This window comes from Melanotaenia boesemani, chromosome 2 (genome assembly GCF_017639745.1).
Source record: "Melanotaenia boesemani isolate fMelBoe1 chromosome 2, fMelBoe1.pri, whole genome shotgun sequence".
In the NCBI taxonomy this organism is placed as follows: domain Eukaryota; kingdom Metazoa; phylum Chordata; class Actinopteri; order Atheriniformes; family Melanotaeniidae; genus Melanotaenia; species Melanotaenia boesemani.
The window spans coordinates 17,088,172-17,210,067 of NC_055683.1; the positions used below are offsets into that span (position 1 = coordinate 17,088,172).

At 38.2% G+C, this 121,896-nt stretch overlaps 3 protein-coding genes and 3 long non-coding RNA genes across 12 annotated transcripts; 2 read left to right on the top strand and 4 right to left on the bottom strand.

Moving 5' to 3' along the window:
* Positions 1-5,385: 5,385 nt before the first annotated feature.
* LOC121647259 (NF-kappa-B-activating protein-like) lies at positions 5,386-6,091 on the bottom strand. Its single transcript, XM_041996530.1, has 2 exons — positions 5,829-6,091; positions 5,386-5,672 (listed from the first exon to the last, which is right to left on the bottom strand). The coding sequence occupies exons 1-2, from the start codon at positions 5,941-5,943 to the stop codon at positions 5,392-5,394; spliced, it is 396 nt and encodes a 131-aa protein (XP_041852464.1). The 5' UTR covers positions 5,944-6,091; the 3' UTR covers positions 5,386-5,391.
* Positions 6,092-12,627: 6,536 nt separating this feature from the next.
* Positions 12,628-13,042, bottom strand: LOC121647265. The gene is made up of 2 exons (XR_006011817.1): positions 12,908-13,042; positions 12,628-12,662 (listed from the first exon to the last, which is right to left on the bottom strand). It is a non-coding gene; the product is annotated as an uncharacterized LOC121647265 (long non-coding RNA).
* Positions 13,043-18,099: 5,057 nt separating this feature from the next.
* On the bottom strand, positions 18,100-55,270 carry LOC121649303. Of its 5 annotated transcripts, none has more exons than XM_042000023.1 (12): positions 55,059-55,234; positions 44,298-44,377; positions 34,129-34,202; positions 30,406-30,471; positions 28,102-28,158; positions 27,901-28,002; positions 27,689-27,797; positions 26,206-26,220; positions 26,046-26,090; positions 22,160-22,327; positions 21,444-21,598; positions 18,100-19,709 (listed from the first exon to the last, which is right to left on the bottom strand). In XM_042000023.1, the coding sequence occupies exons 1-12, from the start codon at positions 55,085-55,087 to the stop codon at positions 19,587-19,589; spliced, it is 1,023 nt and encodes a 340-aa protein (XP_041855957.1). In that variant the 5' UTR covers positions 55,088-55,234; the 3' UTR covers positions 18,100-19,586. The 5 variants fall into 5 exon arrangements, with proteins under 5 accessions (XP_041855957.1, XP_041855967.1, XP_041855993.1 ...); XM_042000033.1 differs by having other exon boundaries at positions 22,229-22,327; positions 55,059-55,226; XM_042000059.1 differs by lacking the exon at positions 44,298-44,377 and having other exon boundaries at positions 55,221-55,270.
* Positions 55,271-60,102: 4,832 nt separating this feature from the next.
* Positions 60,103-61,762, top strand: LOC121649350. Its single transcript, XR_006012100.1, has 3 exons — positions 60,103-60,159; positions 61,036-61,038; positions 61,654-61,762. It is a non-coding gene; the product is annotated as an uncharacterized LOC121649350 (long non-coding RNA).
* Positions 61,763-64,650: 2,888 nt separating this feature from the next.
* Positions 64,651-97,118, bottom strand: LOC121649322. Of its 3 annotated transcripts, XM_042000073.1 has the most exons (12): positions 96,971-97,111; positions 91,300-91,379; positions 81,796-81,869; positions 79,706-79,771; positions 72,156-72,212; positions 71,954-72,055; positions 71,742-71,850; positions 70,589-70,603; positions 70,429-70,473; positions 69,215-69,253; positions 68,494-68,636; positions 64,651-66,219 (listed from the first exon to the last, which is right to left on the bottom strand). In XM_042000073.1, the coding sequence occupies exons 1-12, from the start codon at positions 96,997-96,999 to the stop codon at positions 66,097-66,099; spliced, it is 882 nt and encodes a 293-aa protein (XP_041856007.1). In that variant the 5' UTR covers positions 97,000-97,111; the 3' UTR covers positions 64,651-66,096. The 3 variants fall into 3 exon arrangements, with proteins under 3 accessions (XP_041856007.1, XP_041856022.1, XP_041856014.1); XM_042000088.1 differs by lacking the exon at positions 68,494-68,636 and having other exon boundaries at positions 66,083-66,219; positions 96,971-97,118; XM_042000080.1 differs by lacking the exons at positions 64,651-66,219; positions 68,494-68,636; positions 69,215-69,253 and adding an exon at positions 69,280-69,452 and having other exon boundaries at positions 96,971-97,118.
* A 3,337-nt stretch (positions 97,119-100,455) lies between these two features.
* Positions 100,456-102,140, top strand: LOC121649344. Its single transcript, XR_006012099.1, has 3 exons — positions 100,456-100,512; positions 101,380-101,382; positions 101,998-102,140. It is a non-coding gene; the product is annotated as an uncharacterized LOC121649344 (long non-coding RNA).
* The last annotated feature ends 19,756 nt before the right edge of the window (positions 102,141-121,896 follow it).

The window sequence follows — 121,896 nt, forward strand, 5'->3', positions numbered from 1 at the left end:
AACATGATTATGTATCATTCTGTACCTCATCACCTGATGGGATGCTCAAACTTCTGCGAAATGTTGACATTTTCACATTTATGACTCCGCGGCTTCCGTAGTTGGAATAATGCGTTTAAACGGTGAGTAGAGCACTACTCGGTTGCTTGCATTACATTAGCGCACTACTAGATGGGAGTAATTCTTACACACTGGGGCTTTAAATGCCTGGTTTAATTTGCCTATCAGGAGAACATTGGGGTAGATGATGCAGTCCTCTATATGCTCCACATTTCTCTTTCCTTCTTAGATGGAGCAGGGGGTTATGTGAGGCTAATGTCCTTCAACTTTACAAGCACCTTTGATACCATTCAGCCTCAGTTACTCAGGCGAAAGCTTGTGAGGATCCTCTTTTTGTCACCTGGATACATAATTATCTAACTCAGAGGTCACATTATGTTAGGCTGAGAAAGTGTGTTTCACAAACCTTGACGAGTAACACTGGGGCGCCGCAGGGGACTGTTCTATCACCATTTCTCTACACACTCTACACTGCTGACTTTACATACAGATCTGCACCGTTCCACGTTCAGAAGTACTCTGACAACACCGCTACTGTAGCGTGTGTGAAGAGTGGGGATGAGGGCGAGTATAAGGAACTCATTGCTGGATTCACCACCTGGAGCAGGGACAATGGTATTATTCTTAATGCATCAAAAACCAAGAAAATGGTTACTGATTTCAGCAAGAAACCCTCTCATCAACCTGTCACCATCAATGGGGAGGACATTGAGGTGGTCAGCACCTATATGTATCTGGGTGTACACCTTGATCACAAACTGGATTGTTCAGCACAGGCATGTGGCGCATATAAGCAGGCTGTTTTTCCTGAGGAGGCTCAGGGCATTTGACGTGAGCAGTGAAATGTTACACATTTTCTATCAATCTGTTGTGGCGAGTGCTGTTTTCTTTGGGGTTGTCTGTGGGGGCGGCAGTATGACCACAAGGGACGGTAATTGGCTGGACAGGCTGATTGATAAATGTGTGTCTGTGATGGGGAGGAAAGTGGACTCTGTGGGAGCTGTGTTGGAGAGGAGGATGATGGCTCTAATGCAGGGCATCCTGAGCAATCCCAAACATCCACTGCATGTCACAATGAGACCAGCGGAGTAACCGTAGCAACAGGCTCCTCCTGCTGCGCTGCAGAACAGAACGGTTTAAAAAGCTGTTCATCCCTTCAGTTTTTAGGCTGTTTAACAGATGTGTCTGAACTGAACTACATTTTATCTGTGTATTTTACTTTTTTATACTTATTCATGTGTGTGCTTGGTTTTGTGATTGTGTTTGCTGTTGGACACCTGAATCTCTCCTTTGAGAATTAATAAAGTTTCAATCAATCAATCAATCAGTCAGTCAGTCAGTCAGTCAGTCTGTCTGTCTGTCTGTCTGTCTAATTTGCTTCACCTGTGCCTTCTTAGTTCACCTCACTGTATTTACTGCTTAGTTTCAGTTCTCCTTACTCAGATCATCTGTCATGTTTTTCCATAATGTTTCTTTTTTCTCCTGTACGTTTTTGCATGATTCTAGATTAAAACATTAATTCCTGTACCTGTTAGATTAATTGTTAGGTTAATTGATCACTCTAAATTTTCCCTAGGAGTGAGTGTGAGAATGAATGGTTGTTTGTCTCTCTCTGTGTTGGCCCTGCTATGCTCCAGCTTACCCGCGATCCGTTATGAATTAGGCTGTACAGATATTAAATGAATTCCTGCACCCGCCTACATCCTGCCGCTGAGTTCTGCATTTTGATCCATTTCCTCACCACCACAACATTGTGACACTAGCAGCCTTTCCAAAAGTAACATAACAGTAAAATATGACCAGTGTTGCACAAGCATCGTTCCACAGTGGGATGATTCAGCAATAATACATCAAAGCAAATGGTACAAAAAAGCTCCAACATTGTAGTTTTTTGAGTTTGTCAGGGTCACACAAACAAAGAGATAGATCTGATTCCAGCGCTTATCAGGCGAGAGGCAGGATGCATCTGCCATTTGCTGGTCCATATGCTAAAACTAACAACCATGAAAGCCAGAGAGAGTTCAGACACTGATTAACATAACACACATGTTATTTTTTGGGGTTGTGGGAAGAGGCAAACCAGCAAACGTCTCACAGAAAATACTCAGGAAGAAGGTTTGTACCAGGAAACCCTTCTTCCTGGTAGCCATGGGGCTAACCTTCACACCACTAAGCAGCCAGCTGGAGCTTTTAAATTATGAGGTCCTGTACTGCAGTGGTTCTCAACTGGTCTGGCTTCGAGACCCACCCTCACCTCTTAATGACAAGCCGAGATCCAGCCTGACGAAAATGTTCAACTTCTCAAATCTGTTTAATGTTTAAACCTCAGACTGCACAGATTTACTCTAGACAATGAAAATTTTCTCTACTAAAGGGTTAAGTCTAAGCCTGTATTGCTAGCTGCATACTATTTTTAAGATAGTAGATATTGATAGCAGATATAAAAAGATATTTTGTTGTAATTTGAATGGTGTTAACTGTCCTAACAAAAGAGCAGCCTGCTAAGATTTATTGGCAAGAAATGAAATCGATTTAGCTATGTTTCAGGAGATACATTTATGCAGAGAAGATGTTAGAAGATTGGAAAATAACCTATATAAAGAGTGTGCTTCTGTCTCCGCCTTAAATAAAACAAAAGGGGTAATAATAATAATAATAATAATAATAAAATAACTACAAATAAATGTTACGGATGGGAGAGGTGATGACGGTGGTAGAATTGCATTTATAAAGTGTATATATAATGAAAGGGAAAGGGGCATTCATTAATATATACTGCTCAAAAAATAAAGGGAACACTAAAATAACACATCCTAGATCTAAATGAATGAAATATTCTTATTAAACACTTTTTTCTTTATGTAGTTGAATGTGCTGACAACAAAATCACACAAAAAATTATCAATGGAAATCAAATTTATCATCTTGATAAATTGGTGTTCACTGGCAAATGCCAAACGTCCTGCATGGTGTTGGGCTGTAAGCACAACCCCTACCTGTGGACGTCGGGCCCTCATACCACCCTCATGGAGTCTGTTTGAGCAGACACATGCATATTTATGTTACAGGGCTCTGGCAGTGCTCCTCCTGTTCCTCCTTGCACAAAGGTGGAGGTAGCGGTCCCGCTGCTGGGCTCCTCCGCGTCTCCTGATGTACTGGCCTGTCTCCTGGTAGCGCCTCCATGCTCTGGACACTACACTGACAGACACAGCAAACCTTCTTGCCACAGCTTGCATTGATGTGCCATCCTGGATGAGCTGCACTATCTGAGCCACTTGTGTGGGTTGCAGACTTCGTCTCATGCTACCACTAGAGTGAAAGCACCATCAGCATTCAAAAGTGACCAAAACATCAGCCAGAAAGCAGGAACTGAGAAGTCGTCTGTGGTCACCACCTGCAGAACCACTCTTTTATTGTGTGGAATTGATTGTCAATGAGTGTTGCTTCCCAAGTGGACAGTTTGATTTCACAGAAGTGTGATTGACTTGGAGTTACATTGTGTTCCCTTTATTGTTTTGAACAGTGTATATGTACCAAACACGTATTAAAAGGACTTTTTATATTCGTTTGTATAACATATTGGAGGAACTATCTGAGTTTGAACTAGTGATTGGATCTGATATGAATGCCATACTGGATCAAAAGTTGGCTAAATCAAGTAATGCCAATTTTAATTCTAATTCTAACAAAAGCAACTAAAGCTTTAAAGCATTCATTCTCTTAATTTTTTCTGTTGGGTGTTTGGCGGCTACATAATCCTACTACAAGAGATTATACATTATTTTTCCAACAGGCATAAAACATTTACAAGGATAGATTTCTTCTTTATGTCCGCCACCGTTGTGTGTGATTTGTTGTTTTAATCTAAGATTTTCTAACTTCTACAGTTGTACACCTCAGATAATCTCTCTTCAGCTTTAGATGAGGACAGTTAACTTGATAAATTAATTTTGACTGCGTTAACAATAGAGGAAGCCTCAGTATTAGGGGCTCTTCTGTCTTTGGAAGAAATTAAACAGTCTTTAGCGAAGATGAATAAAGGTAGGTAACCTGGAAGTGATGGCATACACCCTAAAATCTATTTAAAAAAGAGTGGTAAATAAGCATTACTGAGCCATTAATAGTTAACATGTAGTTGAAGAAATCACATACAAAGCATTTAAAACATTTTATTTAGAACTCATCAAAACAGTCACATGGATCAACTCACAACTGAAACAACTGAACTGAAACAAATTTTAACATTCAACCTCTTAAAGAACACGAAACACTCTCTGTTAGTCTATTCCCCCCCCGCCCTCTCTTTTTATCTTTCCACTGTATGTTCATCTAACCTTTCTTTGTTATGGGTAGGAGCTTTCTGGCATCTTTCATTTTTGTTATTTTAGCAAAAATGACTTGGTTGGCCTTAATAACCTCCTCACATCTTTGAGCAATTTCTGTCACCGTCCGACCCTTCTCAACTTGATCATATTCTTCTGGAGCAGCTATTGCAAGCTCTGCAATTGCTGCAGTTTTCACAATAGTAAGTCTGTCTACCCCATACTTCTCAAAAGATTTGGCCATATTCTTTCCCGTCTGGTAAATGGCAAGGACTTTCTTGTACCGCTTCACCACATCACATCACATCCAACTAATATAGACACACAAAAACAACAAGGAATGTTTCATCAGAATCATGAAATTTGCAAGGAGAAAAACAATAGACAATCATCATATTGTAAAGCTGTTTGTGTCCCTTGCAAAAAAAAATCTAGGAAAAAAAGAGGTGGAGTGGTGGGGTTTACTTATCAGTAATCATGAATATTACAATACACAGTATTAGCATATTCATGCCAGGAAACCTGCAGTGCAATTTCACACACCCCTAAATTGGACTATGCTATTTCATCTAGGTGACCTTCTTGTCTGTCTGTGCTGGCTCACATCCCGCCCTCCCCCCACAAAAAAAAAAAAAAAAAAAAAAAAAAAAAAATGACTGTGCCACTGTAAATCAATGTAAGTAGTTAGTTTACTTTCTCACTTATCAAAATGCATTGTCTCAGGTGTTGGGAGTTTGGGATCATTGGTTTAGTCTTATATACCACATATATAGTCTATAATGAAAGTACAATATTTCCCTCTGAAATGTAATAGAGTTGGAGTATAAAGTTACATAAAATAACAATACTCAAAGCACAAGTACCTAAAAGTGTTCTTACCAAAAGTACAATACTTTTCTAAATGTATTCAGTTAGTTTCCACCAAGGAATATTGAGTATATTAATATTGATTGTATGTAGAAACATACAAACAAAACACATACAGCCCGAGCCAGCCAAGAAATACACTTTACTTACCCCGCTGGCGAAAGTAACGTTTGTTTTTCTTCGTCTTTTTCTCCTTTCTTGTCGCCCCACTCTTCTTTCTTTTCCATTTCCCCTTCTTCTTCTTTCTCTTTCTGTCCGGCGATGAATCGAAACTCTCTGAGGAATCAGAGCTGGAGTCACAGTCTTCCTCACTGTCATCTTCACTGTCATCTTCACTGTTGTCGCTCATCTGAGATCCCCTCATCTCTTCATTATCTCTGTCTTCTCTTTGTGACTGTTTAGCCCCCTTGAGACTCGCCAAAGCTATGGATGCAAGGATTAATAGCTAATCAACTTGATTGCTTATGGTTTATAGACACTTACAAAAACCAACACAGGAATGTCAAAAATCTTAAACACACATTGTACACATCCATCAATCTTTAAATATCCTAAAAGTAACCTAGAATCATCACTTACCATCAGAAAGATGAGTCCTGCAAATGTCACGTTCTGTAGTGACATCCAAAAGTTTTTCCTCCAGGAACTCAGTACGTGCGTTCCACTTGTCCCTTTCCTCTCTCAGTTTGTCCATGGCAACCTTGACAGTTGGAGCCACTATCTTATTGTCTGAACAGAACAGAGGAATTCCAAAATTATCTAACTTTTTTCAATGGTTAACTTACGGTGCTTCATTCCCTAATGTTATTGTTAGTCACCACTTTTATTAGAAGGGTGATACGACTGACATGATATTATTTTTTTTTTTTTTTTTTTTTTTTTTTTTCTTTTTTTTTTTTTTTTTTTTTTTTTTTTAACCTGTCTTGTCCAGCATCGTTGCAAACAGAATGATTGTCTGGCTGCTGTCTGGTGCTGGGCAATTTTACTCTATCAAGCAGGGATTTATACTACATGTATAAAGTCCCTCTTGATGACATGAAAAACTTTATTAAATCAGACTCTTAATGCTGGACTCGACCGGAGGGGACAGAGAGAGAGAGAGATAGAAAAGAAAGTAGAGAGAAGAGGGAGGGGAGAGAGAGGGACAGAAAGGGTGTGGGGAGTGCGGGTGGGGACTTAAAACATTATACAGAAAACCATGTAATCCATACTACTTGCAACATATACTGTATAGCTAAGATCATCCTGGCCAGTAGGTCATTACACAACTAGTTGATAATAGTAACAATAATAATAATCACAATAATAGTAATAATAATAATAGTAGTAGTAATAATAATAAGAGTAGGAGTAATAATAATAATAATAAGAACAGAAATAATAAAAAAAAAGAAAAAAAATATGATAATAGATATAAGTGAAACTGCTGTATTCCAGAACACGCGCAGAGAAACCTGTGTGGATATGCTGGAGAACTCGGCCACACGGCGACGCAAAGACTGTGTGGAGACGTTCAGGAAGGAGTGACCATGCAGAGTGATCATGCAGATGCCACCTCACTTGAACAGAGGCCAGAGTCAGGCCAGCGGTCCCGAGACCCAGGCCACCAGCCCCCCCGTAGGCTACAGATCCCGACCGGTCCACAGAGACGACCACTCGCCCGCCCAGGAAGGCAGCAGCAGGAGACCCCAGCAGGAGCCGCCCCGCGGACACAGGGCACCGGCCTGACATGATATTATAATAGATATTGAATAGTCCACTGTGCCGCTTCTTGTGAAAAACTTTTAACAGTAAAAAACAACATTAACGTATTAATAATTGATTTAATATTTATTTCGTAAGTGACCATGGTATGAGCAGGATAATGCCCTTCGAGGGGTCCATTAATGGATTAATGTGTTGCCATGTTCTTTGGGTGCATTTCCTTGTTTTCCTTTCCTCTTCTGCGTGTGTAGCCTGGTCTTGTGAGGAGGCGAGATGGTAAGGTCATCCATTTTTGCACTGAGTGAGCCACGTGTCCCGCTGCTGTAGCTTGTGCTGGTCTTTCACACTCAGATGCTGTGGTCAGTGCGCGCAAAAATTTCCCAAGCAACCTTATGCTGCGTTCTTGGCAACTCAGAACTTTTGCTTTCGCCTACTTAAAAAAAAAGTGCATTGGTTCGTGCATTAGTTCGTGTTCGTGCTTTCACTCGGGAAACTTTGAGAAAAAAATCTACTACGATCCCTTGGAGAATAAGTAGTCTGTCATCATGTAACAATATGTAATGTCAATGTCTGGAACACTTTGAACACAGAAATGGGAGTTTTCAGAGGAATTCCCGAGGTCCGAGTTGTCGTGAACGCAGCACAAGTGCGCACGGGAACTTGTTATCGTTATCGCGATGAATAGTTAAGCTAACTGTTCTTTTCTGGCAGGACGATGGGCAGGAATTTAGAGAACAAACCCATAGATCACAACATGCGTGGTTTTAAGTTAGCAGCAAAATTAAGAGACCTGACAGAAGGAAAAAGAAGTACAAAGAAACACCTCAAATTAATTAAATGGCTGCAAAAGAAGGAAATACTGACGGGTAAGGTCAAGTGCAACCAGTGTCACCATAAAATGAAGCTGAAGAAAAAGATTGCCTCTGTAGACCGATTTGAATGGTAAGTAACGTTAGTTAACGTTTTTGGATAACCTTTCCTGGTTACTGACTAGCTAGACCTGCTTTACAACACTGCAAGATATAATAAATGGCTATAATTTCTTTGTAGGCTAACTTCTGCATTTTCTGAATGCCAACATTGAATTTATGTTCTCCATGCCATTAAAGCCTCTGGAATTTAATAGAAATTTTGACATAACTTATTTCTACTTTTGATACAGTAAATTAATGATAATGTTACATACATACATGCATTAAGTTTCCTTAAATTCCTACACAGATGTAGAAAGGACATTGACATGGTTATGTAAGACTGACTTGGTTGCACTTCTCCAAATAATGTTCAGAGTTTAGTGTTCGACGCCTATACAATCTCCATATACTTTCAGATTAAAAATAAAAACTGCTTACCTCATAGTCATGATGTTACCTTCAGATTGAATATGCCCTTTGATTCAGGCAGTTGCAGCACAAATCCATTAGAGAGCTACAGAACACCATCTGACCATTACGTAGACCAGTGGTTCCCAAACTTTTTTTTGCAGGGCCCCCTTTTCATAGTCAATGATAATGTCAAGCCCCCCTCCTGATCCCAGTACCACATGCACCCCAAAGCTTAAAAAGAAACGTACAAAGAAATGTGCCACAAAATAGTATTTGGTTTATTGGCTGCTTCTTCATTAACTACAGTGAAAACCATGTCAGTGGCAAAAGGAATAATCAACTCATCTGCTATGTGAGATTTTTTAAACCAGGAAACTCTGCAAACTTCTTCAGGGTAGTTGATCTTTCAATAAGACAGATGCTGCTTTAGTAAAACATCTCTGCTATATATGATAGCTGAGTAGTTTATTTCTAAAGCAATCAACAGTCTCTTCTTTGTGTTCAGGATGACGAGTCTCCAAGTAGCGTTATTACTTGTTTGGCTTCATACTGTCAGATGCTGATATTTTAAAACATACAACACGCTGTGGTCTGTGTTCATTACCCACCATTGACCATCACCATTACTTGACCATTACCTGGTCATGCCTAGAAATGCAAGATGTGCCTCATCATATTTTCTAATTTTTTTTTTTTTTTTTTTTTTTTTGGTAGTTGAAATCTCTGTTCTTGATTCATCAAGAGCCAAAGTAGCAAATTTGCCCATTGTTGCTTTCACAAATTTGTCCATGTTTTGCTAGCAGTGTAAAACTATGAGTTTTATTTAGCCTTGCCCGCCCCCCAGTTTGGGAACCACTGACCTAAACTAAGGTCATAGTTGACGATCATTAAATAATTCAGAGCCTAATGTCAGTAGGTTTGGTAGTTATTTACATATGTCTAGGTGGGATCTCTATAATTGGTCAAGTAGGCACATTTGACCCCATGCTAATTATACTAATTATGCTAATTTATACCTCTGTCATTATTTTGTATTCCAGGAGGTGTCAGCAAAGCAACTGCAAGCACAGACGAGTGAAAAAGTCTGTTCGGTACAAGTCAATTTTCACAAGATCGAAGGTTTCTCTATTTAATTGGATGAGATTTTGTGTACAGGTGTCACGAATCAGCAAACTGGACCACAAATAAATTTGAGCTGAGGAATAGGTGAGAATAGTTTTATTGAGGTGATGTGAACTTCAGCAGGGAAATCAGGTCTGGTTTGTGCAGTCAGCTTAGCCTGCAGGTGGAAGAACTCAGGTGAGGATCCCGCCAGTATAAACAGGAATGTACGAAAAATATTGTTCACGTACCAGCGGCGGGGATGGAAACCAACAGGATGGTTTTCAGGAACCGTGAGGCTGTGATAGTAGCTTCTGCCGGGGCTGTGGGAACTGCAGAACCAGAAAGATAGTTAGTTGCTCTGATAATGACAAAGGGGGTGATCCAGGCTGAATAAGATCCTCGGGAATCCTCCAGAGGTCTCCAATGGCCAGGGGCAAATCCGTAATCCAAATTCCAAATCCTGGGGACAGTCCAAGGGTCAGAGTACCGGGCAGAATGAATCACAGGCAGAATCAACAGACAGGGAGCAGGCAGAATCGGGTTTTCCAGGTCGAAATACTGGTCAATGATCAGAGGCAGAGTTGCAGGGTTTTACCAGACAGGGAGCAGGCTGAGTCGGGAAATCCAGGTCCAAAAAACGGGTCACAGGTCAGATATCAGATAAGCAGGCAGGAGAGAAGGGCTGGAAGCGTACAAGGAAAAAACCAAGACGATCTGGCAGAGAAGAGTTGTCACAGACAGGTATATATGGAGCCCAGACCAGGTGGAGCGCATCAGTAATCAGCAGAGTTGGAGAGAGAATACATTCAGGGGTGGCTGGGAAAACTCAGCGCTGATCATGCACTGTGACATACAGGTTTGACTAATAATACATATATTTTGTTTGGTGTATGAATGTGTTACTCACTAAGCTTGTGCTATTACAATACTGAGATTATAATTTAATAAGTCAGACGGAGAACGGACAGTGTGTGTAGAAGAACATCTTTACTACCAAACTCCTCAAAGAATACGCGTTGCAGCCAACCAGTGACACAGAACAACCACATGATGGCAGTAAAGTAACATAGCTTCATCTAACATATCAAAATATACTAAAGTGATTTCTAGCTTTGATACTGTGACAAATATAGTTACTGTTCAAAACCATGCAGTGGCGTAGCTACTTCTTGGGAACCCTGTTGTTCATGAGCAAATAGAGATGACTACCTAGCTCACGTATTTAAGATGAATATGACATAGGAGACACCACAGTGTCTCCTATGTCAATGCTGAGACAGGGGCCCACACCCAGAACATTGAAAGGTCATGGAGGTCATATAAAGAGACAGTATGGAGATTGAGGGGAAACCGCACTGAGCAGCTGCTCATAGACCACCTTTATGTCATCGAATGGCATGCATGGCTTGGAGAAAAGCATCAACATGGTCCTCTAGGCAGGCTACTCCATGACATGAAACTGAAACACCAGTAGACTAACAGACAGTGGGGAGACTGACAGCGATAGACTAACAAAGAGTGGGGATTAACAGACATTGGGGAGAGTGACAGGTGGAGACAGACAGACAGGTGGGAGACTGTTGAAACAGACAGGGGTAGACTGACTGACATACAGAGTTGAAAGATTTCGGTATAGATAGATGGATAGACTGACTGAGAAATTGAACTAGAAATATCTAGGTATGGTTGCGTGTTCTTTAAGAGGTTGAATGTTAATATTTGTTTCAGTTCAGTTGTGAGTTGATCCATGTGACTGTTTTGAAGAGTTCTAAATAAAATGTTTTAAATGCTTTGTATGTGATTTCTTCAACTACATGTTAACTATTAATGGCTAGGTAATGCTTATTTACCACTCTTATGCATTTCAGAGGGGATAAGTGTTTACACTTTACAATAAGGGTCCAAAAAAGCATTCAGTAATGATTAACTATGTTATGGATCTTGGGTGGAGAATGGGAATCCAAGCGCGGACACTGAAGAGTATGGAACGAAGGATTTATTCATCAGGAAACCAATAGATGGAGGAGATGTTCCGGCAGGCTCACAGGCAGGCAGGCAGGCTGGAGGACAGGTGGACAGGCAGGCTGGCAGACAGGCAGGCGGATGGCAGGATCTCTAAACAGAGCAGAGAAGATTAGCTTAGGCGACTGGCAAAATGAGGAGATATAACTTACAAAGGGCCGAGACCTGTACCACTGGTTAGGTAACAATCTGGCGATGAGTTGATGGCTGAGCAGTCCTTAAATACAAGCTGCTTGATTGCAGAATGCGATGCAGGTGAAGATCTGGTAGGCAAGGAAACAGGCACGCCCACCACTGCCTCACACCAGAGCCGGAATCACAACAAACTATGGTTAAGTAATGCTTATGAAGCCTTTATTAAGGCTTAGGTCAGGCTGCTACTGTTAAGTAATAGCTTAGTTAAGATCAGATAAGGGCTACCTGACGACATACACAGCTCAGCGTTAGTAAATGATTACTTAAGACATTAATAATGGTTTATTAGTGCCAAACCAGGCAATGTGCCACATGTAGGAAAATTAGTAGATGTATTAGTTAGCTATTACTTAATATTTATTCACTAAAATCTACACCATTAGTAAACAATTGAGAAATGTTTAAGGACTTACTAACATGTTAACTGACATCATAAATAATGCTGAGTAATGCATACATAATGGCAAATAATTAAATAATTCAACTTTTGTTAACACATAATAATGCATTAAGTAAGGGTGAGTAGTAACATTAAATATTTGCTTATTAATACATTAGTTAATATGAAAACTAACACTAAGTAATGCATAAATTTGATTAATCATGTATTATTCAGCAGTTAATTAATGCTTAATAATGCACTAAATAACGTTAATTAAGGGACCCTTATTGTAAAGTGTTACCAATTATTTCATTTTCTTCCACAAGCTAATAAAGACACTGAACCATACTGGACTCCATTGTTGTTTTGAAACAGAAAATGCCAATCAAACTGAAGTGAACTGTGGTGTTTGAAAGAACACAGACGTAAAATGTTTCTTCAGGATATAAGTACTGAGTTGTAAGTGCTGTACTGTTGTTTATCAAAAGGGGGCACTGTAAGACTGGAAGTCGGTATACACCCGACGAGAAGAAGATGTTTTTGTTGACAGAGCCGGAAGCTGACGCCTGTGTGTGATGATGCGCGCCTGTCTTGGCCTTTGTTCCAATCAGTTTAAACACTCTCAGAAACACCAGGACTCAGTAGATTAACTTCCATAGAGTTTACTGAGACTTTGTGAAACTGCAACACAGTACATAAAATATTGTATTACTAAACAAATAAACACAGCGTGGGAGCAACAATGTACGTTAGCTAGGCGAGCTACGTAGCTATTATCATAATAATGCAAGCTAATAAATTAGCGAGTAGCAACAGAAGTACAAAGCTAATCTGGTGCGGTAGCACGATAAATATCTTGGCCGTCTGAACATTCACACAAGTTAAAATTCTCGATAGCTCGGTAATACAAAATAAACACTACTTACAGACGTTGCCTGAGCAAAAGGAGAAAGAATTGTCCAAACTGAGGAGCTGACAGCTATGTGTGCTTACATAACAGGAGCTGGAAACTGACTGCAAACTCCTCCTCCTGGTTTCCCAGCATGCACTGCTCACAGATTGCTTTAACTAAACCTATGGTGCTGAACTGAATAACAACATTTGCCTGAAGCATAACACTCCCCTCTTGGGGTCTGAAGAGAGCCCACATTTACGAACAGATGAACAGTGATGCAGTCGAATGTGGCGTCCATCTCTGCGACTATAGTCTCGGCGATCTCGACAGCCAGTACAGCCCCACAAAGCTCCAATCTTGGAATGGTTAGGCTGGGCTGAGGAGCCAATTTTGCCTTGCCGAACACAAAGCCAACTTCAGCCTGCCTTTGGTGGGTTGTGACCTTAATGTATGCCACAGCTGCTATTGCTTTGACTGATGCATCAGCAAAGACACAAAGTTCTCTTCCCAGGGCGTCTGTAGTAGAGAAAGACGTATAGGGGCGCGGTATTTGGAGCTCCCGTAGTTCTTGAAGTGACTGTTTCCATCTGGTCCACTCGACCTCCATGTTCTTAGGAAGAGGTCGGTCCCAGTCCTTCACTTGCATAGTAAGCTCCCTGAGTATGAGTCTGCTGTGAACCGTAATGGGTGCCAGAAATCCGAGGGGGTCGTAGAGACTATTCACGGTTGAAAGTACCCCTCTACGGGTAAACGGCTTCTGATCGTCTGCTATCTGAAAAATGAAGGCATCTGTACGCATGTTCCAGCACAGTCCAAGACTGCGTTGGATAGGCAGGTCATCGATGAAGAGATCAAGGCTGTTGACTTTCTTGGAGCGATCTTCGACAGGGAATGCCTCAATTACAGCAGGTCGATTTGAAGCAATTTTGTGTAGTCTGAGGTTAGAAGCTAATAGCATCTTCTGTGCTCGTGTGACGACATCGATAACTTCCTCTTCGGTGCTGAAAGACTTTAAAGCGTCGTCAACGTAGAACTCGCGGTCGACGAATCTTCTTGCGTCACTTCTGCTTCCTTAGCTGCCCGTCGTAGGCCATACACAGCGACAGCTGGTGAGGGACTGTTCCCGAAGAGGTGAACCCGCATTCTGTAGTCCACAATATCGGATGTAGGATCGTTATTCCTGTACCACAGGAAGCGTAGGAAATCCCGGTGATCCTCCCTCACAATAAAGCAGTGAAACATGTGTTCAATGTCAGCTGTGATTGCCACCTGTTCCTTCCTGAACCTCATAAGGACGCCTAGCAAGTTGTTGTTGAGGTCAGGCCCGGTGAGCAAAACGTCATTGAGTGACACTCCCTCGAAGACTACGCGGATCTTACCCGGTTTTCTGGGATGGTACACGCCGAACAGGGGCAGATACCAGCACTCTTGTCCTATGGTGCTGAACTGAATAACAACATTTGCCTGAAGCATAACAGAGCCTGTTAATAAAAGTTCGTTCTATGCAGCAACTTCTCTCAACCATTGTTTATTTCCCAAGGAAAAATCTACTTATGTCTGTGAGACACAACATGAACAATCCAAAGAACTCCAACCTGTTGAGTTTGCCGGCTGATACCACCCCTGCTGCCACCTTCAGGTTAGGAGGAGAAACTGCAACACATCACCGAAACGACGCATATCCCCTACACTTGAATGTGAAAGTAAACTCACCAGTATCAGCTATGCCGTGGCCAACCGCATGCAGATGCCGCGCGAGCATAAATCCACCTTAAGAGCAAAGAGGAGTGTGCAGATATTAATATTCCAGTAGTTTTTCATTTCAAATGTTTAGGGATAAACGTTTTGCATCTTAAGAAAAAACTATTTCTAAGAATTATAACAGTACTTTTGATTTGTTAAATATGACTTGGACAGATGACATAAGATTCCTATCTATTTGTCTGGCAGAATTTCAATAATTAGGATGAGTGTGCTTCCTAGAGTTCACTTCTGCAGTTATATGTTACTGCTTGCACCTCCTCCAAGATATTTAGAAAAAATACATAGCATTATTACTAGATTCTTATGGAGAGGCAGACGACCAAAAATAAAACTAGCCAATTTACAAAGAAGGAAGGAATTAACCATTTAAACTTTATTTTCATGCTCTTACACTTCGTCCTTTATTAAAATGGTTTAGCGAAAATGTTTCGATAGCTTAATATTGAAAAGAATTTGGTGGCCCCGGCCCCATTAAACAGCTAGTAAATGCAAACTGGAATATAGTTCAGTAATGGCTTATACAATTCAAAAATTTCTGAAAAATAGAAAAGTTTTAATTAAATTGGACACATAAATCGCATGTTAATACCCCAATATTCTACAATAGTTCACTAAAGTCTGGAGGGCAATATTTTGTCTCACCGCAGTGATACAAGCTATGTATTCATTGCTTTGGATAAGGTATAAATGAAGTTGGTTTACAAAGTTTTGAGGCCTTAAGGCAAATATATAAATTGCCATCAAATTCTTTTTTGTAATATATTTACAATTATGTTCTGCTTTACAGGCAGCAGGAATTTTGAATTATAGACAATTAGTTAATAATACAGTGAAGGAATTATTTTAAAAAGTATCAAGCTTAACTAAAGGGCATGTTTCAACGTTTTATAACACATATCTTATAACTTATACAGACCCCGCTAGCATTAACTAAAGTGTGGATTAAAGACTGCTCTGAAACATTTGTAGATCGGAGGAATGTTTCTCTTACTCCACAAAACTTTAATAATAAATTAACTAATTTGAATTTTATTTACCGTTCTTATTTAACACCAAAGCAAAGTTTTATGTTTAAATTATCTCCCTCACCAAACTGTAACTTGTGTAATTTGAATCAAATTGGAATTTTTTCCACATTATGTGGGAATGTCCACCAGTTAAATATTTGTGGGAACAAATAACAAATCGACTCTCTGAAGCATTTAGACGAGAACTTAATTGTTCTCCAAAGATTACGCTGTTGAATGATGATTCAGGGCAGAACTTTAACCTTATGCAAAGACTTTTATGGTTTACATCATGTATTGTGACTAAGAAAATGTTGACCGTTAGATGGCAACCACCTCATACACTCTCAATACAACAATGGTTATGTTCATTATTAGAGGTGTTATCTCTGGAACTCTCTGTGGCCGGAATGAATGGTGCAGGCCCAGTTGTCCTTAAGCCCAGGAAGGAGGCACTCAGTGTAGCTAGAACTATGATTTAATTACTGTTTACGTTTGGCGGGTGGAGTAGTAAATCTCTGGTGAATGGCTCCATTTGAGTCAAGGCTTGTTATTGTCCCATTCATATTTAAGCTTGTAGTTTCAGAAAGCTGCATAAACAGAGAAGAGAGGGAGGAAGGTCAGTGTCTTTCTACAAGAAGGAATTTCCAGCAAAGCTTGCAGCTCTATGCCTGTGTGCACAAACTGTGTCATGCTGCACTGGGTTTTGGTCAGTTTTTCAGTAAAATGGTCCATTTACTTTTAATTTGGTCTTTCCTTCTAAATTAGAAAAAGAAATAAAACTGAAAAAACACTTCTTTTTTCTTATTTTTGTTTCCTAGACAACTTGAGTCTGCTTTTAAATCCAGTTAAAAATTTAGATAAATCTGTACCTAAATCTGTACCTGCATTATATTATACTGTATAATCTTTCATTTCAATCTATCACACACCCACAAGCGTGGAGGAATGTAAGCAACATCAGTGATAAAGTGAGCCATGAACCTTCTTATTTCCATGGCTACTGATGCTAAACTCATTACCCAAATTTGGAAATCTGTTTAATGTTTCAACCTCAGATTGTACAGATTTACGACTAAGCCTGTATTGCTAGCCGCATACTATTTTTATTAATGTCCAAACGTAACCATATTTTTTATAAAACACTGTGAAACAAAAGGGGAAACTTCATAAGATACAAGGAATGATAATAAAGAATGTCTGCTAGGTCTTATACTGTGTTTGTACGTGGTTTTATTCATATGACAACATAAATGCAACAAACAAGTAACACGCAATCAGCATGGCAGTGTAAATTTCTGTTTTACAAAGACACTGAAAGATAGCTTACAATAATGTGATGCTCAGTTATTCAACAAATACATTCAAGAAAATGTGGACATCACACACAAAAGTTCAAACAGAAACACATCCAAAAATGTGATTCTTAGTCTCTACACTGACCAAAGTTGATGCTTTATTAGAAAATCTCAACAAATATATCTACTAAATATAGTAGATATTTGATGCCAGAAACAAACTCACATTAATAGATAATAGGTGTATTTACATGTTCTGGAAGTTTTTACAACCAGGAACCTGTCAACAGGTACAGGTGAGGGTGCCACAATATGATAAAAAAGAAGCATCCACCAAAGGCTAAGTCTTTCCAAGCAATGATAGGCTGCAACTCACTGCTTTGTGTAAAACTCAAAGAACCATAAGCTATAAGCTATTTTTTCAATGCATAATTGGAAAAACTTGGTTTTTCTACATTTGTAGTAGGAAGATTTAGGGGAAATCTATATGGAAAGGCTATGTACAGAAACCACTGCTGGATAGGATTGGACTTAATGCACTGCACGTCAAACCATGCCACTGTGATCATTACATCCACAATGACTCAGGAGGACACCAGAAATCATTTGTCCTCAATAAAATCTTTCACTGCATTCAGAAATTTTGCCTTAAACACCTTTACGCAAAGAAGAGGCATATGTCAAATTTCAGCTGCTCTTTATGGGAAAAATTACTGATGCTTATTTCTAAGAAAAAAAAAGGATAAAAAAATCAGTGTGCATCAGAGTGTATCACATAGATTACTTCATATGTGTGGAAATACTGTTGATGCAGAAGTAGAACTAGGAGGTTGTTTAAGAAATGAGAAGTTACTCATTCCATGGACTTAATATCTTGTTGCCATCTGAAAGAAAGATTGAAAGATTGGAAAGGCTGCAGACCCCAGCACTAAGCACAGAAAAAAATTTAGCTGCAGTTTTCTCTTTGAACAACAACAGTTAAAATATTTAATATATTTAAAATAAAAAAATATTTAAAATCAAATAATATGAGAAAGAAGGATAAAATGTTTAGGATTTACTAACTAAAAGGTAAAAAGTCAGCAGGATGAATTTAAAGCTGTGAAGCTGCTTCCTTCTAAACACAGAAGGAACAATATGTGATGAATATCAGCATCAGGTGAACAGACAAAAAGCAGGATTAGAATCTCACAGCTTCTAGATGGTGAGGAGAGAGAAATATTCACAATATGCACAATAACTTCCATCCATGCACCTTTAGTGCTTCATTATCCAGATTTATGGCCTATGAATTCTCGAACTTTGCTTTCTTAGCTTGACTGTTTAGCTTCACCTCTGCACCTGCAGCCTCCGCTACCGGGAGTTAAGGGGTTAACATCTCATTTCCAGGTGTAACGTCAGGTCTGTAAATGTATCTATAAACGTGTGTGGTATCCACAGAAAGTCCAGAATCTCAGCTAACAGCTCAGTAAAACCAGTTCTACAACCACCAAACATGTTGGCATTAAGACAACAAATCATTAAAAGACCAGGTACAGAAAGTCCTAAAAATATGTAAACACACACATTATGGCTCGCCATGTCCACCCGACGGCATGAACACAGACACCTGAACGACATGTATTTGGATTTAATTGTCATGTAAAAGAAGGTCCATTTATATAAGATTTCTTTTTTTCTCATGCTTTTCATTCTTGTTTTTGGATTATCGATTATCTTTTCTTGTTGGATTGTATCAAGGATGAATTTAAAAAACTAAATAGTCATATAATAAGAGAAACGTTCAGCAACACAGATCACATTTTTAAGAACACATTATGTTGTTTTAGTTATTGTGATATTTAGTGGACACGCACATAACTTGCAAATATGTCCAGAGATAAATCGTCTCAGAAACTGATTCTATTTATGATCTTTTAGTACTTCTGTAAAATTAACTGTTTAATAATTAAACATGAAATGATATTAACTAAATACAAAGGCTAGTTCTTGGATGGGCGGGCCTTGCCCACTCAGGCCACTCTCTCCATCTGAATTCTTCTTATGATAACGTTGTGACACAATTCAATACATCTGAATTCAATCCCAGACATTACAGTTAAAGGTTCTTCATTGGCAAACCATGCAACTCATTTTCACATCAAGTGACTCTGGATCAGATCCAACTAGCCTGGGAGGAAATGTTTTCTCACCAGTGTCTCTGAATTCTGTCAAATGGAGTGATGCTGTCTTTGATATGTTCTTCCAAAAAAACAAACATATTAATAGACAATGCCATCTTTCTTAGGGAACTGATTTTCTGTCTCTTTTAGTCCTTCTCCCTTTTTGTCTGTTGCAGGAAAAAACACTGCAGAGCTTCTCTTCATATCCACATCCCCAAATGCTGCCAGTTCATAGCAAACCCAGGAGCTTAACGCCTTCTCCCCATGCACCTGTGGGCCCTTTTAAAGTACTCCAGTTACCTCACACAGTTCAAATACATTCATGTTTGGTTAAATGGTGATTATGAATTGACCTTAGGAGTGAGTATGTGCATGAGAGTCATTTGGGTTGGCCTTGTGATGACCTGGCGACCTGCTATGGGTGAACCTTGCATCTCGCCTGATGGCAACTGGAATTGGCTCCAGCGTCACTCCGATGATTAAATTGGATTATGTGGGGGGTAAAAATTGCTGGGTGGAGTAGTAAATCTCTGGTGCATGGCTCCATTTGAGTCGAGGTTTGCCATTGTCCTATTCATATTTAAGCTTGTAGTTTCAGAAATCTGCATAAAGAGAGAAGAGAGGGAGGAAGGTCAGTGTCTTTCTACAAGAAGGAATTTCCATCAGCTTGCAGCTCTATGCCTGTGTGCACAAACAGTATCATGCTGCATTTGGTTTCGGTCAGCTCTTCATTAAAATGGTCCATTTGCTTTTAATTTGGTTTTTCCTTCTAAATTAAAAAAAGAAAAAACTGAAAAAAACACTTTTTCTTGTTTTTGTTTCCTAGACAACTTGAATCTACTTTTAAATCCAGTTAAAACTTTAGATAAATTTGTACCATTTACTGGTATTGCATTATATCATACTGTATAATCTTTCATTTCAATCTATCACACGCCCACAAGCGTGGAGGAACGTAAGCAACATCAGAGATAAAGTGAGCCACGAATCTTCTTGTCTCCATGGCTACTGATGCTAAACTCATTGCACAAATTTGCAAATGAATACAAGCTTGTCTACTTAGTCTTACTGCAATTAAAATAAAAATTCAGCTTGTCTCAATAAGCCCAAAGGCTGAATTTAAATGAAAACTTATAAGTTTTCAGATCTGAAAGAGAAAGGTTGTATATTTGCAGGCCAAGTTGGCCAACTATAAGCTATCAATCCTACTGATCATTTTCTATTGATGCAATCGGAAACAGAAACAGAAACACTCTGTATACACTATTCTGTATTTATCATGATTATCAAATGAGTGTAACAGTTTTGGCCGTGTAGTAAAGAGTGTACACAGATCAGAGATGATTTCTGGGCCTTTCATGGAAGGAAATACTTCTTCAAATTAAAGCGATAAGAATCAATTTCTCTATTTTTGTTTTGAGCAAAAATCGGAAAAACTAATGTATTATCTAATTATTCTTTTTGGTTAGGAAACATTAATAGGAAAAACAAGTTATATTTCTGTTTGTTTCTTTTTGTTTGTTTTCCTGTTTTTTCTTACACAGTCCATAAACTTTAACTCAGGATAATTAATAGTTAGCTTCATAGCATAACTGCCTAACTTAATTTTGTCCAAATTGTGATATCTGCCTAATTTTGCTCTTCTAAAACTGCTGAGTCACTGTGCATCATTGCCCATAAAAGCTTAAAATATGACTCAGGCAATTATGCCATTAGGCTAACGTTATGCTTTCTTTCTTATGTAAATAAGTACATCTATTTCAAACATTGTGACTTTTACGTTAGCATAGTTGTTAGCGAATACATCCACCAGTGGGCAGTGCAGAGTTTAGAGTTTACCTCCAAGTTCCAACATCAGTTTCAAGCAACAACAAACATGGCGACAGTGAGGAGATCACAATAATGTTCATTCTCAGAAAGAGATATAAAAACGAGGGAGAGCAGTACACGGATTTGGTTTAGGAAGCCGTTCAATACAATTATCTTCTTCTTCTTTGCTCTTTCTGCTGGTCTGACATGAGCTATAGTGTGCGACAGTGCCCCATGTGGTTAGTGGTGGTACACACACTTTCTGCTTCATGCCTTCTTCTTAAGTTAATTATTTCAAACATCTCAGTTTAAAAGACTGAATGGGAAGTAAGAGCTGGCCTTTTTATGATGAGGATGATAAGGAAATCACAGGAAGTGTGCCAACAGTGCATGTTTACATCAGCTGAAAGAACTTATTTCAAAGTGCTTAAAATTGTTTGAGCTCTTTCTTGAAAGGCATCTTCAGTTTTACCCGACTCTGTAGTCTGTAGACAGCAGAGCTGCAACGTGCAGCTTTGAAGACGTACCGTCAGATTATCTGTCATTTCATGTATGCCATTCTGTGTGCTCTGCAGACTCCGGCCCCGTTTCTTTCGGTGGTAGGAATACATGTTGATCAGCAGGATGATGTTGAGGATCACGGACACGATCAGAAAAATTATGAAGGCCAAATTTTCTGTTACTGGAAAAATGAGTTAAAAACAAAAAAAAAACTTTCATTAAATGTTACTGATACCAGAGCTTCAGTTGGAACACTAATAGAGCCTAAAGAAGGAACAGATTACTTCAAAGCTTGTTGACTTAAGATCTGGAACAAAAGCACATTTTGTTTTAACCCTCTGACGCATGACGTATTAAAAAACAGTGCCGTGATTTTCATAATACAATATTCTACAAACATGTACAGTGAAGTTTTTTTCTTAATTTTTTATTCAATATATACAAAAAATTTTATGACATGATTATTTATTCTTTAGTGAGTGGCAGTGTAATGGATGATTCACTAATGTCCACTGAAGTGGTTAATTTGCCAAATATACCATCCTCACTCATGAATGTGCTGGAAAACAGCCAACTATGCAGGTCATCTAAAGACAAACTCCACCAGCTTTACATTATTGCAGACAAATGTGGAGTCAGACATGATTTTCAGGGTTACTTAGGTGATGTAAGTAGAAGATAATCTGGATATGTGCAAATGGACTTTGTGAGAAGGACATTTAATAAAAAAAGTATCATTTACATATCTTAACTTTGAGTTGTTCACACTTTCTTTTGTCGTCAAGCTTGTCTGTGTTTGAATCAACATTACCACACGGTTTGCATGTTGTCGGGATGCTTGTTGTATTTGATTGCGCTTTTCTTGGTGTCTCCTCAGTTGTGGTTGATTTCATTGTTGTTGTTGTTCCATCTAGAATTGAAGACAGCTCAATAAATGACAGAAAGGCACTGACCAATGGAGGAACTAATGGGACAAATTAAAACATTAAACATGGAATTTATCATTGAAGTAAACTTGATAAGTTTACTATATTTACAGTTGATATTTACACACTGGCTTTTATTAAGTCTGATGAGTCTTGTGAGGGAGGTCCGGACACTCCCTCACTAAGCAGGTGGTTTATGGTAATACGTACACCTTGATACTATTTATTTGTTGTTTTTGTTGATGTCTCAGTTCACTAAAGATGGATCCTATTTGGTGTATTGATGCATTGATTTGGGCTTATTTTCAGTATGTTTTGATTTATTTCTAACCTCTCTCTATCTCTCTGAGGTGATTTTGGAGTTCAGCACAGTCATGGAGGCGCGCCCATGAGTGTAGCTGACAAGAACCTGGTGTGCTTGATTGGCACACTCCAAGTGGCCTGAGGAGAGGAGGGGGGGAGTTGGGGAAGGAGTAGTTAGTTTTTCTTTACTTTACTAGTTTTAGTTATTAGGTTAATTTAAGTAATGGTTATGGTGTAATGTAATTTAGCCTTTTTTGGATGGTGTTTAGCATTAGTTTTGTATTGAATGTTTTAATGGGCCACCCATGTAAATACACCTCTGCTTGTTGAGTCTTGGTGGTGGCCATAGACTTTATATACCTTGTGAGAAATGTGAGTCGAGGAGAGGATGAATGTATGCACTATGTAAATGCACCGAAGAAAAGATTAAAAAGAAACAGAGCTCTGTCAACTCTGGAGTCCCATGTGGTCTATTTTTGGATGTGCAACTCAGTGGACGTCGCCATTCTGCATTTTTAAAGGTTTTGACTGGAGCTAAACCTTACATTTGGTGTCAGAAGTGAAATGTAAGGTTTAGCTCCAGCCAAAACCTTTAAAAACTCAACAAAGACTCAACAAGCAGAGGTGTATTTACATGGGTGGCCCATTAAAACATTCAATACAAAACTAATGCTAAACACCATCCAAAAAAGGCTAAATTACATTACACCATAACCATTACTTAAATTAACCTAATAACTAAAACTAGTAAAGTAAAGAAAAACTAACTACTCCTTCCCCAACTCCCCCCCTCCTCTCCTCAGGCCACTTGGAGTGTGCCAATCAAGCACACCAGGTTCTTGTCAGCTACACTCATGGGCGCGCCTCCATGACTGTGCTGAACTCCAAAATCACCTCAGAGAGATAGAGAGAGGTTAGAAATAAATCAAAACATACTGAAAATAAGCCCAAATCAATGCATCAATACACCAAATAGGATCCATCTTTAGTGAACTGAGACATCAACAAAAACAACAAATAAATAGTATCAAGGTGTACGTATTACCATAAAGCACCTGCTTAGTGAGGGAGTGTCCGGACCTCCCTCACAAGTCTCCATTTCAGCTCCACATTTATAAAGAATTTGGTGGAAACATCATGAAAACATGGATCCATCCTGACTTGGACTGATATGCTTCAGGCTGCTTAGTCGATGGCTTTCTATCACTTTGTATCTGTTTGTGAAATGAGCAACAAGTCTACTTTTTGAAATACTGATGATTGTTCATATGTCTAAATTCGGGTTATGGGTTGCCACTGTATGCATTTCCTGTTTGTGTTTTGTTTTTTGTGTTCATTTAATTTTGTGTTGTGATCAGCAGATGTTAAGAAAGGTCCATCAGCAGGATCATAGTGGTCATGCTTATTGTTAAACATCATTAAACTGTATATTGAGAAAACTGTTTTCTGGGCTGCACAGTGGTTGTGGTGTCCACTGTCCAGAGACATGCATGTTAGCTTAACACAGTGGTCCCCAAACTGGGGGGCAGGCCCCCAGGGGGACCCAGAGTTAGGACAGGGGTGGGGGTGGCCTAGAGAAAATTGTTAGTTTTTGCACTGCTAGCAAAACATGGACAAACAGTGTGTTGTATGTCTCAAAATATTAGCATTTGACAGCATGAAGCCAAACAAGTTACAACACACTTGGGAACTTCTCATCAATGCCTCACACTGTAGCAGAGGAGCTGATTCCTTCTGCCACCGACATGGTTTTAACTATTCCGTGGCCCATTTCTTCGTATGTTTCTTTGTAAACATCGGGGTGCATGTGGTACTGGGATCAGTGGGGGTTTGACATTATTGTTGTTGATAAAAAGGGGGCCCTGCAAAAAAGTTTGGGAACCAAACTATGATAAAACATAGACGTCGTTCTTGGTTAGAGTTCAGGAAAGTTATTGTCAGGAAGCAAACAAACATCCACATGCATGTCTGAGCTCACTGCTACAGATTCTGACCACGAGAGACAATTACCAACTAGATTAGGTGCAGACCATCATAACAGCTGTAGTAAAACCAGTTTTTCATGGAGAATGAGAAAATGAGATGTTGAGGAAACAGACGTCAGGCAATACTTTGAAGTAGTTCATCTTTGTCTCTAAAACTAAAGACCAAGGGTTGAAAAATAAAACTTTAAGGTGTCTCTGAACCTTTATTCTGAACCATTAACCTTGTCCGTGCACAAGATGCAGAGTGCATGATAAACATACACAATTCTAAAGCCCATTTCCTGCAGCGTTAATATTGTAATGTTCGTTATAGTGTTCATTCATTTTCTATACCGCTTAGTCCAATTCAGGGTCATAGGGACGCTAGAGCCTATACCCGGAATAGGAAGGCAAGAAGCGGGGTACACCCTGGAAGGGTCACCAGTCCATCTAAAGGCCAACTTTACTGTTATATTACTATAAATACTGAGGATACTAATGTGCACCAAATTGCTCCTAAGTCCAACGGAAACAGGCCAGTGTAAAACAATTCTAAAAAAAATGTTGGATTGCTGTTTAAAATGTAAATAAAAGCACAATGGATTGTTTTACAAATCTCATCAACTGATGTTTTATCCCAACAGATCTAATTAGATGATGATGTTATTCAGCGACTTCTAGCGACTTGTAGGACGGCCAATAGCTACTTCTCTTATTGAGGTGTTGGAAACAGTGCTTCTGTGTTAAAGTAAATTTACCTGAAACACAGTAGAAAATGTAAGTGGTTATCTCTGGCTAAAGTAAAACCACATTACTGTCAGTGAAAACCAGAGCATGGCAGCTTCATCTAGGCAGATGTTGATAATATGCATCTCTAAATTGTCAGAGTCTGGAGAATTGATGGATAGTCCCCAAACGCACGTTACAAATGCCATGAGGATCCAGAAAGAAGTGAACCAGCCACGTAATTAACTAATTAGGTTAACTGACAACAGTTCAGTAACATGGCTGGGTAATAAAAGAAGCATTTCAGGTGGGCAGAGGTTCGCCAATATGCAAAAATAATTTAAAGAATCAGGAAGAATCTCTGTGTGCAGGGGGCCAAGCTGAAGGCTTTTAAAAAAAGAGGGGATGCTGTAGTAAACACAATGTTCCAACTTTTTGTGTTGCTGATTCAAAATGAGATCATATTTTCTACGTAAAATGTCTCAGTTTCTTCATCTGATATGTTGTTTATGTTCTATTGGGAATAAAATATGGGATGATAAGATTTGCAGATTTTTTCCTTCTGTTTTTATTTACATTCTAATTTCTTTTTCAACTGAAATTTTAGATGTTCCTTAACAGAATTAAAATGGTAGATTTTCAAAAACTGCAAAAGATACTAGAGTGACCTTCTTGCTGTGAGGCAAGAAAATAAAGAAGAGAAACTTACCTTCGGGTTTCGGGAAGATCTTTGGGTACAGGTTGAATAGTTGGTCTAAAAACACACAATAGAAACAGAGTTAATAACTGATCAAAGTCATGTCTTAGAAATATATTTAAAAAAATGTATTCAAATAGAAATGCTTGCAGCATCCCACTAATATACTCACCATAGTCTCCACATTCTGTAATGCAAGAGAGACAGAAAACTGAATGACTACAAATGATACTGTTAGGATAAAATAACTACAGTAAAATTAGATCTTCTACCAGAACTTATAAGATTTCATCCCAAACGGAGCTCAGTCACTGCAACAAACTTTGTATTTTAAAACACTAAATTTTCAGCCTGGTGACTTTGCTGCATAAACAGTGCTGTGCAAACATGTTGAGACACCCCTCAGACTTTAAATCTAAGTCACATTTCTTTACCTGCAGATACGAAAAACACCAAAGATAACACAGTTTGACATGAATAACTTTTTGGTAACAAGGTGATTCCTAAAAAGTAGTTAGATTAAAAACTGTCATATCTCAGCACCGGGTGCAGTTTTTTAGTAAATATTTAAGGAAACTTTAGAAAGTGGAAGACAAAAGAAGTGTCAAGTTTAAAGACAACAGATGAACAGGATCTGAAAGTGATGTCCTGAAGGAATAGGAACAGATTCAGTAAAGACCTGATACAGGATCTAAAAATGTATCTGGACCTTCAGCTGATCCGACTACCGTTGGCCGAAACCTCATCAAAATGTCTCCGTGGAAAAGTGACTGTAAAGAAACCATTTTTATGGAGGGGAAATAGGGAGGTATGTCACATGACACAAGAACTGGAAAGATCAGTGGCAACAGGTCTGATGGAGGATAAATCCTCAACATTACTGAAGCAGTGTGGGATCATCTGGACAGAGAACAGAACAGAGGGCAGCCAATATCCAAAGAAGAACGTAGGAAAGTCCTTAATGACGCCTGGAGAATCATTCCTGAAAACTAAAGCTTTTCTAACAGGATTCACACTCTGTTCACAATAAAGCTGCTCAGACCAAATACTAACTTTCAAGTTTCTTAAAATGGTACAAACTCTGAGAGAAACCAGAGGGATTGCACGTGCTCTCTGTTGTCTGAATATCAGCAGATAATATTTTGGTTCCAAAGACAATAACTTCAGATTTATTTAGATTTAGCTGAAGAAAATTCTGAAACATCCCTCAATTTATTTGACTGATGCGAACACTTAAGCTGTGTTTGGGACCCTGGTGAGACAGTAATATAGACCTAAATCTTATCAGCTTTTATCATGATGCGCTGATGGCGGTGTTTAAGTGTTTAACATATCCTTCCTTCCTTGTATGTTTGTGTTATGTGCTGATAGGCTGAGAAGTCAAACTATTGATCTTAATCTTTTATGTTTTTGTACTAAAGAATTTGGTGCACTAATTTCACATAATTCTGTTACATATGTGAAGAAATGACTCAAGACATTTAACAGTACTCAGTAATATTTATACACAATCATTTTTTAATACAATATATGTTAACCAAATGTGCTGCTTCTCACCATTTTGGATGAGATATGATTGCTTGGGTGTGAGCAGAACCCCAGTTAGAGAAACAACCACCATGGTTTGTTACAGCTGCAATCTGTATAAGTCATACCTTGAGAAACTTTGTTGGTCTTATTTCGTTCTTTGGCTACGATGCATCTGATGTGAAACATAGTAACATTCCCAAGAGACTCGTTCAAACAATTGTCTTCAAAATTAGTCTGTAAAGAAACAGATATATATGATTGTTTTTTTCTCTTATTTTTTCAAGCAAAGTAAAAGCAAAGCATTGTAAACAAAGGAATAAAAGTCGGTAATATTCACCTCATTTTTATAACCACAATGTTCGTAAATCCAGCACAATAGATTTCCTTCAGTGCATCCTGAGCTGTTCCAAAAATTCCGTAAAGAACACCTCACTATGTCCTGCAGGGATCAACACATCCATCATTTAAGTCCATCCAAAATGCATTTAGATAGATTTGCATACATCTAATTTTTTTCATCCCTGTTTCACCAACTTACCTCTGACTTGTTGGCATTTATAAGAGCAATACTCTTATTGAAATTCTCTAGAAAATGCTTTGAGAAAACAGAAAACATTAATTATTAAACATTTTATTAATATGAGTCATGGTTTAAAAGATCAATGTTTCCCAAAGAGTTTAGTCAGTTATAACATGACCAATACTGTACTTGTACTTGATTCCTTTATAGGATCCTGTTTCTCTAGAAACTGTAACACTTCTATAATTTATAATATATACACATTATATGTATATGTATATATATATATATATATATATATATATATATATATATATATATATGTGTGTGTGTATGTATGTAAATAATGTTAGGGGTGGGGCTTTAATTGGGAATGGGACAATTAATAACTTACAAAAAAATGTACACGTTTAAAAAAAAAAAACGCATTTAATCATGGTTTGAATTCCAAACAACGCGGAACATTTGTCAGTGCAACAATTCCTGGTACACCGAAAACACTAGTGCACATGTCAGCGCTCGGCTAACAACTTAACAACTTTGGCGCTATATTTAGTTAGTTTTCCGACCTCTCTAGCGACTCGATTTCAAATAAGCGATTAACAACAAATCTAGTGACTTTTTCTGGTTTTATTGGCGCCTTTTGGAGACTAATGTAAAAGCATGTAATGTTTACTCAGGTGCTGCAGCAAGCTCCTCCCTTACAGCTGCAGTCAAAGCAGGGGATGAGCATCTCTGCTCCATGACCAGATGAAAAGGAAACTAGCAAAGGTGACTCTGGCTCATCCCTCTATGGCTTAGAATGAATGTGCACGAAAATATTTAAAAAGTTAAAAGTACTGTAACATGTTGTAGATTCTTATCTAAAATAGCACTTTAGCTTTAGCACTGTTCAGTTTTTGAGAGGAATATTTTCCTTTTTTTTCTACATTTTTTAAAAGAAATGCAGTTTAATTTCCAGACATTGCTAGAGCTTGAGTTTATAACATTAATTTCTATCTATTATTTGAGTCAGTCGTAAATTTAAATTAAAAAAAATTATGCGTTTGGTGCAAATATTGTTATGCGATTAAAATGCAATTAATCAAGAATAATTAATTACAAAGTCTCAAATTAATTTGATTAATGGATGGATTTTGATGATCACCACCTGGATCCAGTCATTTTTTAAGGGACTCTTCACAGGTTCAGGGCAAGCGCAAACATCTGGAACATCGGTGAATTTGGTCGTTCCTCTGATTTTTGTAGAGTTTCCTCTAAATTTGCCAGTAATTTGTGTTTGTCATTAGTTGCCATAAACATAGTTGCTCCACAGACAGACGTGATCAGAAAAGGAGGAGAAAACGTGAGGAGTGAGTTTTTGTTTAGAAATATTTTGATATATTAACATGAGTTTTCTTCAGAATAGAATGGCTGATTATGAGCCTAAAGAAAAACATCCTGACTTTGATGGCAGCAATATTTGTGACGTCAGAGAGAAAAGGGTAAGCAGAAACCTTTTTAATAAAATTCTGCATGACTGACTACATTAAATTTGTTGTTCTCTTTGAAAAACAGATGTCTATTCCAGATCAAAAACAAACTAAATTTAAAGTAAAATCGGAGGGTTAGAGGCTCTTCTGGGAAAATGAAGAATACATATAAGAATAATTAAAAAAAAAAAGAATAAGAAGCAAACAGGGGTTGAACTGCCGTTGTAACACAGAGGTTAAAGGCCCGCCGTTTTTAATGGGTTAGACGCCCAAATTAAGAGGAAAAAATATTATTTATGTGGTCTGTGTCACTCTTCATTAACTTGATGCTCAACGAAATCCTTCTCATTTCTGATTCAACGAACAGCGCTGAACAAGCAGCAGCTATGTCGATGTTTACCCTGTTCTAAATGCACTTTGTGGAGGTCTGTGCTCTCCGAGTGCTTCGAGGTTACAAAATGTACAGAATGCTGCAGCTCTTCTTCTGAGAAGTTCTAACAAATATTTTAAAAACAAAAACAAAAAGTGAACGTATAGCTGAGAGAGAGAAATGTATTAAATGTCTTTATTGCAGCTGACGCTTCTTATTGTTACAGTCTCACAAAACGCCATAAAATTAACTTTCTAATGTGAAAAACTAAGAAATATTTTATCTCTGGTCACAGACCTATAGATTACATACACCCATTTAAGATGCTCTGGCAGTAACAAAGATCAGTGGAACGTAGCATTTTTAAAAGGTTAGAGAGACCCTGATACAAACAAGTCTCTCAGAGAGACTGGACAGAAATTCTTCCTTTCTTTAAGCAGGAAGGCAGTTGACTAAAAAGGCTGTACAATGAATACATACCCACTCGCTCAGAGCAAAATAGTCCTCACAGCCGCCCTTCAACAGGTTTATGGTGCTCAGGAAAACCTAGGAGACACAGTGACAGTAAGGAATAATTGTTAGAAGACTAATTATTCAAATACATAACAACAGCTTATAAAGCTGTCTAAGCTGGTCTTCAAGGACAGCTGCCTGAAGGCTGGCAGACACGTGAACTTTCAATGTTGCATAAGCAGGCGGGTGGAGGTCAGGGAGGGTGGGGGACCTTCCCAAAGGTTAAGAAAATCACATCTGAAAGACACCATACGGAGCGCTCGCATTCATAGTGGTTCACAAAGAAAGAAACATATCGCACAACACTAAGATTTAAAAGAATTAGGAAGGGAGGAAGGAAGGAAGGAAGGATGGAAGGATAGATGGATAGACGGACAAACGAACAGACGGACAGATGAAAGACAGAAAGTATAATCAGCCAACCAACAGAAATTCAGCTGCAAATCACGATAATATAGTTATATAATGATAAAGCAAGTAGAAAGGTGTTTACTCTTGTTCCTCTTGTTCTAGTGTTAATTATCTTTACAAGCTACCTCTAAAATTCCTACTGACTATAATCAGTGTGAAAATAAGTGCAGCAGTAAAAAGATGCAGTGACATGACATGTTGGGTGGGTACTTGTGTGCCTGCAGGGTGGAGATGTGTTTCAAGTTTTTGTGCAAACTTGAAATACATTTCCACAGAGGGAAGAGACACAAAGTTCATTGCCTGAAGATTATTGCAGAGTATGGGTTGGGGGTGTTGACCAGCTTTTAACAATCCCCTTGACTGTTCTCATGACCTCATCACCCAGATGTTCTCATCACCTTGTCACCCAGAACAAGTCCTCTCCTGCATCATGCAGCTGTAGCACTGCCAAAATAAATCGATTTGAAGAGTACAGCCCTTTTCCTGAGAAAGGAGTCTTTGTTGGACTTTCTTCATGAGGTGAGATTATTTTCTGTTCTAACAGAAAATCCTGACGTGACAGCATCACACAGTTGCTATACATCCATGATGAGAATCTTCCGTTCCACCTCATCCCAAAGCTGCTCTACTGGACAGAGATCTGGTGGCTGTGGAGGCCGTTGGAGTCCAGTGAACTTATTGTTATGGTCTAGAATGATCTGGGGTCTCATTTATAACCGTTGCGTACGCACAAAATGGGGCCTGAAACTGGCGTACGCCTCTTTTCACGCAAAGGTTGTGATTTATAAAAAACAAACTTGACGTGAAAATGTGCGGTCTTTCACGGCAGCTCTGACCCATGCGTACGCTGGTTTTGGAGGCTGGGGGAATTGGCGACACAGATGGAGAGGTGGGGAATTAACAACACACTGCATCCAGAGTCCTCTTGTGGCAGCGTGGGGTCCTGTCACCATGTCTCCAATTAATTTTGCGCTCTGGCTGTATGACCGCAGATGTGATTTCGGCTCACTGGTCAGCGTGCATGACTTCAACCCGGCAAGAGTTCATAACCCGTCTCCGCTGTCTATGCGTCCTGCTACACTCTTCCACATCCAATTTCTCTATATTGCAGGAGAACAGGCCGACATTAAAAGGCAATTTGCAGCAATGTCCGGTTTTCCTAATGTAATCGGCGCAATTGACTGCACTCATATTGCTATAAGGGCCCCATATGTCGATGAATTCATGTATGTCAATAGGAAGCATGTGCATACTATCAATGTTCAAGTCATATGTCAATCCAACATGATGTTGACAAATGTAGTTGCACGATGGCCTGGCTCTACACATGACTCTTACATCCTAGCGCAAAGCAGTGTAGAGAAGAGACTGCAGGCAGGCGCTGTACGTGATGGCTGGCTTCTTGGTAAGACAATAACTTTATATTGACAACCAGCTTAGCCAGATGCAGACCACTGTTGCACTGTTTCATTGAAATGCAGGAGACAGTGGCTACCCCCTCCGGCGCTGGCTCCTGACCCCCTTCCCAAACCCCCAGAGCGCAGAGGAGACCCTGTTCAATACCGCTCACTCCCGTGCGCGCTCAACTGTAGAGCGCGCCATCGGCCTTTTAAAATGCCGGTGGCGGTGTCTGGATGCGTCAGGGGGTAGATTATTGTACCATCCCCAAAAGGTGCGCAGGATCGTGAGGGCGTGTGGCGTGCTGCACAACCTGGCACTGAGGCACGGCATCCAACTACCTCCTGGCCTCCCCCCTCCTCGGAATGCCGACCCTCACCCACAGCCCCCTCCCAGACACAGGGAGTTCCAACACGGGGCACGGCTCCGTGAGGAGGTCATGCAGCGATTAAGCAGACAATAAGGTTCACTTTTTCACAAGCTCTTTTAATGTGTTTGAAATGTCGAACATAATGTCACACAAATTATGCAGTGTTGTTCTGATTTCCTTCAGTTCATTGATGGTTTCTTTTTGATCTCGCCATGGTCCGCTCTGTCCCGCTCACAGAGTTAACTGAGGTAACTATGTGTTGCCACTCACGACACTTACTCTTATTTGTCACGCCACTACTGTGGCTACCAAACAAAATAATTTTTCGACTCTCCACCTCACTCACTAATGCATCGATTTCTGCCTCTGTGAAGTTGCGTTTTTTGGTTCGCTTCCCTGCGGTTGCCATTGTTCATGGATCACAACATGGATCAGCTGGCTCATTTTAATACACGCTGAGGTACTTTGCATTGACCATTTATGGTGGAAAGTGGGCGTGTAGTGGGCGGAACATGAGCCAAATTCACCTGCGCAAACTTCAAGGACGAGTGTGATTTATAAAGGGGAAATTGCTTGCACCTGTGCGTACGCACGGTTTTATAAATCAGAATATTTTATGGTGTACGCCAACTTCCGGTTTTGGGCGTAAGTACACTTTTAGTAAGAATCCTACGCACAGTTTTATAAATGAGACCCCTGAGCTTTGTGACATGGTGCATTATCCTGCTGGAAGTAGCATCAGAAGATGCTCCACTGTGGTCATAAAAGGATGGACATGGTCAGCAACAATACTCTGCTGTGGTGGTTAAACCAGGCTGTGTTGGTACTAAGAGGCCCTAAAGGGAAAATATCCCCCACATCGTTACACCAGCAGCAGCCTGAACTGTTGATTCAAGGCAGGATGGCATCATGTTTTTATGATGTTTACACCAAATTCTGAATGTGGAGTTGAAATGGAGACTCATCAGACCAGCAACGTTTCTCCTTCTTCTTTTGTTCAGTGTTGGTGAGTCTGTGTGAATTGTAGCCTCAGTTTCCTGTTCTTAGCTGATAGGAGGCACCCGGTGTGGTCTTCTGCTGCTGTAGCCCATCTGCTTCAAGGTTGGACATGTTGTGTGTTCAGACATGCTGGTCTGCATAACTTGGTTGGAACCAGTGCTCATTTGACTTTCTGTTACCTTTCTTTCATCTCCAACCAGTCTGCCCATTCACCTCTGACCTCTGTGTCCCAGTAGATCAGCAGTTTCTGAAATACCAGCAACCATGCCACATTCAAAGTCATTTTAATCTCCTTTTCCCCTTGCTCTGATGCTCAAGTTTGAACTTCAGCAAGTCATCTTTACCATGTCTACATGACTAGACGTGTTGAGTTGCTGCTGTGTGATTGGCTGATTATATCTAATCTACTCAGTGATAAGGTGGCCATGAGTGTAATTGTTTTTTAAATATTATTTTGATTTTGATTATCTTATCAAACAAGAATGTATGTGAGCTGCAAAGGTGACACTTACCCCGAGAAAAAGGTAGACCTTTTGAGATGATGTCATGCTGCCCTGCTGGCCTTCCAGTTTACTGTATGATGAGTCTGAAAGCAGGGGAAAGCCATAATCAGAACAATATCTTAGACCTCATGGCAAGATTAGAAAACAGTCAGAAATATATGTAGTATAGAGATACTGGGAGAAAATGCATTATATAAAATGGATCAGTTCTTGATTGACACACAGTTCTGCCCCCATCATCCTCTCGAAAAACCTAATTCCAAAAGCTGAGACGCTGCGTAAAATGTGAATCAAAACTGATTGCAGTGATTAGCAAATCTTTCCTAAACATCCTATAAACAACATATCAGATGTTGAAACAGAAACATTTTGCCATTTCATGAAAAAATTTTTCTCATTTACAATTTGATGATGTCAACACATTTCAAAAAAGTTGGAACCAGGCCACCAGAAGTCTGGACGAGTAATTGATGCTAATGAAAACTGGTTCTGAAAGGGTCCCAAGTAAGGAAAGACCAACACATGGCCGGCCGGCCGATATATCGGACTCATATATCGCGGGTGCGTATCGGCTGCGATCAGCTGATAAACCAGTTTCCTTCCACTGATCTATAAAGTCAAATAAAAGAGTTTCAGCAGAGCAAAAACTCCAAAGAGTTCTATACCTGCTTGTTTTATGAAGCCTAGAAGTGGCTGCAGCACAAAGCTGGAGAGGGAAATAAAAGAAAAGACACCGTCGTGAGGCAAAGCCATGCAGCAGCAGAAGAGACCAGGAGCCTCATTTATAAATCTGTGCGTAGCAAAGCAAACTACAGGCGGCGTCTGCGACGCAAAAAGGAGATGCGGCACACTACATCTTCCAGATTTATAAAAGCCTGCGCACAAGTCCTACACCTGTTTCCGTTTATAAATCTGAATCAACTCTAAAGCTGCCGCACATGAGGGAACGCCTTCCCACGCCCACATGGTGGCTATAAATGGTCAGGTGGACACCTATGATACATATTCATCACATCGTTTCCATGATGGCTCGGGAGGGAAAAAAGGAGAAGAAGCTGAATTTTCCCATGTGTGAGACTGAGATCCTGATGGACCACGTTGAAAAACGTAAAAATGTTTCATTGGTGGGCACGGCGTGGGCATTACTGGTTTCAGAAAGGCAGAATAATAGCAGCAGGTGGCTGATGCCGTCATCACAGTGTCAGAAGTGGAAGACACGCCAGAGGCATTGGACGTTGCAGCTGGATATCTCAGTCGGTAGAGCATCCATGTGCCATGCGGGAGATCAAAGTTCAAATCCTACAGGAGTGAACAGTAACACCTTCCAGTTGGGGCCTTTGGCAAGACACTACAGCCCACAGTATATTGTTTTGAAGAAAAGCATCTACTAAAAGACAGTAATGATGTCGGTAATGTAGTCTTTTGTTTAAATTTATAAAATAAATATGTACATCTGAGATTGGAAGCAGTTTATTTAGTGTTAAATATTATTTCTTTATAGCTCCTGGGTGTTCAGACTGGGTCGGCAGTGCTACAGCTGTGATTGGAGAGGGTGAGGCTAGAGATCTATGCAGCACCGCAGCAGCCGTGTCCTCAGAGGAAGTCCTGCAGGTGCAGAAGAACACGAGCAACGCTATTAACAATGTGTCCAAGAAGTTGCAGGAAATAGAGACTGTCTTGATGGCAATTGGGACAACAATTAAAAGAGGATTGTGCAAGAATAAATAAATAATAAATAAGTAAATAAAGGAAATCCACATCTTGTGTGTTTCATCACTTCTAGACGCTTCGGTCTGTCCCACTCTGCTGGATCTCAGAATAAATGACTGAAATTTACTTCTCGCATTTTCTTTTACAGACTGGTAAATGTTGGCAGCAGACTCTCCTTTCCTTGATTTAATTCTTTACCATTGATGTCAGAGTTTCCTGTTTTCCCAGATTTTGTGAGTCCGCATGGTCAGAGTTTGTGTGGAGGTAGGAACATTTTCCCACCAAGTTTGGTTTTCATAAATCCCAAAAGTTGACTATATTTGGTGTATGGCGGTATTTGCTCCTATGCCAATAATGATGAGGCCCCTGATCTGCACTGATTGGGACTTCTAAATAGTTGTTTTAGCCTCGTAGTATATAGTCTAGATTCTCATGACAGGATAAATATTCTTGCTTTCTTTCCACATGCATGTGGTTGATACGACTGCGATGCAGAGAGAAGGTAAAAATATTTCTGGCTCATAATCTCCGCTGTACGTCCTTCTGCCAGCTAACTAAACTCCTCTGAGCTGCTGGGTTTCAGTGCACTTTGATTGACCTTGATTATATAGACGTTTATTCCTGCACAGTCCAGTATGATGCTGAACACAGCATTGATTAATATTTGCTTCCCACCCTTTACAGCAGTGATTTCCAACCCTGGTCCTCAAGGCCCACTATCCTGCAGGTCTTAGATGTCTCTCAGCTGCAACACTTGATTCAAATTAAACGGCTCTCTGACAAGCTCTGCGCAAGTCTGCTAATGAGCCATTAATTTGAGTCAGGTGTGTTGAACCAGGGAAACATTGAATGTCTGCAGGACAGTGAACCTTGAGGACTGGAGTTGGGGATCTCTGCTTTACAGAATACTTCCACATGATCTGATCCCGAATGTCAGTAGTCTAAAAATAAAACAGTGCAAAATTCTTTGCATTGAAATAACCACCTGTTGCCAGAATATGATTATATTTATTTGTTCTTTACATACTAAATATTAAAACTTGTTTTAATGAAAACTCACACAGTTTTAGAAGAAGTCAGGGACCAGCAAGGCATTATGATTTAATTGATACACATTTCAAAACGGTTTAATTCACCGTCTTGGTCGTTCTTTTGTTAAATGCATCTAATGTATAAAAACAAAACAAAGATTTAGCACAGATATCTTCATCACTACAGTTTTAAACTGAAGGTAAAGTCAAAAGAGGCCATTTCTGTGAGGTTCAGATGAGAGAACAGCAGCTGTTCACTCATCGTGGCTCTGTAAGGGCTGGAATATTCCATGTATGTTCCACTACATTTGCATATATTGTTACTGCAAACGATGGAGGCAGGACACAGAAAAAACTATCAATACTGGAGGTCACCACTAGGGGGAGTACACAGCACTGGACTTTGAAATAGTGAAAAGGTCTGTCTACTTGTCACATTGTATTTCCAGGGCATCAACCCCCAAAACGCTTCTAATTTGTTGCCAACTGTTTAAGCACGAGTGTTTATCATGGGGAGGAAAAATCAGATGCCGGTAGTTGTGGACAAGATGCAAGAGACGGTCTTCAAAACAATCAGCCACTGTATTTCCCTACGACCTGTCGTGTTCATGGTCTAGTTCGCATGAGTGCCTGTAGCGTTCAAGTGTATAATAATAATAATAATAATAATAATAATAATAATGGATTAGATTTATATAGCACTTTATCAAATGCTAGACTGCTTTTCACCTCATACATGTTATTCATGTTCTTTAATAGAAATTCTCTGGCACACGAACCAACTTCTGAAGAGACTGATGAGGTGGAGAAGCAGTTCATCCAACTGCATCATTGTGTACATGTGCCAGTACAGGTTTATAACCCACAGCTCCTAAACTGGGAGGATTAGGAACTTTCAGAACCTTCATTTTTTCAAATGTTTCCTTCTTCTTCTTCAAAAAAAAAAAAGACTTGTAACATCATTGTTTTTGTCATTACAGCAGTGGCGCTAGATTGGGTCATCCAATGACCGGAAGGTGGGCAGTTCCATGCGCACATACACAAACATGCACTGACGCAAACACTCGCACCTGACACGAGAACGCGCTGCACCGTTTCAGTTCTGTTTACCGTTTAGCTCCGGCTACTTAAGTAGGGTAAATATGTGGAGATCTTTAGCGGGAGCCGGCCAGCTTTCCAAAAGACAGCACGGTGAACTGGAGGATAAATCAGCAGAGATTACAGCCCCAACCAGAAAGTTCAATAAAGTGATGGTTTGGATATAGCGGCGCCTTCTGTCTGCTTCACGGCCCATTCTGCTCGCTTCTCACACGCCGACTGTAGGTGGTAACACACCTGTGCGTGCTGACTGTAGGTGGTAACACACCTGCGCGTGCCGACTGTGGGCGGTAATACAACTGTCAGCACAGCAGCACTCCAACAGCACTGTTGGATGTGATGTTAGCCTGTTAGCTTAGCTTAGCTGTTTTCAACCTGAAGGGTGACGACAGCTGCATAACGGGCTTGAAGTGACTCCTCAAAAAAACGAACAGCTGATTTGTCATGAATCAGATCAACAAGCTTTAAATTTATTTATTATAAATTTTTGTTCAATTTATTTTTTAAACACTAAAATAAAAAGCAAATAGCAGGGAGTATGATCCCACCAAGGCCGTAATGCTGTGGCACAAGGACTGTTAGGAGCCAGACTTCACAGACTGTGTGAAAACACGAAGAGTAGAGAGGGACGAGTCTGATCAGGTTTTAGTTAATGGATTCAGACATTTACACTGTATCAAATAAAACCATTTTCTTGTTGCCTTTGTTTAATGTTGTTGTAACTTCCACTTTCAGTTTGGATACAACACAAAATAACATGCGTAGAGGCATGTGTGTGTAAAATAATTTAATCATTTGGCCAGTAAAAAATATGTTTGGCCAGTGGATTTTTTCATCTACCGGCCAACTTGGCCGGTGAGTCAAAAGATTAATTTCAGACCCTGCACTTCACCTTATATATAAATCTATATAAATCTAATCCATTATTATTATTATTTTTATGATGTAAATTGAGGAAACAAAAACAGTATGTGCTCCAAATATCTGCTCAAGAAAACTGGCAGCCCGTATCGGCCATCAGCCAAGGCTGATGTGAAAAAAAAAAGATCTGTATCAGTCGATCTCTACTCCTAAGCCTGGATTTACTCCTCATGTCTGGACATGTGGCTCAACCAGTTCAGCAAAACATCGGCTTTCAAACAATTATTGCTAATGTTTTTATTGAGATAAAAATTGAATCTTTTCTTCTCTAGATAATTTAAAATCATACTGATGGTAATTTATTGAGCTATTGGTTTAAATACTTCCCATTTAAATCCCTGCTAATTTACAAACCCTTGAACGCACATGAATTCACAAACACCCTGTCAGACCCCCTGAAAGAAAGGGGATGCCAGAAAAGTAAAAACCATATGTACTGACATATTTGACTGACCCAAGACTACAATTCATTGATGAACATTAACAATTTTTGTGAAAAATCAGCTCCCTTCTCATTTATAATCCATCAATCATTTAATCATTTATCTCTTCAACATGTAGTGGGAAAAGATCATTTCTCAGAGGGGAAGTAAAAGTCTTACAACAAACAATTACTCTTTCTAACATACCTTGAAGTAACCACCATGCAGCCACTTCAATTACTTCACCGCTCCTCTTACATCTCATGCAACGAGTTGATGTGTACAATAAAAACATGAACAGACAGACTCCTCTTTGATGCCAGCAGGTACAGCTTCAGTGCCTCCAGCATGTGCCTGCTGAACACACTTACATAATACCTGCAATACACAAGTATGCATATATCTTTACAGGTATTACAAATTTAATAAATAATCAACAAAAAAAAAATAATCACGCATTAAGCTTTACAGAGCAGCCTGCAGGACTTGTTTGGTTTGTTCTTTTTGAGAAGCTTAACAAGAAATTCTTAAGATACATAAACTATACCAATGGGGGGAAAAAATTTTTACTTGCATAAAATTCTAAACCATGAAAGGAAAAATTATAAATACATCACATCTGTGCCAGTTCATCACACTTAATGCTACACACTGTAACTTTAAGAGTTAAAAACTCTGTTTCTAACTCGTTCTGGCCCATTTTAACACATTGATATTTAGAGCTGCAACTAATGACTATTCTGATGGACGATTAGTCACCGACTATTAAAACGACTAGTCGACCAATCAGATTATGTATTTCATAATTATCAAATGGATCTTATTTCAATTTCAGCTTTTAAATCCTGCATGATGTACTTCCGTGGTACACAAGGTCCGCTTTACAAATCTCACATGTATTTAATTTATTTTGCAGCCCTACTGACATTCATTATACACATTCCTGAAGCCGTCATTGGGCTGCGGCCTCCCCAGACTGAGAAGCCACGCGTCACTACTTTTATTTCCAGCCTGGAGCATCATATTTAGCCTGTATTTGGCTTCACAGCACCACATCACATCCTAACATGCATTGAAAATCTTGATAATCGTTTAATAATTGAACTAAAGCACCCTTAATCGTAACCTAATCAAAAAGTGGTAAAGGTGATTTAAAAAAAAAAAACTTTATTCTTGTAAAATCAACAACTGCTGGTTCAGATGTAGTTTTAACTGTTATTTCAGTCTCTACCCCTGATTTACTTCTAACAACTAAAAGAAATAGATTAAGAGTCTTTATAAAGTTTCATGATGCAATAAAACACAGCATATGCAAGCAGCAACAGGAGCCCAGTAGTTACAGTTATATTTTAAATTTTCTTATTTATGTCTGCCATATAAACTGTCTTGGGCTGCCAACACAGGTTTGCTTTTTAGTTGTACACAAAATGACTTGAATTCATAGAAAACTTCAGTGCAATAAACACTGATAAACAGGTAAGGACCACATAAAATTGGTGTATTTTGTAAAAATCTGACATATATACTCTGGGACCTTTTTGTTTAGTGCACCGTGTGTTAATATAAGAATTTTACAACTAATTCCAAAATAGATTGGAAGCCAGTGTAAAGAAAATTAAATAGGATTGATGTGAGCTCAGCAGCTAGAGCGTGTTAATAATCTGGCTGCAGCATAGCTTGGAGGTGTAAAAGAGATTATTTGTCCTAGCCTGTAAAAACGGCATTACATTAATATAAATGTGATGACACAAATCCATAAACAATTTTTTCCCAGTTCAGCTGAGGAGGACATATGTCGCAGTTAAAAACTGTATCAAACAGGAACAAAACAGAGATTTTACATACAAATTGAAGCCCAGAGAAGAATACAATATTACACCAAGATTTTAAAGACCAAACTCAGTAGCTGGACAAAAAGAAGCAACAGCCTGAATGACTTCAGGATATAGTTCAAGAAGAGATCCTGGTCTCAGTCTTCTTTGTGTTTGAAACAAGGTAAGTGCTGGAAAGCCAAACACTAATCTGGGTTTAACAGTGGACTAGGGTGGACAGGCTGGTGCAGCTTAAAAACACATACGGCTGAATGTCGTCAGCATAGAAATGATGAAAAACAATCACTAAAAGATTTAATGATGTCAGCTAAAGGGAGTAAGAAAGAAAATAATAATGGACCCCAAACTGAACCTTGTGGATCCCTGCAGGATAGAAGGCTATGTTAGAGTTGAACTAGTTTGTCATATCTTGTATTTTTTTAATATATTTATATCTTCATTTTTAATGTATATATGTGTGCCAGTTATATTTTAAATTTTCTTATTTATGTCTGCTAAGCCGCGACTCCTTAAAATTTCGTCATGCTTGCATAATGACAATAACGATCTTGAATAACAGAGAAAGTCCTGTCAGATAATTAATATTATTAGTGCATCGATCCACTTTTGTTTTTATGTATTGTAAGTTATATAAGCTAAGGATTGTTATTATTTGTATTATTGTTATTATTTTTTCATAATAATATGTAATGTATGCTATTGCTTGGCATTTTTATGTCATTGGAGTATGGAGGAGTGGGATTAGATACGGTTTTGATTCTTTCCACTCCTTTTGAACAAGGATATTTTATTTTTATAAAGCCAGACTGAAGAGAGTCAGATATCTTCAATTTGCATAGTAAAGATCTAACTTTATACAACTTTTTTTTTATAATAATTTGCTAACAAATGATAATATTGAAATGGGAGGATATTTATCAGTAGAGTTGACATCAAGATAAGCTGCCTCTGAATGTTTAAAATAGGCTGGAAAACAACCCTGCCTCAGTGAAAGATAGTGACAGTGCTGTGCTGGTTGGAGTGTTCAAATAGCTGTTGTGAGTCCGGTTAGAACTCCAAAGAATGTGTCTGCTATACTTAAGCAGGGTTTATTAAGCCAACTCATCTTTACAGTTTGTCCCTTATGCACACTGGAGGTCATTGGTTGTGGTTCTAAAACAGAAATAACATAATATCAGCACCTACCAACATACATACAACACTTACTTGACTTCACGCACAAACACCCAAGTGGGGTTACAAAGAAATTGCAAACTATGAATTAAACTGTCACACTAAACTTTGAACTGCAAGAAATTCCTTTTGTTATCCCCTCTTTCTCCCCTCTGGCCTGACAAGATGCTGATGGGTAGTCTAGGCTCTGCCCCTTAAAGGGCCAGAATGTCAGTCCTTTAAATGCAAAAGGCAAAGACAAAGGCAAATTTATTTGTATAGTACATTTCATGTACATGACAGCAAGGTGCAGACAAGTGCATTAAAAAAAATAATAATAAATAAAGATTAAATGAAATGCAATTAAAGGAATAAAAGCAGAATGAATATGCTAAAATAAAATAGATAAAATGCAAGAAATAAAGTTAAAGACAATATTAAAACATGATTCCAGCTTAAAAGAACCAGATGTAGATTTTGACTTCTAAAATAAAAACTATTGAAATGCAGCAGAAAACAGGTGGGTCTTTAACCTTGATTTAAATAAACTGAGTGTTTCAGCTGATCTGAAGCTTTCTGGGAGTTTGTTCCAGACATGTGGAGCATAGAAGCTGAATGCAGCTTCTCAATGTCTGGTTCTGATTCTGGGAACTGATAAGAAACTGGACCCGACCTGAGGGTTCTGGCAGGTTCATACTGGGTCAAGAGGTCACTGATGTATTTTGATCCTAAACCATTCAGAGCTTTATAGACCAGCAGCAGAACTTTAAAATCTATTCTCTGACGAACAGACAGCCAGTGTAAAGACCTCAGAGCTGGATTGATGTGGTCCACTTTCTTAGTCTTAGTGAGGACTCGAGCAGCAGAGTTCTGAATAAGCTGCAGGTGTCTAATTGATTTTTAGGTAGAACCTGTAAAAATACTGTTACGATAATCAAGCCGACTAAAGATGAAAGCATGGACTAGTTTTTCCAGGTCCTGCTGAGACATCAGATCTTTTACCCTTGATATATTCTTAAGGTGATAGGAGGCTGATTTTGTAATTCCCTTGTGTTTTTCAAAGTTAAGGTCTGAGTCCATCAGTACACCCAGATTTCTGGCCTGGTTGGTGGTTTTTATGCAGCCTTTTCTACACTCAGCGTGCTGTTAATAAAAAACAATGAAAAAAGGAAGAAAATTACTGAAGACACAGAGGACCATCTACATAAAGGAAGGAAATAATAGAAATTTTAGATCTAATTTCCTTTGACAATAAAGCTGGGTACTACAAACAATGCAGCATAAATAAATAGATTTGCTGCTTATTTCATGAATCTCCATTAGACCAGGTTTTTTAAAACTCTTGTTTTAGCTTCTTAGCTGTTTTCTGTTGAGCACTTTTGTTCAATAAGGTGCTTTAAAAACAAAGCTGGCTTGACAAATTGTTCAATTGACTTAAATTAATAAAGTCTTTAATGCTTTAATGAATTTGAAAACAACTACATCATCATATTTTTTTATTATTATCATTATTTACATATTCATTATAATCCTTTTACCAGACTACTAAAAGAAATCAACAGCCATTTAACAAATGCAGATCAGAGGTTCTGTTTTCTAAAGAAAAGCACAGACAAGTTAGCAAGTACAGAATGTAATCAAATATAGTTTAACGTGACTTGTGCAGGATAATCAGCTCCGAACTTTCGGAGTTAAGCTAAAGGCGAACCACTCTTTTTTTTTCCGAGGAAGAATTGTATGGTCCTCAGACTGGGGAGCGAGATGAAACGATAACAGGGATGACCTTACGGCCTATAACAGTCCTTATTACTAACAGTGCTCTATCTGTAATTTCTTGACTGAAAGCCACATTAACTTTAAACATCACATAATGAGGTATTAACTAGAAGTTTAATTTTTTTCAAAGTGCGAAGTCCACACTACTGCATTTCCTTGTAGTGAGGAAAATAATGTGTCAGTTAAGTTAAAAAAAAAAAAAAAAAAAAAAAAAAAACTAGCAATACTTTTCTCACCAGTTTGCTTCTGTTGCCGGTACGTGTGTGTGCACCAGACGTCTGAGGAAGAGGTGGGGAAAGCAGCATCTGAGGTATCTCTGCCATTATGGAGGTGGTAAAGTGACAGAATGAATTAATTAAATATATCATTAAATAAGTACCTAAATATGTTATTAAATAATTAAAATGATAACTAAATGCATTCATGTTTTATTAAATGTATCATTAATTAATTAAAATACAAATAAACATATTTAAAAACATATAGTTTATGGTCCTGTGTTGCAGAGCATCATGAATTTATTTTACCTGTCAATCTATAGATTGTTACTTGATAAAATGTTTTCTGTATGTTGTGCAATGAGCAGTATGTATCTAAGTGTGTGTGTATAAATATATAGCTTACAGGTAGTACAGAATTATTACAGTACAGAATGCAAGTATGACGGCTACGTCCCACAATACACCACATGGGATGACATGCTTTCCCAAGTTCTCTTAATTGTTTGATCAACACCATCTTGTCCTTTTTGTCTTTTGTTGACAGGAGTGAAATTAATGTTCATGCAAAGAAAATGTTTTTCTGAAGTGGTTTAAACAATAAGGGACTAAAGATGGAAATTAGCTTTGCTAAAGTCATTCATAATTACATTATAAATGTATATTAATATGCAAAAAAAAAATCTATAGAAACAATCCTTGTTCCCTTCAGTGACTTAGAAACATGGGATTCATATGCTTTGATTTCTGCAACGATGTTCCAATGTTTACAATCAAAAACTGACATGTAGGAAAACACACTTGTAAATGTTTAAAGTTGGCAAGGTGATGGAGAAACTGGTTGAACTGACTGAAGCTGTGGAGAACAGACTGGCTGCAGGAGCAGTTACATCAGCAACTCCGAAACCACAGACTCTGCAGCAGATTCCTACAACCCATCTGTAAGTTATTCACTAAGCCTTTATTGCTGTTTTCATAGATTTGAGTAAAACAGATCTAACATGCATCTTCATACACTGTTACTGCTGTTACAACCTGGGATCCACCACCACAACCACCACCACCACCTGGAGTCTTTAAACATTCAGAACCACTGTGATAAATATCCACACATTGTCCCTATTTTAGGAAAAAATGCTAAGGCTGTATGTTAAACTTTGTGGAGCCACTGCCTTAGTCAAAACATGTCTGCAAACACAGGCACAAACAAAAAACAGCTGTACAAGCCGCTGTAATGTGGTGTTTCAAAAGTTTGTCAAAATATTTTTTTCACATGATCTAAATTTTATCTGTTTGTGATATCGGCTGTTTTAGCGTGAGGTAAAAAGGATCCACAGGAGTCTGGAGGACGGGCACAAATACAGAGGAAATGAGAGGTAAGACATCTATAACCATTTAATAGTTTGTAAATTGTTTACAAGATATGTATTTTCTATGCAGCATCACCTTGAGTGGTTACGTATTCATCAGATCATAGACTAATGCTGCTTTAGTCCATCTTAAATTGACTCAGATACAAAATAATGACACTTTGATTTTACATAGTCACTAACAAATTTTCAGAGTAGATTTAGTATTTGTCATGTTTCATGTTGCTTTGTTGTGTTTTCTGTGATGTAATCTGCAGATTCACGTCTGAGCACAACTCCGGTGGCACAAATTCAATGTTGTGGACAATTGCAGATGAAGAGGAATGTGACACCTTTTTGATCAGAAGTAAGTTATGACTCTAAAATAACTTCTAAAAATAATGCTTATCTCTCCAAAGAAAGACAATTTGTTGAAAAGATCTTTCACATATTAATGTGTCACTTTTTGTGTTCGTAGGAGCAACAGATACTTTGAGAACATCAGGAGGGAATCGAAGTTGTCAGAAGACAAAGTGGAAGAGGATCTGAGGGCCAAAGCTCTCAACAACCGAAGACATAGAGTGAGTTGAATCACTTATAGATTTGTTTATTTTTAAGATCCTTTAGAATGCATCAGATTTCTGATTTGCTTTTGTATCACATTACATTACATTTTTATCTCTGGATACAACTGAAATGTGTTGTATGAACTGTGCATAAAGATGAAGTTTCTGGCAGTGCAGAGGCAGTAAAAATGTTTTATTATGTTAATTTTTTAATGTATACATTTAAAGTGTTCTCATTGACCTATAAATGTCATTCTCCATTGAGAGTAATATCTAATGTTTTCTGTTAAAGCTTATTAATTCACGCCGATCTGCTTAACGCTCATCTTAACCAATGAGGAGTACAGATACCTGCAACGGGCGCCTGCATGCATGATGAGCGACGAGGAGACGGACACTGAAGACAAAGACGTGTGGAAAGCATATCCACCTGAATGGAGGGCAACAAGACTCACGGACATGTTAGAAAGGTGTCAGCACCACCTCGTTGACCTACAAAAGATGTCCTCCAGGATGGTGCACCGGAGAGCGCCCAGTGGTGTATATAGCCAGAGGCAGCCGCTGAGAGGAATCAGATCCATTTATTTGAAATAAAACTGTGTGCTTTAATTAAGAAAAAAGAAAAACATTGGTCTGTTTTTCATGTCTGACATGTTTTCATTCAGCTATGCAGTTTTGTAGATGCACCTGATTTATTAGACTGCTTCGTTCTGTTCTGTTCCCACTGTTCAGTTAATAATGCTGATATTCTTTATACAGTTTAATCTGACAATGTCATTTTATAAATGCTTACTGAAATAGTAATGTGTAATTTGGTCAAATGATTTGTACAACATGATGATGGTACACAAACCAAGATTAAAGACTGTCACATTATAACTATGATTGTGATGTTTGAAACTGACTGGGTGATTTTAATGCCCTAACTAGGTTAGTACTTTTACATGAAAGGTTACACGCCAAACCATATAATTAATGAAGAGAACTATTAAATGAGACATATTGCATGAATGAAAAGTCCGCGAATATCCCGCGGGCATCCGTCACGGATGTTCGACGTATTTCCCGTGATCTGTGAACATGATCTGCCAATGATGCGGTCAGTATCCGAGGCGATCTAAAATTGGATCCGCGAGGGATCACATGAACATGCATCTTGTGGATACCTCGCGGGTGAAAATCCGGGTTTTTGGATCTTTAGTGCTAGTCCAGTATGAACCATTGCTTTGGTCCCTAACTGAGGCTGGAGAGAGATAATGGATGACATGAACTTTTCAGGGAGATGGTAATAGACATTTTAGAGCTAGCAGATGATGTGGAAGAGGACCTGAAGACCAAGAGTATGCAGCGAGGAAAGCAGAGAATTTATTGGAGTTGTTGGACTTATTTTGTCACTTTTCGACCAAAATATTGACCACAGAGTGACTGCAAGTTTAGAAGAAGTGCTCCACTGCTTCTCTGGTACCGGGGCACAACAAGCAGAACACACACAGGGACCAGGGCGTTTGGAGTTTGACCCGACAGCAGTTCTGGAGCAACAAGTAGAAGTTAGGTTTAGAGCTTCCGCACAGCACGGCTGAGTCTTCCAATTGAATCAAGTAAAGGCAAACAAATCTAAAAAATTACTGCCTCTCACTGCCTCATGAAAATTTAAATGCGTATATGTCAGTAGAAAAGAGTAAGTTTGTGTGCATTTTAACTTAGTGTAATTGAGCAACTCTAAATATTTGTTCTTAGTGATGATATCCTGAATGATTTAAACATGATCCTTTTTTAATCATATGCCTTTTCTGCAGCTAAAAGATGCATTCAGCAACAAGTTTTGACAGATGGAGAAATACTGTTTTGAAAATTGACAAAATGGTTCTTTTGTTTGTAGGTTAATTCTGGGAATCAATCCTGATGACACCAAATAACAAAGTCACAGCTCGGCCTGACGTTTGGAAAGGGTCTTAAGGAAAAAGCTGTACGTCATGGTGTTGTTGTCATGACCGAATGGTCCTGTTACAAAGCAGCCACACAAACTACTTTCCTACACTCTAAGAAAAGTCAGTAAAAATAGGGGAAAATGTATCGTAAATATTTGAAGGAATCTTCCGTAATTATGTTTTAACGGAGCTTGTTCTGTATTCCTCCACACCGTATTCTTCCTGCGTGTTATTGGCGGACGACAAACAACATTGTAGTAGTGTATTATTGCCAGTAACCGGTAACGACTGTCGATCAGAACAGGTAGGCCACAAAAAATCTTCAACAATGTCTCCCTCTCTGCAACATTACCTGCGTTCCAAACTTTAGTTAACTCTGTTAATCTATTTTTCAGTTGCTATATTGACACATCTACAGCATTGTCAAATCACAACAGTCTCCAAATGTAATCTGACTCCAAAATTCTCATTACTTTTGGCTGTTGAGATCTCCAACTCTACATGTGTTTAAATACCATCAAGATGTAACAAAATGTGATTTGGGTTAGCAGTCGTCATGAAGTGTCCTTGTTCTGTTACTAATATAGATAATGCATTCTTTTTCTTTATAGAATCCTTCTGGGGATCAATCCTGAAAGAGGAACAAAAGCAGTGAAAAAGGGGAGAAAGAGGCAGCATGTTCCAGCAGGACTGTTGACGTTCCTCTCGGAATTGAATGACTTAGAAAATCAGTGGAAACTTTAAGGACATAAACTATGTTTGAATTATTTTTGTGATTAGTAGAATGAGTTGATATTTCTTTTTCCTTTCCTTAACCTCTTAAGTCCTAGGGAAAACACTTTTGCTTTTGTAATGTTTTAAGTGTTGTAGTTGGAAACTCTGCATCATTTGTTTGTAAGAAACATTGTTTTTCCATGATTTTTATGGCCTGTCCCTTGTAGTGGACTTTGGGATTTCTGTTGTAAAGAACGTAATTATGGAATGTCATGATACTGTTTATTTTTATGTGGCTTTATTTATGTTTTTGTTGTTGGTTTTTGTTTTTGTTTTGTTGTTTGTGAATTTTGCGATTAATTTAAAGGACGTATGACTTTTAGGTTTCAGACTCATGTCCTGCACAGGAGACAGAAATGAATTGCGGGGTCATTGGACTCCAGAGAAAACATGAATAACAAGAATAAATATTCTACTGATACATCTCTATGTCCCTCATTTGGTCTTAAAGCGAGACTTTTTTTACAACTAAAGGAATTCCGGAGTAACGGCAGTGTCCGTATATGAACGGGAGCATATGCTGTGTGGCTACAGATTTCCCCTTTTTTGAATAACAGCAGTGTCCGTACAATAACAGTACAGTTTCCTGGTAATTTTCCGCCAGCAACTCCTCTGTTTTTCTACGGACCTTTTTTCTTAGAGTGTATAGTTTTTTTTTTTAGAATATGTACAAGTAACTTGTTATAAGTTTAGTTTGCCATCTATTAGTATTCCCCTGAGAAGGAAATGCTATTCTTGCATTACATCCTCATCTCCCACAGGTGTGACGCTCTTAAATCCATCCATAGAGCCAGCCGACACTTTTCTCCTCCATGTCTCATCGTTATTAACATTAAAAAAATTTATCACAGCTTTATGTGCACAATGTCCTTTTCCTTTAAAGGAAGGTCTACTACTATATGAAGAAAATGCCGTAAATTTTGGTTTACAAACACTAAATCAGGGGTCTTCAACCTGCGGCTCAGGAGCCAAAAGTGGCGCTCTGGACCTTACACAATGGCTCTTAATACATGGCTAAACATGCTGAAGAACTAATGTTTTTGAATATAGATATAATACCAAAAAGGAATCTTGATTCCTTTGTATGTGTTTTACATGTGAAGAAATTGACAATAAAGCTGACTTGGACATTGACTTTGGTAACAAATGCAAGTTTTAGCAATTTATTTTTTTTTTTTTTTTATTATTCATGGAATAATTACATTGACACTAAAAGTACCAGTATGCTACTATTGCATTTTTTTTCTTTTGCAAAAGTTTTGTGTTTTTTTTTATTTTAAAATCTAAAAATAAAAATAAAGTTATGGTTCTTCAAAAATTACAACAAATTTCCTATAGTAGATATTTATAAAAACATTATGAGTTATTATAATTTTAAGTGTTACATCCACACCAGATTCAGTCAGGTTCACACCCAGTGCACCCTCCAGATTTCTATTTATTCACATCTGTTCTAGTCATTTGGACTCCTGACTATCCACAGCTGTTTCCCATTCACTCACCCTGCTCTATATAACCCAGCACCACATTTGTTTCCGGTCAGACCTCGTTTGTATCTGCAAGGACTTCTCTCGCTTCCCATACTGGCCTAATGGATCTTAGATTAGCTATCCTATCTACTCACATTGGCAGTAAGACAATTCCTTGTTGCTTCTGTGATGACAACAAAAGGTTAATCTGCCTTCTGTCTCGGAGGAGTCCTTGCCTAACAATAAAGTTGTTTTTTCTTTTTTTTTCAAAAGGTCTCATAACATCTGCATCTCTAAACAAGTTTTATTTAGCTGGTGTGATGGCCGCCTAGACAGCCACACACATCGAGCCTGGTAACCTTTTTTCTTTATTTCAGTTAATTCAATACACACTTTATTTGTAATATTTACCATTTCTTTTATATTTCACATTTTTATTATCAAGTTTGGCTCGGTGATTAACTAATTGGGTGCGCACTTTTAGTTGACTCATTCTTGTCTGTTTACTTTCAGTTAATACACATTTTTCTTTGAGTTACCAGTTCCTGGGGAAGTTGCTGTGGGGAGGCCCAAGCCTGCCCAGAGAGTCCCAGCTGACGTGGATCTCTGACTGAGGCTGCAGCCTAATTGGATGCTTCCATTGAACACATGATGGTGGAAGAGGGGTTTAGATTTTCTATCATTTTGTATTACTTTGTTTAATCTTTATGTAGAATTAGGATTATTTATATTTGCTTCCCCAATGAGTTAAGAGTCTAAATTGTTTAAGTTCTGTTGTCCGTCCATCCGTTTTCTGCTGCTTATCCAGCTTGTCAGGTCACAGGGCAGCTGCCTAAGCAGGGAAACCCAGACTTCCCTCTCCCCGGCCACATTCACTAGCTCATCCGGAGGGATCCCGAGGCGTTCCCAGGCCAGCCGAGAGATGTAGTCCATCCAGCGTGTCCTAGGTCTTCCCCAGAGCCTCTTTACGGTGGAACATGCCCGGAACACCTCACCAGGGAGGCGTCCAGGAGGCATCCTAACCAGATGCCCAAGCCACCTCATCTGGCTCTTCTCGATGTGGAGGAGCAGAGGCTCTACTCTGAGCCCCTCCCGGATCACCGAGCTTCTTACCCTATCTCTAAGGGAGAGTCCGGCCCGCCTGCGAAGAAAACTCATTTCGGCCATTTGTATTCGCGATCTCGTTCTTTCGGTCCGCTCATGACCATAAAGCCTACAAAAATTTATTTACAAAAAGTGGAAATTTCAAGTTCAAGTTCTGCTGTGAATTAGTTAAATTTATTAAGTTAGTTGAAGATAGTTACGTTTTCCCTCTTGTGTCAAAATGGTCTGATCAGGACCTGTGAGAAGCAGATATGTTTACCTGCTCCAATACACTTGAGTCAAATTAATAATGGGTCATTAAGAGGATTGTGCAAAACATGACAACAAGCTTCCATGTGGGTCAGATGTGTTGCTGCAGGGAAGCATGTAAAACCTGCAGGATAGTAGGTGATTCTGCACTAAAGTGCAGAATAATGGCCCTCCTCTATACCAGTGGTCTCAAACCCATTTTCCTTGGGGAAAGCTTAATTGTTTGCTTTGAGAGCAAGATTTCTAGTTTGTCATGCTCAAATATCATCTTGCTCTCTCTCTAAACTCTGCTCTCACACTCAGAAAGTCCCTCTTGCTTTCAAATATATTGTTCTTCCTTTCAAAACTCTGCGCTCAGACTTGGTCTCGTTCCCTCACACTCAGGCACTTTCTCTGCTCTCAAAACTTCTGCTCTTGGGTATTTTTTCTTCTCTCTTGGGTTGCTGAAAGAGCTGTCTGTCAAACCTCTTCCAGCCAATAGAATACGAGATAAATCGAGAAAATAGTCCTCCCCTTCTTCAGGGTGCGCTTGTTTTACTTCACACAGGGACTCCACAATCTTAGCCCAGAAAAACTTTTTAGTAGTGACTAATCATCATTTTCAAATAATTGGTTTCTAATAGTTTTCTACATTGTGCAGTGTAATAATAATGATTAGCCAAGAAAACTCAACATGTTATGTTTCTGTCAGAGGGGGCGGGGCTATTTTCAAAACGCAACATAATCTGGACCGCAAAGGCTCATGGGAGATGCAGATTTAGCTGAAATTCAACCTTTTTTAATTGCTGTGCTATAAATTTGAGTTATGTGCTTTAACTCTTGTGTTATGTTAACAATTAGACAATGTTATAAAGTCTGCCCTCTTTGAATTTTAATCTTCGCACCATGAATGAAAAGGACAGTACAGGAAAAGAAATCCACCACCAGCAAATAAATTTGTACATGATGTAATGTAAAGAGTTTCACTAAGGATATTCTCAGAATTGCTGTACATAACAATAAAAGCAATACAAATTATTTTTTGGACCCAGAACTATTATATTTAAGAAGTAAAGAAGATATGGTCAACCATACAAAAGAAATTAAACTGTTCAAGATAAGTGAGCAAATCTATACAAAATAGGAAAAAGCTGGATTTTGTACGGTGTGGTTTGGACAGACGTTTTGAGAAGTGGACAAACAACAGATTAATATTTATTGCCCAAATTTTTAAAGGATCTATCTTGAAATCATTTAATTAACTTAAATCTACTAAACAATGACTTCTATAAATATTTACAACTGAGTTTTACAACTCAAGTACTACAATGAGAGAGAAGATATACAAGGAATTTACCAAAGTTGAAGAAATGCGCAATTAACAATGTAAATGAATGAAAAGAAAGGACTGATATCAAAAATCCACAAAGTACTACAACATGAATCCGTTGTTAGTAGTAGGGATGTACAGGAAAAATGAGAATTGGAAGCAAATACAATAAATAATGAGAACTGGGCGGAAACACTCGAGTCTGGACATAAACTAACCAACAGCTCTTCGCGGACGGAGTTTGAGTGGAAGGTGAAGCTGCGTTATTTTAACACTCCAGTTAATGAATATTGTCAAATATGAGGTTGCGTGTCTTATTTTTCCAGCTTGTGTTGTCTTTGTTTAAGTGCTCCTGATGATGGTCAGCTTTGTTTTTCTTGCAGATGTTTTGTTTCCTTTCAGGTTTAGCAGCTGGTTGTCTGGTTTTTCTTGTTTAGATTAAACAGCAGATTTTCTATCTGGTTTATCCTGGTCTTTGTTTTCCTTCTCTTCACTCTCTTTTTCTCTTCCGTTTACTGTTTATTTCTTACTTAAATTATCAAGTAGAGGCCTTACATCCATAAAGCTCCTTTTGGCAAAGCAAATTTGTTCTGTACAACTCAGCAGAAAAACCAAGAAGCAAAAATTATGTCAGTTAGGTCAGAACTGGCAAACTTACAAAGACAACAGCGTTTCAAAAGTAAAGTGAATGCTGCTGCTAAACAATCTGGTCTGCAAAAGCCTCCTGTGCAAACAGGATATCAAGTTACATGGTTAACTAATGAATCAACTGCTGTTGCTTTACAAACTCAGAAGTGCAGCATTTAAGAAATGGAAAGCAGCTACAGAGAGATTTTTATTATAGAGCTTGCTGTTCTGTTAGTATAGTGACCCCTCATCATGTTTTCTTTGCCAACAGTTATTTTTAAGAGGCCTTGAGCATATTTCTCTAGACTTTCTGAGGGCTTTTCTTTGACCACTGGCTTTAATTATACTATACGGTAAACACCAGGAGCATGTGTGTTCACATGCACACACATACACAGTTTAACATTGGCAGGGACGTTAAATTGGCCCACAGAGCAGCTGGACGACAAGCGCTTTATTGCACTAATGGCAGATGATTATTAGACCAGAAACCTCTGGTCTACACCATGCAATCTACTTTTACAAGCAGAAATGTTCTTAACCATACAGTACAAGAAATATTGATCAACTTAATGAAACTTTAAAGGAAAATGTGAACATTAACAGAATTATAAAGTGATCAACCATTGTTACACACAATCATCATCATCCTTAGAGCTCTAATCATTTTGATTAAGAAAATCTTTTGTGATCACTTACAACTGCACAGAATTTAATTTAGAGGAAATGTTCAATATTTTCATTTAATTTTATTTTAATTGCAGCCCATGTTGAAATTATGATGGTCTTTCTTTTGCAGGTCAAACAAAAACCTGATTTTACTCTGTACAATATTATATGGAAGTCAGATAAACACTTCGTGGTATTATAACTGATTAGATTTTAGTCATTTCGATCAAGTCACATCAGGTAGGACTGAGGCTCACCTTCCTCTTCACCTTCCTCATTTTCTTCGCTATCTGAACTATCTGCAGCTTTGATTCTGTTTTTTTAAAAAAACAGCTGTGCATGATGAAAGTTCACAAATCACCTGATATGCGCGAATCTCACGATCTAGACTCAGTGTCACTAATTGATTCCCATTTATGTTTGCGGTGGCTTTAATAAATTACTGCACGTTTCTAGTTTTTCTCTCAACATAGAACCAAATGTGAAGTGGCTCGAGATGGTTAACAACTTCAAATTCAACATATTTAACAAACACATTTAATAACTTCAACATATTCGATGCAAATCTCCAGCAGACGAGTGACTGGTGAAAGGAGAGACCAAAGAAGGAGGGAATTGCGCAATAAGGTGCAACATTCTCCAGTCTATACGTCTTAGATCAGCAGCAGTTTGTCAGATCTGCGTGAGGGCCAGCTCCACAGACACAGCAGGCACACGCTTTCACATCACACATACCCATTCAGCGGCGCGCGCACTGAATCCATTCCTTTTTTCTTCTTCTTCTTAAAAAAATATATACCATATATTCCGCACTATTTCCTGCAGTTTTGCAGACCACGCGGTTCCATTGTGAACAAGTCCAACAGAAACATCAAAGAAGAGGTTGTTGCTGCTTACCCTGCTGTCCGTACGACTGCCACTAAATGATTGCATCAACTTTCACTTCCACCTTTTCTCGTTCCTCCCTCCCTTGCGCGCGACATGAGATCATTGCGGAATTTCCAGAAGAAAGTGGGGAAAAAAAGATCGCATCTGATGGGAAGTTTTGGGCTCTAAGGAGAGGGGAGAGCCCAGCTTTAATGTTCTGAAAGAAAATGATCTCATTATACATTTTATTATATGTTTTTGCTCACTGGAAAGCAGCAACTGGTTGAATTCCGACTATATGTGCAGCTGCTTGTATTTATTTGTTTGTTTGTTTTCCCGAGACAGTTGAGCCCAGTCCAGGTTAAAAAATAAATAAATAAAACAAATAATAAATAAAAAATTGCCTAATTACATGCACTCCAAAAGTCTTATAATTACCTGATTTCTAGAGATATCAGAATTATAATGGATGGACAGAATAATCTTGCGTGCAAAATATAAATGTACAGAACAAATAATTACCAGGACATTTTTCTGTAAACTGTTTGGACCAGATCAGTAGCCAGCTGTTTTCTGTTACTGTCGCCTTTCAGAATGATCAGGTTTAGTCCTTACAGTAAATTATATGTAGCAGTTGGCCTCTAGAAGGCTGAAGCAGTCGGAAGGGATTCACGGAGCTGGGACTGAATGATGGCAGGTGCGACTGAAGGGTGCGACTACTTAAACCCAGCGGGCAAGCTCTACTATGAGCATTGATTCCCTGGCCCGCTGGTGAGATGGACTTTTTGTTGTGTGTTTATTGTACTGTTTTATGATTTTTAATTGTGGGTCTGCCATAAGCTGTGACAAGAAGCTTAATGTTTTATGCGTTTTGTTTTCAGGGACAGCACTGGCTGCTGTTTGTTTTAGTTGATTTTACATGGTTTGGTTTATCCTTCTTATTTAATTTCAGCATAATTCTTATAAGTGGTTTTAGCTTTTTAACACTCTGTCTCCTTCTGTCTTCTAGTGCTGCAGCTGGAGAGTCCTTCTCTCACTCGTGTAGTCTGGGCCTGGGAGTTCACTTAGTTCATTTGATATGTGGTGCAAATAATTGTCTAAACTTACATTTTTGTGGTGGTGAAGATATGTGTAAAGATTCTTCTACAGCAGCTTCTAGAAATTTCTGCAGGACTTCCTCAGTGAATCTGGACAGATGTAGATTTACCCGTTACTGCAGACAGCAAGCAAAGCATGGAGCTGCAGCAGGGAGACTAAAACTTGATATGACATATGTCACCATCCAGCTGTGATCATTACCACTGAAATATGAGGCTGCTCTACAGTTCTAGACTTTTACAGCATCTACAGAAACTCTGATTTATTCCAACTTAGTTCGCCTCTAGCTGGTATCTAATATTTTATCTAATGTTAGATTAGATAAAATATACACATACTTCTACACAGGAATCTCTTCTCTTTCCCAAGATATTGGAGGGTGCATCTCAAGTAGCAGTTATATGTCAACAACTCTGCCAAGAGGCTTCTGAAAGTTTAGAAAAGAGTAGAAAAGAGGTTCCAGTGTGGAGAAATGTGCTGTAGTACTACTTCTCCTCACAGCCACATAAAAGATCTTCAAGGTTTAATGTACACTTTAGGTGCCAGAATTGTTAAAGTTTTTAAGGCATTAAATTGTCTGGGTGGCTGGGGGTCCTGCACTGCAGCCCTGTGGCTGTGGTTGCAACACACTCTCAATCCCAATGCGTCAACAGTCTGAGGAATGATCAGGGTCAACAGTGCTTGATGTCATTGTATCAGACAGTATTTCTTTATGAAATACATTAAATTATAACACAGTTACAGAAAATAGTGCATGTAGGAGTAGCAGACATTTGTTGAAGTGAAGCAAATGGTTATTTAAGTGGGTTTTTTTTTGAGAACGACTGGACTGGAAAGAGCGCATACACGGTGCAGATGCTCTGACTGGAAGCATTGTGACGGTGCCCCTGCACCTGTCCCAAACTACTGTGAAGATAAGTTGTGTGAGTATACATGTTTTTTTAATGTGAGAAATTACTTGCATGGTTTAAATGTTAGGGTGAAGATTAAATCCCCACCAGTTATTCACTATTTGTCGGCACAAATGAAAAAGAGAGTCTTGAATTTAACCTTGCTGGCTGGATAGCACCTTTAGCACAAGCTAACACAATACAACATGAGCTCTTCTAGGTGTTGACATTTTACTTATCATTGTGGATCACTATTAAAGTTAACTGTTAGTCGGGGTTTACTCTGTGTTTTGCCAGAAAGATGAAACCCGCTGAATTAAAACAAAATACTCCCTACTTCCGGTCTTTTTCAAAATAAGTATAAAAAGTATGTTTCAGAGTACAACTACAACATTTATTAATTTTTTTCATTAAACTTAAGTAGTTATGAGACCTGAATTCATAATTTCTCTATTTAAACCTTAAATATAAACATACTGTTTCTATGGATGAATGGCAAATAGAATAAGTACTTTATTTTATTGTTTTCTCTTAACAGGGGTTTCTGATCTGCCATAAACTTTTGTTTTGTTGGGATTTCCACCAAAACCAGCAACACAAAGGCACTTTTAAGAGCCACTATGTCTTGTTACCACGTCTTTGCTGTGAGTTACCTGTCAGTCTGTTTCTTATTTGTGTGTGTGATTGCCTCTATTTGTCTTATCTGTTCATCTCTTTGTGAGTCTGTCTGTGTGTCTGATCATTTGTCACCATGGAAATCCCAGGAGCAAGCACATGAAGGGGGATGCAATGGGAAAAGTGATGTCTTTCCATCTCAATGCTGCGACCGAGGCTATTCGACGCCTCTTTGTTATTTCCTCAACCTGCTGTCCATGTTTTCTTTTCCGGGTGGGAAACATCGAATATTGTTGTCATATTCATTTCCCCTTTTGTCATTTGACTTTGTATGTGTTGCCTAGCTCAGCAAGCTAAGACGTTGAGTCGACCAGAGTTTTTCTCCCGGATACACTCGGGACCACAATGCATTGGGAACTAGCGGAGGCGCTACGTCACCTGACAAAGACCCATTATCACGTTTGTACAATATAATTATCACGTTTGTACAATATAATTATCACGTTTGTACAATATAATTATCACGTTTGTACAATATATTATCACGTTTGTACAATATAATTATCACGTTTGTACAATATATTATCACGTTTGTACAATATAATTATCACGTTTGTACAATATATTATCACGTTTGTACAATATAATTATCACGTTTGTACAATATATTATCACGTTTTTACAATATAATTATCACGTTTGTACAATATATTATCACGTTTTTACAATATAATTATCACGTTTGTACAATATATTATCACGTTTGTACAATATATTATCACGTTCGTACAATATAATTATCACGTTTGTACAATATAATTATCACGTTTGTACAATATAATTATCACGTTTGTACAATATAATTATCACGTTTATACAATATAATATCACGTTTGTACAATATAATTATCACGTTTGTACAATATATTATCACGTTTGTACAATATATTATCACGTTCGTACAATATAATTATCACGTTTGTACAATATAATTATCACGTTTGTACAATATAATTATCACGTTTGTACAATATAATATCACGTTTGTACAATATAATTATCACGTTTGTACAATATAATTTTCACGTTTGTACAATATAATTATCACGTTTATACAATATAATATCACGTTTGTACAATATAATTATCACGTTTGTACAATATATTATCACGTTTGTACAATATATTATCACGTTCGTACAATATAATTATCACGTTTATACAATATATTATCACGTTTGTACAATATAATATCACGTTCGTACAATATAATTATCACGTTTGTACAATATAGGTATCACGTTTGTACAATATATTATCACGTTTGTACAATATAATATCACGTTTGTACAATATAGGTAACACGTTTGTACAATATACGTATCACGTTATAACGTGATAGTGCTCGAAAATTTATTTTCTTCCATGACAGCAATACGCTTCCGTATGTTAGAGAGCTGGAGGGCAGAGAGACCCCGTCTTGTGAACACTGTGGTTTCACAAGAAACTGCCAGCAGTGTGGGATCAATCCAGCTGACGTCCGTTGCTGTGACTGTCGACCACGGCCCTTCTTCTGTGCTGAATGTGATGTTGACATGCACACCAGACACGTCCTTCATAATAGATGACAGCTGGATTCTTTCAGCCATTACTACCAACAACTGTTGTTGTGGATAAGGCTCTTTTCCGTTGTGGTAAGTTGGGGCTTGTGAGTACACAATATACTCCACCGTACACATAATGTAATTCTCATTTACTAACTCATTAAGGTCATTAGTTGTAGTATTTAAATAATTGCTTTTTATCTCTGTTGTTTAATCATGAATTTATGTAGATACTCACAAATACAAACAAACAGAAATGAAAATGTTCCAAATAACAGGGTACACGCTAGTGATGGTAAGTTCGACTCTTTTCACTAACCCAGGTCTTTTACTCTCGAACAGTAAAGTGAACGAATCTTGAACGAATCATGTCGTTCATTTTTACAGCAGGTGGCGTTGTAAAAAAGTCCGCGATTCTCAAGCAGTAAATACTGAAGGCAACAAAACTACTGGTAATGCCACAAGCAATTCAAACCATGTGAAAACGTAGGGAAGCAAATACACACCACAATAAAGTGATTTGTGTCCTACATCCTCCCTGCCATTGTTAAACAGCGCAACAGTGACTCGGTAGCTATCACGTGACAAATGAACAAGAGACCGAGCCGAGAGCGAATGTACTGCTCGCCAAACAGCCTGAATGATGAATGAGAACGAGAACGAAAACGAGACCGTGCAGCCCGAGCTGTCTGTAACAAATGAACGATAGGATGAACGAGAACGACAAAGACCAGTTCAGAGTCAGATTGAGCTGCCTGTCACGTGACAGCTGATAGAGGACAAGTGACTGGAAAACTCATTTTGACAATTAGTGAGACAATTAAAACACAAAGTAACAATTAATTATTATTATTATTATTATTATTATTATTATTTTAAGGCAGAGTGTAAGACAATCAATATGTTGATATAATTTTCATATTTATTTATAAACACACTTTAAAGTATATACACAACACTATACACATCTAAGGGACATAAATAAAGTTAAATAATAATAAAGTTAAATAAAACCAAACTAACAACAACAATATTGCACAATGAAAAGTAACAAGTATATTAAGGGCCTGTTCTAAGGCAAGTTGGCATTCAGAAACACAAGCTCGTGGACCTTGGAGGGGCTGAGTCTGTTCCGTCTGTCTATGATGATCTGTCCGGGCTTTGAAAAAATTCTTTCAGAGGGCACTGATGTGGCTACAATGCACAGTCGTGTCTTCATCACCTCACACAGAGTTATAAATACAGGTGAGCACATCCTCCACCATGCCAGAGGATCTGATGTACGGGGTAGGAGTGGCTCTGCCAGGTAGGCCCGCATCTCCATCATTGCAGCAGTGGAGGTGCTTGATGTAGCAGAAGCAGATGAAGTGGACGCTCTGGTGTTTGCTACCCTCTCATCAAAGTCTTCCCAAACATGGCCCCTGCACTGGCAGCCGCAGCAGGATCTTGACCCTCCTCCTCCTCTCTGTGACTGGGGTGACAGTGTGCTGCAGCAGCTGTGATCCTCTTAACAGCATCATCTGCTGCCTTGTTGTTCACAAAGGCTTGCTTTTTGAACCTTGGATCCAAACATGTAGCATCAGCAAGCTTTTCAATTTGCTCCACCTTGCCGAACCTCTTCTGCATCTCAGCCATCAGGCTGTCCACCAGTCTTTGAACAGGTTGGTGGGTCGACGGGTTTCTTTGATGTCGGGTAACAATCCTCTGAAGACCCCTTGCCATCAGGATCACTTTGGAGGCAGTCACGAACCAACAGATAGAGTTAAATTATTCTAATGTTCTCAAAAGCAGTTATAACAGTGTACTATTACAAGTAAATGTCATGCTTCTTTGTTAACAGTAAGGATACATTTAAAAACCCATCACTCAATAGATTTTTTGTTTAAAATATTAAGTTTGTGCTTATTATGTGCATGTACATTTAGAGCAAAGTTAGAAGTTAGGAGTCTAATTCATTTTATGCATACACTGATTTGTCTAATAAAAGTGATTCTAATTTAAAATAAACATTATTAACACTTTAATCACATACCTCTCAGCACTCACTTCAACGGTGACCTCCTCAAAAGGTTTGATAATGTCCACTGTTTCTTGGACAATTCCCCATTCGTCCGTGGACAGTGAAGACCGGATCCTTAATTTCAGTTAACCTTTTCAACATATAGTACGTTGAATTCCACCTTGTAGCCACATCCTGCTTCAAACGCAGTTGCTCCTGGCCCATCTGTTGCTGTACAGCCTTCAGCTTATCTGAAGCAACTGTGCTTCTGTGGAAGTATTCCACTACAGCTTTTATTTTTTGGACTGTGCCATGAACCTCCCTAAGCCCAGCTCTAACAATGAGATTTAAAACATGAGCAAAGCAAGGTATGTGGTCCCAGTGCAGGTGGTCTTTCAGGGCTGCCACAATCCCGACTTGGGATCTCACTAGGCCAAAACACACACAAATGATTAGTAGCCTATTATTAATTATTTATTTCTGATCTGCGGTTTCATTGAAGCGCTCAGCCGCAAGCTCTCATTCACGCTTTGATGAACAAGAACAAACAAGAACACACGTGATGAGTGAGACATAGCCTACGTATATTAAAATTGTAGGCTACTGTGCAGGATGCGGCTTAGTTGCAACGTAACTTGGGGCTATAGATATTCATTAAAAAGTTGGGCCCTGGCACTTGCAAGGTTCTACTTTACTTTCAAGCGGACTTAAGCCCTTTCCACTTACCCAGACAGGGTTTTCAGACTTTGTCCTTACCCATATTAGGACAGTATCTCCTTTTTTTGTTCACTCAAATGCACTGTCAGCGTCTGTGGAAAATACCACAAGCATAATCCCAAACACTAAACCTAAAACCTAACCTATAACCCACAAACAGGCCTTCCTTCAAGCCTTTTGCTATACCCTAGGCTGTCAACAGTTTTATAATCTCAGAAGATGACTGCTTTTGATTACTGTTTGCAGGGGAAAAAACAACAAATGAACAAAAAGCTTTATTTTCAATACTAGGCTTTCAAAGCACTCTCTGAAAGTAGACTTGGCTGACTTGTGCCCATGAAATGAAAAAAAATCTAAACTTTGTCAAAGAGCCGAACCAAATATGTTGTTGGAAAGGTCTCGGCCTGGAGAGTAACATATGTCACTATGAAGACTCTACATGGCCCCTGCTTTGAAACACTAACCTTTGAACCTTTACCTTGGTGCATGTTTCAATGATCATAATTCAGCAACAAAAGGGATTACAGACATGAGACCAACTGTTACAGAACGCTCTAGACATCAGCTATCGTGTAAATGCAGTGAACGGTAAGGGGCGCTTTCAAATACTGGCAAAATAAATTTTCACCAGTATAATAATTCAATATTTAAATTCTAATTACAGAAATGTGTTTATCAACCCCTTAAACCCCCCTGTGCACTCTAAATACGGTACTTACAACTTCCAATTTAATGAAAAACACTATATACATAAAAAACTACAAATCCCTAGAGCCCCGCCATGCAGTTTGATTCAAATCAGCAGCACTTGTATTTTTTTCTCATTTGCAAACTAAAGTTGCAAAAATAATAGTCTTTAAACTGCATCTGTATGATATATGTAAAGACAAAAGTAAAGATATTGTTTTATTTAGAATATTTTAGCTGTTGACTATTTTTGCGTATTCTCTAAAAGGAGTTTGGGGTTGTTGTTCTCCGGGTTCCAGAAAAACTAATTCTCACAATCAAAAGATAAACAATTATAACTGATGCCCTTAAAATGTACCTATCGTATTGTTGAGTTATCAGTAACACCTTGGTTTTTGTGTTCATGTTAAAGGTATAAAAAAAAACAAAAAAAGAAAAAAAGACAGGTGAGTAATTTCTGTGTGGGATTATTAAAAATTGCTTTGTTCACTTTGCAATCAAAGATACTTTGACTATTATGCATTTAACTAATTACATTATTAATACGTGTGAAGGATGTGAGTAGGCCTACTCCAACATGTCACAGAATCTCATGGGTAACCAAATACAGCGTAACACCTGTGGTCACCTATTTGCTGTCCCTCTTGGTAAGTAGAAAGGTAGATAATTAGATATCATGTAACCTGCAGAGAGAAAAATGCTAAATCTTTACCCCAAACCGATCGACTCAGGCCAAGAAGTTATTGACACCTTCAGAAGTTCAATGTAGTAAGTTTGTAGGACTGTAAACGTTATCAAAATAAAAGTTAGCCATCTGCTAATAGCTAGATGGGAAATTAGCATCAGCCAAATAATAGTAAAATATAAATGTGGCTGGTTGATTTTAGACTAAAAAAATGCTGTACCACCGAGTGGCTGTTGAATTTGAGCATTTTAATTATGTTAAAATGAATTAATTGGAACTGGCTACCACTGAATATCAAAGTTTTGTTCTTTTCATATTCAACTTTTTTGTCACATAATCATACAGGTACAATCAGGTAAATGTATGATTTCCAGTTGTGATGTATTTCTAGTTACCTGTGTTACATCATCTCCCAGCAACCTGTAGCTACATAGCCACTTACTGGTGTAAATATTCTGAGGAAGAGAATACTGGAGTGTAACATATCTGGTGTCTGATTCTGACTAGTTTGTTTTCTCTCCATAGGTCCTTTTAACATCCACTGTTTCATCCACTTTCCTAAAGTTTAAACCAAAGGCCCTTTTAAGAGCCACATCTTGTTATCCTGTCCGTTCATTCTGCCCGTATTGCCGTGAGAAAGAATGCTCTTATTGCATATTTGGCATTAACAGAAAGTTCATATTTTAACATCTTGTATATCATAGACTAGGCACAACATGATCTGGCCTTCATTGTCTCCTGTCACTGATCTTTTATCTTACTTTGTCAAATATTTGTAAGAATGATGTCACTGAAAGAATGAGAAACAGCAAAATAAAAAAAATATATATATAAATTATCGATAATGCAGCAGGGTGAACTAATAGTCTACTCCTGCACTCTATGAAAGCATTTGATCTAGTGCTATGCAAATAAACTTTTCTTGTCTTTCATGATTCTAGGTTGCCAAAAATGTAGTAGGCAGAAAGTCTTCATGTTTGACTGCATAACTGGGAGAAGGATAAAACAGAAAGAAGGATGAAATGTTCAGGATTTATCAACAAAATGGTAAAAAATCAGTAGGATGAATTTAAAGCTGTGAAGCTGCTTCCTTCTAAACACAGAAGGAACAATATGTGATGAATATCAGCATCAGGTGAACAGACAGAAAGCAGGATTAAAATCTCACAGTTTCTAGATGGTGAGGAGAGAGAAATATTCACAATATGCACAATAACTTCCATCCATGCACCTTCAGTGTTTCATTATCCAGATTTATGGCCTATGAATTCTCGAACTTTGCTTTCTTAGCTTGACTGTTTAGCTTCACCTCTGCACCTGCAGCCTCCGCTACCGGGAGTTAAGGGATTAACATCTCATTTCCAGGTGTAACGTCAGGTCTGTAAATGTATCTATAAACGTGTGTGGTATCCACAGAAAGTCCAGAATCTCAGCTAACAGCTCAGTAAAACCAGTTCTACAACCACCAAACATGTTGGCATTAAGACAACAAATCATTAAAAGACCAGGTACAGAAAGTCCTAAAAATATGTAAACACACACATTATGGCTCGCCATGTCCACCCGACGGCATGAACACGGACACCTGAACGACATGTATTTGGATTTAATTGTCATGTAAAAGAAGGTCCATTTATATAAGATTTTTTTTCTTTCTCATGCTTTTCATTCTTGTTTTTGGATTATCGATTATCTTTTCTTGTTGGATTGTATCAAAGATGAATTTAAAAAACTAAACAGTCATATAATAAGAGAAACGTTCAGCAACACAGATCACATTTTTAAGAACACATTATGTTGTTTTAGTTATTGTGATATTTAGTGGACACACACATAACTTGCAAATATGTCCAGAGATAAATCGTCACAGAAACTGATTCTATTTATGATCTTTTAGTACTTCTGTAAAATTAACTGTTTAATAATTAAACATGAAATGATATTAACTAAATACAAAGGCTAGTTCTTGGATGGGCGGGCCTTGCCCACTCAGGCCACTCTCTCCATCTGAATTCTTCTTATGATAACGTTGTGACACAATTCAATACATCTGAATTCAATCCCAGACATTACAGTTAAAGGTTCTTCATTGGCAAACCATGCAACTCATTTTCACATCAAGTGACTCTGGATCAGATCCAACTAGCCTGGGAGGAAATGTTTTCTCACCAGTGTCTCTGAATTCTGTCAAATGGAGTGATGCTGTCTTTGATATGTTCTTCCAAAAAAACAAAACATATTAATGGACAATGCCATCTTTCTTAGGGAACTGATTTTCTGTCTCTTTTAGTCCTTCTCCCTTTTTGTCTGTTGCAGGAAAAAACGCTGCAGAGCTTCTCTTCATATCCACATCCCCAAATGCTGCCAGTTCATAGCAAACCCAGGAGCTTAACGCCTTCTCCCCATGCACCTGTGGGCCCTTTTAAAGTACTCCAGTTACCTCACACAGTTCAAATACATTCATGTTTGGTTAAATGGTGAATTCCTTAGGAGTGAATATGTGCATGAGAGTCATTTGGGTTGGCCTTGTGATGACCTGGCGACCTGCTATGGGTGAACCTTGCATCTCGCCTGATGGCAACTGGAATTGGCTCCAGCGTTACTCTGATGATTAAATTGGATTATGTGGGGGGTAAAAATTGCTGGGTGGAGTAGTAAATCTCTGGTGCATGGCTCCATTTGAGTCGAGGTTTGCCATTGTCCCATTCATATTTACGCTTGTAGTTTCAGAAATCTGCATAAAGAGAGAAGAGAGGGAGGAAGGTCAGTGTCTTTCTACAAGAAGGAATTTCCATCAGCTTGCAGCTCTATGCCTGTGTGCACAAACAGTATCATGCTGCATTTGGTTTCGGTCAGTTCTTCATTAAAATGGTCCATTTACTTTTAATTTGGTTTTTCCTTCTAAATTAAAAAAAGAAAAAAAACAGAAAAAAACACTTTTTCTTATTTTTGTTTCCTAGACAACTTGAGTCCACTTTTAAATCCAGTTAAAACTTTAGATAAATTTGTACCATTTACTGGTATTGTATTATATTATACTGTATAATCTTTCATTTCAATCTATCACGTGCCCACAAGCATTGAGGAACGTAAGCGACATCAGTGATAAAGTGAGCCACGAATCTTCTTATTTCCATGGCTACTGATGCTAAACTCATTACACAAATTTGCAAATCTGTTGCCCATAAAACCTAACATTATGCTTCCTTTCTTATGTAAATAAGTACATCTATTTCAAACATTGTGATTTTTACGTTAGCATAGTTGTTAGCGAATACATCCACCAGTGGGCAGTGCAGAGTTTAGTGTTTACCTCCAAGTTCCAACATCAGTTTCAAGCAACAACAAACATGGCGACAGTGAGGAGATCACAATAATGTTCATTCTCAAAAGTAGACATAAATAAGAGGAAGAGCAGTACACGGATTTGGATGATGATGCTGTCATGTAGGTAAAGGTGCAGCCTGATGTTGCTGGTGAGCATGTAAGCTGCTGGTGCTGAATATGTTACAACCTTCAGTTTCACTCATACATAATGTAAATCTGCTTTAGCAAATGCAGACAATGTAGGCTTAAATGTGTCTTTGTCATTTTTTTATGTAATTTGTTTGATTTCCTTACATGAATAAACAACTAAATCAGTCTTTATTATCCTCATTGAGTAGTTTGTTCAGCATTAACCTTTGATAAATCCATGTCATTAAACCACTAATTTATCTTCACAGCTACTCTTGTAGGGACAGTAGCCCTCGACATAACACCCAAGATTTGGTTTAAATAAATATTATGTCATGATCCGTGTTTTTAGGAGTTTAAGAGGACTTGATTTGTAGGAAAGCGCTGCTAAGCCACAACGTACAAAAGGCTAAACTCAAGACAGACGGACAGACCAAAAACTTACTAGTGACAAACAATGACCTGATACAGGAAGGTAATCTGTAACAGAGCAGCAAGTAAACAACAGAGAAAAGAAGGGGAAACCCTCTTCACAATAAACTGAAAGGAAAACTAACCCACCAGCAGAACCAAATAATACAGAAACTAAAAGAACAGAACAAAGTAGAAATCACAAATTCCCCAACCCGAGTTCACAGAAGTCCGACTGAAAACCAGAGAACTAAACCCACGAAACTAAAAACAGGACTCTAACTAAAACGAAATCAAGACATTTTTCTTTTTCTGAGGAAAAAAATGAAGTCTTAAACTTTCATGGCATTTTTGGCTCTAAAAACAACTCCTAATAATACATTTTTCATGTAAGTTGACGCAAATTCACCGAAAGCCGTATAGAGACATATTCCCAGACGCTGTGCATTACTTGCTCTTACCAAATTTTCACTGGGGTTGAGTTACTTATTACATAACTGATATTCTTAAGCTGCAAGACAAAGTTGGGACCAATCCAACAAGTAAACGAAGTACAGCTTCACAACTATAAGGGCCGTAAGTATAACCTTGGTCTAAAGAAGCGAACTCTGGTCTGCCTACAGATCTCGGTCTGCTTCAAGTAAACATAGAGGAAGCAGACTGCAAAGCAGGGCATTGTGGTTAAATGCAACTACAACACATGAGTGTGTAGGACGACAGCCATAAGAAATGGCTTGTAGTGAGACATAGAAGAACATTATAAAAGTTCTGATAGAAATAGGGTCAACCCAAAAGCACTGGGATCTGATGCAACTCCATGTTTTGCTAATGTGGTAAAAACTTACGTTGTCCCACAGCAACCCCTACACACACTTTCTGCTTCATGCCTTCTTCTTAAGTTAATTATTTCAAACATCTCAGTTTAAAGGACTGAATGGGAAGCAAGAGCTGGCCTTTTTATGATGATGATGAGGAAATCACAGGAAGTGTGCCAACAGTTTATGTTTACATAAGCCGAAAGAACTTATTTCAAAGTGCTTAAAAATGTTTGAGCTCTCACTTAAAAGGCAACTTCAGTTTTACCCGACTGGAGGGGAGTCTGTCGACAGTAGAGCTGAAACGTGCAGCTTTGAAGACGTACCGTCAGATTATCTGTCATTTCATGTATGCCATTCTGTGTGCTCTGCAGACTCCAGCCCCTTTTCTTTCGGTGGCAGAGATACATGCTGATTAGCAGGATGATGTTGAGGATCACGGACACGATCAGAAAAATGGCCAAATTTTCTGTTAGTGGAAAAATGAGTTAAAACAAAAAAAAAAAACTTTAAATAAATGTTACTGATACCAGAGCTTGAGCTGGAACACTAATAGAGCCTAAAGAAGGAACAGATTACTTCAAAGCTTGTTGACTTAATATTTGGAACAAAAGCATGTTTTGTTTTAACCCTCAGAGGCATGACGTATTAAAAAGCAGTGCCGTGATTTTCATAATACAATATTCTACAAACATGTACAGTGATGTTTTTTCTTTATTTTTAATTCAATATATACAAGAAATTTTATGACATGATTATTTATTCTTTAGTGAGTGGCAGTGTACTGGATGATTCACTAATGTCCACTGAAGTGGTTAATTTGCCAAATATACCATCCTCACCCATGAATGTGCTGGAAAACAGCCAACTATGCAGTTCATCTAAAGACAAACTCCACCAGCTTTACATTAATTGCAGACATATGTGGAGTGAGACATGATTTTCAGGGTTACTTAGGCGATGTAAGTAGATGATAATCTGGATATGTGCAAAAGGACTTTGTGAGAAGCACATTTAATTAAATAAAGTATCATTTACATATCTTACCTTTGTATGGTGCGCACATACTTCTTCCGGCTGAGTTTTCTGAGTTTAAAGAAAACTGTTAGTTTTTGCACTGCTAGCAAAACATGGACAAACAGTGTGTTATATTGTAATGTTTGTTAAAGTGTTCATTCATTTTCTGTACCGCTTAGTCCAATTCAGGGTCACAGGGAAGCTAGAGCTTATCCCAGGAATAGGAAGTCAAGAGGCGGGTTACACCCTGGAAGGGTCACCAGTCCATCTAAAGGCCAACTTTAGTGTTATATTACTATAAACACTGAGAATACTAATGTGTACAAAATTGCTCCTAAGTCCAACAGAAACAGGCCAGTGTACAACAATTCTAAAAAAAAAGTTGGATTGCTGTTTAAAATGTAAATAAAAACACAATGGATTGTTTTACAAATCTCATCAACTGATATTTTATCCCAACAGATCTAATTAGATGATGATGTCATTCAGCTACTTGTAGGACAGCCAATAGCTACTTCTCTTATTGAGGTGTTGGAAACAGTGCTTCTGTGTTAAAGTAAATTTACCTGAAACACAGTAGAAAATGTAAGTGGTTATCTCTGGCTAAAGTAAAACCACATTACTGTCAGTGAAAACCAGAGCATGGCAGCTTCATCTAGGCAGATGTTGATAATATGCATCATTTAATTGTCAGAGTCTGGAGAATTGATGGATAGTCCCCAAACACACATTAGAAATGCCATGAGGATCCAGAAAGAAGTGAACCAGCCACGCAATTAACTAATTAGGTTAACTGACAACAGGTCAGTAACATGGCTGAGTAATAAAAGAAGCATTTCAGGTGGGCAGAGGTTCGCCAATATGCAAAAATAATTTAAAGAATCAGGAGGAATCTCTGTGTGCAGGGGGCTAGGCTGAAGGCTTTTAAGAAAAGAGGGGATGATGTAGTAAACACAGTGTTCCAACTTTTTGTGTTGCTGATTCAAAATGAGATCATATTTTCTACTTAAAATGCCTCAGTTTCTTCATCTGATATGTTGTTTATGTTCTATTGGGAATAAAATATTGGATGATAAGATTTGCAGATTTTTTTCTTTCTGTTTTTATTTACATCCCAATTTTTTTTTTAACTGAAATTTTAGATGTTCCTTAACAGAATTAAAATGGTAGATTTTCAAAAACTGCAAAAGATACTATAGTGACCTTCTTGCTGTGAGGCAAGAAAATAAAGAAGAGAAACTTACCTTCGGGTTTCGGGAAGATCTCTGGGTACAGGTTGATGAGTTGGTCTAAAAACACACAATAGAAACAGAGTTAATAACTCATCAAAGCCATGTCTTAGAAATATATTTAAAAAAATGTATTCAAATAGGAATGCTTGCAGCATCCTACTAATATACTCACCATAGTCTCCACATTCTGTAATGCAAGAGAGACAGAAAACTGAATGACTACAAATGATACTGTTAGGATAAAATAACTACAGTAAAATTAGATCTTCTACCAGAACTTATAAGATTTCATCCCAAACGGAGATCAGTCACTGCAACAAACTTTGTATTTTAAAACACTAAATTTTCAGCCTGGTGACTTTGCTGCATAAACAGTACTGTGCAAACATGTTGAGACACCCCTCAGACTTTAAATCTAAGTCACATTTCTTTACCTGCAGATACGAAAAACACCAAAGATAACACAGTTTGACATGAATAACTTTTTGTTAACAAGGTGATTCCTAAAAAGTACTTAAATTAAAACCTGTCATATCTCAGCACCGGGTGCAGTTTTTTAGCAAATATTTAAGGAAATTTTAGAAAGTGGAAGACAAAAGAAGTGTCAAGTTTAAAGACAACAGATGAACAGGATCTGAAAGTGATGTCCTGAAGAACTAAACTAAAGCTTGTTTAACAGGATTCACATTCTGTTCATAATAAAGTTGCTCAGACCAAATACTAACTTTCAAGTTTCTTAAAATGGTACAAACTCTGAGAGAAACCAGAGGGATTGCACGTGCTCTCTGTTGTCTGAATATCAGCAGATAATATTTTGGTTCCAAAGACAATAACTTCAGATTTATTTAGATTTAGCTGAAGAAAATTCTGAAATATCCCACAATTTATTTGACTAATGCGAACACTTAAGCTGTGTTTGGGACCCTGGTGAGACAGTAATATAGACCTAAATCTTATCAGCTTTTTTCATGATGCGCTGATGGCGGTGTTTAAGTGTTTAACATATCCTTCCTTCCTTGTATGTTTGTGTTATGTGCTGTTGGGTTAGAAGCCAAACTATTAATCTTAATCTTTTATGTTTTTGTACTAAAGAATTTGGTGCACTAATTTCACATAATTCTGTTACATATGTGAAGAAATGACTCAAGACATTTAACAGTACTCAGTAATATTTATACACAATCATTTTTTAATACAATATATGTTAAAAAATGTGCTGCTTCTCACTATTTTGGATGAGATATGATTGCTTGGGTGTGAGCAGAACCCCAGTTAGAGAAACAACCACCATGGTTTGTTACAGCTGCAATCTGTATAAGTCATACCTTGAGAAACTTTGTTGGTCTTTTTTCGTTCTTTGGCTATGATGCATCTGATGTGAAACATAGTAACATTCCCAAGAGACTCGTTCAAACAATTGCCTTCAAAATTAGTCTGTAAAGAAACAGATATATATGATTGTTTTTTTCTCTTATTTTTTCAAGCAAAGTAAAAGCAAAACATTGTAAACAAAGGAATAAAAGTCGGTAATATTCACCTCAGTTTTATTATAGCAATCATCGTAAATGCAGCACAATAGATTTCCTTCAGTGCATCCTGAGCTGTTGCAAAAATTCCATAAAGAACACCTCACTATGTCCTGCACGGATCAACACATCCATCATTTAAGTCCATCCAAAATGCATTTTAGATAGATTAGCATACATCTAATTTTTTTCTTCCCTGTTTCACCAACTTACCTCTGACTTCTTGGCATTTATAAGAGCAATACTCTTATTCAAATTCTCTGGAAAATCCTTTGAGAAAACAGAAAACATTAATTATTAAACATTTTATTAATATGAGTCATGGTTAAAAAGATCAATGTTTCCCAAAGAGTTTAGTCAGTTATAACATGACCAGTACTGTACTTGTACTTGATTCCTTTATTGGGTCCTGTTTCTCTAGAAACTGTAACACTTCTATTCATGCCTTTCAGTAGGGTGACGTCATTGCGCGTTCCATTTTACTTCCGCCATTTTGAGTATCAAACACCGGAAGGCAGAGATGGATATTTCTCATTTTAATCGCCAAGAATTAAAAAGATACAACGAAAAAATAGCTGTTATTGGATGCGATCCTTACGGAGTCCCTTCAGAAATTTTCCAACCGCTAACTTCAACTGACAAGCTCCCAGATTTTTCTTTTCACGACATTTACATCTACCTCATACATAACCCATCATCCTACACAGGAGAAAGTCTGAAAGCTTTTAAAAGCACAGATGCTTATCGATATTTCACGGCAGGCTGGGTCATTGACCCGAAAATATGGCATCTCAAAGACAAGAAGATCTTTTTGCTGAAAGGAAAGGTAAGTCGTGTTCTGGTGATCGACTTTACTATGTAAACAATGGCTAATGCTATGTAGCTGTTAGCTCTGCACAGAAGGAGGCTACAACGATATAAATAATCTACCGAATGATAGATGACTGATGAGCAATGTAAGAGTGATGTTAAGGTCCTAAATAAATTATTTTGGACTTACAAGTGGTGGGTGAACGAGCATCTAACTCCTTACTGTTGTAACAAGTGAATGTTTACTGAAGTAGCCTAGTACCTTAAGTTACTTCATGTAATGCTGTACTTGCCACTGGGTAGTTAAAATAATACACTCGTCCTTGATAAGTATTTTTTCATTTATACTTCACTAATAAATTTTATTCTTTCACTTTAGGTGAATCACTCTCAGGCCATAAATGCCACACCTACGCAACCCTGGGTTGTTGTTAAAGAGGATGGGACAGTACTAACGGCTCACTGCACCTGTAAAGCTGGACTAGGAGAAGCATGCTCCCATGCAGCTGCACTGATGTATGCGCTATTGGCTGCAGTCAGTCTCAAAGATGGAGAGTCCAGCACTCAGATGGCCTGTGCCTGGGTCCTCCCAAGCAAAAAATCTAAAATCAATTATGAAGAACTGAGCAAAATATCAATAACCAAAAAGAACCCTTCAAAATCCAACCAACTACCCAGCATTCCTGTCCCTTCAGAAGATGAGTACATGAAGTTCTTCCAGCAGCTGCATGAGTGTGATGTTCAGGATAATAATCCCAAAGGAACAGCTATTTTGTCTGTGATCGAGGGTCACTCTGACAGATACATACCAAAGACCCTCAAACTGAACTTGCCACAACCGCTAACAAATCTGTTCTCAAATGCAAGTTTACAGGCTGATTTATCATCACTACTAGTAGAGAGTGAAAAGGTCTTTGACAATTTTCAGCTAACAGAGCAAGAGGTATGTACAGACCAACTGGCAGTCTTATTCTTTCCCAACTTTCTAATGCACTTTCCAATTTTCTAATATTGGTATACTAACTAAGATTACCATGTAGCTTGAGTATTGATCTTTTTTTTTAACACTTTTGGTAAAAGCATCTGATAAATATTAATTTGCTAAATACTGGTATTAAGTATACCTTTTGTACTTTGGTTAACGTCAATATCAACAGATGCATCAACATTAAAAACTGCATTTTACTGAAATAACCTTCAATGTTTAAAACACTTTGCAGTCCCTTTCAATAGAAGAGGCAACTAGAGAGCAGTCAGCCAGCAAGGTGTGGTTTGAGCAGAGAGCAGGCAGAGTCACAGCATCAGTCTTCCATGAGGCAGGCAGGACGGACGGGGCCATATCCTTGATTAAAAGGATTTGTTACCCTCGATCCAGTCAGTTTTCTACTGAGGCAGTGAGGTAAAGACAGGGGTTCATATAGAAAGACTACGTAACTAAACAGGATCACCCAGGGTTGGTTTTTGTTAGAAGAAAATAAAGTTCAATAAAGTTAATAGTTTCATAGTTATAATTGTTTCAATAAAGATCATAGTTTATAGTTACAATTGTTTCTTCTTAAGACTATTGCAGCATATTCTGTGAATCTTACACTGTAACTGTGCGTATATTGTCAGTGGATACAAAACAGATTTTTCTCATGAACATGACCGTGCTGAGAAGATAACAACTACATCTTTAGTTCACATTTGGCTCTCTTTCGGTTCACAACTGGCTGTACACTGTCCACAGTGTCAAGGTTTTGTGTTAAATTGAACTCCTTGCAAGTAAATTTGACTCTACCAACAAAGATTCTGTTGGTTGCTGATTTAAAGTCTGGGATTATTTTTATCCAACAGTTTTCATTTCATTAATAAGCCAGCTTGCAGTGTAAAACAGTTCTTATTATTCCAGTTCAAACACTTAAGTTTTGCAAGCTCAAAATCCCCCCCTTCCAAAAAAAATCCTTTATTATATTTCTACTTTTTCAAGAAGACAGGTAATTCCACGATTAGATAATGTATACAATTTACAATTAGATAATGTATACATAAGTTCTAATGTACAGGTTTTTTATGTGAACTAGTAAACTTTAACTTGCTATTGTTGGAAGTAGTCGGTCTAATTAATGTGCTACTTCATTTCTCTAGATGGGGAAATCAAAATGAGCCAGAAGCAAGGAAGCATTACATCACAGCAATGCGAGATCATCACACAGATCTTCAGGTGACAACAACAGCCACATCATCAACCCATCTTTGCCCTGGATTGGTGCTTCACCAGATGGGATTGTTAACTGTGTCTGCCATGGTAGAGGTGTGCTTGAGATAAAATGTCCCTTTGTCCTCAAAGATAGTTCTATTATCAACAGCTGTAAAACCGTCACAAATTTCTGTCTGATGGAAAAGAACAATGTGATTACACTAAAGGCCGATCACAAATATATGTCACAAGTTCAAGCACATATGCGTATTGTGGGTGTGCAGTATTGTGACTTTGTTGTGTGGAGTCCGACTGAAACATTTATTCAGCGCATTCAGTTTGATGAAATGTTCTTCAGTGAGACATATAGCAGAGTAGTGCAATTCATCAAAACTGGACTTCTGCCAGAACTGCTTGGAAAATACTACACAGTACCACGTACAGTGGTCTCCCCAACCTCAGAGCAACAGCGCTATTCAGGATGCTACTGTGGTGAACCGGAGGGAGAACCAGAGGATGTTGTTATCTGCAAATCCAAACAGTGCAGACGACACTTCCACAGGTCCTGCTTGCATATGACAAGGGTTCCAAAAGTGTGGAGATGTTATGAATGCAGGAAGGTACAGAACAAATGAGACCTTCAGCTGTTATGCATCAGAAATAGTAAAAAAATATTTGAGAATTTTTATTTTTTGTTATATTTAGCCCAAGGGTACATTTCCTAATGTTTTCATTCCAATGATTGTATTCTGACTTACTGAACCCACTTTACATGAAATCTTGACTGAGTTGAGGAGAGAAAGAGGAGAGTATAAGTGAGGGGAAGAGGGAAGAAGAGAGAGGGAGAGGAGGAGATAAAAGGATGAGGAAGGATGGTGAGAGAGGCAGAGGAGGAAATGAAAGGAGAGGGAAGGTGAGAGGAGAGCTAGAGGAAAAGAAATGAAAGGATGAGGTGGGAAGAGGAGAGGATTGATAATGTCTTATTTTTCTTGTTTTAGATTTTGTATGTGTCATGGTATTAAAATCACAATTGACAAACGGCTTCATGTTTCTCTTGTTTCTCTTCTGTGGTAAAACCTTACAAATGTTAAAATATTGTAATGATGAAACAAGCATATTGTTAAACAAAATTCACAGATTTATTGAAATTGCAGTTCTTTGTGGGTTGGGATGATTCATTCTGCACATCACTCTGGTGGAACAACAGGAGGACAAAGATTACAGAGGGCACAACACACTTTCACCATTTTGTCTAATGGAGTGAGTCCATCTGGGGCTGAAAAACAAAGTGATGTGGGTATAGTTCCTTGCAAAATGGTGTACTTATTCCTTACAAGTCCTATAATTCTCTCCACATGGATGCGCACTGCTGCCAGTCCCCGCAATGACTCGACTTCCTCTGGGTGAAGCTGCCGTTTTCCTTTGGTAAAGGCAGGTATCTTCAGTCGTACATTGACGAGTCCCAAAGACTCTGCTACATTAAACCCTCTGTCTGCAAGAACCACGTCCCCAGGGGACAACAGGTCCAGAAATCCACTATGCTCCGTCACATATTTATCACTTGTCCTCCCACCCCAGCCTTTTGAAACAAAGCTAATGACCCCTTGCGGTGTTATAGAAATTAAATATTTAACTGTGTTATGATGTTTATATTGTGAATAAGTTTGCGTTTGTGCTCTCATCTCTTTAGGTCTTTCAATGAATATTTCAAAACAGTCAATAATACTGGTGCAATTTTTAAAGTTCTTTCTGTAACACATGGGAAGACTAATTAAAATCTGATCTCTGCTCGGCCACCTCACAATGTTACACAGCCTGAAATACATTACATTCAGGGTGGTGTTGAAAACCCAACTAGCAGTTGGTGTTGATACATGAAACAAATAAGCTAGAAAGAAAAGTGGCAGGTTCATCCTCAAACGCATTAATGTTAGTAGCAGCTGCTGAAAAGGTGATAGACATGCCTTAACTTTAAGGAAAGATGATATAAAAGAGAATACAACAATCAATTTACAATAAGAAGACAGACCGGTTAACTCGTGGACTTTCTCATCTTTGCCTTGGAAACTGTCTTGATTGAAAGATAATAAATTTAATTGACCTTTAAGCTTACGGATTTCAGTGTTTAATCTAATACATTCCTCATTTAATCTTTTAATTGTGAGTTGACAAGCTGCATTACTACAGGAACCATCTATTTCTAATCCAGCCTCCTCCCTGTCATTCCTCTGCTGCGCATCCCCTTCCCCCTGCTGGTCCCTGTTGTCCTCCTCCTGTCTGTCCTCCTCCTGTCTGTCCTCTCCTTGGTCCTGCAGGTCGCTGTTGTTCTCCTCCTGTCTGTCCTCCTCCTGTCTGTCCTCTCCTCGGTCCTCCTGGTCACTGTTGACCTCCTCCTGTCTGTCCTCTCCTCGGTCCTCCTGGTTGCTGTTGTCCTCCTCCTGTCTGTCCTCTCCTGATTTTCCTGTCCCTCCTCTGTCAGCACTGCTCACTGCCCTTTTTCTTTTCAGGGCCTGAGTTCGTTCAAACCTTTTCATTTGATAAATCCTCTTCCGTTTGTTGGGAGAACTTAGATGAGGAAATATTGTTGGCACATAGTCTGGGCATTTGTTGCATAAAGGGTCTAATCGGATTTAATCTAATCACTTACTTCTCTAAAAAGTTTGTTTATCAGACCCCGCTAGCTAAAGCTAGCTCTCCTAGCTTGCAATGAAACTCACCTGATATGAAATGTACACTGCACAGACGGCTACTTGCAGTCGGCGTCCAGTTAACCCTCCTGATTGCTGAAAGCCATCTCTGACGACGTTCTTCTTCCTTTGGTAATCGATAAAAAGCTATATCTCGGTCGCCTTTCTTTTTATCACACCCAACTGCACAGCATTTTGACGGCATCTCCGACTACCTGTGTGGTTCAGGTACTCAGCGCAGGTACTCAATATGGCGGCGGCAAGCATTCGAACGCAGTGGAACGCATCTGTGACGTCAGCTGCAAGGCATCAATAATTTATAATATATATATATCTATACATATATAGATATATATGTGTGTGAATAATGTTAGGGGTGGGGCTTTAATTGGGAGTGGGACAATTAATAACTTACAAAAATATTTACACGAAAAAAAAAAAAAAAAACGCATTTAATCATGAATTCCAAACAACGCGGAACGTTCGTCAGTGCAACAATTCCTGGTACACCGAAAACACTGGTGCACACGTCAGAGCTCGGCTAACAACTTAGCGACTTTGGCGCTATATTTAGTTAGTTTTCCGACCCCTCTAGCGACTCGATTTCAAATAAGCGATTAACAACAAATCTAGCGACTTTTTCTGGTTTTATTGGCGCCTTTTGGAGACTAATGTAAAAGCATGTAATGTTTACACAGGTGCTACAGCAAGCTCCTCCCTCACAGCTGCAGTCAAAGCAGGGGATGAGCATCTCTGCTCCATGACCAGATGAAAAGGAAACTAGCAAAGGTGACTCTGGCTCATCCCTCTATGGCTTAGAATGAATGTGCACGAAAATATTTAAAAAGTTAAAAGTACTGTAACATGTTGTAGATTCTTATCTAAAATGGCACATTAGCTTTAGCGCTGTTCAGTTTTTGCCAGGAATATTTTCCTTTTTTTTCTACAGTTTTGAAAAGAAATGCAGTTTAATTTCCAGACATTGCTAGAGCTTGAGTTTACAACATTAATTTCTATCTATTATTTGAGTCAGTCGTCCACTAAAGAATATTTAAATTTAAAAAATTATGTGTTTGGTGCAAATATTGTTATGCGATTAAAATGAAATTAATCAAGAATAATTAATTACAAAGTCTCGAATTAATTTGATTAATGGATGGATTTTGATGATCACCACCTGGATCCAGTCATTTTTTAAGGGACTCTTCACAGGTTCAGGGCAAGCGCAAACATCTGGAACATGGGTGAATTTGGTCGTATCCGGGTCGTTGGCCGGTGAAAACAAAAATTTGTTAAATATATCATTGTTGGATTTTCAGCGTCAATCCTCATAAATGTTTCCTCTGATTTTTGTAGAGTTTCCTCTAAATTTGCCAGTAATTTGTGTTTGTCATTAGTTGCCATAAACATAGTTGTTCCACAGACAGACGTGATCAGAAAAGGAGGAGAAAACGTGAGGAGTGAGTTTTTGTTTAGAAATATTTTGATATATTAACATGAGTTTTCTTCAGAATAGAATGGCTGATTATGAGCCTAAAGAAAATCATCCTGACTTTGATGGCAGCAATATTTGTGACGTCAGAGAGAAAAGGGTAAGCAGAAACCTTTTTAATAAAATTCTGCATGACTGACTACATTAAATTTGTTGTTCTCTTTGAAAAACAGATGTCTATTCCAGATCAAAAACAAACTAAATTTAAAGTAAAATCGGAGGGTTAGAGGCTCTTCTGGGAAAATGAAGAATAGATATAAGAATAATTTAAAAAAAAAAGAATAAGAAGTAAACAGGGGTTGAACTGCCGTTGTAACACAGAGGTTAAAGGCCCACCGTTTTTAATGGGTTAGACGCCCAAATTAAGAGGAAAAAATGTTATTTATGTGGTCTGTGTCACTCTTCATTAACTTGATGCTCAACGAAATCCTTCTCATTTCTGATTCAACGAACAGCGCTGAACAAGCAGCAGCTATGTTGATGTTTACCCTGTTCTAAATGCACTTTGTGGAGGTCTCAGAGAGACTGGACAGAAATTCTTCCTTTCTTTAAGCAGAAATCAGTTGACTAAAAAGGCTGTATGATGAATACATACCCACTTTTCCAGATTAAAATAGTCCTCACAGCCGCCCTTCGACAGGTTTATGGTGCTCAGGAAAACCTAGGAGACACAGTGACAGTAAGGAATAATAATAATAATAACAGCTTATAAAGCTGTCTAAGCTGGTCTTCAAGGACAGCTGCCTGAAGGCTGGCAGACACGTGAACTTTCAATGTAGCATGAGGAGGCGGGTGGAGGTCAGGGAGGGTGGGGGATCTTCCCAAAGGGTAAGAAAATCACATCTGAAAGACACCATACGGAGCGCTCGCAGTCATAGTGGATCACAAAGAAAGAAACATATCGCACAACACAAAGATTTAAAAGAATTAGGAAGGAAGGAAGGGAGGAAGGATAGATGGATAGATGGATAGATGGATAGACGGACAAACGGACGGAGGAAAGAAAGAAAGATCAGCCAACCAACAGAAATTCAGCTGCAAATCACGATAATATAGTTATATAACGTTATAAAACGGGTGTTTCTCATCCTTAATTGTGATTGGCTGAGCAGCGTTCCATGCCGTGATAAATTTTACAACGGCGGAGGGGCATAAGGCCCTCCGCTTCGTGTCGGGCCTTAGCACACCCCTCCGCCGTTGTAAAATCCCTGTAACCCACGGCTTCTCGGGGCTTATTGCTTTAATAAAGCGAGTAGAAATGTGTTTAAACTTGTTCTAATGTTAATTATCTTTACAAGCTACCTCTAAAATTCCCACTGACTATAATCAGTGTTAAAATAAGTGCAGCAGTAAAAAGATGCAGTGACATGACATGTTGGGTGGGTACTTGTGTGCCTGCAGGGTGGAAATGTATTTCAAGTTTTTGTGCAAACTTGAAATACATTTCCACAGAGGGAAGAGACACAAAGTTCATTGCCTGAAGATTATTGCAGAGTATGGGTTGGGGGTGTTGACCAGCATTTAACAATCCCCCTGACTGTTCTCATCACCTTATCACCAAGTGATATATCACCTTATCACAAGTCATTCCTCTCCTGCGTCATGTAGCTGTTGTGTAGCACTGCCAAAATAAATCGATTTGAAGAGTACAGCCCTTTTCCTGAGAAAGGAGTCTTTGTTGGACTTTCTTCATGAGGTGAGATTATTTTCTGTTCTAACAGAAAATTCTGACGTGACAGCATCACACAGTTGCTATACATCCATGATGAGAATCTCCTGTTCCACCTCATCCCAAAGCTGCTCTACTGGACTGAGATCTGGTGGCTGTGGAGGCCGTTGGAGTCCAGTGAACTCATTGTCATGTTCTAGAAAGCAGCTGGAGATGATCTGAGCTTTGTGACATGGTGCATTATCCTGCTGGAAGTAGCATCAGAAGATGCTTCACTGTGGTCATAAAAGGATGAACATGGTCAGCAACAATACTCTGCTGTGGTGGTTAAACCAGGCTGCGTTGGTACTAAGAGGCCCAAAGTGGGAAAATATCCCCCACACCATTACACCAGCAGCAGCCTGAACTGTTGATTCAAGGCAGGATGGATCCATGTTTTTATGATGTTTCATAAATGAAATGGAGACCCATTGGACCAGCAACGTTTCTCCATCTTCTATTGTTCAGTGTTGGTGAGTCTGTGTGAATTGTAGCCTCAGTTTCCTGTTCTTAGCTGATAGGAGGCACCCGGTGTGGTCTTCTGCTGCTGTAGCCCATCTGCTTCAAGGTTGGACGTGTTGTGTGTTCAGACATGCTGGTCTGCATAACTTGGTTGGAACCAGTGCTCATTTGACTTTCTGTTACCTTTCTTTCATCTCCAACCAGTCTGCCCATTCTCCTCTGACCTCTGTGTCCCAGTAGATCAGCAGTTTCTGAAATACTCAGACCAGCAACCATGTCACATTCAAAGTCACTTTAATCTCCTTTTCTCCTTGTTCTGATGCTCAGTTTGAACTTCAGCAAGTCATCTTTACCATGTCTACATGACTAAATGTGTTGAGTTGCTGCTGTGTGATTGGCTGATTATATCTGATCTACTCAGTGATAAGGTGGCCATGAGTGTAATTGTTTTTCAAATATAATTTTGATTATCTTATCAAACAAGAATGTATGTGAGCCGCAAAGGTGACACTTACCCCGAGAAAAAGGTAGACCTTTTGAGGTGATGTCATGCTGCCCTGCTGGCCTTCCAGTTTACTGTATGATGAGTCTGAAAGCAGGGGAAAGCCATAATCAGAACCATATCTTAGACCTCATGGCAAGATTAGAAAACAGTCAGAAATATATGTAGTACAGAGATACTGGGAGAAAATGCATTATATAAAATGGATCAGTAAACCTAATTCCAAAAAAGCTGAGACGCTGCGTAAAACGTGAATCAACACTGATTGCAGTGATTAGCAAATCTTTCCTTAACATCCTATAAACAACATATCAGATGTTGAACCTGAAACATTTTGCCATTTCATGAAAATTTTTTTCTCATTTACAATTTGATGATGATTTTTTGATTTCAAAAAAGTTGGAACCAGGCCACCAGAAGTCTGGACGAGTAATTGATGCTAATGAAAACTGGTTCTGAAAGGGTCCCAAGTAAGGAACGACCAACACATGGCCGGCCGGCCGATATATCGGACTGATATTTGCGTTTTTTACTAGTATCGCGGGTGCGTATTGGCTGCGATAAGCTGATAAACCAGTTTCCTTCCACTGATCTATAAAGTCAAATAAAAGAGTTCTAAACCTGCTTGTTTTATGAAGCCTAGAAGTGGCAGCAGCACAAAGCTGGAGAGGGAAATAAAAGAAAAGCCACTGGCATGAGGCAAAGCCATGCAGCAGCAGAAGAGACCAGGAGCCTCAATTATAAAACTGTGCGTAGCAAAGCAAACTACAGGCGGCGTCTGTGACGTCAAAAGGAGATGCGGCGCACTTCATCTTTCAGATTTATAAAAGCCTGCTCACAAGTCCTACACCTGTTTCCGTTTATAAATCTGAATCAACTCTAAAGCTGCCGCACGTGAGGGAACGCCTTCCCACGCCCACATGGTGGCTATAAATGGTCAGGTGGGCACCTATGATACATATTCATTACATCATTTCCATGATGGCTCGGGAGGGAAAAAAAGAGAAGAAGGAGAATTAATATGTACATCTGGGATTGGAAGCAGTTTATTTAGTGTTAAATATTATTTCTTTATAGCTCCTGGGTGTTCAGACTGGGTCGGCAGTGCTACAGCTGTGACTGGAGAGGGTGAGGCTAGAGATCTATGCAGCACCGCAGCAGCCGTGTCCTCAGAGGAAGTCCTGCAGGTGCAGAAGAACCCGAGCAACACTATTAACAATGTGTCCAAGAAGTTGCAGGAAATAGAGACTGTATTGATGGAAATTGGGACAACAATTAAAAGAGGATTGTGTAAGAATAAATAAATAATAAATAAGTAAATAAAGGAAATCCACATCTTGTGTGTTTCATCACTTCTTGACGCTTCAGTCTGTCCCACTCTGCTGGATCTCAGAATAAATGACTGAAATTTACTTCTCGCATTTTCTTTTATAGACTGGTAAATATTGGCAGCAGACTCTCCACCTCATCATTTCCTTGATTTTATTCTGTACCGTTGATGTCAGAGTTTCCTGTTTTCCCAGATTTTGTGCATACACATGGTCAGAGTTTGTGTGGAGGTAGGAACATTTTCCCACCAAGTTTGGTTTTCATAAATCCCAAAAGTTGACTATATTTGGTGTATGGCGGTATTTGTTTCAGTACACTTTGATTGACCTTAATTATATAGACGTTTATTCCTGCACAGTCCAGTATGATGCTGAACACAACATTGATTAATATTTGCTTCCCACCCTTTGCAGCAGTGATTCCCAACCCTGGTCCTCAAGGCCCACTATCCTGCAGGTCTTAGATGTCTCTCAGCTGCAACACTTGATTCAAATTAAACGGCTCTCTGACAAGCTCTGCGCAAGTCTGCTGATGAGCCATTAATTTGAGTCAGGTGTGTTGAACCAGGGAAACATTGAATGTCTGCAGGACAGTGGACCTTGAGGACTGGAGTTGGGGATCTCTGCTTTACAGAATACTTCCACATGATCTGATCCCGAATGTCAGTAGTCTAAAAATAAAACAGTGCAAAATTCTTTGCATTGAAAATAACCACCTGTTGCCAGAATATGATTATATTTATTTGTTCTTTACATACTAAATATTAAAACTTGTTTTAATGAAAACTCACACAGTTTTAGAAGAAGTCAGGGACCAGAAAGGCTTTATGATTTAATTGAAACACATTTCAAAACGGTTTAATTCACCGTCTTGGTCGTTCTTTTGTTAAATGCATCTAATGTATAAAAATAAAACAAAGATTAACAAAGACAGATATCTTCATCACTACAGTTTTAAACTGAAGGTAAAGTCAAAAGAGGCCATTTCTGTGAGGTTCAGATGAGAGAACAGCAGCTGTTCACTCATCGGTGGCTCCGTAAGGGCTGGAATATTCCATGTATGTTCCACTACATTTGCATATATTGTTACTGCAAACGATGGAGGCAGGACACAGCAAAAACTATCAATACTGGAGGTCACCACTAGGGGGAGTACACAGCACTGGACTTTGAAATAGTGAAAAGGTCTGTCTACTTGTCACATTGTATTTCCAGGGCATCAACCCCCAAAACGCTTCTAATTTGTTGCCAACTGTTTAAGTACGAGTGTTTATCATGGGGAGGAAAAATCAGATGCCGATAGTTGTGGACAAGATGCAAGAGACGGTCTTCAAAACAATCAGCCACTGTATTTCCCTACGACCTGTCGTGTTCATGGTCTAGTTCGCATGAGTGCCTGTAGCGTTCAAGTGTATAATAATAATAATAATAATAATAATGGATTAGATTTATATAGCACTTTATCAAACGCTAGACTGCTTTTCACCTCATACGTGTTATTCATGTTCTTTAATAGAAATTCTCTGGCACACGAACCAACTTCTGAAGAGACTGATGAGGTGGAGAAGCAGTTCATCCAACTGCATCATTGTGTACATGTGCCAGTACAGGTTTATAACCCACAGCTCCTAAACTGGGAGGATTAGGAACTTTCAGAACCTTCATTTTTTCAAATGTTTCCTTCTTCAAAAAAAAAAAAAAAAGACTTGTAACATCATTGTTTTTGTCATTACAGCAGTGGCGCTAGATTGGGTCATCCAATGACCGGAAGGTGGGCAGTTCCATGCGCACATACACAAACATGCACTGACGCAAACACTCGCACCTGACACGAGAACGCGCTGCACCGTTTCAGTTCTGTTTACCGTTTAGCTCCGGCTACTTAAGTAGGGTAAATATGTGGAGATCTTTAGCGGGAGCCGGCCAGCTTTCCAAAAGACAGCACGGTGAACTGGAGGATAAATCAGCAGAGATTACAGCCCCAACCAGAAAGTTCAATAAAGTGATGGTTTGGATATAGCGGCGCCTTCTGTCTGCTTCACGGCCCATTCTGCTCGCTTCTCACACGCCGACTGTAGGTGGTAACACACCTGCGCGTGCTGACTGTAGGTGGTAACACACCTGCGCGTACCGACTGTGGGCGGTAATACACCTGTCAGCACAGCAGCACTCCAACAGCACTGTTGGATGTGATGTTAGCCTGTTAACTTAACTTAGCTGTTTTCAACCTGAAGGGTGACGACAGCTGCATAACGGGCTTGAAGTGACTCCTCAAAAAAACGAACAGCTGATTTGTCATGAATCAGATCAATAAGCTTTAAATTTATTTATTATAAATTTTTGTTCAATTTATCTTTTAAACACTAAAATAAAAAGCAAATAGCAGGGAGTATGATCCCACCAAGGCCGTAATGCTGTGGCACAAGGACTGTTAGGAGCCAGACTTCACAGACTGTGTGAAAACACGAAGAGTAGAGAGGGCCGAGTCTGATCAGGTTTTAGTTAATGGATTCAGACATTTACACTGTATCAAATAAAACCATTTTCTTGTTGCCTTTGTTTAATGTTGTTGTAACTTCCACTTTCAGTTTGGATACAACACAAAATAACATGCGTAGAGGCATGTGTGTGTAAAATAATTTAATCATTTGGCCAGTAAAAAATATGTTTGGCCAGTGGATTTTTTCATCTACCGGCCAACTTGGCCGGTGAGTCAAAAGATTAATTTCAGACCCTGCACTTCACCTTATATATAAATCTATATAAATCTAATCCATTATTATTATTATTTTTATGATGTAAATTGAGGAAACAAAAACAGTATGTGCTCCAAATATCTGCTCAAGAAAACTGGCAGCCCGTATCGGCCATCAGCCAAGGCTGATGTGAAAAAAAAAAGATCTGTATCAGTCGATCTCTACTCCTAAGCCTGGATTTACTCCTCATGTCTGGACATGTGGCTCAACCAGTTCAGCAAAACATCGGCTTTCAAACAATTATTGCTAATGTTTTTATTGAGATAAAAATTGAATCTTTTCTTCTCTAGATAATTTAAAATCATACTGATGGTAATTTATTGAGCTATTGGTTTAAATACTTCCCATTTAAATCCCTGCTAATTTACAAACCCTTGAACGCACATGAATTCACAAACACCCTGTCAGACCCCCTGAAAGAAAGGGGATGCCAGAAAAGTAAAAACCGTATGTACTGACATATTTGACTGACCCAAGACTACAATTCATTGATGAACATTAACAATTTTTGTGAAAAATCAGCTCCCTTCTCATTTATAATCCATCAATCATTTAATCATTTATCTCTTCAACATGTAGTGGGAAAAGATCATTTCTCAGAGGGGAAGTAAAAGTCTTACAACAAACAATTACTCTTTCTAACATACCTTGAAGTAACCACCATGCAGCCACTTCAATTACTTCACCGCTCCTCTTACATCTCATGCAACGAGTTGATGTGTACAATAAAAACATGAACAGACAGACTCCTCTTTGATGCCAGCAGGTACAGCTTCAGTGCCTCCAGCATGTGCCTGCTGAACACACTTACATAATACCTGCAATACACAAGTATGCATATATCTTTACAGGTATTACAAATTTAATAAATAATCAACAAAAAAAAAATAATCACGCATTAAGCTTTACAGAGCAGCCTGCAGGACTTGTTTGGTTTGTTCTTTTTGAGAAGCTTAACAAGAAATTCTTAAGATACATAAACTATACCAATGGGGGGAAAAAATTTTTACTTGCATAAAATTCTAAACCATGAAAGGAAAAATTATAAATACATCACATCTGTGCCAGTTCATCACACTTAATGCTACACACTGTAACTTTAAGAGTTAAAAACTCTGTTTCTAACTCGTTCTGGCCCATTTTAACACATTGGTATTTAGAGCTGCAACTAATGACTATTCTGATGGACGATTAGTCACCGACTATTAAAACGACTAGTCGACCAATCAGATTATGTATTTCATAATTATCAAATGGATCTTATTTCAATTTCAGCTTTTAAATCCTGCATGATGTACTTCCGTGGTACACAAGGTCCGCTTTACAAATCTCACATGTATTTAATTTATTTTGCAGCCCTACTGACATTCATTATACACATTCCTGAAGCCGTCATTGGGCTGCGGCCTCCCCAGACTGAGAAGCCACGCGTCACTACTTTTATTTCCAGCCTGGAGCATCATATTTAGCCTGTATTTGGCTTCACAGCACCACATCACATCCTAACATGCATTGAAAATCCTGATAATCGTTTAATAATTGAACTAAAGCACCCTTAATCGTAACCTAATCAAAAAGTGGTAAAGGTGATTTAAAAAAAAAAAACTTTATTCTTGTAAAATCAACAACTGCTGGTTCAGATGTAGTTTTAACTGTTATTTCAGTCTCTACCCCTGATTTACTTCTAACAACTAAAAGAAATAGATTAAGAGTCTTTATAAAGTTTCATGATGCAATAAAACACAGCATATGCAAGCAGCAACAGGAGCCCAGTAGTTACAGTTATATTTTAAATTTTCTTATTTATGTCTGCCATATAAACTGTCTTGGGCTGCCAACACAGGTTTGCTTTTTAGTTGTACACAAAATGACTTGAATTCATAGAAAACTTCAGTGCAATAAACACTGATAAACAGGTAAGGACCACATAAAATTGGTGTATTTTGTAAAAATCTGACATATATACTCTGGGACCTTTTTGTTTAGTGCACCGTGTGTTAATATAAGAATTTTACAACTAATTCCAAAATAGATTGGAAGCCAGTGTAAAGAAAATTAAATAGGATTGATGTGAGCTCAGCAGCTAGAGCGTGTTAATAATCTGGCTGCAGCATAGCTTGGAGGTGTAAAAGAGATTATTTGTCCTAGCCTGTAAAAACGGCATTACATTAATATAAATGTGATGACACAAATCCATAAACAATTTTTTCCCAGTTCAGCTGAGGAGGACATATGTCGCAGTTAAAAACTGTATCAAACAGGAACAAAACAGAGATTTTACATACAAATTGAAGCCCAGAGAAGAATACAATATTACACCAAGATTTTAAAGACCAAACTCAGTAGCTGGACAAAAAGAAGCAACAGCCTGAATGACTTCAGGATATAGTTCAAGAAGAGATCCTGGTCTCAGTCTTCTTTGTGTTTGAAACAAGGTAAGTGCTGGAAAGCCAAACACTAATCTGGGTTTAACTGTGGACTAGGGTGGACAGGCTGGTGCAGCTTAAAAACACATACGGCTGAATGTCGTCAGCATAGAAATGATGAAAAACAATCACTAAAAGATTTAATGATGTCAGCTAAAGGGAGTAAGAAAGAAAATAATAATGGACCCCAAACTGAACCTTGTGGATCCCTGCAGGATAGAAGGCTATGTTAGAGTTGAACTAGTTTGTCATATCTTGTATTTTTTTAATATATTTATATCTTCATTTTTAATGTATATATGTGTGCCAGTTATATTTTAAATTTTCTTATTTATGTCTGCTAAGCCGCGACTCCTTAAAATTTCGTCATGCTTGCATAATGACAATAACGATCTTGAATAACAGAGAAAGTCCTGTTAGATAATTAATATTATTAGTGCATCGATCCACTTTTGTTTTTATGTATTGTAAGTTATATAAGCTAAGGATTGTTATTATTTGTATTATTGTTATTATTTTTTCATAATAATATGTAATGTATGCTATTGCTTGGCATTTTTATGTCATTGGAGTATGGAGGAGTGGGATTAGATACGGTTTTGATTCTTTCCACTCCTTTTGAACAAGGATATTTTATTTTTATAAAGCCAGACTGAAGAGAGTCAGATATCTTCAATTTGCATAGTAAAGATCTAACTTTATACAACTTTTTTTTTATAATAATTTGCTAACAAATGGTAATATTGAAATGGGAGGATATTTATCAGTAGAGTTGACATCAAGATAAGCTGCCTCTGAATGTTTAAAATAGGCTGGAAAACAACCCTGCCTCAGTGAAAGATAGTGACAGTGCTGTGCTGGTTGGAGTGTTCAAATAGCTGTTGTGAGTCCGGTTAGAACTCCAAAGAATGTGTCTGCTATACTTAAGCAGGGTTTATTAAGCCAACTCATCTTTACAGTTTGTCCCTTATGCACACTGGAGGTCATTGGTTGTGGTTCTAAAACAGAAATAACATAATATCAGCACCTACCAACATACATACAACACTTACTTGACTTCACGCACAAACACCCAAGTGGGGTTACAAAGAAATTGCAAACTATGAATTAAACTGTCACACTAAACTTTGAACTGCAAGAAATTCCTTTTGTTATCCCCTCTTTCTCCCCTCTGGCCTGACAAGCTGCTTATGGGTAGTCTAGGCTCTGCCCCTTAAAGGGCCAGAATGTCAGTCCTTTAAATGCAAAAGGCAAAGACAAAGGCAAATTTATTTGTATAGTACATTTCATGTACATGACAGCAAGGTGCAGACAAGTGCATTAAAAAAAATAATAAATAAAGATTAAATGAAATGCAATTAAAGGAATAAAAGCAGAATGAATATGCTAAAATAAAATAGATAAAATGCAAGAAATAAAGTTAAAGACAATATTAAAACATGATTCCAGCTTAAAAGAACCAGATGTAGATTTTGACTTCTAAAATAAAAACTATTGAAATGCAGCAGAAAACAGGTGGGTCTTTAACCTTGATTTAAATAAACTGAGTGTTTCAGCTGATCTGAAGCTTTCTGGGAGTTTGTTCCAGACATGTGGAGCATAGAAGCTGAATGCAGCTTCTCCATGTCTGGTTCTGATTCTGGGAACTGATAAGAAACTGGACCCGACCTGAGGGTTCTGGCAGGTTCATACTGGGTCAAGAGGTCACTGATGTATTTTGATCCTAAACCATTCAGAGCTTTATAGACCAGCAGCAGAACTTTAAAATCTATTCTCTGACGAACAGACAGCCAGTGTAAAGACCTCAGAGCTGGACTGATGTGGTCCACTTTCTTAGTCTTAGTGAGGACTCGAGCAGCAGAGTTCTGAATAAGCTGCAGGTGTCTAATTGATTTTTAGGTAGAACCTGTAAAAATACTGTTACGATAATCAAGCCAACTAAAGATAAAAGCATGGACTAGTTTTTCCAGGTCCTGCTGAGACATCAGATCTTTAACCCTTGATATATTCTTAAGGTGATAGGAGGCTGATTTTGTAATTCCCTTGTGTTTTTCAAAGTTAAGGTCTGAGTCCATCAGTACACCCAGATTTCTGGCCTGGTTGGTGGTTTTTATGCAGCCTTTTCTACACTCAGCGTGCTGTTAATAAAAAACAATGAAAAAAGGAAGAAAATTACTGAAGACACAGAGGACCATCTACATAAAGGAAGGAAATAATAGAAATTTTAGATCTAATTTCCTTTGACAATAAAGCTGGGTACTACAAACAATGCAGCATAAATAAATAGATTTGCTGCTTATTTCATGAATCTCCATTAGACCAGGTTTTTTAAAACTCTTGTTTTAGCTTCTTAGCTGTTTTCTGTTGAGCACTTTTGTTCAATAAGGTGCTTTAAAAACAAAGCTGGCTTGACAAATTGTTCAATTGACTTAAATTAATAAAGTCTTTAATGCTTTAATGAATTTGAAAACAACTACATCATCATATTTTTTTATTATTATCATTATTTACATATTCATTATAATCCTTTTACCAGACTACTAAAAGAAATCAACAGCCATTTAACAAATGCAGATCAGAGGTTCTGTTTTCTAAAGAAAAGCACAGACAAGTTAGCAAGTACAGAATGTAATCAAATATAGTTTAACGTGACTTGTGCAGGATAATCAGCTCCGAACTTTCGGAGTTAAGCTAAAGGCGAACCACTCTTTTTTTTTCCGAGGAAGAATTGTATGGTCCTCAGACTGGGGAGCGAGATGAAACGATAACAGGGATGACCTTACGGCCTATAACAGTCCTTATTACTAACAGTGCTCTATCTGTAATTTCTTGACTGAAAGCCACATTAACTTTAAACATCACATAATGAGGTATTAACTAGAAGTTTAATTTTTTTCAAAGTGCGAAGTCCACACTACTGCATTTCCTTGTAGTGAGGAAAATAATGTGTCAGTTAAGTTAAAAAAAAAAAAAAAACAAAAAAAAAAACTAGCAATACTTTTCTCACCAGTTTGCTTCTGTTGCCGGTACGTGTGTGTGCACCAGACGTCTGAGGAAGAGGTGGGGAAAGCAGCATCTGAGGTATCTCTGCCATTATGGAGGTGGTAAAGTGACAGAATGAATTAATTAAATATATCATTAAATAAGTACCTAAATATGTTATTAAATAATTAAAATGATAACTAAATGCATTCATGTTTTATTAAATGTATCATTAATTAATTAAAATACAAATAAACATATTTAAAAACATATAGTTTATGGTCCTGTGTTGCAGAGCATCATGAATTTATTTTACCTGTCAATCTATAGATTGTTACTTGATAAAATGTTTTCTGTATGTTGTGCAATGAGCAGTATGTATCTAAGTGTGTGTGTATAAATATATAGCTTACAGGTAGTACAGAATTATTACAGTACAGAATGCAAGTATGACGGCTACGTCCCACAATACACCACATGGGATGACATGCTTTCCCAAGTTCTCTTAATTGTTTGATCAACACCATCTTGTCCTTTTTGTCTTTTGTTGACAGGAGTGAAATTAATGTTCATGCAAAGAAAATGTTTTTCTGAAGTGGTTTAAACAATAAGGGACTAAAGATGGAAATTAGCTTTGCTAAAGTCATTCATAATTACATTATAAATGTATATTAATATGCAAAAAAAAAAATCTATAGAAACAATCCTTGTTCCCTTCAGTGACTTAGAAACATGGGATTCATATGCTTTGATTTCTGCAACGATGTTCCAATGTTTACAATCAAAAACTGACATGTAGGAAAACACACTTGTAAATGTTTAAAGTTGGCAAGGTGATGGAGAAACTGGTTGAACTGACTGAAGCTGTGGAGAACAGACTGGCTGCAGGAGCAGTTACATCAGCAACTCCGAAACCACAGACTCTGCAGCAGATTCCTACAACCCATCTGTAAGTTATTCACTAAGCCTTTATTGCTGTTTTCATAGATTTGAGTAAAACACATCTAACATGCATCTTCATACACTGTTACTGCTGTTACAACCTGGGATCCACCACCACAACCACCACCTGGAGGCTTTGAACATTCAGAACCACTGTGATAAATATCCACACATTGTCCCTATTTTAGGAAAAAATGCTAAGGCTGTATGTTAAACTTTGTGGAGCCACTGCCTTAGTCAAAACATGTCTGCAAACACAGGCACAAACAAAAAACAGCTGTACAAGCCGCTGTAATGAGGTGTTTCAAAAGTTTGTCAAAATATTTTTCTCACATGATCTAAATTTTATCTGTTTGTGATATTGGCTGTTTTAGCGTGAAGTAAAAAGGATCCACAGGAGTCTGGAGGACGGGCACAAATACAGAGGAAATGAGAGGTAAGACATCTAATACCATTTAGTAGTCTGTAAGTTGATTACAAGATATGTATTTTCTATGCAGCATCACCTTGAGTGGTTACGTATTCATCAGATCATAGACTAATGCTGCTTTAGTCCATCTTAAATTGACTCAGTTAAAAAAAAATAATGGCACTTTGATTTTACATAGTCACTAACAAATTTTCAGAGTAGATTTAGTATTTGTCATGTTTCATGTTGCTTTGTTGTGTTTTCTGTGATGTAATCTGCAGATTCACGTCTGAGCACAACTCCAGTGTCACAAATTCAATGTTGTGGACAATTGCAGATGAAAAGAAATGTGACACCTTTTTGATCAGAAGTAAGTTATGACTCTAAAACTTGTTTAAGGTTACTTCTAAAAATAATGCTTATCTCTCCAAAGAAAGACAATTTGTTGAAAAGATCTTTGACATATTAATGTGTCACTTTTTGTGTTTGTAGGAGCAACAGATACTTTGAGAACATCAGGAGGGAATCTAAGTTATCAGAAGACAAAGTGGAAGAGGATCAGAGGGCCAAAGCTCTCAACAACCGAAGACATAGAGTGAGTTGAATCACTTATAGATTTGTTTATTTTTAAGATCCTTTAGAATGCATCAGATTTCTGATTTGCTTTTGTATCACATTACATTACAGTTTTATCTCTGGATACAACAGCTGAAATGTGTTGTATGAACTGTGCATAAAGATGAACTCTCTGGCAGTGCAGAGGCAGTAAAAATGTTTTATTATGTTCATTTTTTAATGTATACATTTAAAGTGTTCTCATTGACCTATAAATGTCATTCTCCATTGAGAGTAATATCTAATGTTTTCTGTTAAAGCTTTTCAATTCACGCCGATCTGCTTAAAGCTCATCTTAACCAATGAGGAGTACAGATACCTGCAACGGGTGCCTGCATGCATGATTAGCGACGAGGAGACGGACACTGAAGACAAAGACGTGTGGAAAGCATATCCACCTGAATGGAGGGCAACAAGACTCACGGACATGTTAGAAAGGTGTCAGCACCACCTCGTTGACCTACAAAAGATGTCCTCCAGGATGGTGCACCGGAGAGTGCCCAGTGGTGTATATAGCCAGAGGCAGCCGCTGAGAGGAATCAGATCCATTTATTTGAAATAAAACTGTGTGCTTTAATTAAGAAAAAAGAAAAACATTGGTCTGTTTTTCATGTCTGACATGTTTTCATTCAGCTATGCAGTTATGTAGATGCACCTGATTTATTAGACTGCTTCATTCTGTTCTGTTCCCACTGTTCAGTTAATAATGCTGATATTCTTTATACAGTTTAATCTGACAATGTCATTTTATAAATGCTTACTGAAATAGTAATGTGTAATTTGGTCAAATGATTTGTACAACATGATGATGGTACACAAACCAAGATTGTCTTGTGGATACCTCGCGGGTGAAAATCTGGGTTTTTGGATCTTTAGTGGTCCGGATCCGGAGGGATCTAAAAATAGGATCCGTGAGGGATGCGGTGGGGATTTCCGCGTATCTTGTCCGTATTTGCGACAGTTACGGACAGATAGCGGTATCGGATCACTCCGTATCTTGGTACTTTTCGTCCAGTGCTAGCCCATCAAACTCAGTGGGCGGGGCTAATGCTAGTCCAGTATGAACCATTGCTTTGGTCCCTAACTGAGGCTGGAGAGAGATAATGGATGACATGAACTTTTCAGGGAGAAACTCAGAAGTGCAGCATTTAAGAAATGGAAAGCAGCTACGGAGAGATTTTTATTATAGAGCTTGTTGTTCTGTTAGTATAGAGTGACCCCTCATCATGTTTTCTTTGCCAGCAGTTATTTTTAAGAGGCCTTGAGCATATTTCTCTAGACTTTCTGAGGGCTTTTCTTTGACCTCTGGCTTTAATTATACTATATGGTAAACACCAGGAGCATGTGTGTTCACATGCACACACATACACAGTTTAACATTGGCAGGGACGTTAAATTGGCCCACAGAGCAGCTGGACGACAAGCGCTCTATTGCACTAATGGCAGATGATTATTAGACCAGAAACCTTTGGTCTACACCATGCAATCTACTTTTACAAGCAGAAATGTTCTTAACCACACAGTACAAGAAATATTGATCAACCTAATGAAACTTTAAAGGAAAAATGTGAACATTAACAGAATTATAAAGTGATCAACCATTGTTACACACAATCATCATCATCCTTAGAGCTCTAATCATTTTGATTAAGAAAATCTTTTGTGATCACTTACAACTGCACAGAATTTAATTTAGAGGAAATGTTCAATATTTTCATTTAATTTTATTTTAATTGCAGCCCATGTTGAAATTATGATGGTCTTTCTTTTGCAGGTCAAACAAAAACCTGATTTTACTCTGTACAATATTATATGGAAGTCAGACAAACACTTCGTGGTATTATAACTGATTAGATTTTAGTCATTTCGATCAAGTCACATCAGGTAGGACTGAGGCTCACCTTCCTCTTCACCTTCCTCATTTTCTTCGCTATCTGAACTATCTGCAGCTTTGATTCTGTTTTTTAAAAGCAGCTGTGCATGATGAAAGTTCACAAATCACCTGATATGCGCGAATCTCACGATCTAGACTCAGTGTCACTAATGGATTCCCACACACAAAAAAATGTTGGGTTATTTTTTTAACCCAACAGCTGGGTTGAGACTGTTAGGTAGTTTAATTGGGTTGTTTTCATTAAGTTGGGTAATCTAAGAACCCAACTTGCCGGGTTATTGTTGTTGGTAGTTGAGTTATTAGCTGTTGGGTTGAATTTCCCATTATACTGTGTTGGGTCATTTGGGACTACCCAACATGTTGGGTCGATGTTCGCGCATGCGCGACAAACAGTACCGTTACCCCACCGGTTGCAGCCGTTTGGCCAGAGTCCTGGGTGAAGGGAAGGAGAAGCCCGAGAATATCTTACCGGAGCGACACTACTTTACACAGCGAGGTTTGTTACATTTTCACTATTGTTTCATGTATATTAATCATATGTATAAAGTTTATTTTAGTAACCGTGTATATTTGTAATATGAACGTCTGTAGCAGTGATTGTTAGCTCTCTGTCATTTGTAGTTAGCGATGGCTTGTGAGAAACGTTTTTTAACGGTTAGCACGCGCCGCATTAGCCAGCTTGAGTTTGCCAGAGATGTAACTTCAGTGGAAGGGGTTTCATCAAAGTTTGTGAAGGAATGGGTTGAAAGAGCTTGAGTTGTTTGTTGCTTTGTCCCTGTAGAGATATTTACCTACTTTCATTTCTCATCATAGGTCGGAATCAACATGGTTGAATACTTGGACCAGGCAAAAACATCAAGATCCTGCCCCTATGTCCTCCTGCTGGACAGCGGGACGCAGTATTCCCAAGCGTTCTCTGTTATCTCGGGGAGGACAAAACACCCCTTTTTTTCTGGAGATATTGTGTTTAGATAGTATAGTTTTTTTGTTCTGAAAAGATTAAGTACCTGTTCCCCTGTTTTTAGATAGAAATTACTTAGTGTTATGATAAGATATATGTGTATTACAATTTAAGATATTTATAAGAAAATATCCAATGTTTTAAAATATTTAATGTTAATAAGTTTGTGGTATTTATTGTGTTAAGTATTCACTGTTCTCTATTTTAATAGAAAATTTTGTTGCTTAAAATATTTTGTGGACTCTAAAGTTTAATAAAAAAAAAATTGAATTTTTTGTGTCAATATATTTAATCAATATATAATGACCATAATATTTAATTATATTGATTAGAAATTGGCAACCCAAATGATTGGGTAGAAAGAACCCAGCAGTAAAGTCAAATTGACCCTATGGTTGGGTTATTAGAACAACCCAACTGTTGGTTTAGGGAAACCAACCCAACTTGTTGGGTCAAAATAACCCAGCATGTGTTCTGTCCAATATTTAACCAGTGTTGGGTTAAAAAATAACCCATTTTGGGTTGTTTTTAACCCAACATTTTTTAGTGTGCATTTATGTTTGCGGTGGCTTTAATAAATTACTGCACGTTTCTAGTTTTTCTCTCAACATAGAACCAAATGTGAAGTGGCTCGAGAGGGTTAACAACTTCAACTTCAACATATTTAACAAACACATTTAATAACTTCAACATATTCGATGCAAACCTCCAGCAGACGAGTGACTGGTGAAAGGAGAGACCAAAGAAGGAGGGAATTGCGCAATAAGGCGCAACATTCTCCAGTCTATACGTCTTAGTTCAGCAGCAGTTTGTCAGATCTGCGTGAGGGCCAGCTCCACAGACACAGCAGGCACACGCTTTCACACCACACATACCCATTCAGCGGCGCGCGCACTGAATCCATTCCTTTTTTCTTCTTCTTCTTAAAAAAATATATACCATATATTCCGCACTATTTCCTGCAGTTTTGCAGACCACGCGGTTCCATTGTGAACAAGTCCAACAGAAACATTAAAGAAGAGGTTGTTGCTGCTTACCCTGCTGTCCGTACGACTGCCACTAAATGATTGCATCAACTTTCACTTCCACCTTTTCTCGTTCCTCCCTCCCTTGCGCGCGACATGAGATCATTGCGGAATTTCCAGAAGAAAGTGGGGAAAAAATGATCGCATCTGATGGGAAGTTTTGGGCTCTAAGGAGAGGGGAGAGCCCAGCTTTAATGTTCTGAAAGAAAATGATCTCATTATACATTTTATTATATGTTTTTGCTCACTGGAAAGCAGCAACTGGCTGAATTCCGACTATATGTGCAGCTGCTTGTATTTATTTGTTTGTTTGTTTTCCCGAGACAGTTGAGCCCAGTCCAGGTTAAAAAAAAAATAAATAAAACAAATAATAAATAAAAAATTGCCTAATTACATGCACTCCAAAAGTCTTATAATTACCTGATTTCTAGAGATATCAGAATTATAATGGATGGACAGAATAATCTTGCGTGCAAAATATAAATGTACAGAACAAATAATTACCAGGACATTTTTCTGTAAACTGTTTGGACCAGATCAGTAGCCAGCTGTTTTCTGTTACTGTCGCCTTTCAGAATGATCAGGTTTAGTCCTTACAGTAAATTATATGTAGCAGTTGATCTCTAGAAGGCTGAAGCAGTCGGAAGGGATTCACGGAGCTGGGACTGAATGATGGCAGGTGCGACTGAAGGGTGCGACTACTTAAACCCAGCGGGCAAGCTCTACTATGAGCATTGATTCCCTGGCCCGCTGGTGAGATGGACTTTTTGTTGTGTGTTTATTGTACTGTTTTATGATTTTTAATTGTGGGTCTGCCATAAGCTGTGACAACAAGCTTAATGTTTTATGCGTTTTGTTTTTAGGGACAGCACTGGCTGCTGTTTGTTTTAGTTGATTTTACATGGTTTGGTTTATCCTTCTTATTTAATTTCAGCATAATTCTTATAAGTGGTTTTAGCTTTTTAACACTCTGTCTCATTCTGTCTTCTAGTGCTGCGGCTAGAGAGTCCTTCTCTCACTCATGTAGTCTGGGACTGGGTGTTCACTTAGTTCATTTGATATGTGGTGCAAATAATTGTCTAAACTTACATTTTTGTGGTGGTGAAGATATGTGTAAAGATTCTTCTACAGCAGCTTCTAGAAATTTCTGCAGGACTTCCTCAGTGAATCTGGACAGATGTAGATTTTCCCGTTACTGCAGACAGCAAGCAAAGCATGGAGCTGCAGCAGGGAGACTAAAACTTGATGTGACATATGTCACCATCCAGCTGTGATCATTACCACTGAAATATGAGGCTGCTCTACAGTTCTAGACTTTTACAGCATCTACAGAAACTCTGATTTATTCCAACTTAGTTCGCCTCTAGCTGGTATCTAATATTTTATCTAATGTTAGATTAGATAAAATATACACATACTTCTACACAGGAATCTCTTCTCTTTCCCAAGATATTGGAGGGTGCATCTCAAGTAGCAGTTATATGTCAACAACTCTGCCAAGAGGCTTCTGAAAGTTTAGAAAAGAGTAGAAAAGAGGTTCCAGTGTGGAGGAATGTGCTGTAGTACTACTTCTCCTCACAGCCACATAAAAGATCTTCAAGGTTTAATGTACACTTTAGGCGCCAGAATTGTTAAAGTTTTTAAGGCATTAAATTGTCTGGGTGGCTGGGGGTCCTGCACTGCAGCCCTGTGGCTGTGGTTGCAACACATTCTCAATCCCAATGTGTCAACAGTCTGAGGAATGGTCAGGGTCAACAGTGCTTGATGTCATTGTATCCGACAGTATTTCTTTATGAAATACAATAAATTATAACACAGTTACAGAAAATAGTGCATGTAGGAGTAGCAGACATTTGTTGAAGTGAAGCAAATGGTTATTTAAGTGTTTTTTTTTTTTTTTTTTTTGAGAACAACTGGACTGGAAAGAGCGCATACACGGTGCAGATGCTCTGACTGGAAGCATTGTGACGGTGCCCCTGCAGCTGTCCCAAACTACTGTGAAGATAAGTTGTGTGAGTATACGTCTGCTACATGTTTTTTTAATGTGAGAAATTACTTGTATGGTTTAAATGTTAGGGTGAAGATTAAATCCCCACCAGTTATTCACTATTTGTTGGCACAAATGAAAAAGAGAGTCTTGAGTTTAACCTTGCTGGCTGGATAGCACCTTTAGCACAAGCTAACACAATACAACATGAGCTGTTCTAGGTGTTGACATTTTACTTATCATTGTGGATCACTATTAAAGTTAACTGTTTGTCGGGGTTTACTCTGTGTTTTGCCAGAAAGATGAAACCCGCTGAATTAAAACAAAATACTCCCTACTTCCGGTCTTTTTCAAAATAAGTATAAAAAGTATGTTTCAGAGTACAACTTCTAAAACACTGTCCCTGTTTTGCACATAGAAAAATGTGAACATTTATTAATTTTTTTAATTAAACTTAAGTAGTTATGAGACCTGAATTCATAATTTCTCTATTTAAACCTTAAATATAAACATACTGTTTCTATGGATGAATGGCAAATAGAATAAGTAATTTATTTTATTGTTTTCTCTTAACAGAGGTTTCTGATCTGCCATAAACTTTTGTTTTGTTGGGATTTCCACCAAAACCAGCAACACAAAGGCACTTTTAATGAATGAAATGAAATGAAAAATACTTTATTAATCCCAAAGGGAAATTCAATAAAGAGCCAATTTAAGAGCCACTATGTCTTGTTACCACGTCTTTGCTGTGAGTTACCTGTCAGTCTGTTTCTTATTTGTGTGTGTGATTGCCTCTATTTGTCTTATGGCAAATAAGACAAATAATTAAATAATTGCTTTTTATCTCTGTTGTTTAATCATGAATTTATGTAGATACTCACAAATACAAACAAACAGAAATGAAAATGTTCCAAATAACAGGGTACACGCTAGTGATGGTAAGTTCGACTCTTTTCACTAACCCAGGTCTTTTACTCTCGAACAGTAAAGTGAACGAATCTTGAACGAATCATGTCGTTCATTTTTACAGCAGGTGGCGTTGTAAAAAAGTCCGCGATTCTCAAGCAGTAAATACTGAAGGCAACAAAACTACTGGTAATGCCACAAGCAATTCAAACCATGTGAAAACGTAGGGAAGCAAATACACACCACAATAAAGTGATTTGTGTCCTACATCCTCCCTGCCATTGTTAAACAGCGCAACAGTGACTCGGTAGCTATCACGTGACAAATGAACAAGAGACCGAGCCGAGAGCGAATGTACTGCTCTCCAAACAGCCTGAATGATGAACAAGAACGAGAACGAAAATGAGACCGTGCAGCCCGAGCTGTCTGTAACAAATGAACGATAGGATGAACGAGAACGACAAAGACCAGTTCAGAGTCAGATTGAGCTGCCTGTCACGTGACAGCTGATAGAGGACAAGTGACTGGAAAACTCATTTTGACAATTAGTGAGACAATTAAAACACAAAGTAACAATTAATTATTATTATTATTATTATTATTTTAAGGCAGAGTGTAAGACAATCAATATGTTGATATAATTTTCATATTTATTTATAAACACACTTTAAAGTATATATACAACACTATACACATCTAAGGGACATAAATAAAGTTAAATAATAATAAAGTTAAATAAAACCAAACTAACAACAACAATATTGCACAATGAAAAGTAACAAGTATATTAAGGGCCTGTTCTAAGGCAAGTTGGCATTCAGAAACACAAGCTCGTGGACCTTGGAGGGGCTGAGTCTGTTCCGTCTGTCTGTGATGATCTGTCCGGGCTTTGAAAAAATTCTTTCAGAGGGCACTGATGTGGCTACAATGCACAGTCGTGTCTTCATCACCTCACACAGAGTTATAAATACAGGTGAGCACATCCTCCACCATGCCAGAGGATCTGATGTACGGGGTAGGAGTGGCTCTGCCAGGTAGGCCCGCATCTCCATCATTGCAGCAGTGGAGGTGCTTGATGTAGCAGAAGCAGATGAAGTGGACGCTCTGGTGTTTGCTACCCTCTCATCAAAGTCTTCCCAAACATGGCCCCTGCACTGGCAGCCGCAGCAGGATCTTGACCCTCCTCCTCCTCTCTGTGACTGGGGTGACAGTGTGCTGCAGCAGCTGTGATCCTCTTAACAGCATCATCTGCTGCCTTGTTGTTCACAAAGGCTTGCTTTTTGAACCTTGGATCCAAACATGTAGCATCAGCAAGCTTTTCAATTTGCTCCACCTTGCCGAACCTCTTCTGCATCTCAGCCATCAGGCTGTCCACCAGTCTTTGAACAGGTTGGTGGGTCGACGGGTTTCTTTGATGTCGGGTAACAATCCTCTGAAGACCCCTTGCCATCAGGATCACTTTGGAGGCAGTCACGAACCAACAGATAGAGTTAAATTATTCTAATGTTCTCAAAAGCAGTTATAACAGTGTACTATTACAAGTAAATGTCATGCTTCTTTGTTAACAGTAAGGATACATTTAAAAACCCATCACTCAATAGATTTTTTGTTTAAAATATTAAGTTTGTGCTTATTATGTGCATGTACATTTAGAGCAAAGTTAGAAGTTAGGAGTCTAATTCATTTTATGCATACACTGATTTGTCTAATAAAAGTGATTCTAATTTAAAATAAACATTATTAACACTTTAATCACATACCTCTCAGCACTCACTTCAACGGTGACCTCCTCAAAAGGTTTGATAATGTCCACTGTTTCTTGGACAATTCCCCATTCGTCCGTGGACAGTGAAGACCGGATCCTTAATTTCAGTTAACCTTTTCAACATATAGTACGTTGAATTCCACCTTGTAGCCACATCCTGCTTCAAACGCAGTTGCTCCTGGCCCATCTGTTGCTGTACAGCCTTCAGCTTATCTGAAGCAACTGTGCTTCTGTGGAAGTATTCCACTACAGCTTTTATTTTTTGGACTGTGCCATGAACCTCCCTAAGCCCAGCTCTAACAATGAGATTTAAAACATGAGCAAAGCAAGGTATGTGGTCCCAGTGCAGGTGGTCTTTCAGGGCTGCCACAATCCCGACTTGGGATCTCACTAGGCCAAAACACACACAAATGATTAGTAGCCTATTATTAATTATTTATTTCTGATCTGCGGTTTCATTGAAGCGCTCAGCCGCAAGCTCTCATTCACGCTTTGATGAACAAGAACAAACAAGAACACACGTGATGAGTGAGACATAGCCTACCTATATTAAAATTGTAGGCTACTGTGCAGGATGCGGCTTAGTTGCAACGTAACTTGGGGCTATAGATATTCATTAAAAAGTTGGGCCCTGGCACTTGCAAGGTTCTACTTTACTTTCAAGCGGACTTAAGCCCTTTCCACTTACCCAGACAGGGTTTTCAGACTTTGTCCTTACCCATATTAGGACAGTATCTCCTTTTTTTGTTCACTCAAATGCACTGTCAGCGTCTGTGGAAAATACCACAAGCATAATCCCAAACACTAAACCTAAAACCTAACCTATAACCCACAAACAGGCCTTCCTTCAAGCCTTTTGCTATACCCTAGGCTGTCAACAGTTTTATAATCTCAGAAGATGACTGCTTTTGATTACTGTTTGCAGGGGAAAAAACAACAAATGAACAAAAAGCTTTATTTTCAATACTAGGCTTTCAAAGCACTCTCTGAAAGTAGACTTGGCTGACTTGTGCCCATGAAATGAAAAAAAATCTAAACTTTGTCAAAGAGCCGAACCAAATATGTTGTTGGAAAGGTCTCGGCCTGGAGAGTAACATATGTCACTATGAAGACTCTACATGGCCCCTGCTTTGAAACACTAACCTTTGAACCTTTACCTTGGTGCATGTTTCAATGATCATAATTCAGCAACAAAAGGGATTACAGACATAAGACCAACTGTTACAGAACGCTCTAGACCTCAGCTATCATGTAAATGCAGTGAACGGTAAGGGGCGCTTTCAAATACTGGCAAAATAAATTTTCACCAGTATAATAATTCAATATTTAAATTCTAATTACAGAAATGTGTTTATCAACCCCTTAAACCCCCCTGTGCACTCTAAATACGGTACTTACAACTTCCAATTTAATGAAAAACACTATATACATAAAAAACTACAAATCCCTAGAGCCCCGCCATGCAGTTTGATTCAAATCAGCAGCACTTGTATTTTTTTCTGATTTGCAAACTAAAGTTGCAAAAATAATAGTCTTTAAACTGCATCTGTATGATATATGTAAAGACAAAAGTAAAGATATTGTTTTATTTAGAATATTTTAGCTGTTGACTATTTTTGCGTATTCTCTAAAAGGAGTTTGGGGTTGTTGTTCTCCGGGTTCCAGAAAAACTAATTTTCACAATCAAAAGATAAACAATTAAAACTGATGCCCTTAAAATGTACCTATCGTATTGTTGAGTTATCAGTAACACCTTGGTTTTTGTGTTCATGTTAAAGGTATAAAAAAAAACAAAAAAAGAAAAAAAGACAGGTGAGTAATTTCTGTGTGGGATTATTAAAAATTGCTTTGTTCACTTTGCAATCAAAGATACTTTGACTATTATGCATTTAACTAATTACATTATTAATACGTGTGAAGGATGTGAGTAGGCCTACTCCAACATGTCACAGAATCTGATGGGTAACCAAATACAGCGTAACACCTGTGGTCACCTATTTGCTGTCCCTCTTGGTAAGTAGAAAGGTAGATAATTAGATATCATGTAACCTGCAGAGAGAAAAATGCTAAATCTTTACCCCAAACCGATCGACTCAGGCCAAGAAGTTATTGACACCTTCAGAAGTTCAATGTAGTAAGTTTGTAGGACTGTAAACGTTATCAAAATAAAAGTTAGCCATCTGCTAATAGCTAGATGGGAAATTAGCATCAGCCAAATAATAGTAAAATATAAATGTGGCTGGTTGATTTTAGACTAAAAAAATGCTGTACCACCGAGTGGCTGTTGAATTTGAGCATTTTAATTATGTTAAAATGAATTAATTGGAACTGGCTACCACTGAATATCAAAGTTTTGTTCTTTTCATATTCAACTTTTTTGTCACATAATCATACAGGTACAATCAGGTAAATGTATGATTTCCAGTTGTGATGTATTTCTAGTTACCTGTGTTACATCATCTCCCAGCAACCTGTAGCTACATAGCCACTTACTGATGTAACTATTCTGAGGAAGAGAATACTGGAGTGTAACATATCTGGTGTCTGATTCTGACTAGTTTGTTTTCTCTCCATAGGTCCTTTTAACATCCACTGTTTCATCCACTTTCCTAAAGTTTAAACCAAAGGCCCTTTTAAGAGCCACATCTTGTTATCCTGTCCGTTCATTCTGCCCGTATTGCCGTGAGAAAGAATGCTCTTATTGCATATTTGGCATTAACAGAAAGTTCATATTTTAACATCTTGTATATCATAGACTAGGCACAACATGATCTGGCCTTCATTGTCTCCTGTCACTGATCTTTTATCTTACTTTGTCAAATATTTGTAAGAATGATGTCACTGAAAGAATGAGAAACAGCAAAATAAAAAAAATATATATATAAATTATCGATAATGCAGCAGGGTGAACTAATAGTCTACTCCTGCACTCTATGAAAGCATTTGATCTAGTGCTATGCAAATAAACTTTTCTTGTCTTTCATGATTCTAGGTTGCCAAAAATGTAGTAGGCAGAAAGTCTTCATGTTTGACTGCATAACTGGGAGAAGGATAAAACAGAAAGAAGGATGAAATGTTCAGGATTTATCAACAAAATGGTAAAAAATCAGTAGGATGAATTTAAAGCTGTGAAGCTGCTTCCTTCTAAACACAGAAGGAACAATATGTGATGAATATCAGCATCAGGTGAACAGACAGAAAGCAGGATTAAAATCTCACAGTTTCTAGATGGTGAGGAGAGAGAAATATTCACAATATGCACAATAACTTCCATCCATGCACCTTCAGTGTTTCATTATCCAGATTTATGGCCTATGAATTCTCGAACTTTGCTTTCTTAGCTTGACTGTTTAGCTTCACCTCTGCACCTGCAGCCTCCGCTACCGGGAGTTAAGGGATTAACATCTCATTTCCAGGTGTAACGTCAGGTCTGTAAATGTATCTATAAACGTGTGTGGTATCCACAGAAAGTCCAGAATCTCAGCTAACAGCTCAGTAAAACCAGTTCTACAACCACCAAACATGTTGGCATTAAGACAACAAATCATTAAAAGACCAGGTACAGAAAGTCCTAAAAATATGTAAACACACACATTATGGCTCGCCATGTCCACCCGACGGCATGAACACGGACACCTGAACGACATGTATTTGGATTTAATTGTCATGTAAAAGAAGGTCCATTTATATAAGATTTTTTTTCTTTCTCATGCTTTTCATTCTTGTTTTTGGATTATCGATTATCTTTTCTTGTTGGATTGTATCAAAGATGAATTTAAAAAACTAAACAGTCATATAATAAGAGAAACGTTCAGCAACACAGATCACATTTTTAAGAACACATTATGTTGTTTTAGTTATTGTGATATTTAGTGGACACACACATAACTTGCAAATATGTCCAGAGATAAATCGTCACAGAAACTGATTCTATTTATGATCTTTTAGTACTTCTGTAAAATTAACTGTTTAATAATTAAACATGAAATGATATTAACTAAATACAAAGGCTAGTTCTTGGATGGGCGGGCCTTGCCCACTCAGGCCACTCTCTCCATCTGAATTCTTCTTATGATAACGTTGTGACACAATTCAATACATCTGAATTCAATCCCAGACATTACAGTTAAAGGTTCTTCATTGGCAAACCATGCAACTCATTTTCACATCAAGTGACTCTGGATCAGATCCAACTAGCCTGGGAGGAAATGTTTTCTCACCAGTGTCTCTGAATTCTGTCAAATGGAGTGATGCTGTCTTTGATATGTTCTTCCAAAAAAACAAAACATATTAATAGACAATGCCATCTTTCTTAGGGAACTGATTTTCTGTCTCTTTTAGTCCTTCTCCCTTTTTGTCTGTTGCAGGAAAAAACGCTGCAGAGCTTCTCTTCATGTCCACATCCCCAAATGCTGCCAGTTCATAGCAAACCCAGGAGCTTAACGCCTTCTCCCCATGCACCCGTGGGCCCTTTTAAAGTACTCCAGTTACCTCACACAGTTCAAATACATTCATGTTTGGTTAAATGGTGAATTCCTTAGGAGTGAATATGTGCATGAGAGTCATTTGGGTTGGCCTTGTGATGACCTGGCGACCTTGCCATGGGTGAACCTTGCATCTCACCTGATGGCAACTGGAATTGGCTCCAGCGTCACTCCGATGATTAAATTGGATTTTGTGGGGGGTAAAAATTGCTGGGTGGAGTAGTAAATCTCTGGTGCATGGCTCCATTTGAGTCGAGGTTTGCCATTGTCCCATTCATATTTAAGCTTGTAGTTTCAGAAATCTGCATAAAGAGAGAAGAGAGGGAGGAAGGTCAGTGTCTTTCTACAAGAAGGAATTTCCATCAGCTTGCAGCTCTATGCCTGTGTGCACAAACAGTATCATGCTGCATTTGGTTTCGGTCAGTTCTTCATTAAAATGGTCCATTTACTTTTAATTTGGTTTTTCCTTCTAAATTAAAAAAAGAAAAAACTGAAAAAAACACTTTTTCTTATTTTTGTTTCCTAGACAACTTGAATCTACTTTTAAATCCAGTTAAAACTTTAGATAAATTTGTACCATTTACTGGTATTGCATTATATTATACTGTATAATCTTTCATTTCAATCTATCACACGCCCACAAGCGTGGAGGAACGTAAGCAACATCAGTGATAAAGTGAGCCACGAATCTTCTTGTCTCCATGGCTACTGATGCTAAACTCATTGCACAAATTTGCAAATGAATACAAGCTTGTCTACTTAGTCTTACTGCAATTAAAATAAAAATTCAGCTTGTCTCAATAAGCCCAAAGGCTGAATTTAAATGAAAACTTATAAGTATTCAGATCTGAAAGAGAAAGGTTGTATATTTGCAGGCCAAGTTGGCCAACTATAAGCTATCAATCCTACTGATCATTTTCTATTGATGCAATCGGAAACAGAAACAGAAACACTCTGTATACACTATTCTGTATTTATCATGATTATCAAATGAGTGTAACAGTTTTGGCCGTGTAGTAAAGAGTGTACACAGATCAGAGATGATTTCTGGGCCTTTCATGGAAGGAAATACTTCTTCAAATTAAAGCGATAAGAATCAATTTCTCTATTTTTGTTTTGAGCAAAAATCGGAAAACTAATGTATTATCTAATTATTCTTTTTGGTTAGGAAACATTAATAGGAAAAACAAGTTATATTTCTGTTTGTTTCTTTTTGTTTGTTTTCCTTTTTTTTTCTTACACAGTCCATAAACTTCAACTCAGGATAATTAATAGTTAGCTTCATAGCATAACTACCTAACTTAATTTTGTCCAAATTGTGATATCTGCCTAATTTTGCTCTTCTAATACTGCTGAGTCACTGTGCATCATTGCCCATAAAACCTTAAAATATGACTCAGGCAATTATGCCATTAGGCTAACGTTATGCTTTCTTTCTTATGTAAATAAGTACATCTATTTCAAACATTGTGACTTTTACGTTAGCACAGTTGTTAGCTAATACATCCACCAGTGGGCAGTGCAGAGTTTAGAGTTTACCTCCAAGTTCCAACATCAGTTTCAAGCAACAACAAACATGGCGACAGTGAGGAGATCACAATAATGTTCATTCTCAGAAAGAGATATAAAAAAGAAGGAGAGCAGTACACGGATTTGGTTTAGGAAGCCGTTCAATACAATTATCTTCTTCTTCTTTGCTCTTTCTGCTGGTCTGACATGAGCTATAGTGTGCGACAGTGCCCCATGTGGTTAGTGGTGGTACACACACTTTCTGCTTCATGCCTTCTTCTTGAGTTAATTATTTCAAACATCTCAGTTTAAAAGACTGAATGGGAAGTAAGAGCTGGCCTTTTTATGATGAGGATGATGAGGAAATCACAGGAAGTGTGCCAACAGTGCATGTTTACATCAGCTGAAAGAACCTATTTCAAAGTGCTTAAAATTGTTTGAGCTCTTTCTTGAAAGGCATCTTCAAGGGGAGTCTGTAGACGGTAGAGCTGCAACGTGCAGACATACCGTCAGATTATCTGTCATTTCATGTATGCCATTCTGTGTGCTCTGCAGACTACAGCCCCGTATCTTCTGGTGGTAGAGATACATGCTGATTAGCAGGATGATGTTGAGGATCATGGACACGATCAGAAAAATTATGAAGGCCAAATTTTCTGTTACTGGAAAAATAAGTTTAAAAAAAACTTCCATTAAATGTTACTGATACCAGAACTTGAGTTGGAACATTAATAGAGCCTGAAGCAGGAACAGATTATTTCAAAGCTTGTTGACTTAAGATCTGGAACAAAAGCATGTTTTTGTTTTAAACCTCTGAGGCATGAAGTATTAATATTCTACAAACATGTACAGTGTTTAACAGCCAACTATGCAGGTCATCTAAAGGCTATCCCAGGAATAGGAAGGCAAGAGGCGGGTTACACCCTGGAAGGGTCACCAGTCCATCTAAAGGCCGACTTTAGTGTTATATTACTATAAACACTGAGAATACTAATGTGTACAAAATTGCTCCTAAGTCCAACAGAAACAGGCCAGTGTACAACAATTCTAAAAAAAAAAAGTTGGATTGCTGTTTAAAATGTAAATAAAAACACAATGGATTATTTTACAAATCTCATCAACTGATGTTTTATCCCAACAGATCTAATTAGATGATGATGTCATTCAGCTACTTGTAGGACAGCCAATAGCTACTTCTCTTATTGAGGTGTTGGAAACAGTGCTTCTGTGTTAAAGTAAATTCACCTGGAACACAGTAGAAAATGTAAGTTTTCCTCTGGCTAAAGTAAAACCACATTACTGTCAGAGAAAACCAGAGCATGGCAGCTTCATCTAGGCAGATGTTGATAATCTGCATCTCTTAATTGTCAGAGTCTGGAGAATTGATGGATAGTCCCCAAACACACATTAGAAATGCCATGAGGATCCAGAAAGAAGTGAACCAGCCACGCAATTAACTATTTAGGTTAACTGACAACAGTTCAGTAACATGGCTGGGTAATAAAAGGAGCATTTCAGGTGGGCAGAGGTTCGCCAATATACAAAAATAATTTAAAGAATCAGGAAGTATCTCTGTGTGCAGGGGGCCAAGCTGAAGGCTTTTAAAAAGAGAGGGGATGATGTAGTAAACACAATGTTCCAACTTTTTGTGTTGCTGATTCAAAATGAGATCATATTTTCTACGTAAAATGCCTCAGTTTCTTCATCTGATATGTTGTTTATGTTCTATTGGGAATAAAATATGGGATGATAAGATTTGCAGATTTTTTCCTTCTGTTTTTATTTTTTCAACTGAAATTTTAGATGTTCCTTAACAGAATTAAAATGGTAGATTTTCAAAAACTGCAAAAGATACTAGAGTGACCTTCTTGCTGTGAGGCAAGAAAATAAAGAAGAGAAACTTACCTTCGGGTTTCGGGAAGATCTTTCGGTACAGGTTGATGAGTTGGTCTAAAAACACACAATAGAAACAGAGTTAATAACTCATCAAAGCCATGTCTTAGAAATATATTTTAAAAAATGTATTCAAATAGAAATGCTTGCAGCATCCTACTAATATACTCACCATAGTCTCCACATTCTGTAATGCAAGAGAGACAGAAAACTGAATGACTACAAATGATACTGTTAGGATAAAATAACTACAGTAAAATTAGATCTTCTACCAGAACTTATAAGATTTCATCCCAAACGGAGCTCAGTCACTGCAACAAACTTTGTATTTTAAAACACTAAATTTTCAGCCTGGTGACTTTGCTGCATAAACAGTACTGTGCAAACATTTTGAGACACCCCTCAGACTTTAAATCTAAGTCACATTTCTTTACCTGCAGATACCAAAAACACCAAAGATAACACAGTTTGACATGAATAACTTTTTGGTAACAAGGTGATTCCTAAAAAGTAGTTAGATTAAAACCTGTCATATCTCAGCACCGGGTGCAGTTTTTTTGTAGATATTTAAAGAAACTTTAGAAAGTGGAAGACAAAAGAAGTGTCAAGTTTAAAGACAGCAGATGAACAGGATCTGAAAGTGATGTCCTGAAGGAATAGGAACAGATTCAGTAAAGACCTGATGCAGGATCTAAAAATGTATCTGGACCTTCGGCTGATCCGACTATCGTTGGCAGAAGCCTCATCAAAATGTCTCAGTGGAAAAGTGGCTGTCAAGAAACCATTTTTATGGAAGGGAAATAGGGAGGTATGTCACATGACACAAAAACTGGAAAGATCAGTGGCAACAGGTCTGATGGAGGATAAATCCTCAACATTACTGAAGCAGTGTGGGATCATCTGGACAGAGAGCGGAACAGAGGGAAGCCAATATCCAAAGAAGAACGTAGGAAAGTCCTTAAAGACGCCTGGAGAATCATTCCTGAAAACTAAAGCTTGTCTAACAGGGTTCACACTGTTCATAATAAAGCTGCTCAGACCAAATACTGACTTTCAAGTTTCTTAAAATGGTACAAACTCTGAGAGAAACCAGAGGGATTGCACGTGCTCTCTGTTGTCTGAATATCAGCAGATAATATTTTGGTTCCAAAGACAATAACTTCAGATTTATTTAGATTTAGCTGAAGAAAATTCTGAAATATCCCACAATTTATTTGACTGATGCGAACACTTAAGCTGTGTTTGGGACCTAAATCTTATCAGCTTTTATCATGATGCGCTGATGGCGGTGTTTAAGTGTTTAACATATCCTTCCTTCCTTGTATGTTTGTGTTATGTGCTGATAGGCTGAGAAGTCAAACTATTGATCTTAATCTTTTATGTTTTTGTACTAAAGAATTTGGTGCACTAATTTCACATAATTCTGTTACATATGTGAAGAAATGACTCAAGACATTTAACAGTACTCAGTAATATTTAGACACAATCATTTTTTAATACAATATATGTTAAAAATGTGCTGCTTCTCACCATTTTGGATGAGATATGATTGCTTGGGTGTGAGCAGAACCCCAGTTAGAGAAACAACCACCATGGTTTGTTACAGCTGCAATCTGTATAAGTCATACCTTGAGAAACGTTGTTGGTCTTTTTTCGTTCTTTGGCTACGATGCATCTGATGTGAAACATAGTAACATTCCCAAGAGACTCGTTCGAACAATTGTCTTCAAAATTTGTCTGTAAAGAAACAGATTTATATGATTGTTTTTTTCTCTTATTTTTTCAAGCAAAGTAAAAGCAAAACATTGTAAACAAAGGAATAAAACTCGGTAATATTCACCTCATTTTTATTATAGCAATCTTCGTAAATGCAGCACAATAGATTTCCTTTAGTGCATCCTGAGCTGTGGCAAAACTTCCGTAAAGAACACCTCACTATGTCCTGCAGGGATCAACACATCCATCATTTAAGTCTATCCAAAATGCATTTTAGATAGATTTGCATACATCTAATTTTTTTCATCCCTGTTTCACCAACTTACCTCTGACTTCGTGGCATTTATAAGAGCAATACTCTTATTCAAATTCTCTGGAAAATCCTTTGAGAAAACAGAAAACATTAATTATTAAACATTTTATTAATATGAGTCATGGTTAAAAAGATCAATGTTTCCCAAATAGTTTAGTCAGTTATAACATGACCAACACTGTACTTGTACTTGATTCCTTTATAGGATCCTGTTTCTCTAGAAACTGTAACACTTCTATAATTTATAATATATACATACATATATTTATATATATATATATACATACATACATACATACATACATATATATATATATATATATATATATATATGTGTGTGTGTGTGTGTGTGTGTGTGTGTGTGTGTGTGTGTGTATGTATGTAAATAATGTTAGGGGTGGGGCTTTAATTGGGAATGGGACAATTAATAACTTACAAAAAAATGTACACGTTTAAAAAGAAAACACATTTAATCGTGGTTTGAATTCCAAACAACGCGGAACGTGTGACAGTGCAACAATTCCTGGTACACCGAAAACACTGGTGCACACGTCAGAGCTCGGCTAACAACTTAGTGACTTTGGCGCTATATTTAGTTAGTTTTCCGACCCCTCTAGCAACTCAATTTCAAATAAGCGATTAACAACAAATCCAGCGACTTTTTCTGGTTTTATTGGTGCCTTTTGGAGACTAATGTAAAAGCATGTAATGTTTACTCAGGTGCTGCCACAAGCTCCTCCCTTACAGCTGCAGTCAAAGCAGGGGATGAGCATCTCTGCTCCATGACCAGATGAAAAGGAAACTAGCAAAGGTGACTCTGGCTCATCCCTCTATGGCTTAGAATGAATGTGCACGAAAATATTTAAAAAGTTAAAAGTACTGTAACATGTTGTAGATTCTTATCTAAAATAGCACTTTAGCTTTAGCGCTGTTCAGTTTTTGCCAGAAATATTTTCCTTTTTTTTTTTTCTACAGTTTTGAAAAGAAATGCAGTTTAATTTCCAGACATTGCTAGAGCTTGAGTTTACAACATTAATTTCTATCTATTATTTGAGTCAGTCGTCCACTAAAGAATATTTAAATTTAAAAAATTATGCGTTTGGTGCAAATATTGTTATGCGATTAAAATGCAGTTAATCAAGAATAATTAATTACAAAGTCTCGAATTAATTTGATTATTGGAAGGATTTTGATGATCACCACCTGGATCCAGTCATTTTTTAAGGGACTCTTCACAGGTTCAGGGCAAGCGCAAACATCTGGAACATGGGTGAATTTGGTCGTATCCAGGTCGTTGGCCGGTGAAAACAAAAATTTGTTAAATATATCATTGTTGGATTTTCAGTGTCAATTCTCATAAATGTTTCCTCTGATTTTTGTAGAGTTTCCTCTAAATTTGCCAGTAATTTGTGTTTGTCATTAGTTGCCATAAACATAGTTGTTCCACAGACAGACGTGATCAGAAAAGGAGGAGAAAACGTGAGGAGTGAGTTTTTGTTTAGAAATATTTTGATATATTAACATGAGTTTTCTTCAGAATAGAATGGCTGATTATGAGCCTAAAGAAAAACATCCTGACTTTGATGGCAGCAATATTTGTGACGTCAGAGAGAAAAGGGTAAGCAGAAACCTTTTTAATAAAATTCTGCATGACTGACTACATTAAATTTGTTGTTCTCTTTGAAAAACAGATGTCTATTCCAGATCAAAAGCAAACTAAATTTAACGTAAAATCGGAGGGTTAGAGGCCCTTCTGGGAAAATGAAGAATACATATAAGAATAATTTTTAAAAAAAAGAATAAGAAGTAAACAGGGGTTGAACTGCCGTTGTAACACAGAGGTTAAAGGCCCGCCGTTTTTAATGGGTTAGACGCCCAAATTAAGAGGAAAATATGTTATTTATGTGGTCTGTGTCACTCTTCATTAACTTGATGCTCAACGAAATCCTTCTCATTTCTGATTCGACGAAACAGCGCTGAACAAGCAGCAGCTATGTTGATGTTTACCCTGTTCTAAATGTACGTTGTGGGGGTCTGCGCTCTCCGAGTGCTTCGAGGTTACAAAATGTACAGAATGCTGCAGCTCTTCTTCTAAGAAGTTCTAACAAATATTTTAAAAACATAAACAAAAAGTGAACGTATAGCTGAGAGAAATGTATTAAATGTCTTTATTGCAGCTGACGCCTCTTATTGTTACAGTCTCACAAAACGCCATAAAATTAACTTTCTAATGTGAAAAACTAAGAAATATTTTATCTTTGGTCACAGACCTATAGATTACATACACCCATTTAAGATGCTCTGTCAGTAACAAAGATCAGTGGAACGTAGCATTTTTAAGAGGTTAGAGAGACCCTGATGCAAACAAGTCAAGCAGAAAGCAGATACAAGCAGAAGGCAGTTGACTAAAAAGGCTGTACGATGAATACATACCCACTCGCTCAGAGCAAAATAGTCCTCACAGCCGCCCTTCGACAGGTTTATGGTGCTCAGGAAAACCTAGGAGACACAGCGACAGTAAGGAATAATAATAATAATAATAATAACAGCTTATAAAGCTGTCTATGCTGGTCTTCAAGGACAGCTGCCTGAAGGCTGGCAGACACGTAAACCTTCAATGCAGCATGAGGAGGCAGGTGGAGGTCAGGGAGGGTGGGGGATCTTCCCAAAGGTTAAGAGAATCAAATCTGAAAGACACCATAGGGGAGGGCTCGTAGTCATAGTGGATCACGAAGTAAGAAACATCGCACAACACTAACATTTAAAAGAATTAGGAAGGGAGGATAGATGGTTAGACGGACAAATGGATGGACGGACGAAAGAAAGAAAGAAAGAAAGAATGATCAGCCAACCAACAGAAATTCAGCTGCAAATCACGATAATATAGTTATATAACGATAAAGCAAGTAGAAATGTGTTTAAACTTGTTCTAGTGTTAATTATCTTTACAAGCTACCTCTAAAATTCCCACTGACTATAATCAGTGTGAAAATATGTGCAGCAGTAAAAAGATGCAGTGACATGACATGTTGGGTGGGTACTTGTGTGCCTGCAGGGTGGAGACGTATTTCAAGGTTTTGTGCAAACTTGAAATACATTTCCATAGAGGGAAGAGACACAAAGATTACTTTCTGAAGATTATTGCAGAGTATGGGTTGGGGGTGTTGACCAGCTTTTAACAATCCCCCTGACTGTTCTCATAACCTCATCACCCAGAACAAGTCCTTCCTCTCCTGTGTCATGTAGCTGTTGTGTAGCACTGCCATAACGAATCGATTTGAAGAGTACAGCCCTTTTCCTGAGAAAGGAGTCTTTGTTGGACTTTCTTCACGGAGTGAGATTATTTTCTGTTCTAACAGAAATTAATTGTTGGATTAATTTTTCTAAAAAATAAAATAAATAAATGAATAAAATGGCTAGTCATAAAAATAACAAATTACTGAAATAATTATTACAGTAGCTGCAGCTTTTACTAATCTGTGCCGTTAGTGACGTGACAGCATCACACAGTTGCTATGATGAGAATCTTCCGTTCCACCATATCCCAAAGCTGCTCTACTGGACTGAGATCCGGTGGCTGTGGAGGCCGTTGGAGTCCAGTGAACTCATTGTCATGTTCTAGAAAGCAGCTGGAGATGATCTGAGCTTTGTGACATGGTGCATTATCCTGCTGGAAGTAGCATCAGAAGATGCTTCACTGTGGTCATAAAAGGATGAACATGGTCAGCAACAATACTCTGCTGTGGTGGTTAAACCAGGCTGCGTTGGTACTAAGAGGCCCAAAGTGGGAAAATATCCCCCACACCATTACACCAGCAGCAGCCTGAACTGTTGATTCAAGGCAGGATGGATCCATGTTTTTATGATGTTTCCACCAAATTCTGAATGTGGAGCTGAAATGGAGACTCATTAGACCAGCAACGTTTCTCCATCTTCTATTGTTCAGTGTTGGTGAGTCTGTGTAAATTGTAGCCGCAGTTTCCTGTTCTTAGCTGATAGGAGGCACCCGGTGTGGTCTTCTGCTGCTGTAGCCCATCTGCTTCAAGGTTGGACGTGTTGTGTGTTCAGACATGCTGGTCTGCATAACTTGGTTGGAACCAGTGCTCATTTGACTTTCTGTTACCTTTCTTTCATCTTCAACCAGTCTGCCCATTCTCCTCTGACCTCTGTGTCCCAGTAGATCAGCAGTTTCTGAAATACTCAGACCAGCAACCATGTCACATTCAAAGTCACTTTAATCTCCTTTTCTCCTTGTTCTGATGCTCAGTTTGAACTTCAGCAAGTCATCTTTACCATGTCTACATGACTAAATGTGTTGAATTGCTGCTGTGTGATTGGCTGATTATATCTGATCTACTCAGTGATAAGGTGGCCATGAGTGTAATTGTTTTTTAAATATAATTTTGATTATCTTATCAAACAAGAATGTATGTGAGCTGCAAAGGTGACACTTACCCCGAGAAAAAGGTAGACCTTTTGAGATGATGTCATGCTGCCCTGCTGGCCTTCCAGTTTACTGTATGATGAGTCTGAAAGCAGGGGAAAGCCATAATCAGAACCATATCTTAGACCTCATGGCAAGATTAGAAAACAGTCAGAAATATATGTAGTATAGAGATACTGGAAGAAAATGCATTATATAAAATGGATCAGTTCTTGACTGACTCACAGTTCTGCCCCCATCATCCTCTCGACAAACCTAATTCCAAAAAAGCTGAGACGCTGCGTAAAATGTGAATCAAAAGCGATTGCAGTGATTAGCAAATCTTTCCTTAACATCCTATAAACAACATATCAGATGTTGAAACTGAAACATTTTGCTATTTCATGAAAAATTTTTTCTCATTTACAAATTGATGATGTCAACACATTTCAAAAAAACATTTCATTGATGCTAATGAAAACTGGTTCTGAAAGGGTTCCAAGTAAGGAACGACCAACACATGGCCGGCCAGTGTTCTGTCAGTTTAGCATACATTGTCAGATCAGCATATGCGTAGTGCAAACTAACTGTGAGCCAAAGCCATGCAGCAGCAGAAGAGACCAGGAGCCTCATTTATAAAACTGTGCGTAGCAAAGCAAACTACAGGCGGCGTCTGCGACGCAAAAAGGAGATGCGGCGCACTTCATCTTTCAGATTTATAAAAGCCTGCTCACAAGTCCTACACCTGTTTCCGTTTATAAATCTGAATCAACTCAAAAGCTGCCGCAAGTGCCATGCGGGAGATCAAAGTTCAAATCCTACAGGAGTGAGCAGTAACACCTTCCAGTTGGGGCCTTGGGCAAGATGCTACAGCCCACAGTAAATCGTTTTGTAGAAAAGCGTCTACTAAATGGCGAGTAAATCTCAGCGGGCTATCCACCAAATGGCGAGTAAATGTTTGTACCAAATTAGTCGTGTTTTCAGTCTTCCTTTTGGTGGATGTCTTCATTATGTTTCTCTGCTGTTTGCATTTAAGAGCGACGCGTACATAACACGCACTGACGCAAACACTCGCACGTGACACGAGAACGCGCTGCACTGTTTCAGTTCTGTTTACCGTTTAACTCAGGCTAATTAAGTAGAGTAAATATGTGGAGATTTTTAGCAGGAGCCGGCCAGCTTTCCAAAAGAAAGCACAGTGAACTGGAGGATAAATCAGCAGAGCTTACAGCCCCAACCAGAAAGTTCAATAAAAAGGGATGGTTTGGATACAGCGGCGCCTTCTGCCTGCTTCGCGGCCCAGTTCCACTCGCTTCTCACACGTCGACTGTAGGCGGTCATTAAACGCCGCTTTTTGCTTCAATCAACAGTCTAAACCAGGGTTCTGCAACCTGCTGCTCCAGAGCCACAAGTGGCCCTCTGGGCCTTCCACAATGGCTAAAAATGTTGAATAACAAATGTTTTGAAATATAAATATAATGAATGCAGGTTTTTAGTAATTGTTCATTTTTTTTTCATTAAATAATTGCAGTGAATTTCCACAACATAACGACACTAAATGTACCAGTAATATATTTTAATCAAATTTTCTTGTAATTAGGTTGGAAACTATGAGCTTTTTATTTATTGTTTTGTTTTGTTTTTTTAATAAATTGTTTTCTAGATCCCATAGATGAAAGTCTGTCTATCCTCTTTTTTGCTGAGATAAAATGACTCTTTGGATTGTAAAGGTTGCAGACCCCTGATCTACACCATGCAATCTACTTTTACAAACAGAAATGTTCTTAACCACACAAGAAATCCTCTAATTATATTGATCAACTTAATGAAACCTTAAAGGAAAATGTGAACAGAATTTTAAAGTGGTCAACAATTGTTACACACAATCATCGTCATCCTTAGAGCTCTAATCATTTTGATTAAGAAAATCTTTTGTGATCACTTACAACTGCACAAAATTTAATTTAGAGGAAATGTTAATTAATTTAATTGCAACCCATGTTGAAATTATGATGGTCTTTCTTTTGCAGGGATCCGCTTCAAACAAAAACCTGATTTTACTCTGTACAATATTATATGGAAGTCAGATAAACACTTCGTGGTATTATAACTGATTAGATTTTAGTCATTTCGATCAAGTCACATCAGGTAGGACTGAGGCTCACCTTCCTCTTCACATTTTCTTCGCTATCTGAACTATCTGCAGCTTTGATTCTGTTTTTTTAAAAAAACAGCTGTGCATGATGAATGTTCACAAATCACCTGATATGCGCGAATCTCACGATCTAGACACAGTGTCACTAATGGATTCCCATTTATGTTTGCGGTGGCTTTAATAAATTACTGCACGTTTCTAGTTTTTCTCTCAACATAGAACCAAATGTGAAGTGGCTCGAGAGGGTTAACAACTTCAAATTCAACATATTTAACAAACACATTTAATAACTTCAACATATTCGATGCAAACCTCCAGCAGACGAGTGACTGGTGAAAGGAGAGACCAAAGAAGGAGGGAATTGCGCAATAAGGCGCAACATTCTCCAGTCTATACGTCTTAGATCAGCAGCAGTTTGTCAGATCTGCGTGAAGCTGCCGGGTGGCCAGCTCCACATACCCATCAGACACACGCTTTCACGCCACACATACATACCCAATCAGCGGCGCGCGCAATGAATCCAATTTCTTTCTTCTTCTTCTTAAAAAAATATAGCTATATACCATATATTCCGCACTATTTCCTGCAGTTTTGCAGACCACGCGGTTCCATTGTGAACAAGTCCAACAGAAACATTAAAGAAGAGGTTGTTGCTGCTTACCCTGCTGTCCGTACGACTGCCACTAAATGATTGCATCAACTTTCATTTTTAACCTTTTCTCGTTCCTCCCTCCCTTGCGCGCGACATAATGTCAATGCGGAATTTCCAGAATAAAGTGGAAAAAAAGATCGCATCTGATAAAAAGTTTTGGGCTCTAAGGAGAATGGAGATCCCAGCTTTAATGTTATGAAAGAAATTGATCTCATTATACATTTTATTATATGTTTTTGCTCACTGGAAAGCAGCAACTGATTGAATTCCAGCTATATGTGCAGCTGCTTGTATTTATTTGTTTGTTTGTTTTCCCGAGACAATCGAGCGCAGTGCAGGTTAAAAATAAATAATAAATAAATGAAAAAAAAAATTGCCTAATAATTTACATGCACTCCAAAAGTCTTATAATTATCTTATTTCTAGAGATATCAGAATTGTAATGGATGGACACAAAACTCTTACATGCAAAATAAAAATGTACAGAACAAATAATTACCAGGAAATTTTTCTGTAAACTGTTTGGACCCGATCGATAGCCAGCTGTTTTCTGTTGCTGTCGCGGTTCAGAATTGTTAACAGGTTTAGTCCATTTATTGTTACAATAAAACATAGATTTCCATTGTTTCCATGCGTGGACACATGGACAAAAACAAGAACAGGTGTCGTTACAGTCGCACCAGAGTCTGCTACACCCACACCTGCTCCAATCAACCACTGCTGCTCTCCCTCTCCGGAATACTGATGGAACACACCTGCAAGTAATCCCAGCTCCAGGATATATAAGCGCCAGCTCTCCTGACAGTCTTCATTGGGCCTCGTTCATGCTACCTGAACTTCTCCTCTTCCCCGTCCCGGTCCCGACTGACCCAGCTGATTACTTGGACTCTGAACTATCTTTGGAACTCATAAGATTCTTTCTGGATGAGATAACCGTGTGAACAATAAACCTGTCAATTCAGTCCTGTCTCCGTGACGTTCATAACAACAGGACAGGCAGAGCTATATGAGCTGGTGTTAAATTTTTGATAGAATTAAGTCATAAAGGAGTCTGGATTCGGTCATATTGACATTGGAAACACGACTTCTGCTGTAACAATGAAAGAACTCACCTGGACCTGTTTCCAGATGTGTCTCACCAGCTGCTGCTGCTGCTTGTAGGTTGACTTGTAGCTGGATTCAAACGTACAGAACATCACTGCATCCAGTCTACTGTTGTTTTTTACTTCATATAAAGTAGGTATTGTACAAATAAGCTTTATTTTGACTCTGAGTTACATTAGTCTGCTTTAGTGTAACATTCAGTAATAATTATTTAATAATAAATATAATAATGGTAATAAAACTAGCAATGGCATCAGAGCCCACAAATAATTGTCTAAACTTACATTTTTTTCAGTGAGTGGTGAAGATATGTGTCAGGCCTGCACCTCCTCCACCAGCACGCTCCTCTTCTCCTGAATACTGATCCCTGGAATGAACTACAATACCCATAACCCATCTGACTCTGCCAAGCTGGATACCACCTGTGCTCACCAATCTGACTAATAACCAACACCTGTCAACATCCCTATTTATACCATCAGTTCACTCTGTTCATTGTCTAGTCTTGGTTCATGCTCCTGCATTCATACAACTGACCTATGGTATTAAACCTTCTTTAAATTACTACCTGCGATTGTGTCCGCCTATTCCGGTCAGTACTCACAATATGAGTAAAGATTCTTCTGCAGCAGCTTCTAGAAATTTCTGCTGGACTTCCTCAGTAAATCTGGACAGATGTAGATTTACCCGTTACTGCAGACAGCAAGCAAAGCATAGAGCTGCAGCAGGGAGACTAAAGCTTGATGTGACATATGTCACCATCCAGCTGTGATCATTACCACTGAAATATGAGGCTGCTCTACAGTTCTAGACTTTTACAGCATCTACAGAAATTCTGATTTATTCCAACATAATTCGCCTCTAGCTGGTATCTAATAATTTAATGTTAGATTAGATAAAACCACATACTTCTACACAGGAACCTCTTCTCTTTCCCGAGATATTGGAGGGCGCATTTCAGGTAGCAGTTATATGTCAACAACTCGGCCAAGTGGCTTCTGAAAGTTTAAAAAAGAGAAGAAAAGAGGTTCCAGTGTGGAGGAATGTCAACAGTCCCCCTGAATGGTCAGGGTCGACAGTGCTTGATGTCATTGTATGCGACAGTATTTCTTTATGAAATACAATAAATTATAACACAGTTACAGAAAATAGTGCATGTAGGAGTAGCAGTCATTTGTTGAAGTGAAGCAAATGATTATTTAAGTGTTTTTCTTTTTGTTTTTTTTTTGTTTTTTTTAGAACGACTGGACTGGAAAGAGCGCGTACACGGTGCAGATGCTCTCAAGCGTCATGATGGTGCTCTTTCGCTCCAAACTACTGTGAAGATAAGTTGTGTGACTATACATCTGCTACATGTTTTTTTAATGTGATAAATTACTTGTATGGTTTAAATGTTAGGGTGAAGATTAAATCCCCACCAGTTATTCACTATTTGTCGGCACAAATGACAAGGGGAGTCTTGAATTTAACCTTGCTGGCTGGATAGCACTGTTAGCATAAGCTAACACAATACAACATTATATCCAATTGTATCGTTGAGCATTTGCATTTAATTACAAGTTTAAAATCTGTGTGAGTAAATTGATTGTGTGAGCTCCTCTAGGTGTTGACATTTCACCTATCATTGTGGATCACTATTAAAGTTAACTGTTGGGGGTTAACTCTATGTTAAGTTGTTAATCAAGGGGCTGTCAGAGATGATATGCACCACTTTATGTCAAAAAGTGATTTATGACCCGCAGGTGTACAACTTTATGTCAAAATTGATTTATGACCCCTACTGATGACATGATTTATGACAGGGGGGCGTGCCCATCGTTCGTCAAGCTGATATGACAGGCGGTATTGTCCAATCAGAAGCTGCCACGT

Coding starts and splice junctions, on each gene's coding strand:
- LOC121647259 (XM_041996530.1), bottom strand. CDS start 5,943: ATGGACAAACTGAGAGAGGAAAGGGACAAGTGGAACGCACGTACTGAG. Junction 5,673..5,828: donor CAGGACTCATCTTTCTGATG/GTAAGTGATGAT, acceptor TTGCATCCATAG/CTTTGGCGAGTCTCAAGGGG.
- LOC121649303 (XM_042000023.1), bottom strand. CDS start 55,087: ATGGATTCAGTGCGCGCGCCGCTGAATGG. Junction 44,378..55,058: donor GTGCGCGCGCCGCTGAATGG/GTATGTGTGATG, acceptor CCATAATGGCAG/AGATACCTCAGATGCTGCTT. Junction 19,710..21,443: donor AAATGACAGATAATCTGACG/GTACGTCTTCAA, acceptor CTCTTTATGCAG/ATTTCTGAAACTACAAGCTT.
- LOC121649322 (XM_042000073.1), bottom strand. CDS start 96,999: ATGGATTCAGTGCGCGCGCCGCTGAATGG. Junction 81,870..91,299: donor CCGGCAACAGAAGCAAACTG/GTGAGAAAAGTA, acceptor CCCTGCTTTCAG/ACTCATCATACAGTAAACTG. Junction 72,056..72,155: donor TAAATGCCAAGAAGTCAGAG/GTAAGTTGGTGA, acceptor TGATCCGTGCAG/GACATAGTGAGGTGTTCTTT.